This window comes from Pteronotus mesoamericanus, unplaced genomic scaffold (assembly GCF_021234165.1).
Source record: "Pteronotus mesoamericanus isolate MK-2021 breed Mesoamerican mustached bat unplaced genomic scaffold, CSHL_Meso_final contig_221, whole genome shotgun sequence".
NCBI classification, from domain to species: domain Eukaryota; kingdom Metazoa; phylum Chordata; class Mammalia; order Chiroptera; family Mormoopidae; genus Pteronotus; species Pteronotus mesoamericanus.
In genome coordinates, this window is record NW_026555092.1 from 6169277 (window position 1) to 6298826 (window position 129550).

General features: G+C 52.1%; 3 protein-coding genes across 11 annotated transcripts; all 3 read right to left on the reverse strand.

Moving 5' to 3' along the window:
• Nucleotides 1-627: 627 nt before the first annotated feature.
• On the reverse strand, nucleotides 628-64376 carry AHDC1 (AT-hook DNA binding motif containing 1). 7 transcript variants are annotated; one of them, XM_054571820.1, is made up of 8 exons: nucleotides 64107-64376; nucleotides 63772-63869; nucleotides 51030-51144; nucleotides 22312-22489; nucleotides 16896-17121; nucleotides 16714-16749; nucleotides 11404-16323; nucleotides 628-1244 (listed from the first exon to the last, which is right to left on the reverse strand). In XM_054571820.1, exon 7 carries the CDS (start codon nucleotides 16247-16249, stop codon nucleotides 11447-11449), a length of 4803 nt encoding a protein of 1600 aa, XP_054427795.1. In that variant the 5' UTR covers nucleotides 16250-16323; nucleotides 16714-16749; nucleotides 16896-17121; nucleotides 22312-22489; nucleotides 51030-51144; nucleotides 63772-63869; nucleotides 64107-64376; the 3' UTR covers nucleotides 628-1244; nucleotides 11404-11446. The 7 variants fall into 7 exon arrangements, with proteins under 7 accessions (XP_054427795.1, XP_054427799.1, XP_054427798.1 ...); XM_054571824.1 differs by having other exon boundaries at nucleotides 16905-17016; nucleotides 63772-63872; XM_054571823.1 differs by having other exon boundaries at nucleotides 16896-17016; nucleotides 63772-63872.
• An 8034-nt stretch (nucleotides 64377-72410) lies between these two features.
• Nucleotides 72411-91225, reverse strand: FGR (FGR proto-oncogene, Src family tyrosine kinase). 3 transcript variants are annotated; one of them, XM_054571825.1, is made up of 13 exons: nucleotides 91153-91225; nucleotides 83666-83728; nucleotides 82542-82771; nucleotides 81939-82041; nucleotides 81046-81144; nucleotides 77624-77727; nucleotides 77188-77337; nucleotides 76463-76618; nucleotides 76189-76368; nucleotides 75548-75624; nucleotides 75154-75307; nucleotides 73243-73374; nucleotides 72411-73136 (listed from the first exon to the last, which is right to left on the reverse strand). In XM_054571825.1, exons 3-13 carry the CDS (start codon nucleotides 82756-82758, stop codon nucleotides 72928-72930), a joined length of 1581 nt encoding a protein of 526 aa, XP_054427800.1. In that variant the 5' UTR covers nucleotides 82759-82771; nucleotides 83666-83728; nucleotides 91153-91225; the 3' UTR covers nucleotides 72411-72927. The 3 variants fall into 3 exon arrangements, with proteins under 3 accessions (XP_054427800.1, XP_054427802.1, XP_054427801.1); XM_054571827.1 differs by lacking the exon at nucleotides 91153-91225 and adding an exon at nucleotides 88360-88488 and having other exon boundaries at nucleotides 82542-82768; XM_054571826.1 differs by lacking the exon at nucleotides 91153-91225 and adding an exon at nucleotides 88360-88488.
• Nucleotides 91226-118556: 27331 nt separating this feature from the next.
• IFI6 (interferon alpha inducible protein 6) lies at nucleotides 118557-122268 on the reverse strand. Its single transcript, XM_054571505.1, has 5 exons — nucleotides 122100-122268; nucleotides 120536-120637; nucleotides 120116-120190; nucleotides 119886-120035; nucleotides 118557-118773 (listed from the first exon to the last, which is right to left on the reverse strand). Exons 2-5 carry the CDS (start codon nucleotides 120603-120605, stop codon nucleotides 118673-118675), a joined length of 396 nt encoding a protein of 131 aa, XP_054427480.1. The 5' UTR covers nucleotides 120606-120637; nucleotides 122100-122268; the 3' UTR covers nucleotides 118557-118672.
• Between the last annotated feature and the right edge of the window lie 7282 nt (nucleotides 122269-129550).

The window sequence follows — 129550 nt, forward strand, 5'->3', positions numbered from 1 at the left end:
AGACCTGAGATCTAGAGGAAACCAGGTGGTCCGGAGGTAGGGAGGCCAGAGGCTTGACTCATAAATCGGTGTTCCTCAGGGAAAGGAAACTGGGACTTGGGGGCGATCAGGGGTCCTAGAGGTAGGCATCCCTGCACTTCTAAAAGAACGGTGGTCCAGGGGCAGGGGAGACCTGGGGACATAAAAAAAAGACCCAGAGCAAGGGAAATCGGGACATGGGATAGAAGAGGGGTCTCGGAGGGAGGGGGGACCCAGGACCTAGGGCAAAATGAAGAGGCAGAATCCGTGGACCTGGGACAGAAGGAAGAGATCAGGGACCAGGAGGCCCCGAGGGGGCAGACTGGGGGGCCAGGGGCAGAGAGACCCAGGGCCTGGAGGGACTGAGGAAGAGCGCCAGATGAGAAGGTGACTCGGATCTCAGGCAAAAGGGGGCCCTGAGAGGGGAGGAACACATGTCAGCTTTTCAACTCCTGCGGGGACCCAGTTGCTCGTGACAAAACCCTGGTGTGTCCCTTCCATTCCATCCACCCTCACTCATCCCCTTTCACAAGACACAACGTGTGTGTGTTTTTTTTTTTTTTTTTGCTTTTTTTTCATTTCTTTTTAATACAAACTTGGATCTTTGGGTGTGTCCTGCCAACAGAAAACAACAACAACAACAGAAGAGAAAACCCAAAAGAGTGAAAAATAAGAAAGGAAAAACAAAAAACAAAAAAAAAAAAGAAAAAAAGAAAAAGCTCCCGCAAGAGGTTCTTTTCCCTCCCCCCCACCATGCGAATTTGCACACCACGGGACCACAGCAGGTTTACAGAATGCAATATACAATCCACGATTTATAATAAAACAGTATATACAATAAATAGGATATTGTTCATTTTTGTCAAACGACCTGTAGATAAATTTCTCAGTGCATACTTGCAGGGCTCTGGACACCTCGAGGCCCCGCTTGCAACCTCTTGCACACGCTCGCTCTCTCGCTCTCTCTCTTTTTTTTTTTTGTCTTTTTCTAAAACTGTGTTTTGTTTTTAAGTTTTGTACATTTTTAAAAAGTATTTACAATTGCTGGTTTTGTGCAGAAAGGGCTCACCTTGGGCTTCTGCGTGGAGGAGATGGACAGGGAGGGGTGGGGGGAGATGGGACTGCAGGGGGTGCAGGTGGGGTGGGGTGGGAGGCGGAGGGGCAGGCGCTCCTGCCAGAGGACGATGTGGACGCTGGGAGGGGTCTTGGCGTTGGTTTTCTGAAAGCTGCAAAGAAACACAAAAGAGGCAGAAGTCAGTGGCAGGCAGACACTGAGCTCTGAGAACAGGGAGGGTAAGAGAGGGACCCCACCCAGTTCCTACCAGGATTCTGGGAGAAACTAACCCCATTGTTCCTTCTCCCATAAAACTCCAAACAGTCCCCCAGGAATCTCTGAACTGCTTCTGGCTTTCTTTGAGCTCAGCTTTCCTCTCGGTAAAATCAGGGTGTGGTCCAGTGCCCACCCCACTGAGAGGTAAAGGATGTGCCCGGCAAGAGCTGGGGTTCCAGGCAGTAGAATTCGTTAGGAACTTGAACTCTAGGTTCAGCCACAGCTAAGTTCAAAAACTAGTCTACCATTTAATAGCTCTGTGACCTCAGAGAAGTCAGTGAATCTCTGTGAGCTTCAGTTTACTCATCTGTAAAAAGGGGATAACGGAACTATCCAATAGGTTTGTTGGGAGAATTCGGTGGTTTAAGGCAGGTTAAGCCTGATACATAAATGAGTAATAAATGACACTAATTACTACTCATTATTTTCGTGGGGGCTGGGCCAGCTAGGCTCTCCAAGCCTGAGTTTCCTCATATAACAATTCCTCCAACCTAGGCTGTTCTGAGGAGCGAGGTAATAGGGAAGATGGGGGCTTTTAGCACAGCGCAGGTGTGAACCGCAGCTTTAATTTCTCCTAAGTCCAACCCTCTCTCTCCAGCCCCCACCAATGCCATTCTGTTCCTTAGAGAGGTGAGGTGAGGAGGAAGTCTGTCTGAATAGAGGAATAAAGAAACTGCCCAACACAATACCATCTGTGTTTGGCTGCACCCCCTGCCTTCCTAAAGCTCTGGAACTCTCAGGTCCCCGCTCCCTAGAATCACCAGACACTGGGAATCTGAGGTACCCCTTTCCCTAGAAGGCAGAATGATGTTTGCAGGGCCCTGGGGACCCAAATTCCCTATCCAGACCCCAGATTTGCTGGGATGAGCAGGAAGGTGCCCTGAGGGACAAGAATGCACTTGGTCATTCTTAAGACCTCCGGTCGTTAGCTTGACCTTCTTCAGAGTTCTTTCTCCCTGTCAGAGCCCCCAAATCCACATCTCCCACACCCGGTGGTGACCATCCCACCAGAATGCAGGGGCAGGGCTAGGTGCTAAATCCACCTTCTAGGACTCCTCAGCAAGCCAGCCCACCATCCCCCACCCCTGCAGGAACTGGCAGCCACAGAAAGCCTTTCCTCCCTTGTCCTCGTTCTTGGCTTCCCGTTCCAACAGGGCCACATTTAAATTCTGCTCAGCCTCAGCTGCTGTCTGCTGGGCAGTCAGCCCCAGGGAAGACTTTTGTCCTGAGGCTGGACTTGCCAGTGCTCCCCCAAGGCCAGGGGACCCAGGTGGGTTTCTGAAAGGTGGGGACAGCACCCCACCCAGGTGTCTCAGCCCAGGTGGCAAGCAGAGGTGTGTGTGTGTGTGCGGGGGGAGCTGCGTCTTTGTTAGCTGTCAGGTCTCCTGCAGGTGAGGGGAGGTTGGAACATTAGCCGTAGGGTAAGAGGTGTGCCCATTAGCGTGACAGCTGTATTACAACTGGGGTGATGGTAGAAAAGCAACTCTTGGGGCAGGGGGTGAAGTTGGGATGGATGTCAGTTCTCCACGGGTAGCGTGATAAACAGAACAGCTGTAGAGATAAGCATGGTATTTATCGGGGGCAGGACTATTGGATGTGGGGGGATAGGTTCAGCTGGAGGGCTGGAGGCACTGATCTGTAGGACAGTTTTAAGAACAGCTGCTAAGCTAAGGAACCTACTGTTGGGGTGACAGGTTTAGTGTGTTGGGGGGACAAGTGAGGAGGAGACTTAGAATGGGCTGCTTCGAACCACTTAGCAAGTGAATTCTACCAATCCCCAGCCTTTCCTGCTCCCCCTAAGGGCCCCAGGGCAGACTGGGAGCCTCCTCACAAATCCCTGTCACCCCCACCCCCTCTCAGTCCTCAGCCACTGCCAGTGACCCTCTCCAAGCCAGGTCTCCATGGTGATCTCAGCCCAGCAGGCAGCTCCTGCCAGAACCATTCCCATGGTGCCGGTGGCCAGGCAGCAGGGAGGCTTTCTCACCCTCTGCTAAGCCATCCCTGTCTCACCTTCCTCCTCCCACCGCCCTCCCCAGCTTTCATGACTTGGCCAGAATCTGGGGGATGGTGGGGGATGGGGAGAGAATCAAATCCAGAGGTTCCTGAGCAGGGGAGAATGGAGAATGCTGCGGCTGTGTAGAACCCTGACCCCGCCACATTCAGTTCTCCACCAAAGGAACTAAGGCTGCCATGCCAGGTGGCCCAGGGCTGGGCACTGGAGACAAAGCGCAGAACAAAACTGCTAGGCCCTGCCCTTGAGGGGCTCACAGAGCTGAGAAGGAAACAAAGCAGAACCCAAACCGGGAAATTTCATTGCAGGGGGATGAGGACCGCGCCAAGGGCTGCAGCTCTTCTCGCTGCTGAGCAGTGTCCTGCACATGCTGGGGTCAAGAGCGTGTGCTGACGGAACGACAGTGAAGACAGCGAAGACTAGTCTAAGTCCGATCGGCATGTCAAGGTCCAGCTCAGGTCGGGCACACCTCCTGGATAGACCACCCTGTTCCCATAGCTACCAGTGCACTTGTCACTCCCTTCCCTGCTCCTCCGGGGCAGAGGCCTGTGTGTGGTACCTCTGTATCCCCAACACCAGCATGCGCCTGGCGCCCCAGGACGCCAGCCATTGTTCATGAGACTTAACCTTTTAATGCCTCCATAATAAATGACTGCAGAGTCACATGCTGCCGAGTCCTTGTGCTCCAGCAGTTTTACTGGCCGAGGTGCCAGGGCATTAAATGATCTCTGCCTGTCAGTGGGGGATGGCACTGGGGGGTACGGAGGGATAGCTGAGCGGGGACTCAAAAGTGCTGCAGACGGTATACAAATCAAGTTGTCCAGGGAGAACTGCTCTCTCCACAAAAGGAGCATTTTATTTCCCACGTTCACTTAAGCAACCAGCCCTCATATACTCACACCCACTAACTGCAATCTCTGAAGCTGACGTCTAACCCCTGCCTTCTAGTCACTGCCCTCCTGACGGGGGCCTCAACCTCAACCAAGGCAGTAGAACAGAATGCCAAGAGAATACATGGGAACTGAGGCTGATTTGCTGTGCAGCCTGGGACCAGTTCTTTCCCTCTGTCCTTCAGTTTCTACGTAAAATAAGGGGGTTGAGGTAATGGGAGAGATCTTTAGGCAAAATGGTCAGAGACAAACTGCAGCTGCCCAAAGACGAATCTCCCCCTCCAAGACTTTCAGGCAAAGTCAGGCCAGTGAGCTCTTCAAACGAGGAGAGGACACTGGTTCCCTGGGGTCCAGATCACACCTGAGAGATGGAGATAACTGATGGGCGAGGCTTCCACCTGGGAATGGGCAGAGGGTGGAGTGTGGCTCCATTCCCCACTCCAGAGAAATTTTTCAAAATCCGTGTCCTCCAGGCAGGTGCTCTTTAAACGCCAGCTTTCCCATTCATTCCCTCCTTAGGAATCTCTCATCTTCACTGCTGAGCAAACAGGGATGCTATGGGGCCAAAGAAGGCTCACATCCATGGTCACCCACCAAGCTGTGTGACCTTGTGTCTATCTCCCAGCTCTTGGAGCTTCTTACTTGTCCTGGGAGGAGCCGTAGCCCTTACCCCACACCCTCTCCAGCCTCCTGACAGCGGATGCCTGTGCAAAGACGGGTGTTACCCAGGGGTATGTGTTGAGATGAGTGCAGGCTCAGGAAAGAGCAAGAACGGAGTAACTGGGCGATCCCCAAGGGCCCTTCCTGGCTCTCCCATGCCACGTTCCTCTGCCTGGGTGACTGTGTGTCTTTGGGCAAGTCCCTCTCCCTCTCCATAAACTGGGAAGATTGTACTTGGAGACAGTTAGCCCAGTTAGCCCTGTTGCATTTTTGGGAGCATATCTGATGAGCAGGAGTAAGAGAAATCATCTTTTACGCATTCCCCAACACTTATCCTCTCCTCTCACCATTTCCCCCTAGTCTACAAGCTGTTCGACTCAAGGCAGGGAGAAAAAAAACCCCTGACCTGACCCTGAAATGTCCCAGGCATGACAAAACACCAGGGAGGGAGATGGGGACAGCAGACAGAGATGAGTAACCAGCCTAAAGGAGCTGATGGCAAGGGGAGGACATTCCCAGGAAGGGCTGTCATGGATGCAGAAGCGTTTGGAGATTAAATGGACCTGGGAAGGATCCTGGAATGCTTCTTGGAGGAGGTGATATCTGAGTGAAAGATAGGAACTGACAGGTGGGAGATGGATGGTGAGTAGGAAAGGGAAGCCCAGACCAGAGAATAGCTAAAGTAAAGGCGCAGGGCACACTGGGGAAAGCCCCCACCCCTTCCAGTACAGAGCTGGAAAGGGAGGGTGTGAGGAGGAGGTCAGGGCTGAAAAAGAGGTCTTGAATATCCAGAATACCGGACTAGGAAACTGGGCTTTATTTTGTAGGGAAGGGGGCTGGAGAGGGGAGGATGCAATCAAAAGGTATGAAGCAATGAAGTCATTGGAATGAATGTGCTTTAAATCAATTCATCTGGTAAATATCTTGTGGGCTCCAGATACCATGCACTGAAGAACAAGCATTTTGGTGGCCACAGCGAGGGGAATGGACTCGGCAGGGCGGACAGGTGTTGGGGCAGAGACCTGGAAGGTACTGTGTGCTCTGACCCAGGTGGCTGAGCTGGTACAACAGCTTCTGAAGCCTCAAATTTGTTCAAGACCCATTTTCTGTCCCCAGGAAGATCCTTGTTGCTTGCCCTGCTTAGTTTAGGAGGGTGGTCCCTGGTATTTCTGGTGGGAGTGTTTCAGTCCCTCTCCTGGAGAGTGATGCCCACATGGAGGCTTTTCAAAAAAATTTTTTCTTTTTAAAGATTTTGTATATTTACTTTTAAAGGGAGAGAAATATCAATGTGCGAGACATACAGTGGTCCGGTTGCCTCTCACACGTCCCCAGCTGAGGACCTGGCCTGCAACCCAGGCATGTGCTCTGACCAGGAATCAAACCGACAACCTTTTGGTTCGCAGGCTGCCACTCAATCCAGAGCCACACCAACCAGAGCTTTTTAATTAAAAAAAAAAAAAAAAAAAAAAAAAAAAAAAATTTACTTGGAGGCTCTTAATAAACATCTATTTATAGGCTGCAAACTCCATGAGGGCAGAACACACTGCTTGTCTTTTCAGTGGTACCCTCAGCACTAGCTACAATGCCTGGCCCAGGAAGGTGGCTGGTTCGTGTCCACTGAGTACTACTTCCTCCACCTCTCCAGCACAAACAGAGGGCACTGTGGCAGCAAAAGGTCTGGTGACAAAGGTGGCAAATCTTCCAGGGGAAAAAGTCATAACCTATTACAAAGTCACAAGAAATCTTTTCCCAATTATCTGCATCGAGAGGACTGGTGTGGATTAAGTGTGTGGACAGGGTTTCTAGCTGACTTGGGTCCTGATGGGCACTCTTTGGCTTCAAGTCCTTTGGGGTAGGGGCCTGTAATTTACCTGGTCTCTGCCCCACCCCTGTAGACAGGACTCAGCCTTAGTTGTTAAGGCAAAGACCTAGGTGGCATTTCATTTCCCACTAAAAGCCCCAAATCCACACTAGATACAAGATCCTTCCTAGGATCCTTCAAAGAATAAAGTTGAGCAGGTGAAGGAGACCTGGCTACAGTGTCCTGAGTAACCAGGAAAGGATCAGGGGTGTGTGACTTACAGACTGGGTCAGAGGGGAGGACTTTATCCCTCTACTTACCAGCCACTGACTCTGTACTTACTATGTGCTGGGGACCGGGCTAAGTGCTTCACGGTAATCTCAATTGTCACAAGAGACTCAGCAAGGTGACGTGACTCACCAGGTCACATAGCTGGTATGTGATGGAATCACCCTGCACAGAGGCCTGTCTGCGCCCACAGGCATGCTCTTAGCCCACCCCCCACAGCCCCGTTTCAGAGTTTTGCGCCCTTGGGTTCTTCTTCCAGGGCTACAGGGATGTGGGAGAGAAGGAGCGTGAAAGGGCATGTTCATGGAGAGATTAAATTTCCAGGAAATGAGGGCTCAGAACAAGAAGGCCTGGCCTGAAAATGGCTGTGGGAGAGGCAAAAGATAGGACTGGAGGGAGGACAGCCTCAGGGAGCGAGAAGAGGAGCCCAGAAGAGGCAGGGCAGGACTGGCTGACCCCTGACGTGAGGGCCTCCTGCTCAGAGCCAGAGACAAGATCAAGTGACCTCTTGAGGTTTCAAGGCAGAAGAGACAAAGCCCAGAGCAGCCGGGGCCTGGCCCAGGTCCGGGCATGCCTGTGGACCCTGGCTGGGTGGTGGCCTTGGAAATTGCTTCCTGCCCTGGTCAGGCCCCAGCTGGCGTAACCTTGGAGGACCTGTGACATTTCTCTTGGCCTCAGGTCCAGGCCTGAGAGGGAACAGAGAGGAGAGGGGGACTCGAGATTCCTGAACACCTTGGAGGGCCCTTCCTACCCTCCCACCCTCTTCCTAAGGTCTGGTAGGGCCTATCTGCAGCCATGAGGGCCCAATGTGGAGCCAGTCTGTCTGGCTCTGCTTTCCATCTAAGGGACTAGAGAAGACGTCTGCCTGGGCTCAGGTACCCCGCCCCCCCAATCCTCTACCCCTTTCCTTCTCTGCCACGGTGCACTGTTTCCTTCTCTGTCCTATTAGCTCAGCTCCCAGACCAGTCTGGTCCCACATTCCCTACTCTGGCTCCTCTGAGCTTTCCTCTTTCAATTCCCACTGGGATGTGACCCATCCTTGCCCACAGTTCCCTCTGCCTGGAATGCCCTTCCCCCATGCCCCAGTGTCCAAATCCTGCCTATTCTTCAAGGTCAAGCTCAAATGCATCTTCTTCCACAGAACTTCAAAATCCATTAAACATGTCAGACCGAGAAACAGCTGTAGGGAACACCCAACCAATCTGTCGTTTTGTGGGTGTGGAATTGAGAGTGACATGGAGAGAGAGCAGTGTGGCAAGGGATGTGAGTGAGAACACCACAGTACTGGGTTCAAATGCTGGCTCTACCACTCACCAACTGGATCTCCTGGGCAAGGTTCATAGCTGCACTTGTTTCCTCAGCTCTCTGACTGGGGGTGGAGACTCATCTCCCAGGCCACTGTGAAGGGTCAGTAGAGTGGTGTTGCACCAAGGGCCCGCCGCAAAATGTTTGTCTTTTCTCACCAAAGGAGTAGAGAGATAGATGACTTCTGACCTTAACACCCACCTTCCTGGTGCACAAGCTTTGTTTCTCCTGGCCTCTGGGTACCTGCCACTTTCCACCGGGTGTTTTCATGTTCTTTGCATACTTGTCTTAGCCTCCTGGGGTGGATGCTGACCTCTGAGAACAGGGGTCACAGCGGCTTTGTCTCCCTGTGTCTGGCACTGGGACGGGCATGGAGGGCTCAAGATGTGAGGCTGAGCTGAACGACTGCTTTCCAGTGCCCGACATCAAGTGCTCACAGCCTGCTGGTGAATGAGCATGTCACTGTCCTCTCAGCTTAGGCCTTCTGTCAACAGTGCCACTCCCTCTGCTAACTCCTTCTCTCCTCATCATTCTACTTCCCTACACCCCCCTATCTTCCTCATTCCCAAAATGATTTTAATCTGGGTCTGGCACTGGAGGGTTTGCCTTAGATGAGGGACCCGGTGTGCCATCTTAAAGAAGGGACACAGCCCTACCACCGCCATGGTCCAGGCGCCCTCAGTGCCTGCCTGGACTACTGCAGCTGGTCCTCTCCACCACTTGCGCTGCTCCACTGTGACCCTTGGAACATTCCAGCTGAGGGCTCACCTCAGTTGTTCCCTGTTTGTCTTGGAATAAAGTTCAAAATCCTTCCAATGCCCTGTGTCATTCTGGCCCCGTCTGCCTCGCCCACTCACTCAGTGTCACTGTCTTCAAAGCTGAGCTCCTTCCTGCCTCAGGGCTTTACCCATTGCTGTTCCCACTACCCAGAATGTTTCTCCCTCTCCCTCACCCATGGAGCATAAGCTTCAGATCTGGTCAGACTGCTGCAGTCTTGCGGCCTCCCAGCTTTTCTTCTCTTCGCAGTCCTTCCTATGGTGATATCTACCGAATGCTTTGTGTCATTCTGTTTACTACCTTTCCCTCTAAACTGGAAGCCCCCTGAGGACCAGAGCCTCATTTGTGGTATTCACTGTAGCGTCCCTCCCCGTCCCCCCCACCCCCCGTCTGGCACACAGTGGGTACTGGACAGATGTCTCTAGAATTACTGAATGCTTTGGTTTGAGGATAGTGCTGTCAACTCCCAGCTTTGAGCGGGGAGCAGGGCCAGAATATGGGGCTGGATGGTGTCCCAGTCCCTCCTGTGCTCAGGCCTCACTGGTGGTTCCATTATGTATCTCACTGAGCTGTGATCTGCCCAGACACCCAGCCCCCACAGCTGTTTATTTTCCCACCCAGAGCCTGGGAGGAACGGTTTTCGGACTGCTTCACATTTCTGATTATCCACGAGACATCTCCCCTTCAGTGAGAAGGATCAAGAGTTTGACATTTTAAACCCTAAGCAGCTTCCCCCCGGCCTGCTTCGGATCTGTGGCTCTACTGCTTGCAATGAGATGCATGGGGAATGGAAGGCCATTTTAATCTTGGCCTGGTTTCATTAGGAGGAAAAATATACTGCCAAAAAAAAAAAAAAAAAAAAAAAAAAAAAAGTTTGGTCCTTTGTCTGTGTCACGCAGAGTTGCAAGAGCCTAAGAGATTATCAAAGTCTATTTCCTTGAACAGATGGGGAAACAGAGGCCAGAGTCAAGGGAGGAAGGATTAAGAGCTTGGTCAAGGACATATAACAAGTTGATGGCCAATTGGGGAATGGTCCTTCTCTAGGCCTCCTAACTCTCACATGCTGCCCTTTGCCACCTCAGGCACCAAGGGAGCTGAGGTCAGGCAGAGAGTGGGTAAGAAGTTTCCACTGACATGACTTTAGGACCCTGAATCACCCTGGCCTTGAATGGCCTCCTCAGATCAGGACGGGGCTTTCCAGGAGCCCTGCTGTTCCTTCTCCAGGAAGAGATACTTCCAGGAGGCAGCAGAGGTGAAGACTGGGGGGCTCAAGGCCCCCAGCCCACTCCACCAACACCCACCACACCTGAGCCAATTCTGTGATCGGTCTGTTGTTCAACAGTGGGATCTGATGAGCCAGTTGTGGCTGTATTTCTGCAGCAGGTTGTTCACCAAGAAAATGATTTCTCCGGACTTCTCCACTTTTACTATTTTGGGGGCATTTCCCTCTTTTGTTTTCCTTTTTTCTAAAAAACAAAATCTTGAGAATATTAAAAAACTGTGACTCTAACTGAGGTCACAGTGCCTAATAAAAACATCTAAATATCTAGCAGTAGTTAACTTAATGCTTAGAAAAGCATTTGACTTTAGTAAAGAGACTGGCTTTTTCTAGGCAGGAAAACATCCCGCCTGGGGACAGACATACTGACACAGGCACAGCAGGATCCCAGCACCGCTTCTGCACTTTTGGGTCCTTACATCGCATTCCAGACCACACTGAGCCTACCTCAGGCCAAAGATGTTGAAAAACAGCCTTTGGGGTAGGAAAGGATACTCTGGGCATTTTGTAAAGCCCTTGCAGAGTGTATGACCAGACATACTGGCCACACCTTTAGCCTGGCCCTTGCCAGACTGCTTCCTGGACCAAACGAAGCCCCTAGGGAAATGAAGGAGCCCATCAGGGTCAGTACCCCGGATAGTAATTACACAACCTGCTTCCCCCACTTCACAGAGCAATTCTAACGTCTTTCTTTACACAAGGTCAAGCAGTGACTGCTTCCAGGGACCTGGGGACTTAGGTGGTACTGGTCAAGGACTTAGCACAAATGAGGGAAATAAATGCTTGATGAGCCAAACCTGATGAGACCGTCCAGTCAGTGGCTCTCCAGCCATTTCAGTAACATCCAAGCCCCACGCGGGGTTCCCCACGCAAGCAACCCATCTCCATAAAACCGTTCCCAACATATAATCCCAGACGCCTTCCTGAATCCCATCTCCTTGTTTTCAGGTCCCCAATCTTGTCCCTAAATCTGCCGTGCTCATCACTATCCCCCCCCACCTCCCCACCAGCCTCTTTCCACTACACCCACATCCCCAGACTCACCCAGGAACAAAACCTCGAGGTCCAGTCGGCACTTCAGTTGGCACTACAGGGAGGTGACGGTGAATGTGTCCTCAGGGTGAGGTTCCGCCATGGGCCCCAGGAAGCCGCTCTTGGGGCCCCCACCCAGGCCGGGATGCGCCTGTGGCATAAAGCCAGGATACCTGTAGGCAGTATCCTGCAGGGGCAGCAGCGAGTCCCTCGGCACAGGGGACAGGGTCAAGTCACTAAGGAGCGGGCAGCCATAGCCAGCAGTGGCTGCAGCAGGGCCACGAGGTGGGCCAGGTGGCCGGCCCATCTCCAGTGGCTCCTTGTCGGCCTTGGGCGTGGCTGGCGGGCTGGCCAGGTGTGGGGCACTGAGGCACGCAGCCTCCGTCCTGCCCAGGAAGTCAGCTAGCAGCCCTGTACCCACCTTGCCTTCATAGGGTGGACTGCGTGCAGCCGAGCCTGGCGGGTACCAATATGCTGTGCCCTTGCAGCTGGGGGAGTCGTAGTGGGGCTGGCCCAGCGGCAGGTCCCGGCAGCTCAGGTGGGCCTGGGCTGCAGCCGCGTGGCCCAGGCTGGCCCCCTGGAGCCCGTGCTTGAGGGGCTCACAGGCAGCCAGCTTTGTGGGTGGCGGCCGCAGTTCTTCCTTGAAGCCCAGAGTGGGTGAGCAGGTGGGTGAATACGCCTTCTGCAGGCCAGCATCAAACACCGTGGGCGGGTGGGCCAGTGGTGGGAAATGCTTGCCATCCAGCTCAGGGGCACCCAGGCTGGGCGAGTCGCAATGGAAGCCCTGGCCGAAGGTGCCATCAGATGGCGTGGATGGGTTCATGGAGTAGGGTCCCATGAAGTCACAGGGGTCTCGCTCACCCACACCAAAGGCCCTCGACTGTGAGGGCAGTGGTGACATACTGCTGTCCCCGCTGTAGTAGTCCAGGCCAAGGTCTGGACTGTCCTGGAACAGCGGGTTGACCGGCTGTGGCTTGGGGATGAACTTGGCTTTGGCTGCTGCGCCGCCCCGTTCCTTCTTTGCTGAGCAGGCCCCACCGCCCCGTCCCCCCCGTGGCTGCCGGGGCCCTGTGCTCCGTTTGGACGGGTAGCCTGAGGCGGTGGCTGAGGCGGATGACGGGAAGCCCAGATGTGAGGCCTCGAACAGGTCGACCTTCTTCCGCCGTCCACGGCCCGGCTTGGAGCTGCTCTGGAAGAGGACACTCTGGTTCCAGTTGTAGCCGGGGGCAGATGATGCCTCGTTCCAGTCCATCATGAGCTTCTCCAGGCTGGACAGGCTTGACTGGCCCTCGCTGCTGGAGGCCTCACTGTTGGCACGCCTGAAACCGCCGCCGACTGGCTGATTGAACTGGGTGCTGTCGGAGGACGACTCAGAGAAGGTCTCGGACACGGCCGTTTGCTGCTTCACCTTCTGTGGCGTGTAGTTAGAGATGTCCAGGATCACGTTGGGCTCGCTGACATGGCAGTCGAAACCAGGATTGTAGAGCTGACTGAAGGCTTCTGAGGCCCAGTCCAGGCTTCCATAGCCCTGCCGGAAAGGCCACTGAGAAGCCCCCACAAACTGCCGACAGTTCTCAGGTGAGGGCTGGAAGGAGGAGGAGGAGGAGGAGGCAGCAGAGGCGGCAGAGGTGGCAGAGGCTGTGGTGCCCTTGGGCACCATGTAGCCACCAGGCGAGACAGTGCTGGCCCGGCTGTCACAGCGCAGAGGTGTGGGGGCTGAACCAGAGAAGGCAGCCCCCTCAGAGCTGTTGAAGAAAGACGCCTTGCTCGGTGGCAGGCAGGGGCCACCGGTAGGCGGTGGGGCATAGCCAGCGCTGTGGGCACTGCTGGGTGAGGCAGGCAGGCTGTTGCCACTGCCATAGGCAAAGCTGCAGTCCTTGCTATTAGCGCAGTCCTGGCCCGTAAAGGGCTTTGCTGGGGCAAATACACTCTGTCCAGCCCCGTAGCCACCGTACTGTGGGGTGTAGGTGTTAGCAGGCGGGTGGGTGGTAGGTGAGCGGGCCACAGCTGAAGCGGGGGGAGCCAGCTTCGGAAAGGTCTCAGCTGCCCGGCAGTCTGAAGTGGCTGGGGTTATCCCGTAGCTTGCTGCCCGGCCCGGTGGGAAGGTCTGGCGAGCGGGCAGGACAGACTGGAAGGAGGGGTCTGCCGCAGCCCCACTGTTGCCCACTGCCACTGGGCTGGCCTTGGCTCCCCGGCTGGGGAAGGAGGCCAGGCCCCTTTGGGCAGGCAGGGCACTTGTGGGGGGCCCTGCGTAGGTGCCCGATGCCTTGCGGGACTCGGGGCGGGAGGCTGAAAGGGCAAAGTCTAAGAGGTCGGAGGAGTCATCTGAATCAAGCAGGGAGCGAAAATAGCCAGTGAAGAGGTTCTGGCGTTCCTGGCTGAGCTCCGTCTGGCCAGCAGGTGTGCCTGCGCTGTAGTAGCTGCCACGGCCTGAAGCCCCACTCTCTAGCCCAGTGGAGGCAAAGGCCCGGGCCTCAGTCCCCTGGAACCCACAGTTTCGGCCAGCTTGCCCGCCTGGGTGCCCATGGTGAGGGGCCCAGCCACCACCCTTGTCCCCAGCCCATTCGGTGCCTGCCTCCCCAAAGCCTGGGCCACTGGGCACCTGCTCTGGGAACAGAGTCCCATTCTTCCGGGACCGCCTCTTGCGCTTGGGCTTCCCAGTCAAGGCGTCCACCTCCCCCCGGCCCCGTTTGCGGGGATGCCCCAACTCGGTGAGGCCAGGGCCCCCTACCCCAGCAGCTGCCACTGCCACCACTTTCTTTTTCTTGCCAATGCCCTCAAAGAAGTCACTGAAGGAGCATCGGGCTGCCTTGGCCGCATGGCCCCCACCCCGGCCACCAAAACCACCTGCTTTGCCACCACGCCGCCGGAAGCCCTGCACGCGATGCAGGAAGTGGGAGATGCTCTGGGTATCGGGTGCCTGATGCACCGATTCAGGCTCACTGGGTGTCCAGCAGCGGGGTGGTGAGCAGCGCCCAGCACACTGGCTCTGGCGGTTCAGGAAGGCCAGCTTGGCGAGGACGTCAGAGTATTCAGCCTTGCTGTCGTTGGCATCTGCTGCGTAGGACGGTTGGGGAGATGCCAGCTTCTGCTTCCGCCGCCGCCGTTTCTTCACCTCCGGTATGGCCATGGTGGCCGCTGCCACAGTGGCTGCCTCAGCTGCCACCACAGCTGGCTCCTTGGGCTTGCCGGGACCCAGCAGCAGGTTCTTAGGAGGGCGGCCACGCTTACGTTTGAGAATAATGGGCATCTCACCAGGTGGGAAGACCACCACCACGTTCCGTCCATTGTTCTTCATCTTCAGCAGCGGGGTGGGCTCTGCGGATACACGCAAGCCCAGCTCCTTGCCCTCCACGCTCAGGCTACTGCTCAAGGACGATACCTTGTACGTGGTCTTGTTACGCCGTCCCAGAGATACAGGGATCTTAGCCATCTTCACCACCATGCGCCGCACGCCCCGGCACTTGCTTTTGCGAGTAGGAACTGCTGGGGTCTGGGAAGATTCTGGCTCCAGCTCTGGGACTGGGCCTGGGCCTGGCAGGGCAGGAGGAGGTGGTGGAGGCGGTGGTGGTGGAGGCTCAGCCAGGGCAGCTGCCAGCCCTGTGGGCATAGGCAGAGGCAGCAGGCGGCCCTCAGGTCCAGCGTCTGCCTTACGCCCCCGACCGGCTTTCCGCCGGCGACACAGAATCTTTGGCCTATCAGTGCGCCGCAAGGCGTACTTGGGAAGACCCTCAGGCCCAGGGGGGCCATGGGGTGAGCACAGGTCCAGGCGCAAGGGCTCGGCCAGTGGGCAGGGCCCTAGGGGCTGCTGGGGCTCCAGACGACGGCCAGGGACGTCAAGCAACTTAGGCAGGGGGTCAAGTCCCTGAGGGTCAAGCAGCTGTGACTCCAGGGAGTCAGGCAGGGTATCCAGGGCCTGAAGAGCCAGGCTTGGCAGCCCCAGAGGATCAGCAAGAGGTTGCAGGGGTGGCAGCTCCAAAGCTTCCCCAAGTGGCTCCAGTGCCTGTGGGTCCAGGAAGCGGGGCTGGGGGTCCAGGAGCTGGGGCTCTGGCTCAGGCGATGGTGGCTCAAGGGCCTGGGCCTCGAGCAGCTGGGCCTCGGGGCAAGTAAGGGAGGCCAGCTCACTAAGGATGTCGGCGTCAGCGAGTTCTGAGTAATCAGGACCGTCTGGCTCAGGCTCCGGGGGCAGACCAGTGGCCGCAGCCGTGGCTCCAGGACTATGGCCTTGGTTGGGCTGAGGACTGTCCCTAGGCTCAGGCTCAGGCTCGTACAGGGGGTGGCTGGGCCGCTCAGACTTGGCGTGGGGGGTCGCCCGCTCCTCAGGGCTTCGGATGCTGTTGGCTAGACTGGGGGAGGAGAAGAAGCTATACTGCAGGTCACCAGGGGGCGGGGCAGGCGGGCGGCTAAGCCGGAGCCCACCGCAGTCCAGGTGCACACCGCTGTGCTGCAGGTCCTGAGAGAGCCGAGTCAGGTCCTTCATGATGTCAATCAGCTGCACCACTGGACGCAGGTTCACCCGCCCGTTGTCCCAGCGACGTCGGGAGCTGCTGCCGTCTTCAGCAGGTGTGGGGCAGTGGGCCTGTGAGACTGGATGGGCTGCCCGAGGGGGCAGCGGGTTGTCTCCCTTGGCAAGGACTGGTGGGCGCCGGGTGCTGGGGTCCCGGCGTGGGGGTGGGCGCGGGTTCTCGGAGAAGGTGTGGGTGAAGGCCTTGTCAGGTGGGCTGGCAGGGGGTCGGGTGGGAAGCAAGGGCCGGGGGGTAGGGGGGCCGCTGGGATAGTACTTGGGCTCCCGGAGGTAGTCAGGAGAACTGCACACAGCACTGGAAGTCACCACCAGGCCCTGGGGCTTCACACGCATCCTGACCTTGTCCTCCGAGGGCCGCCGGGCGGGGCCGGGGCTGACATGAGGGTGCGAGAAGCCGGGATCAGGACCTACCGGGCAGGACAGGCAGGAGGTCTCTCACTGAATACCCAAGTCCTCATCAGTTTCCCATATCCTCAGTGAGCCCCTGCACCCTTCTCTTAAGTCCCCTATCCAAGTTCCATCAGCTTGTCAACCCCCAGCTTTTCCCAAACCACCACATGCACCATGAACCCCTCACGGGCCCCAGTGCCACTTACTGACGGCTCACCCCGCTCTAGACCCTGGCTATTTGCTCAGAGGGAACAGGACACCTGCCTCTGAGAGGGAAGAACATCAGCAGGGCAGGGCCACCACTTCAGATCAAACTGAAGGAGAGGGCCAGGAAGTCCTATCAAGGGCAAGGCCTCCCTCCCTTTTGCCCCCATCCCCAGGGTTCCAGGGGAACCCCAGCCACTCACCCTCGGCTCTGCCGCCTGGGCTGTCACACTGGAGATCTGTGGGCAACAAGACAAGACGACAGGGGCTCTGAATGGTCTGGTGGCCACAGCCCCATCGCTGCCCGCCTGCCCACCTGCCCACCGACCCAGTCTCCTCCACATACCACCCACAGCTCCCTCGATGTTCCCTCCAGTGCACATACCCGGCTGACCTGGGAAAGAGAGGGCCCCGGTGCCTGGGGGCTCTGCCAGTTGCTGGCTGTCAGCTGGGGGTGCTGTGGAACAACTTCGGCCTGAGCCCAGGCCTCAGGGTGTGGAAAGCTCCTGGAAAGGACCATCGCAGCTCAGGTTTAGTGAGCACCTACTGCGCACCAGGCACTGGGCTGGAAGCTGACCAGGCATCGTTTCATTTAATTCTTCTTACCAATCCTGCGAGGTAGGGGCTATTAATAACCCCATTTTGCAGATGAAGAAATGGAGGCTCAGATGAACTAACATCATTCATGCATATTATTTATGGGGTGCCTATTTTGTAGCAATACAAAGGCTGGGTAGACAAATATCAGGTAATCAAAATGACCTAACTATTAATGGGATAAAAGCAGTACAAAAAAGTGAAGAGTGCCTGGGGGCCGAGGGTCAGCAATCATACCAGGGAGTCGACAACAACAGAAGCTCGTACTTTGGGGACCATTTCTCTGTTGCCAAATACTGGCCTAAGCATTTTATATGAATTATCTCATCTAATCCCCTGCAAACCCAGAATCAATATGATTATCATCCCCATTTTCACAGATGAGGAAACCGTCCACTGGAATGTTTCAGGCACGATGAGGGAAAGGATTTCTGTCCTGTTCACTTCTGTGTATATCTCCCAACACCCTGATCAGCATGTGGTCCACAGGAGTGCTTCAAAAAATACTGAATGAATGAATGAATGAATGAAGTACACAGAGTACTCAGCCCTGCCTTTTCCCAGGAGGCTCTCTCTCATTCCTCTCCAGATCCAAGTGTGATCCAAGAAGGAGGCTCAGGGAGGAAGGGAGACAAAAATGTGGAAAGGAACATTTTCTGACCTCTCTTTTACTTTTATCAGAGAGGCCCTCTCTGACCACCCATCCTATTTCTGCCTTGATCTGGCCCCTACTATACACTCTCAGAGCCCTCTCTATCTCACCCTCGTAGTATCATGACTGCAATCAATTACTTGTATAACTGGCTGTTCGGTGTGTCCCCCTGGAATGTGGGCTCTTCAGGTGCAAGGACTGCGTCTGTCTTGTTTACTGCTGTGTCCTGAACCCCAGGGCCTCGGCTATGGATGCTATATAAATATTTACCAAATGACTCCCAGAGCTGGTCTGGGCAGAGCTGGGATTTAGATCTAGGCATGTCCAACTTTCAGGGGAGCCTGGGGACTCAGGGCCCTGGCTGATCCCAGGAGTAGGGATCTTGGGGAGCAAGGAGTTGAATGGGCCCTGACCACCATGAGGGTCTTAAAGACTGACTCCGCCCTGGCTGGTGTGGCTCAGTCAGTTGGAGCGTCGTTCTGTACACCAGAAGGCTGGGTGTTCGATCCTTGGATGGGACAGGTATGGGAGGCAACCAATTGACATTTCTCTCTCAAACGTGTGTGTGTGTGTGTGTGTGTGTGTGTGTGTGTGTGTAAAAGGCTGATGCTGACAGTGTGTAGTGTTTGTCCCTGACCTGATCCCTAGGGCCCATCTCTCAAGAGTCGTATGCAGACTCTCATTGGCCGCCACGCTGCCCAGTGCTATCACCGCACAGAAAGACTGCAGAGCTGACCCAGAGACAGGGTGGTGTGCATAAGGAGACTCCTCCACTCCCCTTTGGTGGACAATGATTTGCAGTCTACAAAGCACCTTTGCACGTAGGACCCACTGAATCCTCAAAGCAACCCAGAAGGCATGGTTTATGATCCTTGCATTAGAGAGAAAACAGGCTGAGTGACTGAGTAACTTGCCTGAAGTCACATAGCTGCTAAGTGGCAGGATTCCTAATTCTGCCCTAAGTCCAAAGCCTTCTTCCACTTCCAGCTCCTGCAAACTCTCCTTGAGCCACTCCCGAAAGTGCTCCTTCTAGAGCTGTGGTCTAATTTAAGACTGGGAGGAACATTAAAATCATCTAACCCACTGGCTTCCAAACCCTCGGCTGGGGGAGCTGTGTAACATTCCAGATGCCCAGGCCTTAGTCCAGGGGAGTCTGACTCATAGATGTGAAGGGACATCTGGGAATCTGCATATTTAATCAGCTCCCCCAGTGGGTACACAGTTCTAGTGCCACCTTATGCCCCTCCCATTTTATAGATGAGGAAACTGAGACCAAGAGGGAAAGAGACTTTGTCCAAGGCAGGGGGGAGCCCTTCTGTTATTCATCCAGGCAGAACATCCCTCTGTCCACTGTCCCTTCCCTTTCTGCAGGTCCCACGCCTTAGCTCTTCCTCACCATTGTCCCGCCTACTGGATCACGCAGGGTTCTGCTCTTGCCATGCCTAGCCCCTCCCAGGCCAGGCTAACTAGGCTCTCTCTGCTTCAAGAATCTCACCACTGCTCTCGCAGGATGGCCTGAGAGTAACACTCTCACAAAGGAGGGAAGGGGCTCAGGCTCTGGAATCTCCAACTCTGATTTCCAACAGTATGGTTGAACCATGGCTCCTGAGGCCTTCCTAGAGGCCTACCAGAAGCCACTAGCCCTCCCTCACTGAGGGTGGTGCTTACCAAGCCTCCCTGCTCTGGAGACCTCCCACTTGGGGCCAGAGGCTATGATCTTGGCAGAAAAAGAAAACCTCCTCTCCAGTGGTTGCTTCTGTTCCACCCACCCGTGAAGACCTTCGGGCATGTCCTCCTGCCAGACCTGACTCTGTCCACTGCTCTCTCTCGCAGCCTCTAGGATCTGAGGGAAGCAGCTGGCTCTCTTCCCCACCACACCCAGGTGGCCATTTTCTTGGACCCCTCCCAAGGGCCCCCCAGATCCCATGTCTGTGAACAAAGCCAAAGGGGTCCTTCTGTCCCTCTGTCTGCTTCTAGGTCAGTGTGTCTGAGCCCGCCCTTGGGGACACCAGACAGCTGGGAGAGGGCCCCAACCTGCTGTGCACAGTGCCGGGAAGCGCCAGCCCACATCCTTGAGTCCCCAGCCCCACCCTCCTAGTGGCTGCGGCTGTGACCACCCCACCCCTTCCCCAGACTGCCTCCCCCTCCCCCACCCACAGCCTCCCCAGGGGAGCCAGACTGCCAGGCCTAGCTCTCACTTCCGGCCTCATGACCCTCTCTCCAGCCTGCACACTCCCCGCCACCAACACCATTTCCCTCCCAGCCTGGATTGAAGGCCCAGGGATGTCCTCAAATGAAAAACACTGCATCAAAAGGGCCATTACTGCTGCTGTGAAACCTTCAGCATCTCCCTTTGGGGCCTTTATCTCCCAAGATCTGTCCCCTCAGGAACTAAGCATCACCCTCTCAATCTCCTCCTCTTCTTCCCCCTCCCACCCACCCAATTATACTAAAATTCTTCTTCCAACCTGACTCCAGCCCAAAATCATAACAAAAATAACAATGATGAAAAAATACTGGTAGCTGTCACTTATTTGGCATTTAAATGGAAGCAAAGAGAGTTTAAGTTCCGTCTTTAAGGACAAACAGCCGTGATATAGAAGAGCCGAAGTCTTAACTTAGGTTTGTCTGGCTCCTCTAAACCAAACTTCTTTGTTCAGAGTCAGTCCCCTACCCTGCAGCCTCCTCCAACTGTTCTAGTCCCAACCACCAGCCTTAATTTTTGACTTCAAATCTACCCCCAGTCAGCTTCTTCACCCACCCCTCCCACCCCAGCCATCCTGCTGCACTACCCTCCCTCGCCACTAGGTGTCCCCTCAGAGCCACCGATGCCCCCAAGGGGAGCAAGCTCCGCCCCACCCCCTGGAGCCAAGAGCCCCCGCCCCAGCACAGCACACCCCACTCCACCCTACCCCCAGCCACACAGAGCTCCTTTGTGCAGCCCTTGCCCACCCCCTTCCTGCACAGAGTGGGGCACCTGGCAAGCAGGTCTACCCTAGACCCGCCCCCTGCCAGCCCCCTGACCTGGGTGCCAGGTGTGCAGGCACCACAGCCAGCTCTGGCTGAACCCGAGGTTCACCCTGCTGGGTGGCCCTCCCTTCCTCCCTCCGAGGTCACCCAGGGACTGTGCTTCCCGCCCTGCTCCGCCCCCATCCCCTCCTGCCCTTGGCCCTTCCAGACTTCTGTCCTTGTCTTTCCCTCTGTCTCCCAGAGGACTCCCCTCCTCCAGCCCCACCAGGCCCTCCCTACAGCCTCTCACCCTCCGCCCACCTCCTTCCCCTGAGAGCTCCTTGTTCCACCCCCACCCCCCCACTCCCTGCCCAGGTCTGAAGAACTCCTCCTCCTGGAAAGTTGCTGCTGGAAAGGAAGTGACTTCAGCGATTTGGCCACAAGGCTGGGCACTGCTGAGCCCAACTCAGCTGAAGGCTTGCTCAGCCCACCTCCAAAGCACAAATGGTGCCATGTGCACACACCACTCCCAGCATGCACCCAGAACCCTGAACACATGCTTTCCCAGTGACACATGGAGAGATCCCAGTGTATACACACCGTACCATCCCAGTGTACCCCTTCCTCTCCAGCGCTTCCTAGCACCCTCTACACATAAACCAACCAGTGTTGCAAACACAACACTCCAGTATTCCCACACCTGCCCAGGATACACTTTGAATCCTGCATACTCATCACTCCAATGAATCACATACACAGCCCTCAAGTGTCCCCAGCTCAGTCTACTTATAAAAGAATCCTTGCATACAGAACCCTGCACACCTAAGGACAGAGGCCTACACATGCCAGCTTGCACACAAGATACCCTATACAGCCCTGCATCCTCCCACAGCTGAACCTCCCCACCCTTACAATCCCAAGAGGCCCCACCCCCCAGACCTCAGGCCCCAGGAATGCTCTTTTGGAAGCTGGGTGGGGTCCCCAGGCCGGCTGGGCTCTAGGGAGCTTCCTGGAGCCTGGAGACTTCATGTGTCAGTTCAGGGAGTTGCCTCTGCAGGGCAGGGCAGCCCCACCTGGCCTCTGGCTCTTGAGCCTGGGTGGGCTAATCTGGGCCAGGAGTAGAGAGGTGGGCCCTGCCCCCACCCCTCACCTCATCCTAGCTGGGTAGCCTAGCATACCTGAACTACCTAGGTCCTCTCAGCACCTCGCTTCAGCCACCCAGCTCTTGCTTCCACAGATTTCAGCTCTGGGGGTCAGCAGCACACATCAGGCACATTCGTTTCCCTCTGTCCTGAATTCTGCTCATTGTCACAAACCCTCTCTTTCCAGTTGTCTCAGGTCATTAAGGAGCAGGAAAGAGTCCGCGGACTAGGAGGCAGGACTCCGGGAAACTTCCCATATACCCATGGGCCTCAGTTCCCCCTTCTGGGTAATAACGAGTCTGAGTAAGGTGGGTTAGTGTATTTGGATTCTCTGAAGGGCCTCTTTTTGGCCTCAGTTGGCAGGGGGAAATCCCTGCTAGGATGGGGAAGTAACTCCCCCTGATGCTCACTTCGCAGGGGAGCCTGAAGCACAGACCTGGTTTCCCTGTCCCGTTACCTACCTGAGCAGGCTGTGCAGACAGGCCGGGCTCAGCAGGAAAGGCCAGTCCTCACCAGTGATATCAGGGTGGTCTCTGCGGCAGCCTGCGAGTTGCCCCGAACCCGGGGCCCTCTGCACGCACTTAGCTGGGTGGGCTCTGGGGTCCAGGCCAATGGGCAGACAGACAGGCAAGCTCCCATCTGTGGAGGCAAAGAGTACCACAGGCGTCAGCATGGGCACAGGATGAGCCAGAGGGACCAGGAGGCTGTCCTAGATGGGGTTCACTCTTGCGTACAATTAAATCAGCTCAAACCTCATTTCACTGGGGGAGTTGTGAACCTTGAAATCTCAGGTTCCTATTGGGAAGCAGTATCTTGGTGTATGTAGGTACACACAAGCATGAACATGCACACACACTGTGGTGGAAAAGAGCCTGGCCTTGGGCGTTAGTCCTTAGCTCAACCCTCTTGGGCAAGTCAGTTAACCTCTCTGGCTCAGTTGTCTCACCTATAAAATGGGAAGATCTTGTAAATGGGGAGGAGCACTCTGGGGAAACTATAAATGCTAAGAGCTTATTTATAATGCAGGTGTGAGTCGGCTGTTCAAAGTGATGGTGTATGCAGATTTCCATGAGGGGTGTATACGCAGCTGGCATTTACCCTTCTCTACCAGCTGGTCTCCAGTTTTCTTTAATAGCCATGGCCCTTCTGACTACCCTGCTGCTTCCTGCCCATTTCTCTGCCTCCTTGAGGTCTGTACTGGGGCCTAGAGGGGGTTTGAGAAGCAGGTCTCCAGGACTCCTTACAGGTTCTGGTTGCCTGGGAATTTGTATGGGTGTATGAGATCCTGCCTATATGAATGCGCAAATACGAGTGTTCAGTTGTCTGGGTAAATACACCTGCATGTGAGTTCCTGGGTCTATTTAGCCTTCTGTATGCTTCACTGTGTATTTTTGTATGTCTGTGCAGGTATATGTGTGTTTAAAAGTGTACATATATGGGATTGTGTGTTTGCTCAGTTGTGGTGTCTGTGTTTGTGTTCGATGTGTACTTAGGTTCAGTGTCTTCAGTTATACATGTGGGGGTGTGCATCTGGGTCTATTCAGCTTTGTGTATGTCCAGCTGAGCCTGTGTTTGCACGCCTGTGAGGACAGAGGGGAAAGTATGTGTGCCTATGTGTGACAAGGTGTGCCCAGTGTGGTCAGGCTGAGTGTGCCTCTCTGCACACACTTCTTACACACACTGCGCCTGGCTCTCTGCAGCCTACTGTGTCAGGAGCTGCACTGGCTTTTGCCTGTCTGAGCTCCCTGACTGTGTGTGCAGGGTGGGGAGGGGGAGTGCTGGTGATCCTCTGCTGTCCCTGCAGGTTTCTAATCTCCAGGCCTGTGACTGTAGGCACTGGTGTCACTGTGGATCAGTGTTGCCTCTTTCCTACTTCTGCCTTTCTCTGGGTTTTCAGGGTCATGGTGTGATGGCGTGACTGGCCAGTGTCCCTGTGGATCTGTCTCACCAAGGATCACTGTGTGTTTATGCATGCATCTGTGTAGGTGTGCACTGTATGACCTTATCACACTGTGTGTCTGTGGGTCCTTGAGGCCATGTCATTGTACGCCTGTGCTAGCTCTGTCAGTGTCAACATGTATGAGAGTCTATGTGCCCAAGTGTGCCTGTCAGACCAAGGGTGCCTCAGTATCTGTGTGGCACCTTTGTGTAACTCATCAGAGCATGTATGTGTGCATGTGAGGGACCCTTTGTGAGACAGTCTGTGTCTGTGTCATTGTGTTTGTATGCCTGCTTGCCTCCTCCCTATCTCCTGCTCGCCCTCCCTCTCTCTCTCTCTCTCTCTCTCTCTCTCTCTCTCTCTCTCTCTCTCTCTCTCTGTAGGAGCCAGACAGCTCCCCAAGCCTGGATTAGGGACAATTTATCCACAGGCAGAGAAGGAGAATTCCAACCTGCCAGAGCCTCCCTCCTCTGATCCATCCCCCCTTTTCCCTGTGGTTGGGTGGGCACAGAAATGCAGCCCAGCAGCTCCCAAGCCCTCAGGGAGCCCCCACCTTGCAGCTCCCCAGAGGCCCAGGAGGGCGGAAAAGATGGAAATCTAGGTGGCTCCAGAGCCCTTCAAGGGGGGTGGACTGGCTGCCCCCCCATCCAGGCCCCTACAGCTCAGCTCATCTTGGCCCTGTTCTCCTACATATGGTGATGGTGGTGGGGAGTCTGCATGGGGTCTGTCTGGCCCTGGGGGCTGCGGGGAACCAAAGGAGCAAAGCTGCTCCTAGCCATTCTACAACCTGATACTCCCCAATTGATAAAAGACAGTTTCCCCCAAACCCCTGAAACGTAAATGACTGGGGAACTTGTGACTGTGCCCACACAGGCTGGGGGAGCCGCTGGGAGGCGGGGGACAGTGTGGTGGGGGGAATGCAGTGAAGGGGGAGCATGGGCTGAGCTGGGACTAAGGCTCCCTTCACGGTGCTCCAGGCGAAAGGCAGAATCACATGTTTCCCATTAGCTGCTCTGGCCTGCTTGTTCAGGGGGTGTTGGCTGGGGGAGATTTGTTCTGGTTGCAGACACCAGCCGAGACCACACAAGAGAGAGAGAGAGAGAGAGAGAAAGAGAGAAAGAGAGAGAGAGAGAGAGAGAAAGAGAGAGAGAGAGAGAGAGACTGAGTGCCAGAAGGAGGAAAAACAGAGAGGGAGAGTGAGAAAGACACACACACACACACACACACACACAGAGACACCAGAGACAGAGACAGAGACAGTGACAGACAGAAGCTGCGAGAGACAGACACAAAAACAAAAGCAGAGAGGTGATGGGAGAGGCGAACAGAGATTGGGGGACAGGGACAGTGACAGGGAAATGACAGAGGCGGAGAGACTAGTCAGAGGCTGAAGAGCTCGTTAGTGAGGCACACAGTGAGTCAGGCCAGGTGGGACTGAGAGGGAGAGAGCCAGAGGGGATGGTGGCACTGGGGAAGCCGGCCTGACAGAAGGAAACCGGACGGTGATGGAGAGAGACAGGGCCAGGATGAGCCATGGAGAAGGGCTGGGTGAGGACGCCGTGTGGGCAGCAGCGAGGCCACGAGGGCAGGGGGGAGTGGGTGGGGACGCGGGCAGACAGGCGCAGACAGCAGTGTGGGCAGGGGGAGTGAACCTCCGAGCTGGCTGGACGGGGGTGGCCAGCACGCCTGGGCCTCCGCCTCCTGACCCTCGAGCCTCGGAGAGATAACAGGCCCGAATAGTGCTGACTTGCGGTTCAGAAATCCAATATCCTCCGCTGCGCACTAATCGACTACCTGAGCTCCCGGCCCGCGCCGAGCTGCCCCGATTAATCCTGCGGCTCCACAGCCTTAATTAGTTTAACAGTTTCAGGGGCAGAAGAGGCAGGGAATAGCGTCCCCCAGGCCTAGGGGGACAGCCCCTCATGCAAACCCTGCCTGGTGCCCCACCTCTCCAGTTACACCTGCCCCAGTCCCAGAGGCCCCACTGCACACTGTCCGAAAAACACGGGGTCCTTCCTCCCGGGGCCCAGTTCCCAAAGTTGGCACCTGGGTCAGAAGGTAGGTGATGTGGGAACGAGGCACCCCCCCACCCCCCCAACACAGGCTTCTCCCTGTGCTCAGGGCCTTGAGTGCTTCCGCTGGCCAGCCCTTTGGCCCCTGTGGTCTCCATGGGAAGGTCCCACCAACTGCCAGCTCCATACCACTGGGAAACACGTTGTCTCTTTAGGGTGAGAGACAAGCTCCTAAGTTACTGACAACCTCCCAACAGCATGAGATAATCACACATGTCACTCCCTACAACAGCATGAGATGGGCACATGGTGACATCTCACACATACCCAACAGTTGGAGAGACAGGCATATGAGTGACTATTCTCTTAACCTGTCACTTCCTACAAGATGTAAGATGGGCACATGTGATACCCCCAGACAGTGTTAGACAGGAACACAGGCTATGACCCTCACATCGGTGTAACTAACGTATAACCAGGTACCCCAACACCCACTGATTGGATGTGAAATGCATGGAGGACCTTCTCCCCCACCCCCACACAGAGACAAGCCTCACCTTTTAGGTATGAGGAAGAAACAGGCCCCCCCCACAGCCCCACCCCGTGATATATGCCAGGAATACAACCTTGCTGCTTCCCATTGAGTCCTCCCTCCAGAATGGGATGGGTACAGGACGTGTTAACCCCTGGCTGCTTCGGAGAGGTGACAGCCCACTCCCGCCCCTCCCCCATCACTGCCAGCCCGGGTGGTGCTGTCCTCTGCCTGCAGAGGCGTCACAGCTCACAGGGCATGAATGTCACCCCAGCACTGCCAGAGCCAGGCACAGCCGCACGTTGCCCCAGTGACAAACACCACTGGCCCCAGGAGGAGGTGGAGACGCATAGGGCTCTGGGTGTGACCTTGGTCCCTGGACACCAGGGGAGGAAGCACACTGGTGTCCCTCCTGGGTAGACTAGTGTCCTGGTGCTAGGGAAGATGAGTGCTGGGAAGGAAGTCACCTGGGCACACAGACAACCTGGAAATGCTACCACCCCCCAAGCTCCCACCCTCGCCTCATTTCTAACTGAATGTAGTTGTCACTAGGGAGGGGGCAGAAGAATGCCACTGAGGAGCAATTCCTGTAAGGCTTCTTAGAGCTTGGTGGAGGGGAGATAGGTTATGGGTTGCTGTCACCATGCCCGCAGGGCGCAGGACTGAGGAGGGAGAGAGGTGATAGCTTCAGACCCCCCACTGCTGCCAGGGGAGCCCCTCTTTCCTACAAAGGCCCCCTCCTCTAAATTCAGACCATACAGCCTGACAAGGCGGCCAAAGTCCCAGGGCATGACTCACCCAGGGAACAAGCCCAGCCTGCTGGCCAGAGTGAGGGAGGCCTGGAGCCAAGGGGCCTGGGTTCAAGTCTGAGCTCCTCCCAGGCCAAGCTGAGTGACCCTGGAGCAGCAGCTGAGCCTCTGGCTCTGGAGAGGGGGGAAGGGGCACCAGCCAGGGAAGTGCCAGGGTCTGAAAGTAGCCAAGACGGAAGACTGCCACGTAGAGCACAGGGGGCCATAGGAAGGAGGGCACAGACATCGACTCCTGGCTCCACAGCTTCCTCAGCTTCCTGTACCTCAGTTTGCCCATCTGTGAAGCAGGGATGATATTATCAGCATCGAGGAACAATGTAGCATAAAGTGGGCATGTGCTCAAGAAATGGGAACTTCTTAGGAAGAGGGGGAAATAGACAAAGAGAGGGCAGGAGACTTGCCCAAGCCACAGAGCAAGTTAGTATCAGCTGAGCTCAGCCTCCACCTCCTGGCTCCCCACTAGAGCTGTTTTTGTAACTGTTTGGAGTTCCATAATGTGTGTATGCAGGGGACATAAAGGGCGGGGGGCGGGGGGGGATCCCGGGGTGCTGTAGGATACAGAGCCTCTAAAGACCAAGGAAACTGAGAGGAGACTGTCGGCCCCCCCCCCCGACTTTCCCCTAAACCTCCCTTGGCCCACCTTCAAATGCTGGAAGAGAGAGGGCTGGTCCACACCCTAGGCGCCCACGGCCAACACCAGCAGCTGGTGCTTAAAAGGACTGGGGGTCTAGGATGTCAGTGTCCAGGGCCCTTTTGTCCAGTGTCTAGGAGCCCAGAGAGGGACTCTGCCTAGCCTGAGGTCACACAGCATGATAGCCACAGAGACCAGAGCCCTGGCCAGGGACAGCTTCAGAGCAGAGTCCCTCTAGCCCCTGGGGGTGGCTGGAGCTGGGGGACCCTGGGGGACTGAGCAAAACGTGGCGACAGATGGCCTGCTGAGGCAGCGGCGATCTGGGCGGCTGGCAGGCATGCTCGTTCCCGCGCAGGGAAACGGCTAATTTTAGCTGAGGCCTTGATGCCAGCTTTGTTCCCCCCACCCACCCGCCGAGGGGGGCCCAGCATGCCTTGCGTGCAACCCGCCTCCCCCAGGCACCCCTACTCCCCCTCCTGGCCCCTTGGTAAGTAGTGCCAAGACCCCAGGGTCCTAGAACTTCTGCCTGACCAGGCCTCATCACACCCAGAGAGGCAAGGGCTGAGCCCTGGAGTCCTGGCACCCCCACCCCAGGGCCTGTTTCCCATGACTGCAAGCTCATTCCTAGAAGAGGGGCTGCTGGGAGGAGGGCCAGAGGCCACTGCCCAGACTGAGAGGGAGGGCCTGACAGCAGGGGCTGCCAGTCTTGGAGGGGAGGTGGGGCACTGTCCTCCACCAGATACTTAAGGAGACAGGACCCTATTCTACCCCTGCCCTGAGACAAATTCTGTGTCCAAGTCCTCATGGGGCTGGTGAGCAAAGGGGTGGGAGTCGCTCTAACCTTTCCCTCTTTATGACTCTGACTTTGCTCCAGGTACTCAAAGTACTTTAAAGAACTCAAAGATAGAGCAAGGGTACTCCTGTGCCATTGTGGGAAACTGAGGCACAGTCGGAGATAGCCATCATTGTGGTAGGGGAGGAGACAAATCCCAGGAATCAGTGAGGCCTAGATATGCTCTTTTTTTGAGTCCTTATAGCTAAGGGGCTTCCTGGGCCAGCTTAGCCCCTAGAACTATCCTCTGCCCCTACCCAGAAAGGCAGAAGGTAGGCTAGATAGATGGAACCATCCTCTGGAACCCTGGAAAGGGAGGGCTGGCACTCTAGGTTCCTGGTGCCCCATTCCCTACAGGCTCTTTGACATTAAACCCTCTCCTCCCCATCTGAGATTCAACTACACCTGCCCAATGGGGTGGCAGGACATCTGACCCCTACTCAAGAAGGGACTCCTTCGGGGTGACTCTTCGAATGCACCCTCAGCTCAAACCTGGGGGCGGGGGGGCTGTGAGAGAAATGAGCAGGTGGAAATAGAGGAAGAAGACTCAAAGGAAATCACGTATTTAGAGGGAGAGAGCCAGAGAGAAGAGAAAGAGGGAGGGAGAAACCAAGGCAGAGAATCAGATTCGGGAAGAGATTTGAAAAATGTGGGGGCAAGAGAAACAGGATAGGATGAGGCAGAAAGAGATGAGGAGGGAAAGGATGAGAGACAGAGAATGGGGTGGGGGAAGAGAGAGAATGAGGTAGAGACAAAAGGCAGTGAGAGTGAGCAAGATACACACAGAGGGGAAGAGACGGAGAAGGAGCTTGCCACAGACAGGGCAAGGCACAGAGAACTGATGATACCACGGGGAGCCAGGGACAGACAAGGGATTGACACACCCAGAGACCAAGAGACAGAGAAGATGAGACACGCTCAGAGAATGGGGCGGGGGGAAAAGGAAAAGACCCTAAGTGATAGTGTTTGTGTGTGTGGGGGGGGCAGCAGTAGACAGACACATGGGAGGAGGGGCTACGAGGGGGAGAGTTGTTGTCGCCAGAGTTGGGGGGGGGACAGAGGACAGAAATGGAATGTGGGTCTGGGCATGAGGCTCGCAGATGCATCAGCTCCGGTTTCAGCTGGGGCAGTTGGCTGGTGGGGTGGGGGGAGGAAAGAGCCAGGGAGGGGGTCTGTTGCCATGGCTGCGGGCACAGCAGGGGCACAGTCTGCTGGCACTTGGAGTTCTGGGCATGGTAGGGGGCTGACTGAGGGGAAAGGCGGGGGGTGATGATGAAGCCTCACTCCTGCCCTCCTGGCTCTACCAGGAAAAGTTTCCAGAGAGTGGAGAGGAGATACTGGGAGCTGAGGAGGGCTCTGGGCCCTGCTCCACCCCATGGTGGCTGCCAGTGGGGCACCACTTCCTCGGTAGCCTGTGGGTATCCCAGGTTCCCACCCATGCCTCAGCCTGGCCCCTGGGGATCCTCCTTCTCTGTGCCCTCCAGTCTAGCTGAAGACCCAGCATGCTGCAGCTGCGGCTGCGGCTGCGGCTTCTGCTTGCAGGGGAGCAGCAAGATTGTGAATTCAGAATCTGTAATCCTAACGCAGAGCCCAGGCCTACCGGGTGCCAGTTGCCAAGGCGACGGAGGGTCAGAGGGCAGCTCAGGGCGCCTGCTCCTCCAAGTCAGAATCCCAATTGTTAAAGCCCAAGAATAAACAGCTGAAGCGGCCATGGGGGGGCTGGGAGGGGGGCTGAGGTCTGCATCAGCTCAGTGTGGTGTTGTCAAGCGAGATGTCACTAATTGTCTGAAGGAACGGGCTGAGGCAGCTCTTAACTGCTTCTGTGCCACCGGAGACACCTTGGCTGCCTGGCCCCCATCCCCCCAGGCCTCCCCGCATTCCACCAGGCCAGCTTGTTGGTAGGGGGAGTGCTGGCCCAGCATAATTCCTGCCTCTCTTGCATTGAACCCCACATACTTTGGTTCCCAATACTCTTCTTTGCCTAACGTGGAACCTCCTACCTGGAGGCTAAGGCCTTATGTCCCCACAACCGGCACCCCCCAATCACTGGGCCCACAAAACTCCTTGCAGCCCAGGACCGCCCCTTTGGCCTGTGAAAGCCTCGGTACCTTCTTCAGTATCTCCTCCTCCCACTGTTCTTCTTCCTCCCCTCACTGCTCCTCCCAGAAGTCAGGGGATCTGGCACAAGGTGTATGGGTTGCGGGGGGGAAGATAGACATCTCGTTTCTCTCATCTTTTTTTGGGAAGGGGAGCCTATAGCACCTTTCTGTGTAACTCCCTACTCCTAGTGACACACAGGAGCCAAAGAACTAAATGGAGCCACGAAACCTCGTTTCTAGCTTTGACTGTTCTACCTACTTGCCGTGTGACTTCAGATACAGCCTGTCTCCTCATCTATCATTATCTTAAACATTTAGCAGTGCCTCTTCCGAGAGAGGCCATGTCTGGAACACCTATCCAGAGGAACTCCCAAATCCAGTGGGCGAGACAGGCTCATAACACAAGGTAGAAAACAATCAGAGATTCATCATCAGGTAAGATATTTCATGAAAAACACAGAGCAGTTGGTACACAGTAAATTGCTCAGTGGACAGCAGCTGGTGTTAGTAGTAGTACTAGTATTGCTATTACAGAGGGTCACTAAAAAGGTGTAGGTCATCAGAAAAATGATTGGGGGAGGGGTCAGTTCTGGAAGGCTTGCCGCAGAAATTGGTACCTGGCAAGAGTTGGACAGGTGGGCAAGAAGGTAGAGTGCTTCTGGGGAGAGAAGGTCTTGAGAGGCTCTTCAAGAGAAGCTGAGCTCTAAGGACTCAAGGCCGCCTGTTCAGCCCCTCCCAGGGCAGGAAGGGCGAGGCCTTCAATGGTCTCCCCACCCCATAGGCTGGCCTGGCCTCTTCCTCCACCCACTACACAGCGGGATGGAAGGAGAGCGCTGCCTAGGGGGAGCCGGCCGCCCGCCCGTGGGCAGAGCTCCCGGAGATTGGTAGTACCTGGGATGACGTCATGAAGGGCGTGGTCAGAGTTTCGGACACGCCTCCTGCCCCAGACCCCAGCCCCAAAACCAAAGCCGGGTCCCCGGGAGGGGGCGCTCAGGCCGCCTCTCAGGTAGCAGGCGGAGCCAGGGCGCTGTCCGTGGGCGGGGAGCTGGGCGCGGAAACAGGGGATCCCCCAGAGAGGGCCCAGCCCAGCCCGAGGCTGGACGCGTACAAAAGGCGACTTGTTCTTCCTTGGGATGCCTGCGCCCTCTCAAACATACCTATAGTCACACTCCAGGGACAGTTATATCTACATGTCGCTGCACAAAACACGCCGGTAAGCGGGGAGGAAATAAGAAGCCCGCCCCAACCACCCCTTGTCACAGATTCAACACCATTCACCTGACCCCATTTCACCCCAAGTGACCTGGATAATCCCAAAGCCTCAGACACAGCCCTGGGGACACTGACCCACTCACATTCTCACAACTACCCTCTCCCTCATCCATGGCTCACCAACTTCCTGTTCTGGAGCCAGACCAGCTTGAATGCAGCTCTACACTGCATGCGACCTTGGCATACAATGAAGTTCATTAAGGTTACTTTTTACAGAGCACTTATTCTATGCCAATCCTTGCTATTATCCTTTATGGTGAATAACTATCAGTCCCATTTTGTGGTTTGGAAACTGAGGCTGAGGTTAAATAGCTTACATAAGGCAAAAGCAAGGATTTGAGCCCAGGTCAAGCTTGACTTATCTCTGGCTCTCATCATACTACTTACACCTTAACACCCCACCACACTTACAACCACAAGGCAGCAAAGCCATCTCAGAGTTGAGGTGTAATCCTCCACTCCAAACACATCTCAATGTCACAGTCTAGTATCAGGCAGTTTCCTGCACTAATCAGTGTGTGTTGGGGGGTGGGGGGAGTCTCCTACCTCTCTAAGCTTTTGTCAGAATTATAAATGGGACACAGAGTGAGAGCAGGGCCAGAACAGGCCACCTCTAATCTTTCCAGAAGGCTCACCTCCACCTCCCCTGACCCCAGGATGACAAAGCACTGACATACTGGCTGGGGCGCCAGGCCTGCAACTCTCCCTGACCCCTTGGGCCAGGACCCTCCCCTAGACCCCAACCCCCGCTGAGAACAGAAACAAACTTCTTCCAGGGGATGTTAAAGCACCTTTCCTGGGGGAGGTGGCTCTGTGATCCCCTGAGCCTGGCAAGGGAGAAGGATCAGATTACTCTTTCCCCAGCTGTGCCTGGACTCCTTGGGGCTGACCTTTCACCTCATCCAGGCCAGGACCCAAAAAGGGCAGGAGTCCAGCCCTCACCTCCTGTTAACCCTCTGCATTCCTCATCTTTCCATTCTAAGGCCCCTGCCAGGGCCCCAGCAGGTCTCAGGAAGCCCAGCCGGGCATGCCAACCTTTCCCCACCCTCCCATCCTGGGGTCCGGTTTCCCAGAGGGCTTTACAGAATGCTCCTCCCTGCCCCCTGCCCAAGCTGCCCTGCCCTCCCAGGATCAGATACCTCCGCCCAAGCAGCTGAAAATGACCTGGGCTATTTTCGCTCGGGGATCGAGTTGCAAACTCCCCCTTGAGCTGGAAGCTTCCCACAGCCCTCCAGACTATTGCCCCCCACTCCTCATCCCTCACCCATGAACACTCAAGAGGACAGGAGGGCTTTAAGAGACCACTGACCTAAGCCCCTCAGATGGGGAGACTGAGGCCATGAGTCAGACACAGGGCTGGGCAAAGAACCAGGTTTCCTGGGTCTCCGCCCAGGTCTCTCTACTGTCTAGCACAGCCTGCTCTGTACCCTAGATCTCAGAGCCTCTGACCCAGCCAAAAACCCAGCCGACCTCCAAGCACCAGAAAGTCACACTGGAGGCTACCCACAAGTCTCTCTGCCACCCTGCATGTCAGAAATCGCTTCTAACCACACTCTTTGTTTAGAATTGGGACCAGGTCTATACCTGTATCACAACTATGTGGACCACAGGAACATTTTTGAAGGGAGCAATTGGGAGGAGAAACAGGGAGGCTGAGGCCTAGAAGAATGGGAAGTGGATTCAGGCTTCCTGAGGTTTAATACTTTCAAGTTCTGAGCAGCCCCTAGCCTCAACTTCTCAGTACTCCCTCCCTCTTCCAATTCAACAAACCCAGCTCCTTCCAGGCCCCTGCCCCTCCACCTCAAGCTCCAGCCCTCCTGGGCAGGAATGTGACTGGTCAGGTCTGAGCTGACCACATGAGTGGCTGGCTATAAGGTGACAGACCCCCCCCCCCATCCTCCCATCCCCCCAGCCTGGGGGAGCTCACATACCAAGGCAAGGTGTGGGGAGGAGGGAGTGCTTTAACCCTTCGCAGACAAGCTTTTAGGGTAGAAAAAAGGGGTACTCTGCTTCCAAGGGCCACTCCCATGAGTGCTGCCAGGTGGGAGAAGAGCAGGAAGACTCCACCTCGCCAACGGGGTGGGATGGAGCTACCTGCCCTGCTAGTCTCAGTTAACAAAAATTAGACTTTGCCACCCCGTTTGATTTCATCTCCCATGACATTTGGAAAAAACAGTCATGAGGTGGTACTGAGGGGAGAAGGAAAGAAAGCATCATGAACCCCAACCTCAGAAGCCCCTAGTCTAATGGGAGAAATACAACCCTGCCCTGGGGAGTCTGATTGGGGAGACCAGCCACAGAAGCTGGGACAAAGAGCTGAGAGCAGAGAGAACATGGAGCTGCGCAGAAGTGGGAGGAAGCCAAGGCAGGAGCAGAACAAGCCAGGTGGGGTCAGATCGGGCAGGCTTCCCAGAGGCCCCTCGGCCCACACCCCTCCCCCCACGCTGTGGAATCTCGGGGGTCAGGGCTGAGGGACAGCCCCGCCCCCTGCTCCCCTCGGGCTCAGGAATTCCACCAACCAAGGGAGGGGGGCCTGCTTCGGCCTGAGTCCAAGTTGGCTTCCACTGGACCAGGAACTGCAGCTCTTCCTCAGCCCCCCCACCCCTACCCAAGCCGCTGGGCTGGCCCCCCCCGCCCCCCCGCCTCCCCTCCCCCTCCCTGGCTGGCACCGCGTGTGCCAGGCGCTGGCAGAAAACAAACCCGCCGGGGTGGGTTTGCAGGAGCGGGGTAACCTTGACACAGTTGCGGCAGTCGCTAATGGCAGACACACACTCCGCCTGTTCTGGGGGGACTGTTGCCGTTGCTAGGAAACCGGCAGCCGCGTGAATGGAAATGGGTCAGTAAACCTGGGGAGAGATAGTGTGACACTCGAACCACTGCAGCTGCTCCAGCCCACACCGAAATCCCTCCTCTTCAATATTTATCACTCCCGCCTGGGTCCTCAGCTTCTTCACTAGCCTGGCCCTCAGGCCCCCCCAAGGCTCGACACGGGAGGGGGAAGAGAGATGGGGGTTGCTTATCCGCTCCTTGGTTGGGGGGGCCCCCAGGCGGGATGGAACTGGTTCTGGAGGAGATTGAACAGGAAACAGAGTCTAATCCCATGGCGGGTAAGGGGTTAAAAGGTCAATTCACGCCTGTTCCTGACTTAGGCACCGTGGTAAAATTACAGCGAGTGTGAACAGACTTGCCTGCCGGCTTGCCTACCTGGGGAGGGACTGATTAAGGCCAGAAGACCTCCCTCCCAGTGTGTAAGCAATGGAGGGGGAAGAAGCACCCAAAACATGGCCAGGATTCACTCACAGCCTGAAATCATCCTCCCTTACAACCCAGCAATTCCAATGTAGCCCAAGGCTTCCCAACAGCCAGAATTGATGCCCCCCAGTACAATCTGATAAGCACCCATTTAGGGACGCTGCCCACTGCCTTACAATACCGTCCCATACAGACAAATGTACCCACAAACCACCACTCACTGTTCAGAAAAACCTGACAAACACCCTGACACAGATATTCCCACAACAGAACATGACAGCTGCAGTTCAAAACAGTGAAGCTCAGCTCAACACCTACAACAAGCGGACAAAACTAAGCACAGCCAAGGCTGCACTGTGTCAGACAGTGCTGAATCTTCCACCACACTTCCCTGTAAGGCGGGAGCCTCCCCCCACACAGCCGGCCTTAACCCAGGGCCTGGCTCTCTGGTTCATCAATATTTTTTTCCCTCCCTCCCATTGCCAGCCTCCCTGTCTTGCACACAGCCCAATATACTGCCCCTGCAATCGCTCTTTTGGACACACCATCCCACTAACTAGCTGCCTTGTGCACCACACCCCCCATTCCCTGGAGGCTGACTGGTCACTGACACACACATTCCCTTCCCCTAGAAGCCAGCAGTCTCACAGCCCTGCCTGAGACACAAGCTCTTGTTCTTAGGCACAGGCCTCTCTACTGACAGCAGGGACCCCGGGGTTTAGCAGTACCACTCACTTGGGTGATCTGTCCCCTCCACCCACCACAACCTCAGCCAGTATCCCTAAAGGGTGTGCCTTGGGAAGAGAGGTGCTCCAACCTTGGAGTAGGGGTGGGGGGATACCTCAACAGAAATCTCCCAGCTGACTTGGTTCTGTGTGCTCCTATCTCCTAGGATACATCAGTCAACACAGGCTCAGAGTCTGTCAGAGCTGGAAGATGCCTTAGGGAGTCACTAATCCAGCCTCCTCTGCTTTGCAGGAGGAAACTGAGGCGCAGAGAGGGGAAGCCGCCAGCCCAGAGTCACACAGCCCAACTGCTGCTTCCAGCCCCTGACTAGAGCCCTCTAGGGGTTGGAGAGGAACTGGGGGAGGGAGAAACACTCAGCCCAGCAAAGCCTTCCTAAAGCAGAAGGAGGTGGGACTGGATTAGTTGGAGAATCTGTAGTACTAAAGAGAAGGCTGTGAGAACTGAGCATTCAGTGACATGGGCACCTGGCAGCCTTGGAATCTAAGCCATGTAAATTTGCTCAAATATGAACTTCACCAAAATGATCTGGTAGATACTCATCTCCACCCCACTTCCTATGCCAGGAAACCAGAGGGCTTTCTCCCCAAACCAAAGGTACAGGAAGAATGCTGAGATCCCAGGCCTTGAATGTAAATTTTAGGGAATCCCTGACTTCTACTATTTAAATAGATCTACCAGGAAGCCTCTGGGATGTGTGTGAAAGAGGTTTTACGTTAGAAAGTTTTTATTTCAACTCCATTTTGCAGAAAAACAAAACGGGGATCACAGAGGTGGGATAGTTTGCTCAAGTTCATACAGACAGCAAATGGAGGCTTGAGTTCCTTCCAGTACACAAGGAAGGCCAATCCAACAGGAAACAGGGAGAACTGGGCAGGGCGGGGGCGGGGGGTGTTGGGTGGGAGTTGACACAGGCCCAGGCCCAAAATCCTGGGCTGAGGGGGAGCCAACAGGCATCTGAATTTGAATATGGGTGTCTGGATTCCACCCCTACCCACTCTAACAGGGGTGGAGTGAAAGGTCAGCATGAAGATGGGAGGGAGAGGAGGCAGAATTCCATCAGCTTCTCAGCCAGCCTGGGCCATACCTCAGGGAGCTGGGCCAGGGGCTGCCCCAACTCTCTCAAGCCCAGAGCTTTTGCCAGCCCCTGCCTCCACCCCGACCGGAACAGGAGAAGGAAGATTATGAGGAGGCCTGGCCACCTTCCTGGGCCTCAGTTTCCCCACCTGTACCAAGAGCTAGCCTAGCAGGAAGGCCTTCTAAGGGCCCTTCCAGCTTTAACATAGTTTGGTGTTCAGTCCTAGTCCTAAATACACAGCACAAGTTCAGAAGTCTCTCCCCTAGTCTGAAGCTAGCAGAAAAGCACTAAGATTAAATATGTGTTTAATGAATGAACACCAATAAAACCAACATCTTTCAATCCTCCCAGCCTAAATAAGGCACTACTTACCCCTGGAGGCCAAATTTCACAGCGTTGTTGTAGGGGAAGGAGATTTAGATACTTTGATGACTGAATGGGGCTGCATGTTACAAAGGTGCTCTCATTTCCCACCCTTACTATGTGTTAACGGCTTTAAATGGTGTGCAACTTTATGCCTCAAAACAAGGCCAGTATTACCTAGTTTTTCAGATGAGCAAAGGGACTATGAAGTGAAGGGACTTGCTCAAGGCTACACAGCCAGTGAGTGGCAGAGAAAGGACTCCAACTGTACCTATACCCATACCTACTGGTTTTGTTTAACACGGTGAGGGTGTGCTGGGCTGGGGCAGGAAATGAGGTTGAACTGGGGCCATTGGCAAGGAGAGAGACTGGGTCCACCCAAGGTGGGGGAGGTGCCTGCTCAGTTGCCAAAAGGCTCATCGGTTTGCAGAGCACCAAATGGTACTGGAACTAGCAGAGTTGAGGGCAAGCCTCCATTCCCCTCCCCCCTCAAAGGGCAGGGTAGAACTCTCTTCCCTTCCCCAACCCACATTGCCAAGAGTGAGCCCTAAGAAGTCACTTACCTACTCCCCTGGATCTCAGGGCTCCTGTGAAAGGAAGCCCTTCCCTCCCGGAAGCCCTGTTCTGGATTTCGGGACTTGCAAGGGGCTGAGCCACCCCCAAAGAAAGCTGCAGCCACCGTCGGAAAAACTGTTCAGGGTTTTTTTCCAGCACGTCTGCCCTGCCACCGGTTCGGTAGTTGCCGGGGTAGGGGTGAGGGGCTGTTGGGAGAAGCCTGGCTCGACTTCTGCCTAGAGGCCCTGAGATGCCTCTTGCTCAGGCAGGAGGCTTTCTCTGATCTGTTAGCGCAGCCTTTCTCCGGCCTGAACGGTCCGCCCCGAGTTTTCCCGCCGCCGCCTCTCTGGCTACCTGGCAGGCCTGCGCTGCCCCCTGATCCCTGCCACCCCCGCCCCCCTCCCAGAGGAGGCCGCCGAGCTTCTGACTCCTGGAGGAGGTGACGGGTGCAAGAGGGAAACCAGGCGGCTGGGGGAGGGGCGTCGCCTGCACCTGGCCCCTCTCCGCCTCCCAGGCCCGGGAGGGCGGGACTGGACCCCCGCCAGACCCCGAAAAGAGCGGCGGGGGAGGGGAGGTGTACCTCCTCCTCTCCCGCAGTCTCGGGGCAGATAACGAGATCTACCCACACAACCCTCGCAGCTAAGGCGCCCCCTAGGGTCGGGCTGCGAGGTGCCCCTTCCCGAACCGCGGCTCAGCCCGCTCCCCCGAACGACCGTGCTCTCCAGCTGCAGGAAATTCCAGAAGCTCTCCATCATCCCGGCGCAGCGCGCAGCCCGGGCTGCCAAGGCTCCCCGAAGGAGAGCCACATGCCGGCCGGCCGCGCGGCCCGCCCTCGCCCCCCCTTCTATCCCGGCCGGGCAGCCACGTCGGGCCGGGCGGGGGCCCGCGGCCGGGCGCCCCTTCTCGCGCTCCGGGCCCGGCGGAATGCGTGGCAGCCCCGGCCGGGGGCTATTTTGAGCGGGAGGGGAGCGGCCCAGCCTTGGTGTTTTTGGCTTTTTCCTGGCCCCAGGCCCGCCATCCCGGGCCCTCGGCTGCCCGCGGCGTGGGGGTGGGAGGGTCACGTGGCGGGGCGAAGGGCGGCGGCGGGGGTGGGGTAGAGGATGCCGCGACCGAGCTCCGGCCCAGGCCCGGGCCCAGGAGGCGCCCGGCGGCGGTCCGGACCTGCGCTCTCGGCGGTAGCCCGCCGTTCGGATTATTAATAGCGCGCCTGGCTCCGGCTGCGGCTCCAGGGCGCCCGCTACCTGCACGCCCCTCCTCCGGAGAGCACTGGCGGCCAGGGCACTCCCTCCCCAGCGACGGACTCAGGCCTCACTGGATAGCACCGTGGTGCACCAGTAGCCAATCACCGGCCTTGATTTCCTCACCTGTAAATTGGGGTAAATTGGAAATGAGCTCCTTGGCTTATATGGTGGGGACCGAATAAAGGTTTGGCTTGCTGTGTGTCTCTCCTTGAGCAAAATGCCTTCTTTTGGGGGGTCATTTATAAAATGAGGGGGGGTCTGAGAGGACTCTTTCCAAGGGAAGAATCCCTTACCTTTGAACAGGGCATTTTCATTTACAACCCTTTCAACTTTAGTGACTACCCAATGGTAACAGCCACTACTGAACACTTGATTATAAGGTTCCCATTAAGTAACATCCCCTTTTTGCTGATGAGGAAACTGAGGCTCAGGAAAACTAAGTGACCCGCCAAAGGCCACACAATGGCAGAGGCCAGTCATAAACTCTGACTCCACAGTCTGAGTTAACCACTGAAACATACAGTGCCCTGACACAAGCAGGACAAGCTCTGGCCGGCCCCCTTTTATAGAGGAGGAAACAGGCTCAAAGTGTGATTTGCCTAAAGTTGTCTGGCCAGTTAGTGGCAGAGCATCCAACACAGATCTTCCAACTCATAGTCGTCTAATGCCCTGCTGCAGCTCGTGAGGGCTCCATGATTAGGTCCTAGAAACGGGCACACAGGCTCTTCCCCCATGGGCACCAAGCTGTGTCCAGAGCTCTAGAGATCACCCTCTGCTCCCAAGGGTGAGACCCAGACTCCTAGGCCCCCAGGTACATTAATCCACCAAAGTCTAGATTCAGCCCAGCCTCAGCCATAGGGGTGAGAAGCATCTAGGGGTGAGGGAAGATGGCTTCCAGGGGTAACAGCTTGGGACAGGGACTGGAGTTGCCTCCTGCCCCTGCCCCCACCCCCAGGCAAGGAAGCATAAAGGTTGGCAGGCCCCCCCACCCCTCCCCGGAAACCTGGCAGTTTATTTCTGTCTCTGGGCCCCCTGTTTCCACAGAGTCAGTCCAGGAAGGCTGGCAGCAGCTGGCTTGGAGGGGTGGAGCTCCTGCTCTCTCAAGGGTCCAGCTGCTACCCTGCCCCAACCCCAACCCCAACCCCACTTGCCAGGCCAGACTAGACTCCACAGAGTCAGAGGTGACTAAGAGTATAACCTCTGGTGTGTCCAACTCTACTGATTGCATATCATTCTGGCTCATGACTCCTCTGGACCCCAGTTGCAAAGAAAATCTGCTTCTAAACCTGGGCTGCCCAATATGGTAGAAATTAGCTATTGAGCACTGGAAATGTGGCTAGTTGGAACTGGATCGTGCCAAAAGTACTAAAATATACAGCAGATTTTGAAGTCTAAATATGAAAAAAAGTAAAATATCTCATTAATAATTTTTATAATTACATGTTGAAATTCTAATAATTTGGATATATTGAGTTAGATAAGATACATTATTAACATTAACTCACTTATTTCTTTTCACTTTGTTTAGTGTAGCTACTAGAAAATTTTGATTACATACATGGCTCCCATTACATTTCTATTGGAAAGTGTTGTTCTAGATCATATGGTGCTCTGGCTTAGGACCACGACTTTGCCTGCTCTAGATCAATATCTCTGTGGCTTCAGCTCATCAACTTCCCCATATCCAGACCACAGCTTATGTGAGTCTAAATCTCAACACCCTACCCCACCCTATCCCACCCCAGCTATCTGTGAATCTTAGCCTCAGCCAGAGATTATGGCTTAGTATGCTTTAAACCACTGTCTAGTACATTTCTTGTTCAGCAATTCCCAATTATCTAGATCCCAACAAGAGTGCAACTGTAGATCACCTTCCATATTATCCAGCCTGACACTTCAACCTTGTTTGCTCAGAGATCACTGATTAGTCAGATTTGAGATCTAGATACCCTCAGAAGGAATAAGCTTCTAGGTCAGGGGTTGGCAAACTACAGCCAAAGGGCCAAATCCAGCCTGTGTCTGTTTTTATAACTCAAGTTTCATTGGAAGACAGCCATGCTCATTCCTTTATGCATCGTCTATGACTGCTTTCAAGGCACAATGGCAGAGTTGAGTACTCATGACAGAGATCCTATGGTCTACAAAGCCTAAAATTTTCCCTGACTTTTTACAGAAAGTTTGCCAACCCATTCTAGAGGACCAACTAGTCCAACCCATTATGAATCTAGATTCTAGCCTGAGACTATGGCCTAGTCTAATCTAGATCACTTCCTGTAAGATGGTATTGTTGACCAGGATCTGAACCAGAGCTGAACATGTGCCCCACACAGCTTGAGTTCCACATTCTGCTCTGATCTTAGGAAACAGGACCCAGTACTCTCTTCTGGAATGGAAAGGGTGTCTCCATTTCCCAATTCCCCTAGAGAGATCAAGGCCCATTGGCCCTACTCTATGGCCTTGGGAAGAAGGAGGGAGGGTGGATTCCAGAGACAGCTCTAGAGGCTAAGCCAAAGAGTCAGGGGTAAGCTCTTGCCTGCCAAGGGTGCAGAACATAATCAGGCCAAGAAGACAGAGTAGCCCCACACTCCACCCCTTCCCAGCAGGCTACAGAGAAGGTCACTTAGCTGGGGGGTCATGTGGGACAGATAACCAACCCATCAAGAAGCTAGACCAAGGGGCTCCAGATGGAATCTTTCCCTCTGACCACCTGAAGCCTATCACCTCAGGAATGAGTGGCACCACTTTCCCCCTAGTTTACCTCTAGTTCTGCTTTTTCATGGCTTTCTTTGAAAATCCTCCCACATCTGCTTCCCTCCCTTGTCATTTCTCCTTCCTCCATCCTAGAAATTCTAGCCTTAACCTTAGCGGTTAAGATCTTGGGCGCTGAAGCTGACAAACCCAGGCTTCAATTCCAGCCCTGATATTGGCAAATCCAACTAGGCTTCCTCAGTTTCCTCATCTGTAAAACAAAAATAATGGTACCTACCTCACAGGCCTGTTATACGGACAAGATCGTGATAGATGTCACTTTGCCCAGCATCTGACCCATAATAAGCATGAAAGGCTAGTTACTATTTTTATTACTAATGAAAATCTAGCATGGTTCCACAGATGGATTTCGGCAGGTGTGTAAATTTTGCAATATTTTAACCAAAACCTGTTTTTGTATTTTTCTGAAGAGAAGACCCACAGCTCTCATCATTTTCTCAAAACGATTCCTTATAGCCCAAATCGTAAAAAAGAAAAAAAAAAGGCTGTGTGTGTGTGTGTGGGGGGAGGTGCTTTAGTTCAATCTACATGAGGAAACAGAGGCACACAATGGGGAAAGGACTAGCCCAGGGTCCCTCAGAAAACGTGAGGCAGACCCAAGGCTACCACCCAGGAGTGCTGTCTCCAAGGCCTCACTCTTTCCACTAGGCCAAGCTGTCTCTCTGATCAGACTTCATCATTTCTCACCTGCTCAGCAATGACAGCCCCCCACAGTGGGCTCCTCACCTCCAAATGCCTTCACTGAATCTCTTCTACCTACTGCCAGATTCATCTTCCTCAAATCTCATTCTCATGACACTGTGTCCCCACTCCAAAACCTTTAATAGCTCCCTACTGCTGACGACAACATCAAGGCTGAGGTCTTTAGCCTGACATTCAAGAGCCTTCACAGCCAGCTCTGGCTCCCGCCAACCTCCTCACCGTTCCCTCTTGTCTGGTCAGTGGAGCTGACTTCTTCCTCTCTTCTCTCCCCCCTCCCTACAGTCTCCATACCACCCACACACTCACTCAGTTCTGGACAGATTCTGCCCCTTTGCTCAATTACACAGTGTCTCAGGCCCAGCCTGCTTCCCCGGCTCTGCCCTCAGGGTTGCCCCTGGGTCCAGCCACTCTCTGAACTCACCCTGATCAGGCCACGCCTGGGTATGTTGACTGCAGCTCTAGCTCCAGGAAGCAGGCCTCTACCCCTCCTCTCCAGGCCAGCTCCAACCCTTCACACTGACCCGCCTTAGCCACGGCCCATATGATCTCTGGTTAACTTCTCTCCTCCCATCCCCTAGACTTTCAGGAATACTCCTCTTGTCACAGGGAGACACAGCGGAATAGCACTGTCCTCAGAATCATGACTCCTGGGTTAGACTCTTCTCTTTCAGCCTTAAAGTCCTCATCTATAAAATGGGGACAGCAATACCTATACCTCATGTGATTCTCATGGAGGATAAACTGGAAGGTACTTTTTCGCCTAAAACTTGCTATACAAAGAATACTAACATTAGCCTACATTTATAAGTTTATTTAAAATTGCAACAACCCTGTAACCCTGGTACTCCCTAAGCCCTTTCTCTGTTTCATTTTTCTCCTTGGTACTTATCAGCATCTAACAAACCAAATAATTTATTTCTGTGTTTACTGTCTGTTTGATCCTCTAAATGTAAGCTCCTTGAGGGCAAGGACTTTTATCTACCTTGGTCTCTCTTGTGTGCCCTAGAAAAGTGCCTGTGGGCAATTGGTAGTTGAGGAATGAATGAATGAATCAAGTGCTTACCATGTGCCAAGCACTATGCTAAGCACTCCTCAAAGATGATGTCATCTTAGGAGACAGGTACTTTCATTGCCCTCACTTTGAAAATGAGACCTTGAGTGGCTTGCCCTGATCACCCAGTAGGAAGCAGCCTGGCTAGGATTTGACTCCAGGGCTGCCCTCTTGAACTCTATGCTCTATTTCCCGTCCAGACTTGGGGGGTGCGGGGTGGGTATTTCTATTTCTACATTGGCTAAGCCTCTTGAATCTGTCACCCTCCCCATCTCCCTGGGGCTGTTACTCTCCCTATGCCCCTGAGGTCACCAGCCCTCCCAACCCACATTCTCTCTCAGCCATTTCCTCCCACTTCTCAGCCAGAAGCCAAGATGTTCATCCTCACCTCAGGGCCTTTGCTGATGCTCTGTGCTCTGCTTGGAATGCACTGACACCATCTCTTTCAACTCTACCCATTTCTCAGGACCCACCTCTTCCAGGAAGCTTTGCCTCCAGTCTTTACTTGCTCCCTTCCCTGACCTCTGCCTTGTTGTTTACTGCTGGGAAAACCCACTAGGAGAGCATATGCTGGCTTGGTCCATACCCTCGTTATTTCCTGAATCTGGAGGCCTTGCTCACCTCTGTCCGTCATGTGGCCAGGTCTCTCCTTCCTTCCTCTGCTGAATCACTGCTCCCACCCCATGCCATCTCTTAGGCAGGTTTAAAGCTCTGTGACGAAGAGCCTGGCTTTTGAGTCTCTCAAATTCCATCTCCACCCCCTACTAGCTGTGTTTCTTTGGGCATGTCACTACACCTCTCTGAATCTGCTTCCTATCTGCAAAATGGGGATGACATGAGCACCTGCCTCACGAACCAATGTCTCTGGTACACAGTAAGCACTCAGCAAATATCAGATTGTTCTGTCAGCCTGCTCTCTCCCTCCTCCCCAGGCAGCCCCCTCCTCCTGAATATAGCTGATGATAATAAGATTGCTAACACGTACTGACCACTTAATATCTGCAGCAAGTAGAAATATGTCTGACACCCAGCAGGTGTTCAATATTGCTTACTGAATAAATAAAATAACCAGTCTAATCCTCACAACACCCTATGTAGAAGGGCACTGTTATTATACCCATTTTACAGACAAGGAAATCAAGGACCAGAAAGGATATTCAACTCATCATGGTTGGAACTGAACACGAGCAGTGTGACTCTAAAGCTGAGACTTTCACTGCTATCCTCATCTTCACTATTCCCATCTTGCCCTACTCTGATGCCAACCCCGAGGCCAGGAAGCTTTCTTTCTCCAGAGGTTGGACCTTAGCATCTAGATGACTGCTCACGGAGGCCCTGCTCCAGAACTCAAATACTCCACATTTTATCTCCCTGGCACCTCTCAAACCCTGTGGATTCAGTGCCACACCATTTCCCCTTGACAGGTGAAGAAACTGAGCCTCAACGAGCAGTCAAGTAACTAAGGTCACACAGGATTCAAATCCCAAATTCCCTCAACTGCATGGTGTTTTGTGACGTTTTTCTCTAACTGTCTTATACAACTGTTGAGAACTATTCACACACATCCGCCTTATAGGCGGCAAGCTCTCTGAGGGAACAGTCTGAGGCCGGCCCTTCCATGTGACCCCTGCCGTGGCCAGCACTGTAGCGGATGGGCCATGCTCCTCCAGTGAGGCTTCCTAACCACTGATCAGCTCCTCCCAGTCAGGCACACCTTGACTCTCACCTGCTCCCTGCCACAAAGTAGGTCTTCATTTGTGGGCTGGACCTGCACAATCAGAGTTGGGACTGGCTACGGCAGTGGCTGGATATCCCCTTCAACCTAGAGGTTCCCCAACAATGCCGTATCTCCCAGGAACTCAGGGCTCCCATCTCCCACGTAGAGCACTAAGGAGGCAGGATAGCCTGGTGGTTCAGAACACGGACTCTGAATCCCAGAGTTCCAAGTTCAAAGGCTGGATCTACCAGGTACTGGCTGTGTGACCTTGGGCAAGTCACAGGGCTTAACCTAAGCCTCAATATTCTGATATGTAAAACAAGGATGATAATGATAGGGTTGCCACATGATTAATTAAATACCTACAGACTTAGATGACTATCTGGGACATACATGGTAAGTGCAATGTCAGTGTTTGTTAAATAAAGAAAAGCACGGTTCCACCTAGCCATGGAAGGGTCCCGGGGCGGGGGGGGAGGCGGCCGTACAGCGCAGGTGACAAAGCAAGGCCCAGTTCTAAACAGACAACTGAAGACACACCGGGAAATGGAAACAGGTGGCGGAGATCTCACACCTCAGGAAGCCCCTTGTGGCAGGGACCCACTCCTCCTCCCCCCACATCCTCCAGAGCCGGAGGACCCCATTTCCTGGCCACATCAGTTTTTTGATCTAATACTCTTACCCTAATCCCCAAGCCACTTCCCCTCCTCTCCTTCCAACTGTTAACCCATTCCACACAGCCAGACAGATTACTGCCGGAATGCAGACCCTGCCTCTCCTAGTGGCTGTGTTACCTTGGGCAAGTCTCTTAGCCTCGCTTCCTCATCTCTAGAGGGGACAATCCATCCTGGAGGTCTGCCCTAGAGACTGGTAACTGAAAGCATGCCTACAGATGTGTTCACAGGTGCCTGGGAACATAGCAGTGTCCCACAGGCCTGACCACATGGATGGGTTTGCTGTTTGGGCAATGGGGTGGGGAAGGGGGCTGCCATTAAAAACTGACCCCTGCTTTAGAAGTTTTCCCAACAGCCCCTAAGCAATGCTTAGGTTGCAAGCCAAGCTCCCTGTCCTTAAACCACCGCCCGACATTAAAATATTGATTATTAGAGAGTAGACAGGGGCCGCATGTCAGGCCTCCCTTCACGAAGTTTACTGCATCTGAGGTCCTGAAGCAGATGTGGTGGGAGAGGGCAGCAGGAGGGACCACAAGTGAGGGAGGAAGGAAAAGGTCTCCTTGGAGAACCAGGGAGAATAGAGAAGACCCCTGGGTTGAGAGGGGAAAAGGGGAAGAGGGACATGCTCACTAGGTCCTTCCTCGCCCCCGCGGCTAACTCAGTAATCCCCTGCCCTGGCCTTCCACCCCTCTGAAAAGAAGTGGAGCCAGCGGCAGCAAGTTACGATAGACGATTACCCGCCCTTAATTAATTAAAATAAACAGCAAATTAAATACAGCAAAATTAAAATAGAACAGGAAATTAATTCTCTACCAGCCCCACCTCACAGGTGAGATGCTTAAAGGGCCCCTTGCAGCCAGGATCCAGGGCAGCTGCAGGGTCACCAGAACCTGCCTTACTCCACACCACCAGGCAACCCCAAATATCAGTGGCAGAACTCGGCTACCCACAGGCATCCAGCTGTCTCTGCCACCCCAAAATTGGCCTCCTGGTTCCTTAACCCCAGCACACTCCAAGCCCTGGGTTACACTCCTGAGCCCAGGCCCTGCTCCTTGGTCAGTGGGCAGGATGGGTCCTGACACCCTCTGGGCCAGGAGGGCACAAGAGGGAAGGAGGGAAGAGGGGGCCTTGCCTTCTCTTCTGGGTCCCCTCTGGGGCCTGGAGTCAGATCCTAGCAAAGACCCCCTCCCTTCCATGATGAGCACCCAGCCCCCCCATTTGAAGCACCCAAAATTTGTCTCTGGGGGACCCCTCACTTTACTCTTTCCTTTTTCTCAGAATGCTCAGGAAGAAAGCACTGCAGAGGTCCCAAATCCCAGGCCAGAACTGCCCAGAGTCAGGCAGACAACCTCTAGGACATGATACACAATTCCTTCCTATACAAGACTAACTGCCTCACTGCACCGAGCAAAGCTGAGGCCAAGCAGGGCCGAGACATTTGTTTGCCATCATCCAATGGTTTAGTGGCAGAGCCTGCAATAGCATCTCTAATGGGCATGTTCCACGTCACCACCAAAACGCGGTATTTCTAGAGTGCAGCTCAGGTCCGTGCTGACACCCCTCTCAGCCTGGCCCCCACGGTCTCCCGTCCATAATGCCATCCCATGACTCCCCCTTCTTGTGTCCCACACAAGAGCCAGGTTAGACTCCTCAACCTGCCCTCGGGCTCTTGTTCACAAGCCTCCTTCTATCTGGAGCTCCTTCCCCCCCTCTGCCTGCCCAAGTTGGACCAGACTCTTCAGTGTCCGACTCAACGGATGCTCCTCCATGAGCCATCCAGAGAGCCCCAACAGGTGCTGCCTCATCCTCCTCTAACCTCCCAGGGTGCTTTGTCCCCATTCCTACGCCTGCCTCTCCCCGTTGTCTGTATAAGCTGTTGTTTTTAGGTGCATGAGCTCCCTGAAGACTCAGATATATCTCGCCTCGTGGCCCAGCACCTGGCAGAATAACTGGCACTTGGGAAGTGCTCAGTAAATCTCTGCATCTGATGTCCCCCACGTCCTACTGGTAACTGAAAACTGGCTATCGTTTATGTAAGCATTTACTATAAGCGTGGCTCCTGCACTGTCGCATCCTCACATGATGGACCCAGCTCAAAGAGTCTATTGGACTCTTTGTGACTCTTTCCAGGGTCACAGTTCTGGAACTGGAACTCCACCAGTCCTTGCTTCTAAATGACTCTCTTCTCCATCCTGCTTGCCTCTTCTAGGTCAGACCAGCATTATCTCCCATCTGTACTACTAAAACCTCTCACTGTACTACCAGCCTCCCTGCCTCCATTCTCTCCCCGCCCTACCCTGTCACTAAAGACTCCCCATGACTCCTGATGGCCCACTGGACAAAACCCAAACCTCTGAGCATAGCATCTAAACTCTGAGACATTAAGCCTTTGTTTACTCTGCAGCTTCTCTTCTAGCCTCTGTACATCAAACCATTTTCCCAACATACGTATAATAGTTTGGTTCATTTCCAGGCTTTGCATATGCTGTTTCCTCTGCCTGGAACCCATTTCCCATATTTTTCCTGCACATTCTTCAACATCCAATGTTAAAGATCACCTTACAATCTAGTCATACTAGACAAGCAACAAACAAACAAAACTAGTCACAAAATTTGAGAGCTGTATGAAGGAGGGGCCTGAGTCACTGCTACCGCTGTATCCCCAACACTTAACACAAAATCAGTACTCGATCAACATTTGTCGAATGAACAAGAGCATGTTCCATATATAACTGTTGGCTAAACAGAAAGCTGACAAGGCCACAGTACACAGGGACAGAGGTGGAGGGGAAGACACCGAGGCCAGGAAGGCCAAGGACACAATGAAGAACAGTGACAAACACTGTCAGGGCTGCTCTGCCTCAGAGCTATACTTTTGGCAGAGGGAGTGTTTGTGAGAGACAGAGGGTGAAAAGTGATGGTGTGAGGGAGGCTCTCAGTGTGTGTGCACATGCACACATGGGAGCAAGTGGTGAGGATGTGTGCGGCAGAGCGTGCGTGTGTTTTGCATTTGTGAATTAGCGCGTGAGAGGGAAGGTGAGGAAGCCTGTGAAGGGTCATGTATGTGTGCGTGTGGGGGTCCGTGAGAGATGTGATGGTGTGGGGAGCCGGTGTGCACTACTTGTGTGTGGGTCCGTGTAAGAAAAGATAAGGGTGTCATAGTCATGAAGACTGTGAGTGTGTGTGCTGAAGGCTGTGCATGTATACTTGGGGCGGGGGGTGACTGAGAAAGACAAGGGGACACCTGAGGGGGTGTGCAAGTAAGAAATCGTGAAGTATGTGGGGGGGAGGGTGTTAGGAGCATGTGCAGAAGGAGATGGTGTGCCTGAGAGAGTGGCCAGTGGAGAGGGAAAGGTAAGAAATGTCAGGGCTCTGCTGAGGGTGTGGCTGCCACAGCCTCGGCCACAGGCCCGGTGCCAGAGGTGGGGGCTGGCCCTGGGCCCAGGGTAGGGGGTTCTGACTGAGCAGAAGATTCCTGAGTTCTCCCTGGAGCCACAGGCACCATATTATCATATCCCCGGGCAGGAAGGTCGAGGAGGAAGCCCAGATGTGTGTGTGCCTTACATCGGTCCACAGCAAAACCTCTGGGCATTTATTTGTCTTTGTCTGTGTCTGGGTGTGCACGTCTGTGCTTGTGTGCGCACTGCCGGCTGTGTGTCTGTGCCTGTCTTTGTCTCTGTATGTATCTGGGCCTTTGTCTCAGTGTGTGTGGCTGTTGTCTATGCCTGTCTGCATGACTGTGTCTGGATCTGTGTGTCTCAGTGTATCTGTGTCTAAGGGTACTGTGTGCCCTTGATCTGTGCGTGCCTAAGCATGGCTGCAAGCATCCCCCCTGGAATGCCTGTCTGTATCTGTGTGTCCATGCGGCCTTAGCATAAGAGGGAATGTTGCGCTTTTGAGGCTGTGGGTCTAGCTCTCAGTGTACCTAAGTGTGAGTATGTGCTTGCTGTCTCTGCATGTGCTACCTCTGCCATGTGCTGTAGCATGAAAATGCTTATCTGCGTTTGTGGGCTATACGTTTGTGAGACCAAGGATATGTGCGTGTCTATGTGCCTGAGTGTGTGCGTGTGCGTACATGTATGTATGTGTTGGGTGTGAGAGTGTGAGGGGTTTGTCACAGACTGGTGAGCAAGTTAATCTCAGACTCCGTGACACGTGGAATAAAATCACGCTCCCATAATGGGATCATTCGTCTTCCTGTCCAAGGAGAGAACCAACTCTTCACCCTCTGCCCTGGGGGAGCCACAGGGGCCAGGGCCAGGCACGGGCCCCTGCCCAGGTCCCCTCTGCCCTCAGCACCCCACCCATACCCCTCCTCTGCTGCACCAGAGCCATTCTGCCTCCAGTGTGCCCTGGTGCCCACTGCAGGCTGGGCAGGGCTCCAGGACATGTGACCAAGCCTTAGAGGCCTGTCCTGGGCCCCCCAGCCCCACCCACTGCTGAGGAGGGCCCTGCCCCAGATGGGAGGGGGGTACAGGAAGGAATCTCTCGGCCCCTCCTCCTCCCGGAGGGGAGGGATGAGCTGCAGGCCCAGCCGGGATTTTCCATCTCTCAGCAACAAGATTCCTGGTGAGCAGGCTGCAGGGTTTGGCAGGACGCCTGCTGGAGACCCGCCCTCACCCGCCAGGACGCCTGGGTCCCCAGGGCCAGGCAGCAGTCAGTTCCCTGGGGAGCTAGGAGGGCCCCAGAACTCTAGCCTGCTGCTGCCTAGGCCTGTGGGAAAGCCAATCCCTTCCAGGCTCCTGCTCTCAAACAAAGATGGCTCCCCAACCCCCCCAGACAAATCACTACCCTTCCTCTGGACTTCCCCCAGCCTCAGCCTTTGCTTCAGAAATTCATCACAGGCCAGCACCACCCATTACCCGCCTGAACCTCAGCACACACCCAGCCTGGATTCTAGACCTCACCTCTGGGTTTGAGGGCTCCCAAGGCCAAGGCTGTGCTTCTCTCAGACTGGGGCTTCTGAAGACAGGGCCATGTGTCCTGCGGCTGCGCAATCCCTCTTGGTCTTAGTGCTCCTTCCTGAATGAGCAGATAGGTACCAGGAGAGAATTTCAAACCCCAGGTTGAGGAAACTCAGGCACTGAAGCCCTCTGCCCTACCTACCACTATGAATCACAGGCCAAATCCAGTACTCGGGACATACAAGATCTTATCCTGCCCAACTGCAGCGGCTGCAGCTCTCCCTTCCTCATAGGGGTGCAATTTCAGAAGCCGGTAAGCATCAGTTGGAGGGAAAAAGGGGCAGGTGGGCTCCCTCAGCCCCCCAGCTTTGGATGAGCAGCCGGAGAGCAGGTTTGGTACGAGAGTAGGGTCCAGAAGGAGAAAAACTGAGATGTTTCAAGATTTATGAGCTTAATTCTTCTCCCTTAAACTCTCCTCCAAGCCCCCAAGCACCAGCTTGGTCCCTCCAGGGTCATGTTGTGGCCCCAGGCCAATGCCAAGGCCCTAACTCATCCATCAGCTGTTGCCAGGAAGTTTCCACACCAACAAGTTCCAAAAGGAGGGCTTAACTGACACTAGGAGGCCAGATTGATGGTGAGGGGGCATGGCCCTAAAGAGGCAGCCAACAGCCCCCTGCACCCTCCCAGGAGCTGAAGACTCACAACCTCCAGGGAAGAAGCTAGGCTGGTGGGTGGGGCACAGCAGCAGGTACCTCCCAGCCCTGGTACCACACCCAGACCCGCCCTTTCAACAGGCAAGGAGACCTGGGATCCCGTGGGGCCCTACAGCTCAAAGGGTGTGTGACCTTGGGAGGTTGCTGCTCCTCTCCAGGCCTCAGTCTCCCCACTGTGCGAAGCAGGAAGTGGCTCAGAAATCCCAGGTGTTCCCCCTCTGTAGCTCAGCTCCCTTAGCACTAAGGCCTGCCTTCCTTCCAGTCTTGGGGTGTCACCCAGAATCTGGGCCAGATGAGGTCAGGCTGCAGCAGCTACCTCGAGGAGTTCCTGAAGCCACCCAAGCTAGAACTGAAGAGCCTGTGGTGATTACCCATTTGCGATGCACCCATTTTCCAGAAGAGTGAAACTGAAGCCCTGAGAAAGTGCCTGGGTCTGGACCAAGGCTTCAGTTTTACTGGTAGTTAAGAGGAGAATGATCAGAAAGATCTGGATCAAAATCCCAGCTGCACCAGAAACTTGTTATGTGAGGTCCTTTGCTTTCTCTCAGCCTCAGATTTCTCATCTGTAAAATGGGTGACAGTGGCTTCCTCCTACAACACAATTGTTAAGTTGAAATGAGAAAATGCTTGTAGGAGCTGGGCAGTGTAGTAAGCGGTTGCACAATGGTAGTTATCACAACTGTGGGGAAAGCTAATGTAAACCCAAGTGGCCGGAGTAATGGGGAGGATGGCTCATCCTCCAGCCAGATCAGGACCCCCAGGGCCTCAGCCCAGGAGGGCCAGCCAAATTCCTCGAAGCCCCCAGCTGTCTCCCCTATTCATTAAAGGACTCTCATTAGTGAGTCTGGGCACCTGCCCCTCCGCACATAATAAGCCTCATTAGTATCTTAGCCCCAAGCTCTGTGCCCAGAGTCTATGCATGTACACACGCATGAGGGTGGGGGGGCTGCAACAGGCCACCAGCCAGGAGACAGCATCCTCGCCAGCCACACCCCCTGCCTGTCATCAGCAGGGCCCGTCACCCAGCTTGTCACCTGCCTGCCTTGCACCCGCACCACCTGTCACCCACCCAGCTCTTCACCCACCCAGCCCATCACCTGCACCACCTGTCACCACCCAGCCTGTCACCAGAGCTGCCTGACAGGCATCTGGGTGGGGGGCAGAAGATGGGGAGGAGAAGACCACAGGGGTGTGGAGCTGGGGGCCCCAGAGACCCTGTAGGACCCCCACTTCAGCTCGGCATCCTGCAGCATCGCCATGGCAACCTCTCAGCCGCAACCACTTTCCCAAACATCCCCCGCCCCCCCCCCCAAGCCCTGCTCTTAGCTGAGCTGAGGCTGAGAAGAGCCTGAGTGACAGCAGAATGGGGCAGGAAGGTGTTCATCAGCTGGTTGGCTTTGGCCATCCTTTCCTCTTTGGACTCGGTTACTCCATCTGCAAAATGGAGGGGCTGGAATGGGTGAGGCCCTGGAAAGCAGGCCGTCCTTCTCCAGCCTAGATTCACCAAGCCAGACGCCAGTTAACCTGCGAGGGCTGGGATGTGGAACAAAAGGACAGGGGTTTCTGGGTTCTTCCACACTCCTTTGCCCCTAACCACCCTCCACCACCCCCGGCCGAGAGGCCAGGCCTCTGGCCCAAGCTCACACAGCGAAAGAGGAAGAGTAGGCTGGAAGGGAAGGGGCTCTGCCACAGGTCTGTCATCTGGAGACACCACACTGGGTGACCCAAGGTGACCAGGGACTGAGTTGGCCCCCACCTCCGAGCTGCATTATTTATAAAACCCAGAGCTCGGAGCTGAGCAACAGCTGCAATGCTGCCCCTCCAGGGGCACATGCCAAAGTGGAATGGAGAAGACAAGGTGCCTCCTCCGTGAAGGCCCCTGGGGTCCCTGGCTCCCTCCACAGCTGGCTGGGGCAGGGGCGGAGGTGGAAGAGGGGTAGCAGCAGCCCATCCTTCCTCTCCCGCCCCCTGTCCCCTCCACTCCTCCAGCCAGGCAGCGATAGGATTACTTCTGCATGACTGCCTGCTCCACGGGGTTCCAGAGACCCTCCTGCCTGCAGCAATCTTTAAAATTCCTCCAGCCCAACCTCGCTCCCTTTCTCACTCCCTTCCTCCCAGCAGTGAATGCTCCAGCATCTACCGCAGTGTGCCCGCTGCCACTGCCACTGCCACTACCAAGTACCAAGCAGGCTAGGGTCCAGGTCCCTGGCGCCCGTGGGCAAAGGAGAGCCCATCCTCAGGGTGCAGCCTAGTGTTCCTCAGAACCCGCTAGGCCCAGGTCCTGGCCCATCCCCTCTGGCCCGTGGGGCTGGTCCAGTCCCACAGAGAATGGCTCAGGCTGGCGTCAGGCATGCCAGCTGTGCCAAAGTGGATGGGCACATGTGTGCAAACATACTTGGTGGATGTTGGCATGCCTGCCCATGTCCTCTGCTGCTAGAGCCTGGCTGCCCCCACCTCAGCTCTGACCAACCCTTCCCTTTCTCCCCAATCCCTGCTACCCCTGGAGTGGACAGACAGCTGGGCCAGGCCAGCGCCTGTGGCTCCCCAGGGCACAAGAGGCAGGCAGGAGATCGATCCACTGAATTTTTCAAGGCTCTAATGGAGCCTGCATCCTAGGACTTGGGGCCTGGGACACAAGGGATGTCTCAGGGACCCCTCCCTCAGCACTGCAGTTGCTTTATCTGTCAGGTCTTAGGGGTCAGGGGAGCCTTCCTAGGAGCCTTCCTCCAGCAACAAATGAGGCACAAGGGGCCCCTGGGAAAGATATGGTACTGGGGAGGCTGTGAGCAATACCCAGAGGCCCCCCCCCCAATCTCCCCAGCCCTAATGCGGGCAGAAGCAGCTCAGCCTCTAAATCACTCCCCTCATGCTGCCCTCTGAGGCGGATTCTGTGCATCTGTAATTAGGGGGTGGAACAGATGGTGGAGATTCCGTTTAAAATCATGCGTCTAGTAAAGTAACCTTCACTGTCGGAACTGACTCCCAGGGAGACCAAGCCCCAAGCCTGGGTGGGTGGGGGGCAGGGGGGGAGCATAGCAAACCAACACCTTCACTATCTCTTTCCCTGAAGCCCATGGCCCAATGTCCCTCTCAGGTGTGCCAAGAAGAGGGGAATTCAGCAAGCACCTGAGAAAGCACGGGCTGGGGGGTAAAGCTCCTTGTTCCCCCCCAATCCAAAACATGCCAGAACCAGGGTAGGGCTGGGTACTCAAAGAGTTCTTGGCTGAGAAACCAGAGTGACCAGGTGCCAAGAGCCCCCAGAGGCCCCAATCCCCCAAAGCCCAGGCCAAGGTGCCCAGAGCACAGGGTCTTGGGTGGGGCAGCTTTGAACCAGATGTACAGCCTCACTGTCCAGGAATGAAAGGCCTGGGGCAGTGAGGGGGGTGGAGATGCCTCCTCAGGCAGAGGAGGCTCTGGGAAGTGGGGGAGGTCTGGGAAGCAGAGAGAGAGAGCACACAAGAACATGTAAGAGTGTGTGCGAGGCTGAGGCTGCCTGGGCGGGGGTCTGGGGAGAACAAGGTGGGCTGGGGGAAGCTGTGATGGAGAGCGCTAGGGAGGGAGGGTGTGCTGGAATGTGTGATGATGGGAGTGAGGGCTGCAGACATTTTGAGGCGGGGTATGTGACAGGGTGAGGTGGGGGTGCAAGGGGAGCAGGGAATAGCTGCTCCTGAGCTCTAAGGGGTGAACGGAGCAGGGCTGTGACTGAACTGAGGCTGTATGTATGTGTGAGTGTGGGGTTGGTGTTTGGAGAGAGGTATGTGTGGGCTGTCCCTGGGCTCTTAGATAGCTGAGGAAAGTTCTGGAGCTGGAGCCTATTGGGAATGTACAAAGGACTGCTTTTTTGAGGAGGTGTTGGGGTCTGGATGGGGAGAATGGGCGGGGGGGGTGGGGGTGTGTGTGTGTGTGTGTGTGTGTGTGTGTGCGCGCGCGCGCGCGCACGCCTGGGAAAGTACAAGAAGCTGGGGGGATGTTATCTGTTTAGAGATACTCTAGCACTGAAGCTATTTAAGTCTGTGTGTTTGGGGTAAATGGCATGGCTACAGTGTGTGTTCTCATTTGAGTGGGAGTTGAGACAATGTACCTCTGTACATGGCTGGGGGGAGTTGGGTGTTTGGGAAGGTGTAGGGGGCTGGACAGATGTGTTTGGGAAGGTGCTGGGGCTACACGGACAGTCTGTGTGCTAGTGAGCTGTTGAGGCTCTGGGTCTGCATATGTGCAAAGTGTTGGGGCTGCAGTATATGTGGATCATAACAATGTGGATTTTGGTTAAGCATTAGGGTTGAAAATATGTGGCGGTTGTGCGTTTAGGTGCATGTCTGGGCTGTGTGTGATACGAGGCAGCTGAGTGTCAGGAAGGTGTTTGTATGTGGAGTGACCATGTGTCTGTGGAGGTGTTAGGACTGTGTGTTTGTAGGAGGATGGCTGTGTGTTTGGGGGTATTGGAGCTGTAAGTGTGGGGGGTGCAGTTTTGTATATTTAGGAGGTGGTAGGGGCTGTAGTTGGCTCCCTGTGCCCAGACAGGTGATGCAGCTGCAGGGTGAGGATGGGCGTCCCCGGGGGAAACGAAGGGCAGAGTCCTGGCCTCTGCTTAAGGGCCCAACTAGGGGCTGCCGGCACACCTCCAGACCCTGTGCGGGGGTGTCCAGAAAGGCAGTCCATCTGTCTCAGCCTGTGCCCAGGCCCAGGAGCAGCCGCCTCCTCGCTCCCTGGGGGACGGCAGCAGATCCTAGCCCACCCATCTGCCTTCAGATGGTTGAGGCAGGAGCCTCCACAAAGCTGCCTGGAGGGCATCGCTGTGTTTGAAGAGGCATGGGCTGGGAACGGGCGAACTGCACAGCAAACAGTCCTCCTGGAAGCTCCTTTGAAAACCACTGACGCCAAGAGAGAGGAAGAGGGAGGACAGGGGCGGGTCTGTCTGTCCTTGTGCGTCTGTGTGGGTCAGTGCCCAACTGTGAGCCTTGGAGCCCCTTCACATGTGTTTGCGCTGATGGCCTCTGTTCAAGCAGCATTTGGCCTTGGAAAACAGCCCTCCAACCCAGGCTGCACACTCACGGCCTCACACAGGCAGCTACCCCCTCCTATATGCACACCGCCTACACTCACACACAAATACCCCACACACCTTCACATCCACATAACACTGAACCCTCACACACATGCAGCTCATGCCCAGGGCCCTATACCTTCACATATGTACATGCATTACACATCCCCACACTCTGAAAAACCAGGTAGTCACACACCTGCCATGTACACATGCATCCACACATACATACCTGACAATTAAAAACCACGCACATACCCACGCACCCCACACACCTTGGATCCCCTGTAACACCCATGTCCCATCTCCCAAACACTAGGTCTCTTTCTCAAACACCGTAACAGGCACTCTCCATCCCTTACATCAGTGTATATGTGTGCATTTTGTACATGCACACATACCTCCTCAGCAACTCTCAGCTCTTTCATACCATGCAACCCACCAGCCAATTTATCTGTGTCCAGGCCCAGCCCTGCAACTTCCCAGGAGGGCTCCAACCGACTGAGGCCTCCTGCCACCCTCCCCTGACAGCTGGGTCAGAGGGAGAGGGGATACCAACCCCACCCCTGCTGCTCCCTGGGAACCCTGATCTTCACATCTAGAAAGAACCTTCTCCCCTCTCTGGTTACTGCCACGGCATGTGTGAAAGGTGACTGTCTGTGTGTGTCAACATATCCTGAGAGCCCACGGCAAGGACTATGTCACCACCCGTATGGGTAAGGAAGCACAGGTCTGTGTTCACTAGTTAGGCCTGTGAGCCTCAAAATGCGTGTGAAAGCGGAGGTTTGTGTGTCATAAAATGTGTGTGTGTGAAGCAAGGCCTGTGTGGACAGGTGTGAGTGAGAGGGCAGTGCATTTAGACAAGGAAACATACACCCAGTGAGGGGTGAGTGTGAGACGCTATTTTCCAAGAGTCCAGAGGTATATGCATCTGTGAGTAGGGGTCAGGGCTGGGAGAGCCTCTCTCAGCGACTCCCTCCCCTGCAGAAAAGAGCAGGGAGGAGGGGTCTCCGGGCTGCTTCTCTCTCTCTGTCTCCCTGACCTCTTTAGCAGCTGGAAACTGAGCTGGGGGTGGAAGGAATGGAGACTTGGCTGGCCTGGGGGTTTGGGGAGGGAAGCAGGAGAAAACACCTTCCAGATTCTCATCAAATCCCCGCTTGTGGTTTGTAGCCTCAAGTCTCTCCTCTCTCTCTGTCTGGGTTTCCCACTTTTCTTTATCTCTTCCTGCCTCTCTCTCCCCCACATCCCTCCTTTTCCCTTCTCAGTCACCTGGTCGCCCTTCTTGGATCGCCCTCTCTCCAAGTTTCTGTCCCTCTGTTTCTCTCTCCCCAGGCCCTTCCATTTTTCTGACTCTTCTCTCCGCCAGCACCTCTGTCTGTCCGTCTCTCCCCATCCTGGTCCATCTGTCCGTCTCTCTCTGTCTGCCTGTGTGTGGGTGTCTCTGTCCATCTGTTCCACCACCCATCTGTCTGGATGTCTGTTGTGAGTGGGGGTGCCTACTCACTCCCAAGGCACCCTCTCCCAGGTCAGCAAAGGTGCCTCCTGGCTCAGGGTGTGGGGAAGGGGTGCAGAGCTGCAGCTTCTGGAAGCTTCAGTAGCAGCTGGGCTGAGCTGGGAGTTAGGGCCAGCCAGCTGCAAAAGTGGCCCCTCCCCTGGGCTCTCAGGCCAAGGACCCCAGAGCAGAGAGAGAGAGAAAGGAGGGCCTCACTGCAGCTGAGTCTGTGTTATGTGTGTAAGGGAGGAGGCAGGGGGGCCCTCACTTCACCCTCACTTCACCATTCCTCCCCAAAGCCAGGCCCTGCAGGAGAGGGATCCCTAGTGTTCACCTTCCTTATCCCCTAGCCAATGGAAGAGATGCTGGGACTCAGGAGGGAGGGGCAGAGGGATGTCAGACCTTGGGGAAACGAAGGACTGGGAGCATTAGCTGGGGGAGGCGGGGGCGCTCCTCCCATACTCTCTTCCAGGCAGTCCCTGGGGATCTCTCCAGTTTTGGTCCCAGCTCTAGGCATGAGAGGCTGCACAGGCAGTTCTCACCAGCTCCCCACAGGAGCTCTTCCCGCCTCCCAACTTCCTCAGAGCCTCTGATTCATAGGGATATGGGGGAATCACATGAGTGTCACCCCAACCCCAAGTGGAAGGTGGTTCTGGACATGTGGGGACTTTGGCCCTGTCTAGGCACTGGCCATCCTGACTGGCCCCAGGTAGCTCATCCACGTCACCAGATCAGCACCTCACTCACTCACTCATATACACAGACTGCACCCCAATACTCATGGCCAGCCACCTCTACTCCCTGGCCCAGTTACTCAGAGGGTCCGACAGGGAGCCTCCCCCAAGACCTTGCACCCCATCCTGCACCAATGGCAGCTCCAACAGTGCTCCCAGCACAAAGCCAGCAGCTGGAGACTGCATCCCGTAACACCCTCCCAGGATGCTCTGCCCCTAGTCTCCCTCCCAGAAAAGCTCAACATCCAAATCCCACAACAGATGGAGAAACTGAGGAAGGGATGAGAGTACACAGTCACTGCCCCCTGAAACCCTAGGGTGGGAGCAAAAATGAAGAATAATAGGGAAATAAAGGGACACTGCAGAGGTAGAATCTGGCTCCCTCCTGACCTACCACGGGCAAAGTCCGTATTGGCGGCGCCCTCTGCACAGCACAAGCCTGCTGCTGGGCCAGGGCCAGGGGCGGGCTCCCTCCTTCCAGAGCTCTCCTTGCCCCTGGCTGGGCCCCCTCCCTCTCCTTGCTTCAGAGCAGCCCTCCCAGCCCTCTCCCTCCTAGCGCTGGCTCTCTCATCTTCAGCTCTTGGAAGCCTGACTCACTGTTTCCCCTCCTCTCTCCCCTCCCTCCCTCTCTCTCCCCACAGAGGCGCCTCCCCCTCCCCTGGGGGGGCTCTGGCCACAAGGGTGCCTGCCTGCTCCTCTCCCCAGGCTCCAGCCCCCCTCTGAGCCCAGGAGGCCCCCTGCAGCTGTTCCAATTCTCTAGCTACAGAGAGGTGGAGCTCAGAGTCTGGGTCCCAGGCCTGGCCCTGCCAAGTGTCTGCGATATTGGGCAAGTGGCTTCCCCTCTCTGGACTTGGTTTCCTCCTGTCAAACAAGGGAGGGGGGCCCAAGTGGATGATGCCCCTGGCGTCTCTGGGACCCTAATGTTCCCTACTTTTAAAACTCTGGTGCCTCTTGGCATAGAGCACCCACAACCTGTGGGGCAGGGAACCTGCCTCAGGCCCCGCCCCCAGGTCCAAAGAAGAGCTCTGTTCTGTCCACAGACATTTGGAGAAGACAGAGCGGAGATGCTGCTCTGGGGCAAAATCATGAATCTAGAGACCCCTGGAATCATCCCCCCCCCCAACCCCCCACACAGCTCCCTATTCTCCCTCCTCCTGTGGGAATCTCTCTCTCTCCCCCACCTGTCCTCCTCCCTCTTTTCAGAGACATTTGCTCGTCTCTCCTCCAAAACAATCCCAGCATTTGATCTTGGATGAGAGGCCCTCAGTGCCTGCTCATTTCGGGCTGTGGCCTGGGGAGTGGCATGTGCCTAGGCCTTCTTGGTCACCTGGTCCCCACCTCCTAGGGCTGTGATCCTGCTCTTCTCGCTCCTTTCTTTCTCATGCCTTCATCACTGGCTTCTGTCACCATCTTTCCCTCTCTCCACTCAGCAAACGGCTGCCTGGGTCTCTCTCCTTCCTACCTCCCCCATTCTCCTTCAGCTTTCTCCCTGGGGGGCCCATCTGCTGACATTAGCAACAATGTTACCCATGCTCCCTCCCGCAGTCCCCAGCTCCATCCCATCCTAGCTTCCCCTTCCAGGCTCTGTCCCAAAAGACCCAGGGGACCCAGAGACAGAGCTGGGCTTCATCCCATAATAGTGAGCCTGCTTGACCTTACTCAACCAGACCATAAGTGCCTGGGCATCTGGTACGCAGGCATGGCACCCCCTGGTCTTGGGTGGTTGGCTGGCATGAGACACAGAGTTGTCCACAAATCAAAAAGTAAAAAAGAAAAATAAATAAAAGAAAAAAAAGGAAAAGTGACCTGGGGGTAGTGAGGGGGCAGGGAATCAGGGAGATCAGGTTTGCCTGGAGGTAGCCCCTGTCCAATGACAAACACAGTCAAGAGGAGGGAGTGGCCCAAAGTCAGTGTTCCAGGCAGACCTGAGAACAAGCAATGTCCCTCTGGGGCTCTGCCAGTCCAGAGCAGCCCCCCCAAATAAAAATGTCCTCTGGTTTCTGTCAGGGACAGTTTGCCCCTCAATCCTGTAGCTCAGCCACCACAATCAGGTGGAGATCCCATCTCTTAATCTCCTTTAGTATCCAAGTCCAAGCTCCCCATCCACTTAACCTGCAGGGGGTTCCAGAAGGCTTCCTGCCAAGATCTATGCAGGTGGAATGGGGAGAACAAAGCCCCCCAACTCCAAAGCTCCCTCACCAAACGGCCCTTAAAAGCTGGGGAGCAATGCAAAATAATCCTGGAACCTTTATACCCCCAAACTAAGAAGCTATGCTGTCCATCCACAGCACCTGGGGCGGGGAGGCTGCGGCTCCCTGCCCCCATGACCCTATTCCAGACCCCCCAGCCCAGCAACCATAATAAACAGCAAGCTCTTTTTCTTTATGACACCAAATTTCTCCAAGCCCAACAGTTCCTTCCATCATACCTCAGCCATAGATCACATTAAAAACTCACAGAGGGCAACTTAAACACATCACATTTGTTTCTCTCTATATTATTTCAAAAGTAACGGCATTAAAAATGGATTTTACTACAGAAAATAAATATCAGCACGTGGCCCGGGAGCCTAGGCAGTGGGGGAAGAGCCCACCCAGAGAATGTCCCTGAGGACTTGGGCACAGCTTAGGTACTGACCAAAGAGGTGGCTGAGAGACCAGATTTCACCCTGGGGTGTGGGGGTTTGCCTGGGGAGGGAGCAATGCCTGCCCACCTGGGCACCAGCTCCAATATCAGACCAAGAGAAACTGGAGTACTGGTTTGGACTGGTGCTCACTGGTCCCCCAAAGCTCATGCCCTCACTGATCTTTGCAACCTTTGAAGGGTGGGAGCTCTGGGGCAAGAAGTTCACCAGTCTCTGAGGGTTATTCTAACTATTGACACAGTAGGAGAAAAAAATGAATTCAACTTACTATCCAGTTTGATTTTCCATTACTATAAAAATAAATATACATCTGCTCAAAGGAGGGAAACAGCAAGCCGCATGCACATGCCGCCTGGGGGGTCCCCCACAACTCACCACCACAATCCGGCCTCCCCCCCAAAGCGCTGGTTGGGGGGTGGACAGACTGGTAATCTTTCACTTCCAGCCCGAGCTCACAAAGCTACACACACGGGGCCACACAGTGCAGGAACAAGCCAACAATAGAAACACCCCAATGCTCCTGGCAGGACTCTGTCCAGGCCCGGGCACATGCCCCCGCCCCGCTGGTGGCAGCAGTGGACAAAATGTGGCCACCCTGACTGGGAGGCAGTGCTTGTCCTCACACCCTGAGCTCTGCCCAGGGAGCTGGGGCCAAGTCCGCCTGACACCAACTGGTCCGGCGGGAAACGCCTGCCCAGCCAGACAGGCACAGGTCCCCCAAGGGTCCCTCCTTGTGCTCAGGGACCAGGCTGGTGCAGCCCAGCCCTGCCTCCCAGGGTGACGCCTGGGCCCAAATTCAGCTGGCCCTGCCAGTCAGGCACTGGTGCAGAACCGAGGGCACCAGGCTCAGCCCCTCCCAGCCCAGCCTCAGGGCCCCCAAGCTAGAAGGGAGGAGGGACTCCCCACCCCTCCACATCTGGCCCTGGCCCCCAGGGTCTGCGGTAGAGAATTCCCGCCCCCGCTTCTCTCTCTCTCTCTCTCTCCCTCCCTCCTCCCTCTCTGTGCCCGCTGCCGCCTCAGGGACAGCCCCAGCTCCCGCCTCCGGCCAGCAAGGCCCACATCCTTCCTCCCTCAGCTGGCCCCTTCGCCTGGCAGGAGGCTGGGGGGTCAGGCTGCTGGGGAACCCCTCCAGCTTCCATCAGTCCTTATCCCCAGCCCCCAAACTCTGGGTTGCTATCCCTTTTCCTGTAGAACAGGAAACAAGGTTATTTCCTAGACTCAGAGCCAGCCCCCTGCCCCTCTGGCTCTGCCTGGGGACCAGGACCCAGCAGGGGAAGGCGCCCTCAGCCAGAAAGCGGAGGGATTCAGCAATTCACCCCCAGCTACCGGCCCAGGGGGCTGACAGCTGTCACTCAGCACCCCACCCCCTGGGAAAGAGGGGGCCGAGTCAATCAGAGCCCCAGAGGAAACACATTGATAGGTGATTATTTATTTATTTATGCAAAAGTGAGCCGACTTTGTTCGCCAGGTAAACGGGCACGCGGCCCAACCCCTCCGGCCCGGCCGCCCCCAAATCCCTCCTCCGCCCCACACCCCCTCCGGGTCATTAGGTCCCCGCCCCTCAACTCCCAGAGCACCAGAGGAACCTTGGGATTTGGGGGTTGGAGGGAGGGGCTCCTCCCTCCGCAGTCCCCCCTTTCCCAGCGCCGTTCCTAAAATCCAGCCTTGTTCTCCGCTCCCACGGTCCCCCCTATATTCCCCCCCCACACATTCTCAGCAAGCTGGAAGGCAAATTGCAGTTTTAAATCCAAAGACGGAGGGAGGGGGAAGGAGGAGGGGGCGCGCGGCAGCGCTGGGCGCGCACCTCGCCCCCGAGCCGGGGGAGCCGCGGGGCGGCCAGGAAACCCGAGAACCCCCCCTCCCCACCCCCCCTCTCGTCCACCTCCCCCTCCCCCTTCCCGGCACTGCCTGCCAGGCTTCGAGCCGAGCCCAGCCGAGCCGCGGGCCCCGGTGGAAACAAAGACCGATCGCACCGCGGGCACCGCAGCCACGGGGTCCGGCGGACCGGACCGGGGCGCGCGGAGGGGGCGCAGGGCCCCCCACTGGCGCGCTGCACAAAAGAGCCCGGCCAGCCGGTCCCCAGCGGGGGTCTAGGGCTGGGGAGGAGGCGCCACTCACCGGAGTGCTGAGCTGCCGGCTCCGTGGGTCCGAGCCAGGCAAGGGGCTTTGGGGGGCGTCTGTCTTCCGGCGGCGGCAGCAGCGACGCGGGCGCCCGGCTGCTGGGGAGAGGAGTCGTGAAGGAGCCCTGAGCCGCCCGCTGTTGCTGACAGCATGGCTCGCGCCTCAGCTCACATTCTCCTCCGCTAACTCCGCTGGACACGGCCCCCCGCTCCCGCGGCGCCCCCCACCTCGATCACTCCTTCGCTCTCTGCGCCCCCCACGTTACCCCCCTCCCGCCGCGCACACACTCTCACAGTCCTGGACACCCCCGCCCCCACCCCCCAATTGCAAACCTGGGAGGGAACGCGCCCCGCGTAGTCCTCCTCCTGCTCCTCCTCCTCCGCCCTCCTCCCTCCCGTTCTCTCTGGCTGTCTGTCTGTCTCTCCGACTGTCTCTGCCTCTCTTGCTCTCTGCCTTTCTCTGCTCTCAGAGCTGGGTGGGAAAAGGAAATGAGGACAGAAAGCAGACGCTGGCTTCGGGTGGTGGTAGCTGGATTCCCTCTCTCTCCCTCCCCCTCCTCCCCTCCCTCCTCCTGCCTTCTGCTCTCTCCGCTGCGAGAGGGACTGAGCGCAGCCTGGCGGGTGGCTCGCTCTGCCCGCCCGCCCGCCTGTCTGTCTGTCTGGTCTGCCTCGCTCGCTCACTCCCTCCCTCCGTCTCTCGCCCTCGCCCTGCCTGCCTGCCTCTCTCCGTCTCCGCCGCCGCCGCCGCTGCCTCTGCGAGCTCGCCTTACCTTCGCCGCTCACCATCCGGAACCCCAGGGGGGAGCGCGCGCGCAGCACGCCGGGACTTGTAGTCCCCGCCCCAGCAGCACCGCGCGCGGGGCGGGCGGGGCCGCGCGGCTTCTCCGACGGGGCGGCTTGAATCCCGCAGCGACCCTGCGCCCGGATCCCTCCAGCAGGATCGCGTCCTCGTTTACTTAGGGGTGCTGGTTTTCCCCAAGGATTGGGAGCGTTTCCCAAATTTCTTGTCCCCTGCAAGTGGTTCTGGCTCGAGGGAGCTTTCGGGTGGGAGCGAAGGGGCGGGGTCTGAGAATGGCGTGAAAGTCGAACGGAGGATCAAGGGATTAGCCAAAGACCTGAGACTTTATGGGGCGTCCAAATTAAATGGAAGAGGAAGAGACGAGAGAGGAGGATAAGCTCTGTGAATTTGGGGACGTTCTCCCTTTCTGAAATGGTGTCTTTTATTGGGTAAAGTGCAAGAGCTGCCGCGGGAGGCATGTTCCAGAAAACTCACAACCCCACCAGCTCCTCCTCATTCGGTGAACCCGTCTCAAGCTGAGCTCCGGGTTTAGCGTCCCCCGCCCTCGCTCCGCCTCCCCCCAACTCCTAGTTTTGCTAGAAGTCCAAGAGCAGCAAGGGCACAAAAGTCCTGAAAAATCCACAGATAGCGCGAGCACGCGCCTGCCTGCGCGGGCACACGTGCAAGTGCACAGGCAAGGCATATACTTCTAGAATTCGACTGAGCGTTTTCATTGTGTCAGGAAGCAAGATTCAAATTCAACAGTTAAAAGCTCCCGCTGTGGCCAGGGGGCTGGGCTCAGCACTTTCACCTACCTCCTCTTCAGGTCACATCTGTTATCCAGCCCCTAGCTCCTAGCTCTGGGCCCCCTGCCTGGCCCATCCCCACAGATGGGAATGTGCACTGCCAGGGCCTGGTTACCAAGGGGAGGTAGCTGGATAGCCCAGGAAGAACTGCTGCTGCTGCCATTTTCTGGACACCACAGGGCCCTTGAGTCCAGCAAAGACCTGGAGAAATGGTGCTGTTAGCATTTCTAAAGATGAAGGCACTGTTAGGCCTAGGTCCCCCAATTAGGAAGTGGTAGAGCAAAGCCTACTGCTTAACCTCTGAGCCATGCAGAGTTGTGACTCCCCAGGCCTCTCTCTGATCTTCTCTCCCAGTGTCTGTGTGGGGCTCACAGAGGACACAGAGATGAATAATGCATGGTCGCTGTCCTGTCCTCAGTGTCTACCGACATCGGCTCTGACTGGTCCTGAGCTAGTCCCACTTTGTCTGCGTGTCTGACATCCTTTGCCCATGTCTGTCAGCTTTGTCTGTCTTGCCCCATGTCTGAAGTTCCTCCAGCACTACCTTTGTCCTTGGTCCACCTGTTTCTGACTCCTCCTTTGGCCCTGCGGGGTGAGGTAGGGTAAGGGCCAGCATGTGACAAAGGCACAGAGGTGACATTTTGCCAAATGCAGCTTCCTGTCACCAACTTCCCTATACCTCCTTCTCTTCCAACCTCCTCTTCTAGGATGGTCTGGAATCCCTGGAGGGCAAGAGAAGGAATCTGGGCAGGAGCACTTTTTATTGGCCTTTGGGGGGGGGGGGGATGTAGCAGTAGCAGTAGCAGTGGGAGAGGTCTAGAGCTCTAAATGGTACACCTATTGCTCTGGCTTCATTGAGCTGGCATGGCCAACTAGAAAGGCCCCTTTTGGGGAGCAGTTTCTCCTTGCAGGCAAGCCTTGGCTTTGGAGATGTATGCATTGAATGGGAAGTCTTATAAGGTCAGATATTAATGAAGGCAGTGGTTAAAGTTGTTTGGGGCCCTTACGCAGCAACAAAGTCTGAGTCTAAAGTTATTGCAAATAGATGAGGCTTTGGCATCTTGCCCTACTTGGTCCCCCACAGAAAAGAATTTAACATTGGGGAGGACAGAAGAAACCCATATTCCCCTTTCTTTTAGCTCCCCCCCACATCCTTACCTATTAGGCTCTCCATGAAGAGCCCAGCCAATCTGAACCAAGTTTTGGAAAGGAATTGGATGGGGTAATACAGGATGGCTTCAGGGAGATAGGGAGCCGTAGGGGGATTGGGATGAAGAGGAGTTTGGGAAAGGTATGGGAGGGGAAAGATTAAGTGATGAGGTGCAGAGGGCAAGGCCAGTGGGATCCTTGGCTCCATGGGAAGAAAATAGAAGTTAGGTAGGGTTTTCCAAACATGCCCCTCCTAACCCAGGCTGCTTCAGCTGTCCCCTCCCCAGAGACAGAGTGTGCTGTTAACCACCAAGGTGTTGGGCATTGCTGGAAATCAAGCTTTGTAGGGTTTCACAGTAATTTGGGGGCTGGTTTTTCTTTTGGAGCCTCTCCAAATTGTGTTGGGGGGGGGGGTCTCCCCAGACAAACTCAAGATGAGTTTTCCTATGGGCTGCTGCTGCCACCTAGTGTCTAATTTTCATGTCAGTCGTGGCAGCCATAGTCTGAAAAGGATAGGGTTAGTACCCAGTCCTTAAAAATAGTGTGGGAGGCACCACCCCAGGCTGCGCAGGGAAGCTTCTGTAAGTCCCTAAGAAAGCAGACTTGAAGGAGGGGACACAGGTTCTGGAAGAGCCTGCATCATCCCTTTCCAGGCTCAGCTCATTCCAATCACTTGTTTGGCAAAGGTGTTACAGCTAGATCCTAGGAAAGGTAAGAGCCTAGAAATAAAACCGTGGGGCCTCAGGGTTTGGAGGCCATGTGGACTAGGCACCAGATCTTGTTCTGATTCTGCTTTTACTTGTATATCCTTAACCTCTCTGAGTGTCAGTTTCCATATGTATAAAATGGAAGAGTAATCCCTTTCCTGTGTTACAGGCAGTGCTTGTAAAAGACTGAGCATGTGGATGTGAAAGCACTTTGAAAACTGGCAAGGGCGGGTTGAGGGGTTATTGAGTCATGTAATAATAATGACAATAACTGAGAAGTCACAGCAGGCTGGAGCCAGGCCCCTGGAGCTCAGGGAAAGGGCAAAATGAAGTGAGCCTTCAGTAGAGATGGGCACTGCCCTCCCTGATTACAGAAGTTCTGGGGCTGGCACCCCTCTTGGAGTTCTCTCAGGAAATGTGTGGATTGCTAGAGAGGGGTTTATCCCAGTCCATAGAAGGGGAAACTGAGTCCAAAAGAGGTTGAGGACCTATCCTAAGCCAATAAGGTACAGATCCAGGAAAAAGAGGCCCATTGGACTGGAGCCACCATGGCCTTGGTTTTCCCCTCCTCTGGATGAGAAAAGCTCAGAGCTGGGGCCCAAGAGACCATGGAAGCAGAAAGCCCCTCCTTATTGTGGTACAGTGGGAACTAAGGCCCCCCAGACCCCCATTATCCCTCCTCCTGCGCTGGCCCCTCTCCACTCCCTCCTCCCTACAAGTCCTCCCACATTCCTCCAGGCAACAGGAAACCCCAGCTGCAGCCCAGACTTCAAACAGCTCCTCCCTCTGGGCAGGGGGTGTGGGAGGAGAGGCCAGAGGCCAGAGGGCAAGGGTCAGCTTTGTTCCTGCCGGAGGTGATGGGGGACCCTGGGGGAGACGGGGGCAGGGTAGGGCCCGTGTGTGTGTGTGTGTGTGTGTGTGTGTGTGTGTGTGTGACAGAGAGAGAGAGAGAGAGAGAGAGAGAGCGCGTGTGAGCGCGCGGTTCGGGGAGAGTTCCTGTATGACCATCAGGGTGTGTGGGGTTCTCACTGTCAGCTCTTTGGTTTCCTTTCAACTAGTGAACCTGAATTATGTGACTGAGTGTATATCAGAGTGTGTTTGTTTATCTGTAGGTGCTCAGCCTGGGATCCCACTGACATGTCTGTAGGTGTCATCGTGTGCCTGGTTCACAGGTCTGCTCAAAGCTATGTGTCCTACGAGCGTGACCTGGTGTGGTTCTTTGTATCCAAGAGGAGTGTCCCTTTCACACTTCCCCCCTCTCATTCTTATGTCACACTGGTCACCAGAACTTTCCATCTGGAAAGTAAATCTCACTTTGTTACTCCCCTGCTGAAAACTCTTCAGTGCTTCTGATGGCCCCCAGACTTAGAATCTTAGCTTGCATGGCAGACAAGACCCGTGCCTACCTTACCATCTCCATCTTTAGCTACTAACCCCCCTCAATTTTTCACTCCAGTCACACCTACCTACTTGTTCCTACCTGCACAGTCTCATTAGAGTCTGGAATGCCCTTCTCGTTTCTTTATAAAGCAAAACTTTTCCTCCTTTTGCAAGTATCTGGTGAAGCAACACCACCATTGAGAAACCTTCCAGATTTCCCCATGCCCAACTGAGTTAGGACCCTTCCCTCTTCTCCCACATTTTCTGCCTGTGTCTGTCCTCTTCATCCTCAACACCATGACTGTGAGCTCTGAGAGCAGGAACTTCTAAGTCCTCTTATCCCAGAGGAGTTTCCTGCAGTTCTAAAATGTAGTATCCAGAGTGACGACTAGAGGGCGTATGGACACCTCTGCAGGAGATCCAGGGTGGGTGGGTGGGGGTGGGTGGGTGTGTGTGTGTGTGTGTGTGTGTGTGTGTGTGTGTGAGAGAGAGAGAGAGAGAGAGAGAGAGAGATGGGTGAAAGGGAGACTTTGATAATACTGTACCTGGGAGAGAACTATTGGAGTGGATAGTGGGTCCACCCAGCTCAGTACTGGAACAGTGGGATCCAAGATAGACTCACCCCCAATAGGTTATAGGCCCCCTAGATTTCTCTCTGACTTTTCTCTACAACTCAGGGGCCACATCACTTGGCTTTCAACTCTCTACCTTTTGCCTCTGACCTTCCACCATTCTTTCATGCCTCATCTGCACCCTCAACTCTCCCATACATAGTTATATTCACTTGCCTGGCTTGATCTTGCTCAACCATACCCCTAGGCCTTTGCACATGCTTATTCCCTAAGTGGGGGATGCTCTCACCCTCTGCCTGCTTCATCAGGCATTTTTTTTTCACATCCTCCAAGAAGTCTACGTTGGCCTCCAGACTTGACCCTGCCCCTAAGTGTTGTAATTGTTTACTGTCCTGCCTCCTGGGCAGGACCAGCCTATAGGAGATATCAGTAAATATGTGCAAAATTAATAAATGACTTGGCTCTTTTGCAAATACAAGCCTTAGCATATAGGGGGCTACCCCAGACCCCTATCTGCCCCACTCCCTCCCTGGCCTGACTCGGAGTTAGTATTATGCTTTCCCATGCTTCTCCATCAAATAAAGGAATGTGATATAGTAGGATGCATGAAACTTTGAAGTCACACAAACCTGGGTTCAAATCCTGACTTTACCAGCCAGCTGTATGACCTTGGGCAAGTGTCATAGCCTCTCGGAGTCTTTGTTTCCTCTTTTATAAAATGGGAATAATCACACTTCTGCACTGCCTCAGGAGGATCATATTAGATGATGCATGTGAAACACCTAGCATTACTCAATTAGGTGTCCTCCTCCCCCACCATGGATTTGGAAATAAAATTGCCCTCTGAGTCTTAAGCCAGTAAAATCCACGTATCAGAAGGAGAAGAGCCAGGTGGGGGAGTGAATGAGGCGAGAGATGGTTTTGTAAACGATTGAAGGGTTTTGTGAACAGTAGAAACCGCAATCAAGGTGACCCGCCTGTAATCTCAGGGAGACAGGGCGAGGATGTGATTGAAATTGAGAAAACAGGGGCCTAATCAATTGCATTGTGCTCTATCTGAAGGGAACAGAAGGATGCACAGAAAAGGGGGTGCAAGGGAGAATTTATTCAGCTGCACCAGAGGGAGGGACAGGGAACCGGTAGACACAAGGATTCCAGGCTCAGGAGCCTTGGTCTCTGCTGAGCAGTTAGGGCCTGGTGAACTCCATGTGGTCCACTACCCTGCTGGGCCTTTATTTTTTTTAACTCGTTGGGCATCCTGGTACCAACGAGAATCCCTGCAGACGAAAATATTTTGATCCCAGGAAAAGACTACAAAGACTAAGAGCAGTGATTTTGGAGTCAGATGGTCTGGTTCAAGCCCTACTCTGCCAATTATGTCCTATAACCTATTTGCTTCCTTGTGCCTCAGTTTTCCTATTAGTAAAACGAAGATACAACAGTCTTCTCCTCATGGGGTTCCGTGAGGATTAAATGGCAGCTTGCACTTAGCAGGATATCTAGCACAGAGTAAATAATTTGTAAAAGGCAGTAACAAAGAGAGCTAGCATGTATTGAGCATCTTACTGCCATTTCACAGATGAGGAAACTAAGGCTTGGAGAGATTAATAACTTGCACAAAATCACACAGCAGGTGAATGGTGGAGGCAAGATTAACACCAGGCACAACTCTAGAGCTGTGCTCTTATCCGCTTACTCCATAGCAAATGGGAACACTGGGACTCTGGTTTACACACTAGGCTCTTGTGAGTTTGATTGGCTGGAGACCGTGGTCCTCAAGAACCCTGGCACCTGAAAGTCTGAGTGTGCAGAGCCAAGGCTCCCACTCCTGCGAACACCTCTCTAAGCAGCCACTTGGCCTCTCTCCACCTTATTGCTCCCATTTAGCAACCTGTAGCATCGGGCTAAACACAGGGAATTCTCAATCTGCATTGGCCACCTTGTCCCCTTTCTTTTAGGTCACTCAACTTGGGTTTCCGGGGGATTTTTGTACTAAAATCTAGAGGGAGAAGGATCTTCCAAACATCCACCTGGGGCATATATGATTTCTTCCTAAAGCCCAGAGGCAGTGAGGTCTGTTAGAATATCATGAGCCTTGGTGTGAGACCAGGGTTCAAATCCCATTTTTGTCACATACAGCTGTGCAACCCCTGAGCCTCAGTTTTCTCATCAGAGAACCAGACTCACAGCTAGATTAAATGGTCGCAAACACATCTGGCATTCAGCAAACACTTAATAAATGAGTTATTATCTTTATTTCTCTCCAGTCTGACTGTGAACTCCTCAAGGACGGGGACTGGTCTTGTTCATATTTGTGTTCCTGAGGTCCTGCCTAGCAAAGTGCCCTTCACAGAGTTAATGCTTAGCAATTGTTTGCCCACTGGAGCAGTGATTCCCAGCTCCCATCCTCTTTCCCTGTCCACCCCCTAGTAAGTCAGGGGGTCAACCATTTCCTGATGGAAGATGTGGGAATCCTTATTTCCTGTCTCCCTTTCTCCACATAGAGGTACATCAGCTGTCAAAATGCCTCAAAGAGGGATCTAGGGTGGAACAATCCCTCACTGCACAGGTGCTCGGCAGGTTGTTTAGCACCTCCAATCCCTGCCCACTCCATGACGGTAGGAGGCCCTAGTCATTGTGACAAACAACACTGCCTCCAAACCTCTCCAAAAGGCCCCCAGGGGACAGAGCTGTCAAGTGAAATTCACTGAGCTAGACCAACTCTCAGGCCCCGCCCATCCCGTCCCTCTGTCTTCTTTTGGGGGAGCTGCAGAGGGTCCACTGTAACCTTCCCCTACTGCATCTTTTTGGGGGAAGCCTGCTGCTGTGTCTGTGATGAACAGTAAATCTGTGGAAACCAAGTAAAGAATTAGCAAACCCACTGTACCCAGATTGAATGCCACATTAGTAATGAAGGGGACATTCTGATCTCCCATTGCTTGTCTTCTGTATCCATCTCTCAACTCATCCTAAACTCACGTGGCGGCAAGCATCAGGACTTTTCGGTGTCCTAAAATACCTCTGGGGTACCTTGCGCTTAGTAGGCATTAGGGCACTCTCTCCCATTCCCCTCTTCCCAGCAGCCAGAGCAGCCCCGCTCACCTCCCACTGACCACCATCCCTCCCAAAGGAAGGAATTTTCACGGCTCAAGGACTCATATCATTGTTTTTCTTATTTACAAAATTAATAAACACATATGTTTATTAATGGGGAGGGGTGAACCCTCAGCAACCCTCTCCCTCAGTCTTGGCCTTGGACCCCAGTCCTGAACTATAGGGTACACCCAGCAGGAAAGGGATCCAGCAAAGTCCTTCCCTCTCTTTGTAACTTACAGACACAAGAGCATTCAGTAGGAGGTGAATTCTGGGGTCCTGGACCAGGGTGGGATGAAGGGTAGGAATGCAAGGATGTGGGGGGTAGGGGTAAGTGAGGGAAAGGATACACAGTTTTATAAATAACTAGACAAGGTCTGAGTATTTCTCTTTTTTTGTGGGGGGAGAAGGGAGACTAGAGGCATGTAGGGTCCTAATTTGGAAAGAGAGAAATAGTGCCTTGGGTAAAACGGTGAAGGATGATCTCTGAGCCTCAGTTTGTTCATCCTTAAAATGAGTGGATTGTCCTCAATGACATCAGATTAACCTGTTTGCTCTGACATGCTAGGACTCTATAGGGTTCTAAGCCTGGGAGCTTTGGGACCAGAGCCCTGGGGATTGAAAAGAGCTGGTGGGTACCCCTAAAGAGGTGGCAGATGCCCAAACAGGTTATGTCTGATCCCCAGGCTGGTACTGGGGTTCTGTGGAGGTGAAGTAGTCCTCTAGGAAGGACTGCAGGTACTCGAAGGTAGGCCTCTCCTCCGGGTCCAGACGCCAGGTCTGCAACATGACCTCATACAGGGATGCGGGGCAGCCTGGGGGGCATGGCATGTGGTAGCCATGCTCCACCTGTTCCAACACTTCCCGGTTATTCATGCCTGGAGAGTGGGGCTCCATCAGTCAGGAAGTCTAGCCCCTCCCAAAGAATCAGCCAAGATGTCCTTCCCCTTGACCACCCTTCTGCCTCCCTGCCTCTCAGCAAACCTGGGTAAGGGACTCGGCCCTTGCTGATGAGTTCAGTGAGTAGGATTCCAAAGGACCACACATCTGACTTGATGGTGAATCTGCCATACAGGGCAGCCTCTGGGGCTGTCCACTTGATAGGGAACTTCGCCCCTGGAGAGATTGGAGGGGAAGGGAAAGTTAATGAGGGGGCCCTGGGAACAGCTGGATTAAAAGAATGGTGTCTTTAGGATTGAGGACTCTGAGCACAGAGGTCTCTGGGCATAACAGAAAGGACCCCCCAGTATCTAGCCAGAACTTATTGTCTAGTAACATATGTCTAGCACTATATGCCTAGTATAGTGCTGGGCACTTTACAAACATTGTAATAATTCTCATAATCATAACGTCTAACATTTGTACAGTAAGCCTTCACTTAATGTCATGAATAGGTTCTTGGAAAGTGTGACTGTAAGTGAAACAATGTATAACAAAACTAAATTTCACCCTAGGCTAATAATTGATAAAAAACAAGAGTTAAGTTCCTGTAGCATACTTCTGGTCACAAAAACATCACCAAACTTCTAAATAAAGACTCCAAATACTTCTAATATTAAACATTGAAATAAATGTGAGCTGTACATTCATTTAAGAAAGATAAATAAACCCTAGCCAATGTGGCTCAGTTGGTTGGAGTGTCGTCCCATAAATCAAAAGGTCGTGGGTTTGATTCCTGATCAGGGCACAGGCCTGGGTTGCAGGCTTGGTCCCTGGTTGGGGCACATGTGAGAGGCAACCAGTGGATGTTTCTCTCTCACATGGATGTTTCCCTTTTTCTCTCCCTCCCTCTCCCTTTCTCCAAAATCAATAAGCATGTCCTCAGGTGGTGGAAAAAGAAAAAAGAAATAAAGGTGAATAAAAACATGTAAGATAATGATTTTCCAGCTGCTTATCCCAATTCAGGATTGCAGGTGACCAGATAACAAATCGAGACCCACCCTGAACAGGATGCCCTTCCATTACCGGGCGCACTCACACACGCTCACTCAGACAGGGAGGAAATAGACATGCCCATTCCCCTCACGTGCACAGCTTTGGGATGAGGGCGAAAACCAGAGGACCTGGAGAAAACCCAAGAAAACATGGGGAGAATATGCAAACTCCACAGAGACAGTGGTCCAGCCAGGAATCAATTTTCTTTCTCATCCATGTTACAGTGAAATGACATTGAACAAACTGACATTATTCAAGGACCTGCTGTATAGCCTTTACGATATGCCAGGCACTGTCTTAAGTGATTTACATGCATTAATTCATTTAAACCTTACAAAAACCCCATGGGATACAAACTATTGTATTATTATCCCCATTGTACAGATGAGGAAAAGGAGGCAGATCACACAGCTTATAGGTGGTTAGGATTCATACCCAGGCATTCTAGCTACAGAGTGCATGTTACTATACTTACTGTCTTTCTTTTCTTATTAATTTTTATTTCTTAGTTTTAGAGAGAGGGGTGGAGAGAGAGATACCAATTTGTTGTTCCACTTATTTATGCATTCATTGGTTGATCCCTATATGTGCCCTGACTGGAGATCAAACCTGCAACCTTGGTATATCAGGATGACACTCTAAGCACTTGAGTTAGTTGGCCAGGACCTATGCTTATTATCTTTCACTTGAGAGTCATAGGAGTACCTGGCACATAGTAGGTGCTTGGTAAATATTTGTTGACTTACTGTTGTCTGAATATTTTCATTTTATAGATGAGGAAAGATAGGTCACAGAAGTTAGGTGCCTTGCCCAAAGCCACATGGCTGGTAAGTGGAGGGGCTTGGACTTGAACCCTTAGTTGCCTCTTATACTACATCAGGATTGGAGTGTCCCAGATGGTCTGGGTTGGGGAAGGATTCCTGAGTATGGGAAGTCCCACGGTGGGATAAGGCAGGGCACCTTGCCGGGGGTGGTACTCATCATCCTCAATGAGACGGGCCAGCCCAAAGTCAGCGATCTTGCACACCAGCCGCTCCCCAACAAGGATGTTGGCTGCCCTCAGGTCTCGGTGGATGTAGTTCATGCGCTCCACATAGGCCATGCCCTCAGCTACCTGGGGTCAAGATATGGAAAGATATGGAACACCATGTACGTGACAGATCATCTGAAAAACTGCCTTTCCAAATGAGGACGCTGAGGCTCAGAGATGGCCAGTTCCCTGCCTCAGGTTGCACAGCTGATGTAGTGGGTGGGACTGCGTGTCCAGGGGTAGGCTCAATGTTTAAGGGCTCAGGGATTTGTGGAGGGTTAATAGGAGGGGATCTGAGAAATGAAAGCTGCTGTCCCAGTTTACCTGGGCTGCCATGTCCACCAACTGGGGCAGGCTCAAATCCTGGCCCTCTTGGTCTTTGAGAAACTCCAGCAAGCTACCTGGGGAGAGGAACCCAGAAAATGAGCAGCAAGACCCTACCCCCACTTCCAGGCCAGCCTTGTGTCCCTCGGCTCTGCCCCTACCCAGAACGCATCTCCTCCTGCCGTCCCTAGTTCCCAGCCCTTTCATTTAGATCCGCCCCCACTTAGGATCCTGCCAGGTACCTCAGCCCTTCACTAACCTCGCCCAGGCCCTACTCCCAGACACCTTGACTCTGCCCACATCTTTTCTCTCCCTATGTTCCCCGCCACCCCACCCCATCCGACCCACTCAGACTCCGCCCCTTCCTCATGACACGTCCCTCTTTCACTTGCCCAAGCCCCAACCACCAGCTGACCACACCCATAAGGGGTTCTGCCCCCAGACCCCACGTTGTCTAACTTGGCCCCACCCTACACCCAGCACTCATGTGGTTTCACTTCTCTGTTGTCGCTTCACTCAGATTCTACCCATCGTGCTTCTTCCCATCAGATTGCTACCCAAGTCCCTCCCCCAGAGACACTTTAACGTCACCCCAAATCCTGCCCCTCCTTTGAGACTGCGTCCCCTGACTCCCTCCTCACCATGGCACATGAACTCTGTCACGATGTAAATGGGCTCCTCTGACACCACTGCATACAGTTGTACCAGCTTGTCATGTCGCAGCAATTTCATGATCTGCGCCTCCTCCAGGAAGGCCTTCGGGGACATGGTGCCCGGCTTCAGTGTCTTCACTGCCACCTTCGTGTTGCCGTTCCATGTTCCTGCCGGGTGCCCACGGCTCGTCAGGAAGGGTTCCCTGCCAGCCCAAGCCCTTGCACCGGGCTGGTCTGGCCCTGGCCCCTGGGACCTACGTACCCAGCCACACATCCCCGAAGCAGCCAGTGCCCAGCCGGCGCTCCAGCGTGATGGAACTGCGGCTGATCTCCCAGGCGTCCTTGGCCAGGCCCAGTGTTTGCGGCTTCATGGTGGTGCAGGGTGCTGTGAGCAGGTAGCACAGCCCATCATTCACCTCTAGGGAGTGGGGAATCAGAGGTCACAGCCGGGCCAGGATGGCCCACACATTCCTCATCCCACCCCAGCCTCCAAGATCAGTTATAAGGAACTAGGCCACAGGTGAGGTCAGAGGCCAGGGCACTGCACCAAGATGGTGAGGCAATTCCTGTAAGGACTAGGGGACTTCCCATAGGAGGTGGCCTCTAGCTGGGCCTCCAAGGATAAGGTGGGATTCTGACAGGTGGAAATGGAGTTGAGGACTCCGCACAAAGATGTCGACATGTGACCTCATCCTTCCATGGATCTCTTCATTTTCCTAACCAACCAAATGAGAAACCTGGGAATGATTCCTTCCTTCCCCTTAACCTCAGAGCCCCTCCTCCAAGTCAGTCCTATCTTGCCTCCTACCCAGTTCAGACATAGGTGGCGCCACAACGAACAGCCTCACGCCTCACGCCTGTTCCTTCTAGAATCCTACGGAGCAGTATCCTGGGTGAGAGCCCAGATTGGGTTCGTCCTGGGCCTCAGTCTCAGCGGGCTGGGTCAGAAATCTGCAGCGCACGCCAATCCCAAGGGCCCGCTCTCACCCATGTAGTGCTGCACGAGCTCCTGCACCGAGTCAAACTGGGCCCGCGCGGTGATATAGTAGCCACCCGTGTCCAGCTTTCGGATCTTGTAATGCTTCACGTGATCGCCTCTGGTCTGGTCCCAATCCTTGATGGACAGCGAGTAGGCGCCTGTGGGGAAGGGTCATCTTCAGGCCTGCTTTCCTCCTCGCCCCCAGTCTGGAAGCCCAAAGAGGCCCAAAAGGTGGGGCCTCTGAAGTTAGACCCAGTCCTAGTCTTAGCTCTGACCCTCCACCCTGTTCAGTCTTGGCCCTGACCCAGGACCCACCTCACCCCTCCTAGCCCCCACTCACCCCCACTAGCCCCACCCACCGTGTCTAGCTCCACTGATTGCTTCTTGCTCCACCCTAATGGCTAGGCTGTCCCAGTCCAGGGCCAGGCATGGCACAGCCCCCACCTTTGGTGGTCTCACTCTCCCGAATGAGAAAGGCTCCCCGGGGGTTGCCTGCGGAGAGCAGCTGCCTCTCGGAATCCTTCCTCCCCATCTTTCCAAAGTACCACCTGTTGGGAAGGGCCGGCAAGAGTCAGGTACACACCCAGTTCAACCCCCAAGTCAGCCTCCTGGGAAAAGTCACCTCATAAGGCAAGATTCAATGTCCTCACCCATGAAAAGGGCCTCATACGCTTGCTTCACAGCCTGGGTATGAGGATCACAGAAAGGGGGAATTAGAATGCTTGGCACACAGCAGGTGCCCATAAAGGTTAGGCTTTTCCTCTCCACTCTCTGGGTTTCTCTTGAATTAAAATTGCTAGAACCCCAGTCACCAGTGACCTCATCAGGGTGCCCCGGTCTATTAGTCCATGCCATGGCTGCTCCTCCGCGAGTTAAATTTACGGATGAGGAACTTGAGATGGGAGTGGAGTGGGGAAGGAAAGTGACCTGCCTACAAAGTGCAATAAACTCTATTTGAAATCCTTTGTGGCCCACCCTCGTTCTTTTCACACCATCCCAGGCAACCACGCAGGTCCCTCTCCCCACACTCACCTGCAAACTCTTTCCTCCTCTGACTTCCAGAACAACACTCTTTCCTGCTTCTCTTCCCCTATTTCTGACTGCCCCTGCCTGGCTCCTACTGCCGTTTCCCTCCATTCTCTTAAAGTGGGACGTTATTCTAAGTCTCAACTACAACCTCGGGCCTCAAGCATTCCTGCTTTCTTTTGGGTATTCTTCCTTGGACTGAATTGTAGCCTCAAGTCAACTGTTAGAGGATCCTGGAGAGATGAAGTGACCACAGGTACCACAAAAGAATCAGATGTCAGAGCTCTCCCTCTCTGGAGCTCACTCCTGCCTTTCCCTTCCCCCTCTTCTTATCCCTGGGTGGAGTTACCTTTGCCTTCTCTCTCCTAAGCTCCCAGGGCCCTACTTCTGCCTCTGTAACTTGTTTCCTGAGCCAAGGCAGCCTAGCTGGCTCACTTCTACTACCTCCGTAACTTTCTAAATAGCATTTCTTACAATTTGAAAAACAAACAAACAAACAAACAAAAAACCAGATGTCATTCAATCACTAAATTGGCCCATGACCATTTGGGGTTCAATTAAAAGTAGCATAGTTTTCAAATCAAGGGAGGTGGCAGTCCTAGTGAATTTTGAAATTGTCATTCCACATCTGGGTACTAGGTGCATTTTGGGGAAGAGGGGGAGGCATTGGCAAAAGGGAGTGTCCAGGAGGACAGGCAGGATGGGGAAGAAAGAACTGTTGCAGGACTGTGAAGGCAAGACACATTTCCCAGTTTTTTCAAAGCCTGCCCCCACCCACACCCATGACATGAACTACTTCCTTCATAATCAATATAATAATAAGAGCATTTATTCTGTGTCAGGCTCTGCTTTCATACATACATGTATTCATTTAATTCTTAAAACAACACTGTGAGGTAAGTACTATTATTAACCACCATTAGACAGATGAGGAAATTGTGATATCTTGTGGTTAAGCAACTTGCCCAAGGCCACAAGCTCTTAAGATGTGTTGTCAGAAAAAGAACCCAAGCTCACTGCTCTAGGGCCTGCAGTCCTAACCACCACACTATTCTTAACAGCCACCCTGCATTAAGTGCCTCTCAGGGTTTCCTGACACTGCCCCCGAGATGTGGACACACGCACGAACCCCACAAACCTCTCATCTTCTGCATCATCACCCCTCCTCTCCTCCATGCCTTCTACCACCCCCCACAGATGAAGTCCTTACCCGACTCGAGCCCTGGACCCTGTCCACCCCCCTCTGCTCAGAGACACCTCTCCCCCACCAACCAGTCTCCATCTGCAGCTTCTCCATCCCAGCAACCTCCACCTATGCCTACGTTTCTTCCTTTCCCTAAGGAAACTGTCCAAAGTCCTCTCTTGCCATCAACATTCTGTTATATCTCTCATCTTCCCTTCTCTTGAAAAAGCACTTCACACTTGGGTCTCTACTTCCTCACCTCCTACTCCTTCCCAGCCTCGGCTGTCTGGCCTCGACCGACTTCACATAGGAAGACCTCTCACAAAGGTCACCCCCATTGCCAAATCCAGTGGAAGCCTCTGATACTTCCTCTCTTGTTTCCTGAAACCTCTCCTCCGCCCTCTTGGCTGATCTGATATGTCCTGGCTTGGTTTTCCAGTGGCAAATTCTCATTCAAGGGCAGCTGTTTTCACGGTTGGGTCCTAGGACCAATCTCTCTCACATTCCTTCCTCTTTCCTCACCCCGCTATGGAGCTTTAGTGATCATGTCCACTCTGAAGGGTCCCAAATTTGCACCCCGGCCTCGGTGTGCCAGAGGCAAGAGCTACAGCAAATTAAGAGCCTTAGTGCTAATAGGAGAAGATGCACCTTCCTCTGGCCTAATTCAGGGCGTGGCATGGGCTGGACACCTCTCATGGAAAGCACAATCTAACCTACGTGCAGGCAGTCTCCTCCACCTGGGTGTCCCTAGCCATGAAAATCAACCCGACAAGTCTCCCCTAGAAACCGACCTGCTCCTATGTTCCTCACTTTAGCAAATGGCACCATCACCCACCCAATTCCTCAAGATGCTTTGGGCCACCCTGGATTCCTCCCACTCCTTACACTCCAGCAGCAAATCAGTCACCAAGTCCCGCTGACTCTCACTCTGCAGTCTCTCCAATCTTTCTTTTTCCCATATATATATATATATATATATATATATATATATATATATATATATATATATATATGTATAGGTGAGGATAGATTTTAAAAAATGTACAAGGCTCAGTTTCCTCATCTGTAAAATGGAGACAATAGTAATATCAATAGTGTTATTATGAATAGTAAATGAATCAAGATAGGTAGAGTACCTGTGGTAGTGGCTCAAGTATATAAAGGGACTCTAGGAATAATTCTCTGCCTCCTCAATAGAATTAATTCTAATTAAAACCCCCTTGCATTTGTTTAGCACTTTACAATTTTTTAAAGCCCATACACTGTTGTTGTCACTGAGAGACAATATGTATAATGCTTAGCAAATGCAACCAGATGATCTGGGTTTAAATACTAGCTCCACCTACTTGCTAACTATTGGGCTTGATATTTAATTTCTCTGTGCCTTAAGTTTCCTTATTTGTAAAACAATAACATTAGTTCCTAACTCCATTAATATACATAAAGCACTTTGAATAGTGCCCAGAACATAGTACATGCTAGATAAGTATCATTTACTATTGTTATCATCATTATTACCTTATTTTATTCTCACAAGGACCTTACAGATTTATAGATAAGGAGACGGAGGTGAGCTGTGACTTGCCCAAGAGGCGACCTTGAGACTGGACTCTAGAATACTGTTCACAGGTCTGGTCTCCCCTCAATCCCTACTCACTCTTCAGCCTGGATGGAGTCCACTGGGGCCACGTAGTTGCTGGGAATGTAGCCAGTTTGTCCTGAACTGAGGGACCGAGCCTCCCACCAGTCACCTTCACTGTAGGCACAGAACAGGGGGTGTTAGTAGCAACCTAGCTCCTGGGGCACCTTGGGGCAGGCAGGGCCACACAAAGGATCAGTTGGAGACTGGCCCTGCCTATCCCTTACCTTGGACACATACACCCCAGGGCTTTTGTTTGTTTTGACCCCAGTTACTACAGCTGTCCCAGGAGACTGTTTCCTGCAGAAGGAATGTGTTTGGGAACATCTGGGCCTTCTGACTTTCTCCTCCAGCTCCTCAGCTGGGCTAGGGTTCAGGTAGGCAGGGAACATCTAACCAGGTCACTTCCCCACTGAGCCCCTCCCTCAATTGCTACATATTTCCTTCTGGATAAAATCCAGAGTCTCGACATGGCTATAAAAGCCCTTCAGATCTGCTCCCACCCACCTCTCCAGCCTCTGCTCTCTCTGTTCGGCACTTCATACTTTATGATCCATCTAAACTGAACCACTTGGTGGTTTCCAGAAGCCATCATTTATTCCCATTCTCTCTCTCATTTCCTCTTTCCTCACCTCTTTCAATGTCTATTCATTTCTCTAGGCTCAGCTTAGAAATCAACTCCTCCAGGAGGCCTGCCCTCATCACCACTACCCTGGAGACCATATTTGATGTTATCTCTGTGCCTGCAGTTCCTCATGCTCCCCTCATGCAGTTGCAATCACCCAGGGCTGTTACTGTCATGCACCTGTGTCTTCAACTAGGCTGGAGCTTTCTGAGGATAGGGACTAGGTAGATTTCTTCTCTGGGTTCTGCTCCCAGTCTGGGCCATCCTGAGTGGCTCGGTTACTTACGTGTTGTTCAGGATGTGGAACTTCTCGCCCTTGGTGAAGGTGAGGTCTTCTTCTGTCCGAGCCTCATAGTCATACAGGGCGACGAACAGGGTCACCCCAATCCCTGTGGAGTCAGGGCTACTCAGCAGAGTAGGGCACAAGAGCCAGAGGGGGGAGGTTCCAAGGGAGCTGCACCCCTCGAGTCCTGTTCCCTAGCCAGGCCCTGTGCCTCCTGACTGCTGTGCCTTTCTTCCCAAAGGCCTCTGGGGTCCTGTGGGTTTCTGATTTGGACATCACAGCTTGGCCCCCCTTGAATTCAGGACACACACCTTCCAGCCCATCCTTCCCAACCTGGGGAGTGTCCAGGTCACCAACTCCTCTTCTTTCCCACCAAGAAGAATTCCCAATCACATGTCATTGGGGTCCCTCTCTCAGACTGGGACAGAGCTATGTCTCCCTCTCAGACTGGGATTTCTGAGGGTAGGGCTGTATGTATTCCCCCACAGTACACACTGAAAACAGGGCTGTGTCTCCTGTACCACATTGGAGGCTCCTAAGGACAAGTCCTTATCTTCCCTTCTCCCAGGATGCAGGGAATGCCTGCCTCCAGCCTACTGGACTCACCTGACATGCCCCTGACCATGCTCCCATCGAGGAAGGCGGGGCTGGTGGGCTGAGTGGAGAAGTTGTAGTTGGGGATCTGGGCAAAGGAGGGCGCAGGCCAGGTCTGAGTAGGGTCAGGGCCATAGCGGTCCGCAGCCCCGTAGTTCTTGAATTCCCCCTCCAGGCCAACATCCTCCTTGGGCCCCAGCTCTGACTTCTTGCAGAACACACAGCCCATTCCAGGTGTCCTGCTAAAGAATGGGGACATGCCTCACTCAGGGGCCCCTGCCAGGTATGCTACCCTATGCACATATGCATGCTCGTGTGTGCGCATGAGCACACACACACCACTAGCTCCAGCTGCCCAGCTGACGACTCTGACGCAAGCACGCAGCTTTTCCCCTCGGGTCTGGAGTTGGGGGCCTCCCTAGTGAGGGGTAAAGGTGGGGCAGGACCACCACTGGCTCTACCTACCAGCTCCTTAGTGTTTGGCAAGAGCATGCATATTCTCAGTGGGGCTGGTTTTCTGCTTCCAAATGTTGCTGGGCTTATTTACATATTTTTGCCTCCTATTTCTTTTATATGTTGTATTTCTATGACTCCTTCAGAGTGCTTGTGTGTGTATTTTGTGTGTCTAAGTATTATGTGTGTGTGCGTGCGCCAGTGTATGTATTCCTGTGCATGCAGATCCGGGTGAGTCGGTGCCTCTGTGTCTGTGTTAGCATCACCATGCGCATAGCCCTGTGTGGGAGTATACATGCCTGTCTGCATGTGCGCTCTGTGGAAGTGTGTGAATATCTCTGTGCATACGTATGTGCCTCTCCATGTATGTGCATGTTATGCATGGATGTGTGTTTGTGAGTGAGTGTGTGTGAGGGCTGTGTGCCTGCACCTGGAGATTCCCTGCAGAGGGGGATCAAGGCCATTTCCTGTCATGGGTCCAGCCTCTGGCCTCTCAAGCTGCCTCATTCTGGCTCCCCCATCTGTTACCTAGCAACAGGGCCCTTGTAGGAGGAGGGGTCTGTGAGGAGTTTTGGGACCCAGGAAGGCCACCCCAACCCAAGTCCCCAACCCCCAAAGCTGATGACTCTTGGGGAGCGGTTCCTAAGTACGCGAAGCCCTCAGACCCCACTCCCCTCACTCACCCCTGAGGCCCCTACTCCTCGGTCAGTGGAGCTGCGGCATGGTCCTGGGGAGGGGCCAGAGACCTGCGAGCGAGACAGAAGGACACGGAAGACGAAGGTTCTGCCAATGTTCCTGCGAGCCAGCTGCTAGCTCCTGCCCTCTCTAGAAGCCAGAAGGCCTGGGCTCTGTCCCAGGGTGACTTCTGCCTTCCTTTTCCTTCCCACCGCCCCTGGCTCACTTACACATTCACCCTCACACAGGACACACCACCCACACCGACTCTGTCATACTCATATCAGCCTGGCACACAGACACAACACCACATGGAGTAATACACACACCGACAACAGTCACACACCAGCCTTCACAGCATACACGTGCATGAGTGTGCTAAACGATGCCACCACACACCAACACAAACTCACACACAAGCCCAAGCTCTGAAGCATAGTAACGTGTGCACATGTCACACGCACACACAGACTGCCTCTCAAATAAACAGACTTGGACACTCGGAGACTCATAGTGTAGTGTTAGGTCCATTTCTCTAATTGGATTTCTATCAAGACATGCTCTACTCATTCTTGGGTTGCCAGTCACTGTCTCCTATAAACACTGTCCCCTTCCTTTGGAAGCTGCCTCTGCTCCCAGCCTGGGCTGGGTAAGCCCCAGAAATCCAGGGCTGTATCCGATGGCAAAGTAAAGGTAGACACCCACCTTCAGAGCTTGCTCCTATCCCCTCATCAGGGAAAGGCCCAGGTCAGAAGCCAGGGCAACCGCGATCCCTCGGAGGGCCCACCAATGTGGCTAGGCTTTTCTGGTAACTGTGTCCCCTGAGCAACAGGCTGACAGGTCATTGAGCAAGGGCTCCCCACGCCCCACCAGAAATTCTCCCATTGCAACACTCAGAGAGGAACTGCTGGGGAGAGAGCTCAGTTTCCTAAGATGTGAGAGGAATGAAGAGTCGCAGTGTGGGGCCAACCCGGTGAACGCTGATTTCCCCAGAGGAGTCCAAGGGCCCCTGCCTTGACTTTCTTTCTGGGTTTTTTTTTTTTAAATGTTTTATTTATTTATTTATTTTTAGAGAGAGAGGAAGGGAGAAAGAAAGAGAGGGAGAGAAATATCAATGCATGAGAGAGACATCGATAGATTGCTTCTCGCACACCCCCGCCAGGGACCTGGCTCGCAACCCAGGCATGTGCCCTGACCAGGAGTCAAAGTGGCTACTTTTCGGTTTGCGGGTTGGTGCCCAATCCACTGAGCCACACCAACCAGGGATGCCCTGTCTTTCTTGACCCCCAAGTCCAGTTTCCCTTATGGTTATCTTCCTCCTCTTCTCCCTGGGTCCTGCCCCTCTTACCAAACACCACTTACCTCTTCCTCATCCTGGAAGCCTTCCTGGATCTACCAGGTCCAGCACCAGGTCAAGCTGCCTAGCCAATGACTGTCACATCAGTGCTCTGATCCTCACCTTAGCCTTACCAGCCCCTCTCACCCTTCACTGTAACTGTTTTCCTGTGTAAGGGGGCTACAGCTGATACCTATGTGGTGAACTGTGAGGCAGGCTGTGGTTAGAAACCTAAAATAGCCCCTGTTCACCGAGGCATTGCAGAGATCTTCACCTCAGGACCCATCCTCTAGGGCAAAACTACTGTGTTTGAAAGGCTCCAGGATACTGCAGGGCTGGCCGCAGGGAGGGAATGGAGGGGGAAGGGGCATCCAGGGGTTTCAGGCACTGAGGGGACAGATGAGGGTAATATGAAAACAAGGATTACAGGATTGGAATCGGGGTCTTCTCACAGGAAGACACATGCATATCTCAAGTGGCACACAGGGTCTATACCCAGAAACGCACAGCTGACACTTTCTCAGATACACACATTACCTCAGCTTCACACAGCACCTCATGCAAAGACTCTGAGCTCTTCTGCATAGGGTCTCACATACACTCACACACAAAACAGAATCACAGGCACATATATCTTCAAGGACACCCACACCCCCATATACACACACCTCCAGCCCTCATCCACCTACACACGCGCGCGCAGCCTCTCCACAAGAATAGTGTATTCAGAACTTACAGCGCTTACTATGTGCCAGCCACTGCATTAAACATTTTACATATTCTATCTCATTTTATTCTCATAACATCTCTATGAGGTAAGTATTGTTATTATTGGTAAGGCAACTGAGGCACAGAGAGGTTTAGAAACTTGCCCAGGATGTATCAAGGTTACACAGTTGATACATCCTGGCATTTGGCTCCAAAATGAGAGCCACTTCTTTCCATTGTCTGGTCACAGACATGGATAATTGCAGCCATTCCTACAAGCATGCACAGATGCAAGGAGCCCCCTCAGGACACACAGCCCTCCCAGATGGCGGATCCACACAGAGCTCCCTTCTATAAAAGACACAAACTGATACAACCTCTTGGGTCCCCACATAGATACAGTGTTGCCACTAAGATACATATTTCCACAATGTTTTTATTTTATTTTTAAAAAGATTTTTTTTTAATTCATTTTTAGAGAGGGGAAGGGAGAGAGGAAGAGAGGGAGGGAAACATCAATGTGTGTGAAAGAAACATCAGTCGACTGCCTCTCACATGCCTTCAACTGGGAACCTGGCCCACAACCCAGGAATGTGCCTTGACTACGAACTGAACCAGCGACCTTCTGGTTCTCAGGCCGGTACTCTACGCACTGAGCCACACCAGCCAGGACTCCACAATGTTTTTAAACCAGCTTAAGAGGAGCCCTAGGTTCTGCATGTCTGGAATTAGGGGTTCATAAAGCTGTCAGTTATGGAGAAGGAGGCAGAGGGCTCTGAGGGATGAGGAAGAGCGGTGGCAGGTCTGATACCATGGGCAGCAGGCAGCAGGGTCAGCTCTCAGGGCTTTACACTCTAGACCTAATGGCGACCAGAGTCCAGGGCCAGGCCCGGCCCTGTGAACACTAGTATGTTGAGGGGATTGGGGGATGTGGGCTGGGGGTGTGAGGCACAGGGTGTGGTATCCACATGGCCCAAGGCAGTGAGGGGGCCACACTGAATGTGACCACACTCATCTGGTTTTGTCAGAGGCCAGAGATGGGGAGAGATAGAAAGAGAAAAGGCAGAGACAGAGATTGAGAGATACGGGGAGACGTAAGTGTAGGCAGAGAGACAAAGAGAAACCACCTGTGATAGGCTGGCATACTGACTCTTAAAAGGAAAAAGAAAAAAAAGGCCCTGACTTGTAGCATTTGCTGATTTCCATGGTGTAAATATTCCCACCATAGCTGATTTCAGGCTATCGAAGTGACTTCCTGAACACTGGACTGGAAAGAGATTCGCAGAATCAGCTCCCCAGAGCCAGCACTAGCTGGCTCCAGCACTTCACAGCCAGAAAGAAACAAAGAGAGAGAGACAGACAGGAAAAGAGAAAGGCAGCAATGAGAGTCAGAAAGAGAAATAAAGAAAAAAAGAAAAGAGGGAACTTTGGAAAGTAATTTTGATTTCTTAGAATTCTAGGAGGCAATAGCCATTAGTTTCAAAATGCTAATTTACTGAATACTCTTCAGTGCCTGGTATTGATGCAAACAATTTCCATGCATGTTCTCACGTAGTGGCCCTATGGAGTAAGTGGGTTTTATTATTACCGATATTTTACAGATCAGGACTCGACTCTGTTCATGAATATGTCTCTTGAACATCTGGTTGGCAGGAGTCAGCTACTAGAGGTTCATCTGGGTCAAAATCAGGTTCTAGCCCTGACCAGTGGTGTGGCTTAGTTGGTTGAACATTGTCCCACAAAGCAAAAGGTCACCAGTTAAATTCCCGGTCAGGGCACATGCCTGGGTTGAGGAGCCCGGTCTGCGGTTGGGTTGTGTGCAAGAGGCAACAGATCAATGTTTCTTTCCCTCTCTTTCTCCCTCCCTTCTCCCTCTAAAATTAAATAGAATCTTAAAAAAAAAACCAGGTTGTGAATGGCAGAGCTGAGTTCCAACCCTGCAGCATCGTGCTCTGGCCTTCAACATTTCCTCTCTGAGGCTCTACCCACCTGGTACCTTGGATGAATGACATAGGCCCTCTGAACCTTGATTTTTGCACCTGTACCTTCTGTGCAGTTTTTGGGAAGGCTTGAGGAGACATGGCTCTTTCTCAGTGTACAGTGTCTAAGTGGAGCTGAGAACCACAAGTATCATAGCTAGAAGGGCCCCAAGGACCATGAATCAGCTCACTCCCACTTTGTGTGCAGGGAAGAAATGACTTGCTCAAGGTCAAATAGCCACATGGGGGATTCAAAGCCAGGACTATTAGTTCAGGTCCAGAGTTCTGTTCCTGGCACCGTGGCTGTGTTCTCCAAAGAATGAGCAGGAGAACGTCATATTTCCTACCCAGCCCCTGGGCAACTGAACACATCACCCCCTGCCATATCATATGGCAGCTGGCCACCCAGCAGGGAGCCTGCCTCCCTCCCACTCCTGCTCCTGGACACAGGAGCCCTAGGCCCACACATTCTTTCTTGAGGCCACACTTCCCAAAGCTTTGATGTAGACCCAGGACGTCCTGCTGTCCACTAACCCCTGCCAAGTATATGCAGGATCTGGAAACAGGTTTAGGAGCAAATTTTATCTGGCCTGACAACTAGCGTGAGACATTGGGCAAATCAGTTCACCTTTCTGAGCTGCAGTTTCTTTGCCTAAAAAATAGGAATAGAAATCGCTACCTCATGAAGTTGCTTCTGAGCATCAAATGCGGTCAAGCCCCTGAAAGCACCTCTAAAGCTGAGGGAGGAGGAGTGGCAGGGCTGAGAAGAAAGAGAAGTCCCAGGGTGAGGTGAGAGGGTTGAGCTGGCCCAGCTGCCTAGGGGATTTCACCAAAAGGGAACTGGGTCTTTGGGCAGCAGCAGGAAACCACCATCCTGCAAGAGTTCCGGCTTCTCCTCAAGGCTCTGGACTGTCCACAGGAAGGCCAGGGCTGGAGAAGCAGGGGCCAAGTCTCAGTGCCATGCCACCCTAGCGTCACAGTCACCAAGACCTGACCCCACCTCCCCGCCCCCCACCCTGTCTGAAGGCTTTCGTCCCTCACTGAGACCTTCCACCCCTCACCGAGCTCCACTGTTCATAGTGAACCCTGCTCTCCGCTGAGGCCCACACCTTTCACTGAATCTCCAACCACCTCACACCAGCCTTTCTTGAGGCCATGCCATCCTCCCCACCAGAACACCCAGGGGCATAGAAGATGTACCTTAATCTGAGGCTACTATCCTGGTGTGGTAGTTAGAGTGGGAAAGGGTGGGGGCAGGGGAGGAGAGAGGGAACCTCTTTGTCACACTAGCTTTATGGTCCTGAGGATGTCAGCTGGATTTCCTACACTTTTTGTGGGTAAAAGTGGTTTTTCATCTGCTGCTGAAACCTCCCCACCCCCCACCCCCAGACTCTAAAGCAGGGGTCTTTAGGAACTCCAGATTCTTGGGAGATGTGAAGCGTGGGTGGTCCAGGGGCAGCTGAAGGAATAGGAGTTTACGTTCCATGTTGAGCCTGGACAGGAAGCCCCCTCTCCAGGTCCCACCTTAGGCAAGCCGGAGGGCCCTGGCTCCCACTTCCCCAGCTCTGGGGCCACCCTACCCAACCTCTCAAGGTCTGGCCACTTCCTTTCCGCATCAGCCCCAGGAAGCTGCAGAGAGCACTCAAATACCCACACCTATGCTTACATGCTGACGCTCATTCACTCAAAGCCCAAACCCTAGTCACAAATACACCCACTGGGATCAGGAGACAGCCATGAAGCACAGGCCTTCTTCTCCTATTCCCCGTCCACCCGTTCAAGCAGGCTCCCTGGGGTTTGGTAGGGATGACGGGGGAACGCAGGCCTCAGCTCTGGCTACTTCCTTCACCACATCCAGGGCAAGATGCCCTGGACTCTGGGTCCGTACCACCAGCCCTGTCAGTCACTGACTCCCAAATCTCCATCTTCCCATCTATAAAGTGGGAACAGAGCCCTGTTTTCCCACAAACTCCACAGATGGAAGAAGGCCAAAGGACTCCAGATCACTGGGGGTGGCATCAGGGGGGCTGAAGACAGGTCTCAAACTTGCTGACTTTCCCAGGATGGGCCCTCAACAGATCACGAACATTTATTTATTTATTAGACATCAACTGTGTGCTGGTCCCTGGAGGCCCTGCTGGGCTTTCTGGCGCCCCTCCTGCTTTTGAGAAGGTGAAGGGTAGGCTCTCCAGATCAGTGATAAATAACTCTTAACCTCTCCAGCACACGTAAGAAAACTGCTTTCTGCACCTGATTAACATCACTAGGGATGGGATGGGGGGTTGGGGTGGGGATAGGGGCAAAGATGACTTCCCCCCATAATTTAAATGAGGAAAATGAACCCCGCAACTAGCCTAAAGTCACACAGCAATCAAGAGCCCAATCTGTTCAAGTCCCAGAAAGTACAGATCGCCCAACCCAGGATCTTTGAACGCGGATCGTCATCGCCTTGCTCCTCTGTCCGGCAGCCCTCCTCCGACTGAGAACTCGAAATGCGAGGAAAGCAGGGACTAAAGTGGGCAACGAGGGCAACGCGCTACAGCAGCCAAGCAGCGCGGGGCTCTGCTCCTCCGCCCTCTTGTTACCGTGGAGACAGCCCCTCCCCGCAATCGCGGTCAAAAGCAGGATTTCCGTCGGGGCGGCCAGCAATTCCCGGATCCCGAGAAGAAGGTGGACCGAGACCGCCAGGGCGGGCAGGGAGGGGGCACCCAGAGAGGCCCATCCCTGCCGAGGGCGGGGACTTCCCCAGGAAGCCGCGACCCACACCTCCCGTGCCCTGGAGGAGGGTTCCAGCACATCCCCCGGCCGCCCACCAGCGCGGGCAGGAGGGTCTAGGGTGTTGATTCAGGCCCGTCTCGCTCCTCTCTGTGTTTTAGGCTTCGTCCCCGACGTCTGCCGATTCCAGATAGGGGGCTTAGTGGACCCCTGCAATCGCACCCCACACTCTGCATCCTCCAGAAATGGTTCCCCTAACCCCCTAACCGCAAACTACCTCACCTGATCCTCCCAGACCCCTCTGCCAGGTTCCCCTCACCCAGACCCCCTAGCTTCTCCCCAGACCCCACCCCCTCACTTTCAAGGTCCCCTCAGCTTCTCCCACAGCCCCTTTCGAGGTCCGCTTAGTCCCTCTCCCCGGACTCAGCCTTCTTCCCCAATTCTATCAATGTCACACTCTACAGGTTCCCTTCGTTTTCCCCACCAGATATTTCTAGGGGATCTGCTTTCCCCATAGGCCCTCCAACTCCCCAAATTTTAACCAGTCATCTCTCTGCAGGTCTCCTCAGTTTTCCTCTTCAAGTGTTTTTCTGGGTGCGGCCTCCCTGGCCCTCAACTCCCTCAGCTCCCCTCCCTAAATTCAGGCTTACCTCTTCCCCTCGCGCCCGCCCCCACCCCCCACCCCCCTACCCCCGCCTTGGCCGGGTGGGGGCGGGGCACCGCGCAGCCCCTCCAGCCCCACCTGACCGCTGCCTACCTGGTCCCGGCGAGGCCGCTTCTGACCGACCCCAGGCTGGGTCAGCGGGGCTCCCAGCAGCCACGAGTGCCTACGTGAGGGGAAGGGGAAGCAGAAAGCTGGGGTGCTGGCCGCTTCTGACCGTTGCCCTCTGTGGGCAGGGAGGAGGAAGCCTTCTTGGACTTCTCTTATTGCAGGCGCAACAGCAGACGGTAGTGGCGGCAGGGAGAACTTACAGTCACGCCCCAGCCTCGAGCCAGCTGCCGGTAGCGGGGAGGGGCCCTCAAATCAGACTCGCCCGCCCCCACTTCCCACCTCCCTTAGGTTACTGGGGGTCAGCTGCCCCAGCCCTGTCCCTGCACCCCAGCTCCTCACACCGGAACCTCCAGCACGGCCTTCCCGAGGGCCCCTTTCAAAGCACCTGCTCTTTTAGAATCATTGCATTCGAGGTTAAGAGGGGCTTTTCTGTCACTGAAGCCTTCCTCCACTCCTTTTGCAGCCTGGAAAACTGAGGACCTGGTAGGGACAGGCCTCACTCAAATTCTCACAGCCAGCTGACCTCAGGCTGCTGTCACCAGAGCCACTGCAGACCCAGTCACCAAGCCTTGCCATCCTCAGGGGCTGGGCACTCTGTCCCCAGTGCCCGCCTCTGCCCCCCAGGATGTCTGACACTGGGGAGCAGCAGTAGATCCTTCGGAGTCTGTTTTCAAAGGAAGCAGTCCTCAGGCACCCACCCTCCCCCGCACACTCAAGTTTTAGAAAAATTGAGTATCATCCTCTATCATAGTTACAGCGTTTCCAACTAGCAGCAATCCCTGACCCCTCTCAATGTGTGGTTCCATCCGCCACCCAGCCAATGTTACTTCTTCAGCCTTAAACCAAGGGCCAGGAAAATCCCTCTGTCTGAGGAGGAAGGGGTGTATGTGTGTGAGGAAGCTGTTTGGTGTAAAAGTATGTGTGTTGGGATATAGCAGGGAGGCAGGGAGGCTTTGTAGGTACAGATATGTGTGTGCATGCATGTGTGATTGTAGTCAATGAACACAATGACTGCAGTTTTGGAATCAACAACTAGGACACATTATGCATGCGTGAATAGGAATGTGTGTGAATGCCTATGTATGTGCATGGCCATGCAGTTGCGCATGTATTCAGGTGTGCCCCGATGTGATTGTGGGGTGGCAGAGTACAGTGAGATGCAGGTAAGAATGCTCTTCTTCTAGGAAAATGAGAGGATGGATGGGATGGAAGATGCAAGGGAAGAGGTGGAGGTGGAGGTGTGAGGATATGGCAAGGGTGGCCTCGCCCTGGCTGGACACCATCACCTCCACCATCAAGCACTTCCCGATTGGCCATTGGTCTAAGTGTTCAGTTAACAAAGAGACATGTATTATTGCCTGTCAGAAGCCAGGCAATGGCTTCTGGGAACACAGAGGTGAAGGAGACAGATCCCTTTTCCTGGGAGGGTCCTGCGATCTTTCAGGCTCTCTCTGTCATCGTCAAGTTCTGGCTCCTCAGGAGGTCTTCCCTGATTGCCACTCCCACCCCCAGCAGAATATTCAGAACCTTCTGCTGGTGACCACTGATTCTCTGGGTGTGGGGTGTGGGGTGTGGGGTGTGGGGTGTGTTTTCCTCCAGGGCAAAGACCGGGCCTGGCTCTTGCCAATGCCCCCACTGCCCATGCAAGGTCTGGCACAGAGTGGCAGGCTTTCTGGGCATAGAAATGCATTAATTATTCAGGAACAAAGGAATTAACATGTACACAAATGAAAGTCCAATAAAAAATAAATAATTGAATGTAGGAATAAGGAATGAATGGAGAAATTCGAGAATCGATAACTAAATAAGCAAATGAACAGAGGAATAAAACCACTTCTGCTTTTAAAATGCAAATTGGACCAAATTGCTTAAAACTCTCTGATGGCTTACTTACCATTTTGCTTGCATAATAAAAATAAAATAAAATAATAATAAAGAATAATAAATTCCAAACACCTTGCCATAGCCTCCCAGGCCTTGTGCGCCTGGGCCCCGCCCCCCGCTCCAGTTCCAGTGGGCCATCCTCCTCTTTAGCCACTGGGATCCTTTCTGGTTCCTAGAATACATTGAATTTTTGCCTAAGGGTCTTCTCACATGCTGTTCCCTCTTTCTAAGATAATCTTTTCCTTGCTCTTCACAGTACTGGCTCCTTTCTATCCTTTACTTCCTTTCTGCCTCCTCAGAGAAGCCTTCCCTGACCACCTTATCTAAGAAAATCCCCTCATTTTTGCTCTTGGCACCCAGTTTGTCTCCTTCATGGTAGTTGCTACAGTCTAGATTTGTGTATTTCTCAGTTCACTGTTTATTTCTCTGAATCTCTGACCTCAAGAGATACCTGGCATCACTCAGGATGGAGATTCTATGACTCTTACTTATCCATTTAGAATAACCTGGTGGCCCTGGCCAGTGTGGCTCAGTTGATTGGAGCATCATCCTATAAACCAAAAGGTTGCACGTTTGATTCATGGTCAGGGCACATACCCAGGTTGTGGGTTTGATCCCCAGTCATTTTAATCTTTCTGTGCCTCAGCCTCCTCATCTGTGAAATGGGAATAATTGTAGACCCCGCTTCACGGGAATCCTGGGAGAAATCAATGAGCTATTAGACTACTGCTTGGCACCTAGTAAGTACCATGTAAGTGTTTGTTATCTATCATTCATTCATTCGGTCAAACCACAAGCCTTCCCTGTCACTACTCTGTGATAGGCTGGGTGCTGGGGCTCAGATAGGAATCAGGTCCAGTCCTTGTCCTCTATGTGGCACTTGTTCCCTATGAGGTGCAGCTGATGGTGGGCACAGGGCCAAGAGGCCACGCAGAACGAACCTGCTAGACTCCCCCACCACCCTTTCAGCCCCCATGCTAACATGCTCCCTTAAATCAATTTTGAAAACTGATACTAAAACCAAAAATAAAAGCCCAGCAAGCCGGCTGAGACCTCCCATCCATTTCCCACCTAGCCATCATTCTCTTGCTCGCACTTCTGTTTTTAATCAGCCTAGATTCTGTTGTCACCCTGATAGCCCTCCTTTCCAAAGCCCCTGCCCTGCTTGCGGGCCCTGCTTGCTTTCCTCTCCCGCCGGTGTGCTTGCCTGGAAACCCCGGGCCTGCAGCAATCCAACCAGCCACCTCCTCTGGGAGCGGAGGAGACTACGAGGAGACTACCTGCCATGCCGACAGGGTCACAAGTCCCAGCCTCAAAAGGACGGTTATCCTTCAGGGCAGTTTCTTAGCGAGGCGGCCCTCTGTATCCACCCAGATGACCACTTCATAGCCTTTCTTCTGTCCCCGAACTCCCACCTCTTCTTCCCCTTCCCCTCTTCCACTCCTAATCCTTTCACCTTTCGTGGACCTCCCACCTTTGGTAACCCCCTCTTCTGCACCACCTCTGGCTCCCTCTCCATAGAATTCTTATTTCAGCATACAAATAGGTTCTAGAAGTTTTCATGTAAAAGGAAAAAACAAAGACCTTCTCCTAGAGAATGAAGATTGATCTTGCCTTTTTAAGAGGAACTGCATTTTGCTTCATATCTTGTTGATGAGGAAGAGCTTTGTTGTTGTTGTTGTTGTTTTGTAGAAAAATGCCAGCTAGCCCACGAAAAGTAACATGAGAACTAGAAAAACTCCATTTTGCAGCTCCAGTTAGATAATCGAGTTAGGCAAGAATCGTCAATGGATGTGTCAGCTGGGGCTGCTATAACAAAGTACCATAGACAGGGTGGCTCACACAACAAACATTTATTCCTCACAGTACTGGAGGCTAGGAATCCAAGATCAAGGTCTGGCAGGTCTGGTTTCTGGTGAGCACACTCTTCCTGACTCGTAGAAAACACCTTCTCAAAGTGTCTTCACACGGCAGAGAACTTTCTGATTCCCTTCTTATAAGGACACCTGTCTGAGTATATTAGAGCCACAGCCATATGACCTTATTTAACCTTAATTACTTCCATAAGAAGTAAATGGGGAGTTAGGGCTTCAAAATATAAATGCGGAGAGTTGGGGGGGGGACACATTTCAGTGCACAGCAGATGCCAAAACCACTAGTTGAAAGGTTTTAAAGAACAGAATGTTCACCCAGTACTGAAGGAGCACTGCACAACTGATCTGGTATTTGCAAAGAGGATCTCTCCTTTTCAACAGAGAGGTCTGGTGGGTGCCCCATACCTGGTGTCAGCTAACAGTGGGCCAGCTGTGGCCCTCAGCCTGTTTTTGTGCAGCCAATGAGCCAAGAGTGGTTTTCACATTTTTAAATGCTTCAAAGAATGAAAGGAAGAACAATATTGAGTGACATATGAAAATTACATTAAATCCAAATTTCAACGTCCATAAATAAAGTTGTATTGAAACACAGCCATGCTCCATTTACATATTGCAAATGGCTGCTGTCATGCTACAATGACAGAGCCAAGTAGTTGCAACACAGACCATATGATCTGCAAAGCTAAAAATATTTACTTTCTAGCCCTTTACAGAAAAAGTTTGCCAACCCACACTTTTGACCTAACTTCCAGTGACAAGAGATATAGGGTTTAGAGGATAAGGTAGATGACACTATGAGGGAACCTTCAGATTTAGCTATAACATGGCACATTCTAGAAGAAAACTGGCCAGGTCACTTTAAAAAGCTGTTGTCGTTTAAAAAATAAAAGGCAGAATGGGGGTGACTCGGCTATATTCAAAGAAAACAAAGAGACATCACTGCCGAATGTAATGTGTAAACCTTGGTTAGATAATTCTGGGGGGAAAACCCAGCTATCATCGCGCATATTAGTCAGTGTGTTTTTCTCTCTCCCTCCTAGAGTTTCAACTCCTCTAGGCAAGGGTTTTGTGGCTTAATCTACCCAGCACCTTGCAAGAGCCTAGCATCTAGTAGGGGTTTGATAGGTGCTGGTTGAAAACAGGAATGAAAGAAGGAATAAACTTTGCTTGGAGGAGAGGGTTGACTTCCCAGAGGAGGTTCTGATGATTACATAGGAGATTGCCCACAGGTGAGACCTCTGATAGAGTCCCCTTCCCCCGCCCTCTCTCCCTCAGTGGCTTTGGGGCCAGGGATGACTCTGATTCTGAGGTCCCAGACAGCAGAGCTCTGACCTGCAGGTAGAGACTGAGGCAGGCAGAATTTCAGCTCAGGATCAGGAAGAACTACACTCATGAGAACAACTCAGCAGCAGAATGGTTGGTCTCAGGAAGTGACTCCAGGGTGAGAGAACAGAAAGCCACAAGGACTGACCTCAGGCATGGGCAGGAGATGGGCCTTCCCGGTGATGCGTGTCACAAGTCCCACCACCAGGCCTTTGCCCAAAGGTTCCCTGACCTGATGGCTTTTTCTCTTTTTTTGGTCTACGCTGCATTTTCCAGTCTAGGAGTATTTTCTCTGAACCTTGAGTACTTCTTGTCTGTACCATTAGGGGGGCTTTGTCAGGCTTTGCCCATTATGGGCAGGAAAGACTTCATCTGGGTAAGAGGCGGGACCTCTGACGGGTGTGTGACATTGAGCAGGTGTCTGCCCATCTCTGGTTCTCTGTTTTCTGATCTGTAAAAGGACACGGTAGGACAAGATGGCCTATGAGGCTGGTTCAACTTCTAGGTGTCTTGCTTGGAGTCCAGTTCTCTTGTCCTCTATTGGACTGGGGATTCCTGGAGGACAGGGTTGGTACAGGGTTGTTCCCTGCTAGGACCCCTAAAAGCAGACCTGGCTCATCTCCCCACCGCGCAGAGGTAGAGGAGGAAGAGGAATGTAGTAGTACTCTAGCATCTTTCCTTTGTCCAAGGCAGTGTGGTTTAAATTTAGACCTCAGAAGTTACAAGCTCTGTTATCTTAGGCAAGTGACTTAATAACTCTGGACTTTAGTTCCCACATCAGTGAAACCAAAAGAGTAATATTTGTCCCCCAGAATGAGGAGTAAAAGAAATGTTGGCTTTGAAAGTACCTTGCCCATAGTAGGCATAAAAAAATTTGTTGGGAGCCAGGGAGGGAGGTCTTATCAGGAGTTAGAGAATCTTTCCCACCACGACTCCACACACTAGTCCCTTTACCCTCATAAGCTGATCGATGCAGGGAGAAATAATAAAATACTTTATGTACACATCTAAAGCAGACTTGGCATATAGTAGGCACTCAATGAATATTTGTCAAGTAAAAGATTCATTCTATAACCACTCTCTCCTTTGCGACGTAAAGAAAACTGGGAAGGGGCAAGATAAGGACTATTATTCTCTGTTTCAAAGGCGAAGACTGCAACTCGGAGAGGGAATGATTTGCTTAAAGTAGCACAGCAGAGCTGGGCTTGAAACTTAGTTCCCTTCTGCTTGCAGAACCTGCAATTAAGATACGCAACCATGAAGCTACCTTGTGGTCAGGGGCTTACACTCACCCTCACATAATGGTGACCCAGTGGGTGGCACTTGGACAGGCACAAAACAGGGCAGGTTGCCTCCTCCCAAACCATTCTCAGAGGCCGAGCTCTGTTCCGAGATGACCCAGAGGCCCTGAGGGGTCACTGTGTTCTTTGGACAGAGGCAGCTTGGCTTTGGCCTGGCTGCCCTTTTATCCTCAGACCGATGGTGTGACAGGACAGGTGTCTCAGAGCAGGCCGGGGGGAAACTGGCTGAGTGCTGTGCTGACTCACTGAGCCTGTGGGATTGCCTCTGGGGTGGCTCACCCCGTCAGGGGACTCACAACAAGCCAGCCTGGCAGGTCAGGGCTATGCCATCCCTCAAGACTTGGATTCCCTCAACCTTTGGGTACTACTACCATGTTTCTGGCAATAGTGGGGATCTTATCCTGGGGACGGGGAGGTTTCTAGTGGGGCACTTTGCTAGTCTGGAAGTACCCTGAGAAAGCCAGTGGGGTCATCTCACATCCTCCTCCCACCAGGGATGTGGATGCTTCACTTCACTGATGTCCAGGAGCTGCCTGAGGCCCAGGGGCACATGGGAACCTGTGGGAGCCAGTGTGAGTACTACTACAGTATGCTCTGGGCAGGCCTAGGAGTCCATCTTTCTAACAGGGCAGGTCAGAGCACTACATAAGTGCTGGAGTATCAGGGCAGAGCTGGAGGGTTACTGAAGGGGCTGGAGGATTTTCACTGCGGGTGGAGAACTATCGCGAGAGTGAGGGTTGGAGTATGAAAGTGGAGTGCAAAGTATTACGTGTGTTGGCATATTCCAAGGGGCCTGGAGTGTTAAAGTTGGGGCACGCATTTTAAAGCTGAGCTGGAGTTTAACAGTAGGGTGGATTTTCACAGCAGGGACTGGAATACTTAGAGATGATTGGAGTAAAGTACAGTGCGGGCTACAGAGTTCATTGAAGGCCTGATTATTTCAGAAGGGAGGCTGGAATATTATGGAGGTAAAGTCTGCTAAGGGAGGCTGGATTATTTCAGAGGGAACAGGATTACTTCTCGGGGAGCTGGAGTCTTTTAGAAGGGGAGCTGAAAATTCCAGAGGTGAGTGATAATGGTGGTGGAATGGCATGTGGCCTTGGAGGCTGCCCAGAGAGCCCCCCACCTTTAGCCCAGAGTCTGCAGGCCAACGATTCTGGGGTTCCTGCTTTATCCTGCCCCCAGGGCAGGTCATCATCCTCCAGGTAAACCATAAGCAGTCCTTCATTATGGGCTAGAAGATGATGCTGGTAACTATGGCCTTGGGGGCCAGTGACTTCTGTTGCCACAAAGGAGAAGCCAGTTCTGGTAAAGCATACTGCCTGAGTCCTGGGGCTTCCAGATAAGGGTCAAGACAACTTGGCCATCCCCCTGCTTCTGGGCCGGACTCCCTTTCCTTGCTCAGCAGCCCTCTGCTAAGAATGGAGGTCCCAGTTAAAGTAGGCAGCATTGCTGGGCACACAGTCCTTTGCTTCCATGGGTCTGTTTGCAGTCTACCTGCGGTCCCCCCTGCTTTGGTGTAGGAGAGGCTTGCTTATTTCCTGAGTATGGAAGCTCTTTTGGGGAGGAGGAACCTACTCTGCCTCAGTGGTCCCTGGTATCTCCTGCAACCTGTGTGATCTGAGGTCCTCGGGGCCAGGAGTGCTCAGTGTTGGAGAGGGCGTCAGGAGATGGTAGGGGGAAGAGCAAGTGCCAGCTCTGGGTGGCCTCAGGCCCCCAGGGGACAATTCCTGTTTGTACCACCGCGCATACTTTAGCCTACCTACGGGGCTGTTACTTCAACAAGTACCAGCTGAACTATGTCAGCTTTTCCAGCTCCTGTCTACACGACATGTTCCACCTTCCAAAATGTGAGGACCCCGGCAGCTTGCTCTGCATAGGACAAAGCGCCAGATACCCTCCCTGCCAGAACACCAACATTTCCACCCCCGGTGTCCACGCCCCACCTACACACCATGAGCAATGAAGTGACAAAATGCTGTGGTTTCTCACTCAGTGTCAGGCCTGGGACAGGTGTCTCCCCTCTCTGATTGAACTGTGTCTCCATCAGACTGAATATATCCCCTCACCTCCCTCCCCTAGCAGACTGAGGATTCCTGGGAATGGAGAGACCCTGGGTGGGGACAGCAGTCCCCCAGGCCTTATCAGTGTGGGTGGAGGGAACAGAAATACTGTCTCTGAGACAGCTGGGTCAGTCTGGCCTGGCATATGCACAGGCCTGGGGCCCCTGCCAGAGGAGGGAAACAAGGAAAGGAGGAGGGAACATCCTTTTTTTTTTTTTTTTTTTTTTTAGGTTTTATTTATTTTTAGAGAGAGGGGAAGAAAGGGAGGAAGAGATGGAGAGAAACATCAATGTGTGAGAGAAACATCAGTTGCCACTTGCACGCCCCCAACTGGAGACCTGGCCCGAAACCCAGCCGTGTGTCTTGACAGAGAATTGAACTGGTAAACTTTCGCTTTTTGGGATGGCTCCCAACCCACCGAGTCACACCAGTCAGGGAGGGAACGCCCTATGTTGAAAACTTACTGTGTGCCAGGCCCTATTCTAAGCATTCTACACGTATTATCTCCCTGTGAAGTAGAGTCATTCTTCCTGTTATAAGGATAGGGAAACAGGCCAGAGAGCTCCAGATTTGCCCAAGTTCACACAGCTAGTGAATGAGTGAAAAAGCTGGGGTCTGGCCCAGGGTCTACCTGAACTGACTAACACTACCGTCTCTGCATAACCCTGACATGGAGCCATGGGGCAACTATGACTATCTGTGCACTGTCTGGGTGACCTTGGACAAATGCTATGCCTCATTCTCTTCATCTGTAAAATGGGTGTAGTAATAAAATTGATGTTATATAATGAACAGAGATAATGTATGTAAAGTGCCTGTGGTGCTGTATTACTGTACACAGTAAATGTTAGGCAATGCCAACATTTAGAACATACCGAAGAGACATAGCCCTGTCCCCAGTATGAAGGAAGAGGACAAAGCTCTACCTCCAGGATCCCCCTAGTCTGAAGGAGAGACTAGACAAAGTAGTAGAAATCACCTCACTCATAACTTTCCCAGAGCCAGGGGAAGGGAATGGACCACAGGCTAGAGAATGGGACAGGTTAATTCTGAAATACTCTCCAGGTCGATCTCATTGCCCCTATTTTACAGATAGGGAAACTGAGGCCCAGGGAGACTGAGTTACTTGTCTAAGAATGCAGTGACTCAATTACTGAGCAGGACCAAGGCCCTGCACTGTCTATCCAGTCCCCTCTGGTCCAGGGTGAGAGTGGATGTGATGTTCCAGGGGCTCCTGGAATCCCCCACCCTTCGTTGTACCTCATGTAAGACCCCAGCCCAAGGTGCAGCATCACATCTGGTGAACCCCATGCAGACTTCCTGGGCCCTGGCAACGACTGGGTCTTCAGTTTCTTCAAGGACTATAGCTGCTGGCATGAGAGGAACTACAGGAGCAAGGAGGACCTCCAGCTTCCAGGTCCCTCTTGCTGTGGATGAAATGCCTCCACAGTCTCAGGTGAGCTGGGGCTGGCACTGCTCCTACAAAACGGCTCAGCACATTGAATTTGCCACCTGTTCTCTTCCTGCATCTTCGCAACCACCCTGTCCCCTCATGTGATGACCCCCACTGTTCTGGGAAGGAAACCTAGGTTAGAGTGGGGAGGGCTCGCCCAAGTTCACACTGGAAGGACCTGGCAGAGGCGAGACTAGAAGGCAGGGCCTGCTGGCTCAACCTTGAGTCCTTATTCTTGTCCCACCTTATTTTTAGGCACCAGACCCCATCCTAATTCCTGTCTTCTTCCTGGCAGGACCAGAGAGGGTGTGCCTTCCCCAAGGTCACCCAGCAGAGAGTAGCAGGCAAGTGGGGTCCCAGCTCCACCTTGTCCCCAAGTACCTTGTTGCTTGGATTTAATTTTATAAACATCTGTTTTTATATCTGCTTTTCCCACTGCACCCTTGAGAGCCTGGCCCAGAGCTGGCCTCTCTGTGTTGATAAGTTAAAACATGTTTATTGAGTATTTATAATGAGCCAAGTAGGCTAACGCCTTTGTGTATAATTAGCTCATTTAATCTTCACGATGACCGTATAAGTAGGGTACTATTGACCCATTTTATGGACAGGGAGAGATTAGAGAACATAAGAGTGCATAACAGATGCTGGCATATAGTAGGCGCTCCTGACTTTTACTCCAAAAGGCTTAGTGAGCGGATGGATGAATTAAGAAGGGAGAGGTGGGAACGAGGAGGTCAAGGTCCTCATCAAGGTTCATTAACTACCATAATATTTCCCACCACACCTTGTGCCTGACACCCAACAACCTCATGGATCACAGTCCTAGGATGCTGGCAGCCCTACGGGGTCTCCTGAGATCCTCTGAGCTGAATAAAGGAGAAATCTTTCCTGCCAAGTGGTTGGCCAGCATGGCCCTGTCTGAGAGCCTGGACTGGAGACTCCATGGTGAGGGCCCACCCCCAAGTCCCTGACAACCAACAAAAGCTGATAGAAAGAATTGGCCAACCACTGTCTCAGCGGCCCTGGGGAACTAAGATAAAACACGTTCTTTATTGTAGGAAGAATGATTCAGTTAGACTGAAGAAGAGACTTATGGGCAGAGAGGGGGAACAAGCTTGTAATTCCTTACCAGAGTCAGGAAATGATACAGTGGGCCCTGTGGGTAGTTCCACAAGCTGAGCTCCGGGAAAGGAGGGAGCCAGAGTGAGGCAGAACTGCAGTTCCCACAGTTCCTGCACAGGGGAACCATTGTCTAATGGAGGAGACATGTCATATCCCAGGTCAACAGTTGAATAGAAAGGCCACTTGGAGAGGACAGAGTAGTATTGGATGAGAAAGGGGGACCTGAGAGAAGGCTCCCGTGTGGTCACATGGGAGATGGGGGTGGGGTAAGGAGAGAGCAAAGATGTTCAAGGCAAGGGAAGGAAAGGGAAAGGAATCCTATCCTGTGTGCCAGGCACCATGCTAAGCATCTTGCATACAATGTCTCATTTCATCCATTCATTCAACAGATATCTATTGAACGTGCCAGGTCCTGTGCTAAGGACTGTGGATAGGACTGTGAACAAAGCAGATACAGTCCCTCCCCTCTTGGAATTCAAAAGTGGGAGGAGACAACAGATAGGTCAAGGGGATTCGTGCTTTGAAGAGAAGTAAAGCAGGGAAAGGGATAGAGCCTGTGGAAATTGAACTGCTTCTTTCTTTTCTTTTCTTTTCTTTTCTTTTCTTTTCTTTTCTTTTCTTTTCTTTTCTTTTCTTTCCTTTTCTCTTCTTTCCTCCCTCCCTCCCTCCCTCCCTCCCTCCCTCCCTCCCTCCCTCCCTTCCTTCTTTCCTTCCTTCCTTCCTTCCTTCCTTCCTTCCTTCCTTCCTTCCTTCCTTCCTTCCTTCCTTTCTTCCTTCCTTCCTTCCTTCCCGAGTGAGAGATGGAATCTCTGCAGCTGTGACTTTTAGCGAAGACCTGAATGAAGTGAGGGAACAGCCGGTGCTAAGGCCCTGAGGTGGGAGTGTGCCTGTCAGGCTTGAGGAACAGCAAGGCCACCTGTCAGACTAGAGGAGAGTGAATGAGGGGCAATGAACTGACAGCTGTGGAAAAGGATGCTCACCTTCTGGTGGGTATTTGTCAGCCACAGTAAGGATATCTGATTTTGTTATAAATATGATGGGAAATCACTGGAGGATTTTGAGCAGGACAGTAACATGGTCTGTGTTTTAAACTAATTTTTAATTTAATTTTAAGTAGATAATATATTTATATGGTTCAGAAAGAAAAATATATAAATAGCCTGAAAATTGCAGAGACTCTGCAAAGTCTTGATCCCATCTGTCCCTCACCTCCATTCCTGTCTCTTTTGCCAACCACATGTATTAGACTGTTTTCTTATTTTTATTTTTAAAATTTATTTATTGACTTTAGGGGGTGGGAGAGAGAAACATCGATTTGTTGATCCACTTATTTATGCACTCATCGGTTGCCTCTTGTATGTGCCCTGACTGGAGATAGAACCTGCAACCTTAGTGTATTGGGACGGCCTTCTAACCAACTGAGCTGCCTGCCAGGGTAACATGTATTAGTTTCTTGGTTGTCCTTCCAAGATTTCTTTAGGCAAACACAGGCATATGTTTAGTTAACATTTATTCAGCACTTACTCTGTGTCAGGCAGTATTCTTTTTTTTAAAGTATATTTTATTGATTATATTATTACAGTTGTCCCATTTTTTTCTCCCCTTTATTCCCCTCCACCCTGCATCCCCCCTCCCTCCAGCATTCCCCACTCTTAGTTCATGTCCATGGGTTCTGCATGTTCTTTGGCTTCTCCATTTCCTATACTATTCTTAACCTCCCCCTATCTATTTTGTGCTACCATTTATGCTTCTTATTCTCAGTACCTTTTCCCCCATGCTCCCCCCTACCCCTACCCACTGATCTCCATGTAATCTCTGTTTCTGCGATTCTGTTCCTGTTCTAGTTGTTTGCTTAGTTTGTTCTTGTTTTTTATTTTTTTAGGTTCAGTTGTTGAGAGTTGTGAGTTTGTTGTCATTTTACTGTTCATAGCTTTCATCTTCTTTTTCTTGGATAAGTCCCTTTCACGTTTCATATAATAAGGGCTTGGTGATGATGAACTCCTTTAGCTTAACCTTATCTGGAAAGCACTTCATCTGCCCTTTCATTCTAAATGATAGCTTTGCTGGATAGAGTAATCTTGGATGTAGGTCCTTGCCTTTCATGGCTTTGAATACTTCTGTCTAGCCCCTTCTTGCCTGCAAGGTTTCTTTTGAAAAAAATCAGCTGATAGTCTTATGGGAACTCCTTTGTAGGTAACTATCTCCTTTTCTCTCGCTGCTTTTAAGTTTCTCCCCTTATCTCCCTGGTTGGTGTGGCTCAGTGGATTGAGCTCCCACCTGCGAACCAAAGGGTCACTGGTTCGTGTTCCAGTCAGGGCACATGTCTGGGTTGCGGGCCAGGTCCCCAGTAGGGGGTGCGTGAGAGGCAACCACACAATGATGTTTCCCTCTCTTTCTCCCCCTTTCCCCTTTCTCTAAAAATAAGTAAAATCTTAAGAAAAAAAAGAGATTCTCTTCTTATCTTTAATTTTGGGTAATGTAATTATGATGTGCCGTGGTGTGCGCTTCCTTGGGTCCAACTTCTTTGTGACTCTCTGAGCATCCTGGGTCTCCTGGAAGTCTATTTCCTTTGCCCGATTGAGGAAGTTCTCTTTCATTATTTTTTCAAATAAGTTTTCAATTTCTTGCTCTTTGTCTTCTCTTTCTGGCACCCCTATGATTCAGATGTTGGAACACTTAAAGTTGTCCCAGAGGTTCCTAAGCCTCTCCTCATTTTTTTGAATTCTTGTTTCTTCATTCTATTCTGGTTGAATGTTTCTTTCTTCTTTCTGCTTCAGATTGTTGATTTGAGTCCCGGTTTCCTTCCCTTCACTGTTGGTTCCCTGTATATTTTTCTTTATTTCACTTTGCATAGCCTTCACTTTTTCCTCCATTTTGCAACCATACTCAACCATTTCTGTGAGCATCCTATTTATCAGTGCTTTGAACTCTATATCTAATAGGTTGGCTATCTCTTAGATGCTTAGTTCTTTTTTTTGGAGTTTTTATCTGTTCTTTCATTTGGGCCATTTCTTTGTCTCCGTGCACTTATTACATTGTAAGGGACAGAGCTTTACATATTCACCAGGGCAGGGCAGCCCATGTCGCTGGGTTGTGACTCTGTATGTGGGGGAGGGGTCAGAGAGGGAACAATGCCTCTTGCTCAGCTCTTGGTTAACCAGCTTTCAGTAACTTCCCCTACTACTCACAAGCAGTTAGGCCTTTCTGGTGCTGATTCCCAGGTGGATGGGTTTGTATACATTCTAGGATCCTGTGGGTCTCTCCAGCGAACTCTCCTGTGAGTCTGGAAGTTTCTCCCGCTGCCACAACCCCCATAGGTTTTTACAGTCAGAGGTTATGAGGCTTTAGTTTCCTGTGCTGGATCCCTGGATTGCACAGTCTGTCTCGCTCCCCTGTTGTTCCTCCTGGTTTTCCACATGCAAATGTGGGACCACCAGCCACCACCTCGCCCGCCTGGTCCTCCAGCTGCTGCCTTGCCATGCACCCTCTCCAGCCAGGCTGCCCATCTCTGCCCCTCCTACTGATATGGATAAATGTTTCTTCTTTAACTCCTTGGTTGTCAGACTTCCATATATTTCAACTTTCTGGCAGTTCTGGTTGTTTATTGTTTTTAAATTTGTTGTTGTCCTTCCTTTCGGTTGTGTGAGGAGGCAAAGTGTATCTACTTATGCCTCCATCTTAGCTGGAAGTAGGCATTATTCTAAATTATTGAAAAGGTTAACTCATTTAATTCTTAGAACCTCAACCCTATGAAGTAAGTACATTATCCCTATTTTATGGATGAAGAAACTAGGGCACAGAGAGGCTAAATAACTTGCCCAAGATTGCACAGCTGCTAAGTAGCTGTATTTTTTTTTCCTGGGGCTGCCGTAACAAATTGCCACAACCTGGGTAGTTTCAAATAACAGAAATTTATTCTCTCACAGTTCTAGTGAAGTCCAAAATTGAGGTGTGGACAGGGTTTGTTCCTTTAAGAGGCTCTTGGAAGAATCTGTTCCATGCCTCTCTCTTAGATTCAGGTGGTTGCCAGCAATCCTTGGCATTCCTGGGTTTGTAGATGCACCACTCCAGTCTCTGCCTCTGTCTTCATATGGTATTCTCTACTGTGTGTCTGTCTCTGTGACCAAATTTTTCCTTTTTATAAGGACACCAGTCATATTGGATTTAGGGCCCAACTAATCAGGAATGATCTCATATAAACTTGATTATATCTCTAAAGACCCTATTTCCAAGTAATGTCACATCTGCAGGTTCCTGGTAGACATGAATTTTGATGGAACACTACACAACTCAGTATAGTACCAGAATATGTATTTGAACTCAGGCAAGCTGGCTTCCGAGTTTGTGCTCTTAATCACTGGTTATGTTGCCATCAGTTAAGATTATGAATATATTATTAATATATACAACTTTCCCTTTTCCTACAAAAAGGGAAAATATTTATGCTTCTCTGCATGTTGCTTTTTAAACTTAATATCCCTTACAGAGTTTTCCCAATCAGGACACACAGATGGCCTCCATTCTTTTTCATAGTTGCATAGTATTTCATTTACTGGCCAGACTGTGCTTTACCTAACTTAACCCCTTACTATTGGACAGTTGAGTTGTTTCCAGTCTTTTGCTATTGCAAACAGTGCTTCACAGAACAATTTTGTACATACTTCATCCCTCACTCGTGCAAGAATATGTGAAGTGTAAATCCCAGAAGTAGGATATCTAGATGCTTTTATAATTTTGATAGATCTTGCCAAAATGCCCTTTTGGAGACCTATGCCAATTTATATTTGCATGGGTGAGAGTATTCTGTGAGAACGTGTGTGAGAATACTGTTGTTTTTCTGTTTGCAGAAATGCCCACAGAGTATATTGTTAAACTTTTGGATTTTTGGCCAGACTTTGGATTTTTGGTAAGAAATGATATCCCAGAGTGGTTTTCCTGATTTCCATTTCTTTCGAGTGACTTTAAGCCCTTTTTCATATGCTTAGAAGACATTTGTACTTACTTTTCTGGATACTGTCAGTTCATATCCTATGCCTGTTTCTATTAGATTGTCGGTCCTTTTCATGAACTTCCAGGTCTTTTTAATGATTCCTTTATAGTTGACCCTTTATCTGTGACCTGAGTTGCCCATGTTTTTCTCTAGTTTGTCATTTGTCTTTTGACTTGACTTATAGTGTCTTCCAATGCATAAGTTTTTCATTTTTATATAGTTAGTTGACTTTATCAATCTTTTTAAATGGCTTTTTGGCTTTTGAATCATGGTTAGGCTTTTCCCACTATGAGATTATAGACTCTCCTATGTTTTTAAATAGTGCTTTTCTGGTTTTATTTTTATTATTTTTTTTTTAAACATTTAAGCCTTTGATTCCTTTTGGAGCCTATCTTCATACTCAATGTGAAGACAGGTCTAATTTTTTCTCCCAGTTGGCTACCTAGTTGTCCTAACATTGTTTTATTAGAGAGTCTATTCTCCACTTTGAGACACCACCTTTATCAAATCTATCAAATACAAAATTCATACCATTGAGTCTATTTCTGGAACTCTATTCAAGTCCACTGGTCTGTTTGTCTCTTTCTGCACCCAAATAAAGTTGTTTTAATTATTGAGGCTTTAAATATGATTATATATAGTAGTAAGGTGATCAATGTTGCCTTATCTTTTCTTGGTTTCCTTGTATTCCTCTCTCTCTCTTTTCCTGGGGGGGGGGGGAACCTGAGAAGATGTCATGGGATTTATACTACTGCAGGGGAACAGACAAATAATCATGTCACTTGGTAGTGCCAAGAAAAAAATAATAAAGCAGATAAAAGGACAGAAGGCAAGAAGGGAGTAATATTTAAATGCACAGCCAGGAAGGCCCCTGGATAAAGTGGAGGTACCTGAGCGAAGGGAGGGAGGCCCCGTGGATACCTGGAGGAAGACATTCCCAGCAACACCAAAGGCAAATGCAAAGGCCTGAGGCAGGAGCATGCTTGGCATGTTGAAAAACAGCAAGGCAGCCAGTGCAGCTAGAATGGCGTGTTCAGAGAGGAGAGTGGGAGGCAATGAGGTAGATCATGCAGGCCTTGCAGGTCACAGCAAGGACACTGGCTTTTCCTTTGAGACGAGGAGCCTTGGGAGGGGATTGAGCAGAAGAGTGACATGTTCTGACCTCCGTTTTAACAAGATGGCTCAGGCTGCAGTGCGTAGATCAGACTGTACCAGTGGAGGCAGCGGCAGGGAGGGCCGTAGGATTTGGGATGGGTGAATAAATTGTAACTTGGTTTCTTTGTCTGTCTCCCTGAAAAACTGTGAGTTTTGCAAGGACAGGCACTGAGCTTATTTGGTGATATATGCACAGAGTAGCCATGGATAAACATTTGTGGGAGGCAAAGGGAGGGAGAACAGACAGGAAGAGGCAGGAGAGGCAGAGTCCCCAGGGGAATGGCTCTGCAAAGGCCACAGATAGAGGGAACAGACATGATGAGAGAGCACAGCACAGACGGAGGTGGAGAGGGGCTGAGGCTGGGGAAACTGAGCCCCCCAACTCAGTGTCCACCCTACTCAGGATCTGTGACCCCCATCAAAGACTAGATTATGTGCGGTTTATGCTGGAGTTCTGCCACCATGGGGACCCTGGAGGGGCCATCTTTTCCCCAAAGTGAGAGGTTTCAAGGGTGAGGAGGCATGGGAGAATGAGCAGCTTTTCTGAATTTTGGCACTCTGAGGCCCCGGGGAAGGATAATATGCCCCCTTTACAGATGATAAATTGAAGCCCCAAGAAGGGAAGGAACCCAGCCAAGGTCATACAGCAAATAAGTGGCCAAGCTGTCTCAGGAGTGTGGTGTTTATAAGACAGCTCCTTGGCCATGACCTAATTTTGGTTTGGGTCCCTCTGCAGTTTTGAGGAGTGACCAAGTGCAGAAGGAAGAGATGACTCCTGGTATTCAGCCAGCCCTTAGCTGCTGCCCAGGTATAGCTGCTGAGGCCCCCCAGTGGGGGTGGGATCCAGATATGCGGCACAGGAACCATGGGTCCCTTCAGGACCCCATGATGCTTTGGGCAGAATAGGCTTGGAACAGGGCAGGTAGACAAGAGGTACGAAGCAGAGAGGCAGAGGAAAGAGGCTGGGTTTTGAAGCTCTGCCTGACTTTGCCACTATCCCACCATGTGACCTTAGGTAAATAGCATCCATCCAGAAGCCTTAGTTTGTGCATTTGTAAAATGGGAACAGAACTTCCCACCTTAGAGGGCTGGCATGGAGGTTGAACAAGACAGTAGGAATTTAGTATTTCCTTTTTGGATTCCCCCAACCCAAACTAGGTTGCTGGTGTTCCTGTCCCCAGCAGAGGTGATCACCTGCTCCTATGTGAAGAGGAACATGAACTAGGTTGGTGTCCCAAGTCCCAGGCCTACAGCAGAGCCAGGCTGTGGGGGATCTGGTCAGTGCTGCCACCTATGGGCCCCTTCAGGGCCAGATGAGTCTGCCTGAGCCCTCAGGACAGGTGGGTGAACCTTGGCTCTGAACCAACACCTCGAATTACTCACTCACTCTGTGCCTCTGTTCCAGGGAATCTCCTAAGTGTTGGTTGGGGGCGGGCAGGAATTGGAAGCCTTCTAAAGGGCAAATGGAATAGGCTCCTTCACAAGTAGTAAGCTCCCTGCTTCTGAGGTGTGTAAGCAGAGACTGGCAAGCACTGGGCAAGGATTCACTCACTTACTCATTTGATAAGCTCCTGTTGAGAACATACTTTGGGCCAGGCCCTGTGCCCATCACCGGGGGATACATTGACAAAGCAGCCTTACTGCCTCATAATTTACATTCTAATAGGGGTGGGAGATGTTAAATAGTGGCTAGAAAATATGTACTTGTTATAGGAAAGGCTGGTCAAGGAACCCCTTCCCCTCAGCCCTTGTGAGGAAGTGATTTCAAAACTGAGTTTGAAGGACAAGTATGAGTTAAGTAAGGAAGAGAGTGTGTAGGTCTGAGAGAACAACAGGTATAAAAGCCCAGTGGCAAAAAAGAGCCCTGCATTTTTAAGTAATTGAAAGGTCAGCATGGCTGGAGGATAGGAAGCAAGAAGGGCTGCGGTTGAACTGATTGGATGAGGAGTCCCAAGTCCTCACCTGAACAGGGCCAGGATCAGCTCTGTCTCATTGTGGTCAAAGATGAGGAGTTAAGTGAAAGAGGATGGGGCAGGGAGTGAACTGTCTGTGCACATGCCTGGAGGAGGGGAAAGCGAGCTGAAAGCAGCTCAGTCTGGCTAGAGCCTGACTGGGACGGAGGGGAGGGGGCTTGGCTGCCCAGAGACCCTGTGAGTCTTGCTGAGTAGCCTGAAGGCCATAGGGAGACACAGAGGGATTTAATCAGGAGAGTGACCAAAGCTTGGCAGGAATATTAGGGAAAGTTGTCTGAGGCACCTTTACAGTAAGTCCCTACAGACCCTAGGACTGCGCAGAACCTCTGGGGCGCAGCCATCTCAGGCACAACCTCATTAGAGTCATCTCAGGGAGGATGAGGAAGCTCATTTGTCAGAGGAACCTCAGAGAAGGGACATCAGGAGGTGGGGTTTTGTCTCAGCTTGTCACTGACTCAGTAATTCAAGAAGTCTCAACTTGCAAGACCTTGGGGGCTGTAAGGACAATTGTCTCATCCTGGGGCGGGAGAAGTGAGGTTAAGTGAAATTGCTCCAGGCCACACAGCAATCAGTGGTGGGGTCAGGTCAGAGAGAAAGAAACTAGTATCTACTAAGCACCCAGTATGTGCCAGTCCAGGGCTGGTCACTTTATATATCACATCATTTAATATAGGGCAGACGGAGGTCCTGAAGGCATGGCTCTTGTTGGGGGTCACACACAGCTAAGACTAGAAACCAGATCTGCACACTAGTTATCCCGAAACACTTTTGGGTCTGAGTCTGGGGGTGTGGGGAAGAGGCGGAGCTGTCCAGGAGAGCGAGGGCGTGGGTGGGGCTGTGTTTCGGGGACTTTCCTCACTGAGGTCAGAGGCCCGAAATAGCCGCGCTCCAGTGAGCACCCCAGGCTTGGTCACCCTTTCTCTGCTCCACCCGCGGCGGGGATCGGTTCAGCAGCAGAGAGCGTCCCATCTCCCAGCAGAACAGGGTGAGCCTCGCCACACTCTGCACCTACTCTCGCCCCGCAGGCTACGAGCCTCCAAGGCTCTGAAGCTGGCGCTGCTGCACCACAGCCTCCAGGCGTTACTCGCCCTTTTCTCCCCTGGAGTCTACTTCGACCGACCGCAGTGACAATGAGTAGAGCCACCGTCCTGCGCCTGCCAATTGGGAAGCAGAAGCTGACTTGGGCGCACCTCCTTCCCTGACATCACCAACGTGGACGCTCCGCCCAGTGGCCTTGTCTGGGAAAAGCCAAAGTGGGAACCAAGGGGTCTGGGGCTTTGGAAGGGTGAAAATGCCTACCCTATGAATCACACATATTATAACTGACCCAAGAAATACATGCAGAGCGAATAGATTCCTGATTTTAAATGAATGTATTAACTCAATCACTCCTCATCCACGCACCATCTCTCTGTGTGCCCACTTGCCCAAAGCTATCAGGAGCCTCTTATGTGCCAGGCGCTGTGCTGGGTGCTGTCGATAAATCACGGTGAATCCTGAGTGAGTCTGGTAAGGAAGTCTAACAGTAACAAATGCTTACACTAATCATGCATGTATTATAATCGTGATAGATTCTAGGGATATAAGATACAGGCTGCTGGAATAATGAAGTGTTGAATTAATTAATTTATTTTTATTAATTTGAGAGAGAGAGAGAGAGACATTGACTTGTTGTCCCACTTATTTATGCATTCGTTGGTTGACTCTTGAATGTGCCCTGACCAGGGATGAAACCTACAACCTTGGCCTATGGGGACAATGCCCTAACCAACTGAGTTACCCAGCCAGAGGACGGAGTTATTAATTTAGATTGAGGGCTCTGCTTTCCGGAGAAGTTACATTCAAGTTGACTCCTAAAGCAAACAAGAGTGTTCCAGCCAGAGGGAAGAGCTTGTGGAAAGGCATTGAGATTGGCAGGCACTTGGAGAGTTCTGGGAAGGAAAAAGAGGCCAGTCAGTATAGCTGGAAAAGATTTGGGGGAGGGGAAACAAGGTGAAATAAGGCTCTGGAGGTTTGAGCAGATTATTCAAGACCTTGAAGGCCCAAGTAAGCAAGCAAAATTTTATTCTAAGTGTGATGGGCAGCCACGTGAGGGGTGGGGAGATAGGGGAGACTTTAAGCAGGGTTGGGGGGGTCACTTGCGGAGAATAGACAAGAGTGGACACAGGGAGACCCATTAGGAGGACTTTGCACGTGCCCTCCAGCCTGAAGGTAGCAAACTACATGAAGAAATTAGATGAGGAGAGGGGGGCCATGTGGGTAGACAGTCATGAACAGACTCAGAAAATAATTAGAAGATAGAATCTACTGGCTGGCTGGTTGCTGGATTGAATGTGGGAGGTGGGTGAGGCAGAAGGAGATTAAAATTAAGTCGTTCCTTTATTGGACAATTATTTATAGAGTCCCTCTGGGTGCCAGACACCACTCTAGAGAGATTATCTGGGTTCAAATCCTGGCCATCAATTGCTAGCTGTTTGCCTTAGGAAGTTATTCAGCCTCTCTCTGCCTTGATCTGTCATCTGTAAAATGAGGATCCTAAGAACACCCAAGAAGAGTTGGCTGGGTAGCTCAGCTAGTTGGAGTTTGTCCTGATACACCAAGCTTGCAAGTTTTATCCCTGATCAGGGTACATACAAGAATCAACCAATGAGTGCATAAATAAGTGGAACAACCAATTCCCTTTCTCTCAAAGTCAATAATTTTTTTTTAATTACAAAAAAAAAAAGATTGTTGTAAGAATTAAATGAGTTAACATATGTAACACTTTGGATCTGGGTGCTTAGGGCTGGGTTCTGAAGTTGAGTACTTGGACTTGGATCCTTGGGGCTGGGTGCTTGGGCCTTCTCTTGGAGTAACCAAGCTCCATTTCTTTACTGGCCTTTTACAGAAAATTAAAACAGGGTGATATGCTAGAGCAGTGGTTCCCACACTTGTTTGTCTGCACATTAGAGTCACCTGAAGTTGGTTTATTTTCAAATTCCAAATCCAAGCTGCACTCCAGACCTATTAAATCACAATCTTTGTGGGTGAGACATAGGTTTTTGAAGACTTAGTACTTTTTGAAGCCCACAGGTAATTTCAGGGTACAGAAAAATATGGGAACCACTGAGGCAGAGAGCAACAAGGAAGCTACTTTAAAGTTTGCAGTCAGGGAGGGCATCTCTGAAGAGGTGATATTTGAGTGAAAAAAGAGTGAAGTAGCAGCTGTTATTGGAGGGTCCTCGGGAAAAGCCTTTGGGGAACTGTCTGGCTTGGGTACCTGCATGCCAGAAGATGCCTTTGCCTGAAGTGGGGAGGATTGAGGGAATAATGGGCTTGAGTTGATGAGTTCCAAGAGAATGGGTGAGTAATAGTGGCTGAATGAAGACCCTCTGCCTCTTCCTCAGGTCGGCACCTGGAGCTGCTGAAACACGCTGTGCTCCTGGTAGGCTATGGGTGCTCTGTCCTTCTGCTCACAACTACCCCTTGAAGGAGGCAGGCAAGGGCTGTCCACCGGCCAGAGAGATGCTAGGCGGAGGCCCAGACAAAATCACACAGCGAGGCTAAGGGGTTGTGAGCCCCAAATCAAGCCCCTGGCTCCTGCCTAGGGCTAGTTTCTATAGGCCTCCCTGGCCTTGACCTGCTTCTATCCCTGCTGGGGAGATCTGGGTCTCCATCGGATGGGCAGTATAGGTGAGTGGGGGCTGGGTACCATCCTGGACACACAAGTATGTACAAATAGAACAAAAGCAGTAAAATTGTACCGATTTGGATTTTGCGATTATTCATCATGGTTGGGCTGGCATTTCCCTTATTGCTGGTTACAGGGAAAGAGAGTCCAGTAAATACATTCTGGGAGAATGACTTGGGACAAGTCCTCCTACAGGGCCACTCCCCCTGCAGTGGAAGAGCCGCTGGGCCCTGACAACCTCTGTCTGGGCACTGGACGCCCCACTGGGAGCTGGTGCTTGGAGCTGGGAAGTTGGGGCTGGGTCTCTGGGGCTGTGTTCTCAGGATGGATGGGTACTTGGGGCTAGGAGCTTGGGCTTGCTTCTTAGAGTAACCAAAAGCTCCGTTTCTTTACTGGCCTTATACGAATGAGCCTGCCTCTAACTCCACTCTCTTTTCTGTGGCTTCACAGCACATGGGAGGGGTGTGTCCCTGCCTGTCTGTACTGTCTGCTCCATGTAGGCTCCAGAGGGAAGGGAACAAGAAGGTGCTCTGGGCCTCTTCATGGGGCCTCATTCATGAGGCCTTCCTGGGGTCCCCTACCTTTTTCCCTGGGCCAGAAGGCCCATGCTTCCTAATCTTCACCCCTCCCCCACAGCCATCTGCTGAAAGGAAGTGGTTCTTCAGCTCTTCACAGGAAGCCACAGGCCTCCTTTGCTTCAGCTCCCTCCAGCTACTATTGACCAGGCCCTTCAAGGCTGGGTCCAGGGATGCTTTGCGCCTAGCATCACCTCTGCTGCCCAACCGAGTGAAGTGTGTGTATGTGTGAAGTGCTTCTCTCATTTCCTTTTAATCCCTGTGGCTCAGGTCTAGAAGCACAGGCTGTGGCTCTGGAGGAAGACCTACTTGTAAAGGGTCCAAAAGGCCGGGCCCAGGAGTTTGGAGATCACAGAGAGAGGAGGGGGCAGGCCCTGCAGGGTTCCTTGGGACTGACCGCTCTCTCGAGCTTCAGGAGCTCCTGCTGCAGGCAGGGACAAGGTTGGGTTCATTTCAGTCTCTAACATCCATGATGGGGCCTGGCCCAGGGAGGGCTGTTGGTAATTGCGGAGCTGCTCAAGGACGGTGCAGGCTAAGGATTCCAGGATGGGATTGTACTGTCACCTGGTGGCCACACCAGCACACAGCACCATGGAATGGTGGGAGGCCAGCCAGCTGAGCTGACTTTCAAGGGCCTAGGGAGGATCTTAAAGAGTAAAAGAAACCCCTGGATAGAGGAATCTCACTAAAGAGCTTGACAGCTCTAACTTGAGCACTTATGAAAGGCATTCTTTGTCTAGTTGAGATTCCAGCTCCTCCCCTTCTCCATTTTATAGTCTGGGACACAGGTCCAGGGAGAAATGATGAGGACAGAGGACTTCAGCATTGTTTTCCATCAAGTCAGCCACGGACATGGGAACTATTGTCAGACTTGTCTTTGGGTGTGACCTCAGAGTGAGGAACCGCCCTGCTAGTTTCTAGTCACCCCCATTTGTGACCAAACATGGCATCTCTCAGCACCATCACCCACCTTAGTACCAAAGTTGACAACAAGATGGCTTTTGTCAGCTTCAAAATTAAAATCCACTCTCAGAGGGCTGGGATCTGACAGGGCCAGGGGGATTCAGAAGCACATGTTTCAGGCTCAGCAGTTTTAGAATAGGAAGTGTCCTGGAGAATATGACATTCAATCCTACTGGTTTTTACAAAACCAGGAAGCTGGGACTCAGGGAGGACAAGTAACCTGCCTGAGGCATCCAACCCTGGAGCAGGGCCAGGACTCAGCTCTGTGTTTTTCTGAAGGCCAGTGCCAAGGAGGAGTCTAAAAGTGCATTAGCATCTCCTGACTTGTTGCATTAGTGAATTCTGTTCTGTGTTTGTCATTCTGCCTGTACTTTGCAGACAAGGCGATTGTGATCTATGAAGGCTGACAAGGGCCAGAGCAGGTGAGAGGAGATGGGGATGAGGAAGTGGTGGCAGGGAGGGAGAAGTGGGGTCATGGGTGCTTTTCGGGGCTCCAAGTTTGTGCACTGTGGGCTCCAAGTAGGTAAGAAATGGGTCTCTTCCACTGTGATGTCCTCAGCATTTGGCACAGTGCCTGGCACAGACAAAGTGCCCAGTAAATATCCACAGAATAAAGAAGGCAAGGAGTTTCCTGCACATGCCCAAAGGGACCTTGTGGTTGGTGGAATCTCCCCTTGAAGATGAGTCACTTCAATGTCATTTAGCCTGAGGACTCCTGAGGCCCCAGATCTAAAATCCAGGGTAAAGCTGTCCATCTCTTTTTGGCCTTGATGCTATTCAAGCGAATAAGATGCCAAGGGAATAAATGGAGGATGCTCACCCTAGGGGGGAAGGCAAAATAGGGTCTGTGAGCCCCAGAGAATAAATCCTGACTCCAAAGTTAGATGACCTAATTCCTGGTTGGCATTTGGCTATTTCTTTTTTGTTTTATGCAAGTCCCTAATCATAATAATAACTGACATTTGCAAAGTGCTCACTATGTGCCGGGCATGATACTAGACTCTCTTTGTTCATTAATTCATCTGATTTCATAACAAAACCCCCAAGAGGTAGGTGTTATTATCATTCTCAGTTTATAGAGGAGGAAACTGAGTCACAGAGAGGAGAGACTTGTGCTAGGGCACAAAGCAGGAATTGAACCAAGGTCTGTGGGACTCCAGGGGAACTTCCCTAACTACTATGCTCCATTGTCTCATTTGAAAACTCATCTGTGCCAGAGGACATTGAGTAAAAGGTAAGGGGCCTGTGTTTATTTGGACCACGGTGTTAAAGGGGGTACAGGCCCCCCTCCCCTATATCCATATGGTGGTAACAGTGGGCATTATCAAGGGAACCCCAAAGAAAGAACAAGAATCCAGGTACTCCTTTCCATGAAGATTGGGGAACATGTAGGGACAGGTAGATGAGAGTGGAGACTAACCTCTGGTTCAATTCTGCCCACATATATTGAGCACCTTCTGTGTGCCAGGCCTATTCCAGGCACTAGAGAAAAGATAACTTACGCACAGAGCCCTCTGTGACGGGGCTGAAGGACACACACTTATGTCTCTGGGATGTCAACCCAATAGACAAATTGGGGTGCAATGAATAGGCCTCAGCAGAGTATAATACATGAGACTCTACCTCTCTCTGGGGGCAAAAGTCCAGTCTATCACTCCCCCCACTCCCCATGAACGGCCCTAGCCACGGCAGGGCTCTGCTCAGGCTTGCATGGTAAGTATCAGGTTAGGAGACTCAGCCCAGCTTCTGTTCTTGGTTACAAGCCATGGAGACAGTATTCGAGGTGCAAGACAGTGCCACTTATGCACCTTTTCTACAAACAGTGCTTCTCTGGGGGCCTAGGGCAAACCAGCTGAAGCAACCCAGCGCCATCTGCAGAGGTGGCATTGGACCTGGGGGCATGAGCAAGCCGGATGACTCTCTTCCCCACCCATCCATACACATTTGTTTTCCTTTTTTTTTTAAACAAAAAAAAAAAGATTTTATGTATTTATTTTTAGAGAGAAGGGAAGGGGGAGGAGAAAGAGAGGGAGAGAAACATCAATCGGCTGTCTCTCACATGTGCCTTAACCTGGGACAAAACCCACAACCCAGGCCTGTGCCCTGACTGGGAATCCAACTGGCAACATTTTGCTTTGCAGGATGACGCCCAGCTAACTGAGCCACACTGGTCAGGGCCATTCATGGACATTTATAATGGAAGAATTTCTGGATTGTAAGTGAGGCCCTTTTGTGACAAGGTTTTAGGGGTCACACAAGGGTGCAGACCTCTCCAGGGGATGGGCTGGCATTGACACTGGTGTCCGCTCAAAGACCAGAACCACAGCATGATTCTCTTTCCACTAGTGATGGAACCAGCCCTACCTTTACTGGCATTTGATTTCTAGGGTCTCTTTGCCCTTGGCCTGCCTAGGTCCTGGCACTCTGCTTTCCCTGGACAGGCCTCCCAAATTTCACATCTCCCCAAGGACTTCGGTTGGCTTTCCCTTCCCACTCCGAAGGGATATGCTCCAGGTGCAGATTGTCTGCCCTATCCCAGGGTTCTTGGAGGGAAGGGAGGCCTTGCTGAGCCCTCTGAGAGCTGCTGTTCCACACTTTCCCCAAGCCAAAAGTCTGGCCTTCTGGCTCCATCAGAGGGAGACTACTCTGTTTCTTCTTCAGAAAATGGAGGTTTTGTGTCTGTTTCTGCCTAATCAGAGAAGTAGCTGGAAGCTTCTCTCATTGAGAACAGGCTGAGCTCTTCCTCCCCAGTGCCACTGTGGAATCCAGCCTGAGCATTCATAGTGTGACAGGGACAGGAGCTCAGCTGGGAAAGAGTCCCAGAGGACGGGGTGTCTGAGCTGGGTTATGGGCTTCAGAGAGACATTCTAGGCAGAAAGGATGGCACATGCCAAGGCCCAGGGACAAAACCAGCTGGTTGGATTCAAGGAACTGTGGTTGGCTTTAGGGGGAAGGAAGAGTGGGGTGTGTGGATGAGGCAGACCAGAGCCAGATCTTGCTGGGCTTCTCATAGCAAAGACGACTCACAGGAAAAAGTGTTTTATGAGAGAAGTTTATTTTCTTTTTCATTTAACTCATTCAAAAGTGTAACAGAGAAACTTCTGGACTTCAATTAGAAGAAGTGGGGCAGGGGGTGAGTGTCTTGGGAGCTTCTGACTCCTAGTCCTCCTCCTTCACCCTCTTGTTTTCTTGATGCTTGTAGATGGTGTAGCCTAGAAACCCACCAATCTGGGCCATGAGGGTACTGCCACCACTAGCCCCTGTAAAGCAAATATAGTTGGCCACTTGTAGACCAGGTATCAGGCCTGGGAATCCAAAAATCTGGAAACCTTTGCTCAAGTCCAACCTCTTCTTTTTCAGATGGAGAAACAGAGAGTCTGAGAGGGGAAAGGACTTGTGCAAAGTGAATCCTATCAGCTCCCTCCCTCAACTTGCCACCTCAAAACAGAGCTGTGTTTCAGAGATGAAAAAGACAAAAAAACAACAACAACTCATTCTCTTCACGTCTGCAGTGAACACATGGTATTATTAATAATGCTAATAACAGCTACCTTTGTGGGGACCTCTCTGTGGGTGCTGGGGGACTCACAGGTAAGGGAGAAAAACCATCTTATAACACAAGGTTGTTCCTAGCCCAGCCCACACCCCTTACTTCCCATTGCTGGGGTATGTCTTAGTCTGTGTCTTCCCCTCTGCCCGCTCTGAAAAGGGCTCTGCTCTTTTAGGCTGGTTCCTTGGGCTTTGTTATCCAGAATGGAGAGAAGATGGAGGCTTCAGAAAGGCAGAGAGACAGTTTGTCAGGGGTGTTTTTTCCTTAGGATGTTGGAGCCCTCAGAGAGAAAGAGGGAGAAAGAAAAAGGAAAAGAAAACAGTGGAGAGGAGAGGGAGAGAGAGATACAGAGATAGATATGAATGTACATTTTTTAGAAGGATCATTCTGAGCTCTATCTATTCCCTTCATGGTGTTCCAGAAACACAAGTTGAGGCCAGGGTTGGTCCGAGATTGAATGGGGTTGTCCTGCCACTCTGGGTGTCTGAGATTGAGCAGATTCATAAAACGTTAAATTGAAGATGATTGTCCTGGTTAACAAATGAGAAAACAGACTTGTGACTTGGTCAAAGTATCTGTGAGGCACCAGGCTAAATGCAAAGTATCAGACTGACTAGGTTTGAATCCCAGCTCTAGTGCAAGCCAGCTGGGAGAATTTGAGTAAATTACTGAATCAGTGGGTGCCTCAATTCACCCACTATGTGATGGGGTTTATAAGAATACCCACCTCAGAGAGCTGAGTAAGCCTGGGGAAAGAACTCAGAATAGTAAAGAGGGAGGCCATGTGGCCCTGGTGTCTCTGGCCCGGGGCCTCCGACTCACCCAAACTCTGCAGCGTGGCTACCAACCCTCCAGCGGGCACGCCACCCCCGTTCGCCACGGCGGACCAGCTCATCAGTGAGGCGGCCAATGAGTTGCCAGCGATGCCGGTGACAGTAAAGCCCAGAGCAGGCAGCGCCATGGCCAGGAGCCCTGGAGGAAGAGGAGGCGGTGAGGCAGCGCCCACGGCCTGGGCCGCCCCATCTTCCTGAGCTTCAGCCTCCCAGACCCACCTCCTCCGACAGCCACGTAGGTCAGGGCACCCAAGATTCCAGAGTCGCTGTCCTCGTTGGAGTCTTTTCTTCTGCCTGTCGGGAGAGCGAACAAAGCAGAGTGAAGCAGGGAACAGAGTCCCCTACTCTGTTCCTGATGCCCAGGAACAGCCCAGGAACTGGGGAGAGCCTCACTAAAGGGAAGAGACTTTTTTTTCCTAAGGTGTCGTGCCTGGCATGTAACTGGCATTGAATAAATGTCAATAGAATGGAGGAATTGACAGAGTAGGATTCAAATCTGGGATTCTGGCGATGACAAGCCTGTGCTGTCCATTGTAATAGCGCCTCTCGTTCAGAGGCACGTCTGAATCTCTAAACCAAGAGTTCCAAAACTTTCACCTTCTTTCTCTCGAAGTCCTCCCTTTGCCCCAGGATCCTTACCTGCGTCCACCACGCCGCAAGTGTAGAGCAGCAGGTAGCACAAGAAGAGCGATATCGCCTTCTGCCGCATGGTGGCGCTACGCGCTAGCTTTGTCGCTGGACCTAGGGAGGGAGAGACGAAAGGGATGATCCGGAGTCATTTTTGAGCCACATCCGCTCGGCTGTTTTCTCTTCCGATTGGAGGATGAGTCCATAAAAAGCAGCGAGGTGCTCTAGATTGGGCTCAGCATCCCTATAAGAAGCCTCGGGGTTTCCGTTTCCTCGCGGCAACATCGGCGGTGATGTTCCCGCCTCACCCGCTGTCTGTGAGAATCCGTGAAGGAAGCCTCTTCCGGTAAGGTGCCTGGCACTTGGCTCGTGCTCGCACACGGCCCGTGGCCGATGATGTCAGCTGTTCCTGTGGTTTCTGTTCTCGACTTTGCTGGATTTTGTCATCGCTGCCTGTGTGACCTCGGGTAGGATACTGGGGCCTCTCTTGGGCCTCGATTTACTTGTCCCTAAGATGGGGGTATTAATAGAGCCTATTGTAGACGGTGACTGTGAGTTCTGAAACTATTCACCACTGTGTCCCTAGCACTTAGAAGCGTACCTGTCACACAGAATTTTCTTTTTTTATTTTTTTAGAATTTTCTAAAAAATGATTGTTGATCAACTTATTCATCCAATGCATTGAATAATTGCAGGCATCAAACACTGGCCCCACACCAATTTCGTTTTTCAGGAAGAAAGCACCGAGGGGTTAAGGAGCTTATCTGAAGTCACACAGTAAATTGTGCAGCCCAGAAGCGCACTCAAAACTGTCGGAATTCAAAACCTATGTTCTTCCCATTATACCACAGAATAGGAAACTACATATGCCCCCAAACTCACCTCTAATGTGATTTTTTTGTCAGCTCGATGCAATTTTCTTAAATTAAAAACAAACAGTACCCTCCTCCCCCACCCCCAGGATTGAGCACTTACTCAGCACTTTATGGCACAAGGTCATTTATACCTCTAACAACCACAGGAGTACCAGAGGTCCCGCTGTTCTTAACCATGTGTTATAGACAAGGAAACTGAAGCTCAGAGAGTTTAATATTCCCAAGCCTGCCCAGCCAGGAAGTGGCAGAATCAAGATTTAAACCTGCAGCTGACTGATGCTCAAACCCGTGCTTCTAACAACCATTCCAGATTACTGCATTTATCCTTCAAGATAAACCCACTGTCACGTTAGGTCCTACGACTAAAGGGTTTCAGAAATCACCCAGTCCTTTGGCAGGTAAGGTAGCTTGATTATCATTTTGCAGATGAGGAACTAAAGCCCTCCAAAGTGAAATGACAGTGGTAAGGCCACAGATTGCTGACATGGCATCTAAAAGCTTAAGCCTCAAGCCTCTTGGGGTTTTGCACCTCAGCCCACTAAAAGCCCCAACCCTCCCCTCAGACCAGTCTTAGACCGGAGCACTAAAAGTAGCCTCCCTGAGGAATGAGCATCCTGACTCTCTCGGCATGAGGCTCGCAGGTAGGTAGCCTGGCAAAGGGTCATTGCTTGACACCCATACCTCATAGTTTCTTGGTTTACCTGGGAGGAGAGAAGAGAAGGAACCTTCCTGGCCTTCCTGCCTGGAGCCTGCTGGTGGAGGCAAGCTGCAGTGAGGGAGGACAGCCGCTCTCTCAGGCTGCAGGCTGTTTTTGTAATCCCATTCCAATTGCCCCTCCTCTATTCCACTCCTCCTGCCCCCGTGGCTGGCGAATCTCTGGAGTTTCCATTTCCCAGAGTCTGCAGAGTTCTGTTTTCTCCTCCGTCTCTGCTCAGTAACAGCCTCTCTGCTTTCCCTGGTGGCAGAAAAGTGTAATTCCAAGGGGGAATTTTGAACATTCAAAGCGGGTCACACTACAGTGGGTGGGGTCCACGGCTCTGCTGTACTTAGTGAAACCCAGCAACCAGTTCTTGGGGCCCAGAGAGAGACCTTTTGCAATTCAATTAATAATAATACCTACCATTTCCCACACCACCTATTTTTGTTGCTCTTAGTGTTGGATTATGATGTAAATGACATAATCCAACACCAATGATGAACACCAGTGATGGTGTTCAGAAATCTTTTTTTGGATTATAATCTGCTGATAAAATTTCATTAAATGTCAAAGTTGCCTGGAATCTCTTAACTCTTAGTTATTATGGATGGGTCATCAGACAATAGGAGACATTTATAATTAAAATACCCTTTTGTTTTCAAGATTTGTCTTGGAAGAAAAATAACTGTGTTTTATTTTATTTTTTTAACTGAGGAGGAGCCCAGTTTGTATTCAGTCTAAATTTGGGGGGTGGGGCGGTTATGAAGTAGTACATATTATTTTAATGTGAACCATAACAAACTCTGTTCTTAAATGCTATAAGGTAATGGTAGCTAGCTCCATGGTATTGTCATTCTGTCATAGTAACTCTCCTGGACTTCTGTTGCTGCTGACCTTTAATTTGCTTTGCAATTTAGTGAGCATTGGTTCGCTTTTTCTTTTTAGCATTTTCAGAATATAAAATCTAAAAAAACATCTAAAAAAACCAATAATACCTACCATTTTTTGAACACTTGCTGCATGCCAGGACCTGTGCAGAGTGCTCTATGTGTATGATCTTTCCAGTCTCACAATAGTTTTGTGAAGTACCATATACTGTTTTTTAAAAATTATTTTAAATCCATATTATGAGTTTATTTTATCCTATAACTGGTTCACATTTTCACATGATTAAGGAATTCTCATGGCTACCAGAACAGGACTTGGGCTGGAAAATCCCTAGAGACACCTTCCACAACTTCTCAACTCTTGGTTTAATCAACATAGTTACCATCTTTAGTTTAGAGCTCTTCTAGATAGCCATTTTCTCGGCTTGCAGCTTTGAGGGAGGCATCATGGGAATCATTCATCTTCTGATTACCTAAGAAAGAGATTTGGAGCCAGGATGCATTTCAGGAGCACTTTAATACAGAAAGTAATTTACCGTATTTTGCTGTGTATAATGTACACCCATGTTTTTGGCCCAAATTTTCAGGGGAAAAAAATCTTTCATTTTAATTTATATTTAGAAACAAAACCAGTTATTGTATTCCAGGATATTATTTTGCATACGGACATCGTTTTTACTTTCTAGAGTTACACTTTTAATGCACAAGTATAAATAAAAGAATAAAAGTCATTTTACAGATACGGAATTAGTACTACCCATGTATAATGTGCATCCTTATTTTTCCCTCAAAAATTTGAGCAAAAAATGTGCGCGTTATACATGGCATAATATGGTATTTCTCATGGAGTTTTGATATTCCAGGCAGACTGGCCAGATGAGTCAGAAGAAGGACTCTGTTGAGGCATTTCTGGAATCATACTGGAAGTACCTGGTAGGGATTTTTGCTTCAAGGCTTTTCAAGGGGTCTTGCATGAATATAGTCTTCTTTGTGGAACTAGCTACCGGTATCAGTGGCTCTTCTTTTGCTTCAGTGATTTTCCTGTAATGATAAAGCCAGTGAGCCAGTTACTCTATGGGGTCTCTGGGCCAAACCTTAGACACCTCTGCCAGTACCTGGGCAAGGCAATTTCCAAAGCACCTCTTCATGTAGTCAGCTTCCATCCTGTGGGCAAGTTTTAGTCCTGCTTCTGCCATTTATTAACTGTGTGGTCTTCAGCAAGTCACCAGCCCCTGTGAGCCTTGGTTTTCTCATATACCCTGTTGGCCACATGTTCTCTCCCCTACCATAGACTGTTTATAATCCAGAGGAGATTAAAGCTTGTGGAAATGAAGTCATTCTATACCATTGTTCTCTCAAGCTGCCTACTGCTGGGTGATGGGCATATATGCACATGTAACCAGGTTCTTAGTGATCGTGACCAATACATTGAACTGAACACACAGAGAGTTTATAGCAGAAAGAGAGAGAGCAGATTTATTAAGCGATAGTACACTCTGCAGAACATGGGAGCGGGCCAAGTCCAAGCAGAAATCAGCCCTCAGTGGCTAGAGGGCTTCTGTTCTCATAGGGCAGATATTTCCTGGCTAGTTTTGGCCGGCTTTTATTGTGCATGTGCAACTAGTTATGTTACTTTTAAGCTACTGCACAGGCAGTCTCCCATGATTTTCCTTGATTGATTACCAGAGCAGGAGGGGTCCCACGATGCTAATTTATAATAATGCTGTTATAATGAAGGAGGGGTCATGCAGTATCACCTGCGCAGGTACAGTCATGATTCACTGTGATTCAGCACTTTTCCAGAAAGGCAGGGGTCAACCTTGCCTTTCTGCAAAAGGGCTGGCAACCGGTCTTTGAACAGGGTCTCTGTCTTCTCTGTCTTGTATTGATGTCCTTTGTCTTAGTCCTGGGGCTCCTCTGGAGTTTCCTCCTTCCTGACTATCTCCTGCCTCAGGACCAGTAAAGCCCATGTTCTTGTGGCCATACATCCTTTGCCATAAAATGGGTCGTCTGGCCCTAGGTAATGGACTGAGTGTTTTTTAAGCCTTTGGATGGTGATGCTTGTGGGAGCACTATGGGTAAGAAATGCAACTTCCAATAGGGATGAGTCATTGCCTTCCCCAATGTGGAAGGGAGCCTGATATAAATGACCCGTCATGGGGTGGCTGCCTGCTCTCCCTGACCAACGTCGCTAAACTGCTGCCTGCTGCTGGCTGGTTAGCTCTTTGCTGGCAGTTGCTAGATCAGCCTTGGTGAGAGGGAGCCCAGCTTGTTGGGTCCATTCATTGCCACCATTGCCACTCTTTTATGGGTCTTTTGCAAGACAATAGAGTAGCTAAGTTTAGAGGTTAGTTGACATCCATAGGATAGGACATCTGACCATCTGGCTGGAGAGCTTTTTCCTGCGGTGGATGGTCTCTGGTGAGCATCGGTGTAGGACACAAAGATCTGCATGCTTTTTGCCCACTCCTATAGCTGCATCCACTAGTCCCCTTATCCAGACCTGCTTATTTTCAAAATTTCAATTTTGCTCTTCCATGCTCTTGATCAGCCAGCCAAATCATTTGCCACTTATCAGGAATTAGTGCATATCTGAACCTCAGTCCATCTTTTTGTGTATGCAAAGGGTATGACAAAGTATACTGCTCATAGTTCTGACTCCAGGGAGGATTTACCACTGACCTTCAGTGCTACCCCCAAATGTTGGGAAATGCCCTGTCTGGTTTCAGGAACTGTAACCCCGCTGACAGACGGGGGGGCTCCAAGGCTGGAAATAATCAGGGAGGCCTTGGAGAAACAGGCCACTGAGGAGACATAACCTGTCCCCGCTGGCAGGGGTGTAGCCCCTGCTTCTCTGCTTAGCCCTGTGATGGTCGCTGGGTGATAACGGGTAAGTTTTCTCCTATGGAGATAACAACCTAAGCCAGACATCAACCGGTATGGGAAGCAGACAAGAAATTGGGGGACATGGAAAAAGGGCAAAAAGGCCCACACCCCTCGGCTCGGCTTAGACGTGGCCAGAGTCCCCATTCTGTCCGAAAGAAGTCTCCCTGTCTCTTGGTTCCCTCACGCTGCCTGGCTCAGGCTCAAAACAATACCAGAGACAGTCCTAAACCAGATCTGGCGGTTCCCAGGGAAATCAGGACTAAAAGCAAATTCTTTAAAGTAAGCTTTGTTTTTCCCTCAGAAGCTATAGCCAGCTCATGCTGGGAAGGAAATTTACATTATTCACAGACCCTAACCCTATACCCTTAGGTGCTCTTATGTTTACTATGCTCTCCTGTTTAGTCCTCTCTCTTGTTTACTAGTCTCCTCTCAGACCCATGTGAATTGGTGTGTTCCTGCCATTTGTTTTCTTCGTAACATCACCTATTCTCTGTAAACATTAACATACTGATGTAATGAGATAACTTGTGCATTCCTGTTACCTAGCCCCACTGATAACCTTTTCAATAAAAGCCTTTGAACAAAGGGACCCTGTGCCTTCCCCACTAGTGGGATGTGCCGCGTCCCCTCTCCTGGCAAACAGAGAAGTGTCTGCAACGACTTGTGTTTATTTCCCCCATCTGTGACATCCCGGGGTCGGGCTCTGCGGGATTCAGAGCCCCTGCTCCCATCTCAGCTGGCCCCTGGACGGCAACCCTTAGATCCCAGAGCGCCATGTTCCCTGCAGCGGCCCTCCCCCACGCCCCACAGGCCACACCAACTGCGGCCATAATAGAGTAGTCCATTTCTAGCTGGTGCCAAAATATCTCATTGACCTATCTGTGAAATGGATTTAATTCCTTTCCTTCTTTATCAGTTGGCTGCAGAGAATCCTCCGTGAGGCCATAGGTACGGGTTAAAGTAGAGGTGTCAGATCAACATATTTAGGTGCCATGGGAGTCTGAACTGCCTGTTCATTGGATTTACTCATTCCTCTGGACTCTTTGAGCCCAGGACTGAATGTACCACCTCCATCATATTGGATTGCTGCTGTGCCTGTCTGATAACGTCTAGCTTAAGACACATAGCTACCTGGCATCCAGTGGTCAGATGCTCAGTCACTGCTAGGGCCAGTGACACATCAGGACCTTTTTGTTCAAATGGTGAGTATGGCCTTACTCCAGAATCCTAGGGGTTCTCCCTGCAACCCTTCTATTAGAGCTTTCACAGACTCCCTACAGAATCTTTATCCCTGATGGATTCCTCCAGCAACCTTGTATCTGCAGGATCATATAATCCAAAGCGGCAGCATAGACTGTTTTATGGTTTGAACCTGCTGTACAGCACTTTCTTGCTCTGGGCAGTACTCACAGTTGGCAGCCTTCCAGGTCACCCAATAAAGGATTGGAGAAGTACAACAGCTCTGAGTGTATATATTCTGCTTCCAAAATTCAAAGAGACCCACCAAACATTGTGCTTGTTTTTAAGTGGTTGGATGGGTGAGGTGAGATAACTTTTCCTATGCCCCAAGCCATGGAACTCCTAAAAATGTTCCCAGTGTGCAGGAGCATGAATCTTCATGTAATTTATCCCCCACTCTCTGGCAAACATGGTGCTCTTACCGCTTCCTGTTTATGAGCAAGGAGCATGATGTCATTAATGTAGTGGACCAGCATGTTGTTTTGTAGAATGTCAAGGTGACCAAGGTCCCTGCAGGCTGCATTATGACAGAGAACTGGAAAGTTAACAAAGCCCTGAGGGAAGAGAATGAAGGTGCTATCATTGTGACATTGTGAAAAGCAAACTGCCTTCCACCGTCCCTTTTCATGGGCATTAAAAAGAAAGCATTTATGGGGTGTCGGGGGAGGGGTAGTGGAAAAGGTGAAGGAAGTTAAGAAGTACCAAGCTGCAAGTTATAAAATAAGTCACACCCTGACCAGGTCGCTCAGTTAGCTAGAACATTGTACTGATACGCCAAGGTTGTGAGTTTGATCCCCTGTAAGGACACATACAAGAATCAGCCAATGAATGCATCAATAAGTGGAACAACAAAATCGATGTCTCTCTCTGTCTCCCCTTTCCTCTCTCAATCTAAAATCAATTTAAAAAAATAAGTCATGGGATGTAATGTACAGCATAGGGAATATAGTCAGTAGTATTGTAATAGCTATGTATGATAACAGATGATTACTAAACATTGTGAGGATCACTGTGTCAGGTATGTAAATTTCTAATCAATAGGTGTACACCTGAAACTAATATAATATTGTATGTCAACTACAATTAAAAATAAACTTAAAGAGAAGGAAAGCATACTTAAAAAAGAGAAAGAAAGCATTTGCTAAATCTATAATCATACACAAGTTTTAGAGCTTGTGCTGATATGCTCCAGTAAAGATACCACATTCAGGCCCTGGCTGGGTAGCTAAGTTGGTTAGAACATCGTCCCGGTACATCAAGGTTGTGGGTTCAATCCCCAGTTGGCATATATAAGGATTACCAATGAATGCATAAATAAGTGGAATAACAAATCAATGATTCTCTTGTCTCTCTCCCCTCCCTTCCTCCCTCCTTCTTTCTCTCTAAAAATCAATTTTTAAAAAAATTTAAAAAGATACTGCCCCTAGCCAGTTGGAGCTTTGTCCTGATACACCAAGGTTGCAGGTTCAATTCCCAGTCAGGGCACATACAAGAATCAACCAGTGAATGCATCAATAAGTGGAAGAGCAAACTGATGTTTCTCTCCCTCTCTCCAATCAATAAATAAAAACATTTTTAAAAAGATACCACACTGAGTAGAGTAGCTCTGATTGGGGCTATCGTGTGCTTACATCACAGTAGTCAAGCCATCATCCACCATGATACATTTGTTTTCCTGGAGGCCAGACAGGTAAACTGAATGGGGATATGATGGGAACACAACCTCAGCCAAAATATTAGATCATAAATAATACTGTAGAAATAAACTATAGGGCAGTGTGATGGTTAATTTTATATGTTAACTTGGCTAGGTCATAGTACCCAGATATTTGGCCAAGCAGTAGTCTAGATGTTGCTATAAAGGTAGATTTTATATGAGAGTACATTTAAATTAGTACACTCTGAGAAAAGTAGATTACCCTTTTAATGTGGTGGACCTCATCCAATTAGTTGATAGGCCTTAGGATAAAAAAAGACAACTCCCACTTAGAAGGGGGAGTTCTCCCTGCTGCCTGCCTTTGGACCTGACCTGTAACACTAATTCTTTCCTGGGTTTCCAGGCTGCCAGCCTACACTGTAGATTGTGGACTTGCATGCGTTAATTCTTTAAAATAAACCACTCTCTTTCTATTTATCTTTCTCTCTAATCTATATATAGATTTTATTTATATATAGAAATAGATATATCACCTATATCTATATATATCTGTCTGTCTATCTCTCTATACATCCAATTGGTTCTGTTTCTTTGGAGGACCTTGACTAATACAGGCAGTCTCAGGGACTTTCCGCTTGGCTCTTCCTATTATAATAACCTTTACTCCAGAATTCATAGAATTAATAAGAAGATCTGCCAGCTTCTATGTATCCCATTGGGCTTGTGCTAAACTCCATCCATCACCTGGCCTCCTTTAGTCCCTACTCTAACCAGGGAACTGTGATG

Coding starts and splice junctions, on each gene's coding strand:
- AHDC1 (XM_054571820.1), bottom strand. CDS start 16,249: ATGCGTGTGAAGCCCCAGGGCCTGGTGGTGACTTCCAGTGCTGTGTGC.
- FGR (XM_054571825.1), bottom strand. CDS start 82,758: ATGGGCTGTGTGTTCTGCAAGAAGTCAGAGCTGGGGCCCAAGGAGGAT. Junction 82,042..82,541: donor CATGGTCAGGGGCATGTCAG/GTGAGTCCAGTA, acceptor CTGACTCCACAG/GGATTGGGGTGACCCTGTTC. Junction 81,145..81,938: donor TTCCACATCCTGAACAACAC/GTAAGTAACCGA, acceptor CTGTGCCTACAG/TGAAGGTGACTGGTGGGAGG.
- IFI6 (XM_054571505.1), bottom strand. CDS start 120,605: ATGCGGCAGAAGGCGATATCGCTCTTCTTGTGCTACCTGCTGCTCTAC. Junction 120,191..120,535: donor TTGCGGCGTGGTGGACGCAG/GTAAGGATCCTG, acceptor CTCTCCCGACAG/GCAGAAGAAAAGACTCCAAC. Junction 118,774..119,885: donor AGCCACGCTGCAGAGTTTGG/GTGAGTCGGAGG, acceptor TTTGCTTTACAG/GGGCTAGTGGTGGCAGTACC.